Source organism: Astatotilapia calliptera, chromosome 1 (genome assembly GCF_900246225.1).
Source record: "Astatotilapia calliptera chromosome 1, fAstCal1.2, whole genome shotgun sequence".
NCBI classification, from domain to species: Eukaryota; Metazoa; Chordata; class Actinopteri; order Cichliformes; family Cichlidae; genus Astatotilapia; species Astatotilapia calliptera.
The window spans coordinates 15479135-15623313 of NC_039302.1; the positions used below are offsets into that span (position 1 = coordinate 15479135).

Sequence of the window (144179 nt, forward strand, 5' to 3'; positions counted from 1 at the left end):
AAAACAAAAACCAGATGGGTTAGTTGCATAATAGTTTTCTTGACTCTTGAAAGGATGGTAAATTTAGGAATACTGTGATTATTATGAGGGAGGATATACAGATAGCAAGGGGAGCTAACCTCTAAGTACTCTGGATAGAAAAGTCTATGTGCATGTGTATAATGGCACAGTGTACTCACGGGTATCCTGAATGTTTGGAGTGGATCTCCATTTTCATCATAGACGAATGTTCCCAGGTGGACACCACTGTCGTCTAATGCTCTCTTTCCCTGAAAAGACAGAAATAAATACAGATAAAGTTGTTCTCTATATACACATATGTAAAATGCAACAGTTGAACAGTGGTGCAGTGGAAATCTGTGACTTACAAACACTGAAAACATCCTGGGAGCACTGGAGACCTTTCCAGATGGTGACACCATCTTAGAAATGTGACCCAGTGTCACATGACTGATGGCGATGCTGTGTGACAGCTTAATTGTTAAATGTCCCTGGGAACCCGCAAAACTCCAACACACTGCTGGGAGCATGGGTGCTCGACCCTACAGAGAAAAGGAAACAAAAACAGAGTTCAGTTTGGACCGCTAGTGTTTGACTATTAAATCATGCAGATGTGTGAGATAGTATCTTGTTTTTTTGTGAAAGTAGATTATACCTGAATAACGACTCTTGAGCTTACACAGGGTGGTTTTGCGGGTATCAATGTAAGCCCCCACAGCTTCAATCCACCCTGTTCTGAAAGGTAGGATGCTGAAGACTGTTCTTTAACAATCTTTGCTCCTGTAGACAAAAACACAGAGTGAGAAAGGAATCGCAAAACAACAACAAAGAAATTCTTACGTGAATTCTGATCCGATTTCATGTCTTACCCAGTTCCTCCAGAGCAAAGTTGGGCATCCTGTCCCCAACTGGAAGAAGGAAGTCAATTCTTTTTCTTAAGTCCATTAACTCCCTTTGCAGCTCTTGTACCTTCCTTTCCACCTGTTCATGTCTATTCATTAAGTACTGCAAATGAGAAGAACCATTCGTGTTATAATATATATATATAATAATAAACTGTCATCTGATTAATTTTCAGGGAATATATTATGAGCTTCATATGTTTTTTATACCTCACTCATGAACGGGGTGGAAAAGTCCATTTTCAGCCCTCCAATACTGAAAATCAATCCTGGTGCATGAAGAGAAACACAGAATAAAAAGAGAAGCTTAATCCAGAAGAAAAGCACATAGTACTAGAAAGACTGTAATTGTTTGTGGAAGGAGATCATTTACCAAAACACAAGGCCAGCATGAGGACCAAAAGTCCCAATGCCTTGATGGCTCTAAAGAGACCTCTGCTGCTGCCACTACTGTAGTCAATAAAATCATCAGTGGTGTAGTCCACAGTGTCACGGTCATCGTAGTTGTAGTCCACAGTGTCACAGTCAACAGTGTTGTATTCAACTGTGTCTTGGTCAATATTGTCAGGGATTGGACGGGGCCGTCGCCTTTTGGAAACTCTGCACAGAAAAAACAAAATCATGTAAGAAAAAATGTACATGGAAGAATAAAATGGATTATGATTACAAAACCTGCATCTATGTCAGTGGATGACAACAAAGAACATGTAGACCAGCACTAACCTGTGTAAAGTCTCCTTGTAGGAGATTAACGGCTCTCCTTGGCCGTAATAGCCGTTAGACTGAAGTCTTTGGCTTCTTCTCAACATGGCTGTAAAATGAAAGGGAAACATGGGGTTAAGTGAGTCTCTAACACAAAGCTTATCAGACTTCATAACTATGATTTGAGCATGTTTCCATCAGAAGCAACTCTGTGCAAATCAGTGCAGATTATCTTAGATATAAACTTCACGGTGCCAGCTTGTTTTGTTTTTAATGAACAGAATTATATTTGAATCACACCCATACATGAAATGCGCTCTTAATACAGAATTTTATTTTTCCAGCGTCATATTGTTATGATTCATATCATAGCAACAGATCACAACATTTTCTTTTTTTCTTGCAAAAAATCTCTTTCAAATGTCAGTTTGTTTGTTCACAATGTAGTTTTTAAAATTCAGAAAAAGAGGAAATCACCACAGCGGTAAAGAAAAGCTCAAAGCAACTAAATGAATTTGGCCCAAAATCCTATCAAAAGGTTTTAAGAATTAAAAACTCTTTGTTTTTATAGTTAATATACAAAAGGAAATCAATTTTTATCAGACAAGCTGCGTCTAACAGGTAAGCAGTAAAATCACCTTTACAGTAGAATGTAGCTACTAAAAAGTGCTTTTCTGACATAATCAACTGGATATCATTTTTAAAATGTTTAGATTTGAAACACATATATTAAAAGTAAGATGTGAAGCCAAAACATACTCTGTTTTTGTACTTGCTGATTTTTAGTCTAAAGATTGCACTTACCTTCACTTAAAACGAAAGTTGAAGAAACTGAATCGCTAAGTGTGTTTTTCCGTAAATTTGGACGTTTAGCGCTTCTCACTGAACTCATCTGAACCAGAAAATTTAGGTGCAGAAGAAAAATTTCAAACCGCAGCTTTTTCAGCGACGTTACAAACAGACACATGCACAAATCGAATATGACGCACGCGCGTTCCATAAGAGCAGCACTTCGTGTGCGCACGCGCAAAGGTGTGAGCGTAGATCTGTTTTGTTTTTTTTTAATGAAATTTGCTCGAAATTTACCTTTCCTTCTCAGTCCCTTTATAAACACCGCATCATATTGTCAAAATTCATACAGCACAACACATGCGCTCACGAGCCCATGTGCAAAGGTGTGTTGCAGTGAATGAAGGAAACTTTTCCATATTCACTGTCACTAATTTGTTTGATTTTGCTGTGAGAAAATTGTGACGTATATGAGAATGAGGGAAGACCACGGTCATTTAAATACGGTATTAAAGTGTAATGAAACTGTTTCTCAGAGGGAAAGCGTGGTTTTAGGAGACTCGAGCCAAACATTAGCGGGCATCATTCTAGCTTATAATCAACAACGGATCCAAAGGATCCGGGCTAGATGAGCTGGGAAGCGACCGATCCAAATCGGGTCCAGTCATGATCTGTTCCAAACTCGCTGTGCAAGTGGACTCCGATCCGGACCCGGGTCGCAGATCCGTTACAGAGCCTGTAATGTCTTATTTATTTTGGTAAAATACGTTACTTCTTTTAGGCCATCTAAAACATCTTTATTGTTGCAATTTCTGCTATCCTCTTTGCCAGATTACTCTTAAAAAACACTTTTTCTCATGGTTCTCCCTGTTTAGTTATAAGATTTTATGTTTCAAATTACCATAAAATCACAGCAGACAAAGGGTGAAAAAACAACAACATCTAAGCAAAGAGAAAGACTGCTTAGTCAGTCCAAATCAAAAGTTCAAGAGAAATGCTAGAGTCTAAAGCAAATAATCTTCTGTGTGAAGTTAGACAGGGAGTTCACTGAGCCCAGAAGATATGGGGAACAAGTCCAGGAAGGAATCAGTATCCGGCAGAGGTGTAGTTTCACATAAACACAAAGTGCAGTCAAATGGGTTACAGATTATGTTGAATCACTGTTAATATGATTGAGGAAAGGGTCAGAGATTTCAACAAATTCAAAAGTGTCAGCCAGATGATAGCGAACCTCTTCAATACACAAACGTGCAATCCTGTCACATAGCCAAACCCTAAACAAGGGTGATTGCAGGCTCTTTTAGCTACAATCATGCTGGCTTTCTGAAGGGGACGATGTTGTTATGTTTTAAAGAAATTTAATTCAGCCCAATTGAATTCATTTTAAGTAGGGGCAATTCACAATAACACTGTGCTTAACAAAATTAGCTTCATATGTTTTTCATACCTCACTCATGAACGGGGTGGGAAAGTCCATTTTCAGCCCTCCAGTACTGAAAATCAATCCTGGTGGATGAAGAGAAACACAGAATAAGAGAATATGAGATGCTTAATCCAGAAGAAAGTGTTGTAGTCAACTGTGTCGGGGCCAGAAAGGGGCCAGAGATGTCACCTTTTGAAAATATACATGTGTATTGCAGTTGTTGAAGAAAACTTTTCTACAATCATTCCTGTGTCCCAAGTTAAGTGTGTTTCAAATATTAATAAATATTGTTCTTTTCATAAAATGTGGTTATATTTGTTCAAATATTTAGGGTTTCTCAGAGGGAAAGTGTGATTTTAGGAGACTCGAGCCAAACATTAGCGGGCATCATCTAGCTTATAATCAACAACGGATCCAAAGGATCCGGGCTAGATGAGTTGGGAAGCGACCGATCCAAATCGATCCAAAGGTTGCCGGTTCGAGCCCCGGCTCCGACAGTCTCGGTCGTTGTGTCTTTGGGCAAGACACTTCACCTACCACGTACTGGTGATGGCCAGAGGGGCCGATGGTGCGATATGGCAGCCTCGCCTCTGTCAGTCTGCCCCAGGGCAGCTATGGCTAACTGTAGCTTGCCTGAGTGAATGAATAGTGGAATTGTAAAGTGCTTTGAGGGTCTTGAATAGCGCTATATAAATGCAATCCATTATTATTATTTAAACCAACTATTAAGTATTATTATTCATATTGCCGCATTCATTGACCTTGTTTATAGGTAATTTCATTGTTTAATCACGTTAAAATGTTCCTAATTTAATGTTTAAAAGCACTTGAAAATCCCATGTAAAATTAGGGCAACAAACTGTATTGTCATTACTGAAAATAGCCGTATTTTTATGAGAAAGTTATTTTCTGGTATTTTCTGGTATTATTTTGGCACCCCAGCTGCCGGAATATTACTGTTTTTTTGTTCAACGAGTCATTTACACCAGATTAAATATGAATCCACAATCATTTTTTGGTACAACACCGGTCCAGAGACATTTTGCCATCCAGGCTTGGCTGGATCATCCCAAGGGCATGCTGGACACTTGCCCAGGGGACCATGCACTGTTGGGGGCTCATCCAAGAGATTAATGACAAAAAAATCAGAATTATCTTAAATATTAGATGTTGAAAAACTATTATCAAAACATAGAGATATAATTTTTTTCTTAACACTTACATAATTGGTAGAATACCGTAATGTGTATTCCACATGCACCTTTCTGCCCTTCACTGCTGAGGCTGATGGTCTCACTCAGAGTCAGCTTGCTAGTGGATATGATATTTCCAACATGAATGAAGCAGAGGTGGGACCAAGTCATTGTTTTGCAAGTCTCAAGTAAGTCTCAAGTCTTTATCCTCAAGTCTCAAGTCAAGTCTCAAGTAATGTCAGGCAAGTCAGAGTCGAGTCTCAAGTCACTGGTGTAAAAGTCCGAGTCAAGTCACAAGTCTGAAACTTTGAATTTCAAGTCCTTTCGAGTCTTTAAAAAAAACCCGAAAAAAAGCATGTTGCAGTTATGCTAAATGTAAATATTAGACCATGTAATTTTTTAATCTGTGTTTTTCTCAACACATGACAAAATAGTGAACTTAGAAAATATACACAAATTGTGAAATTGCACCTCTTTAAAATGCAGCTCAATTAAACTTAGCTCCAAGAATAATTTTCACCGACAGTTCTGAGATAAGCTGCATGTTATTCTTGGATGCGGTTGTAGGACCGGCTTTAAAATCGCATGACAAAAATATCATACATATTAAAAAAAACTGAATCACCAACGTAGCCTGGAAAACATTTGCTAGTTAGATGAAGTCAGCTATCTCATCGTAGCATATTTATATGCATATTTATAATCATACGGTTCTTGGAGTGAGTGCATACACTCATGAAGTTTAGTAACTTCCGGTCACTGCAACAAGCCCAGGTACAGTTTACCGACGGATGGGTGCAGGACCTTGAAATGCACCGTGTAGAACGAAAGACCATCGTACGTATCATAAGTTTACCAGTCTCACAAATCGTCGTCATAAATACACATTCGTTAACCGTTTATTAATAGGACCTTTGAGCTCAACGGTAATTAATTAGTAGTGGAAATAATTTCTGGTACCTGAAGGAAACGGTTTCCAGGGCCTAATCCGTGGATCGACTTCCTTCGAGGCGTGGACGTCTATCAGCAGAGAATGTACCTTCACCTATCAGCAGAGAATGTCCCTTAGTCTGTAACACAGTCAAATATATTCTCAAGTAATATTCAAGCATGCCATTCAGCGTGTTAGTACGAGCTCGGGAGCAGCTTGGGAGAACAAGAAAACAGAGACTGCTTTAGATTGTCTTCCCAAAGTGACTCAACTTTATTCACAAGTACAACAGTTTATATAGAGGGTAAAATTCATGAGACAGCAGATTATCAGTTTAAACCAGTACAGACCAAGATAAGGCAGCGTCTTCCTGCCCTTGGGTGAAGAAGCATCCTTTGTGTAGTGTATCAGTTCAGCTACAATTGTGATTATCTCAGCGACATATTTTCAAGGCACAAAACGAAGAGTTCTTTCATTAGTGAAATCTGAAACAAACCATTTGGCCTTCAACAGGCGTCTAAAAGATTAAGAAACTAATGTAGCTGAGGGAGTGATCTCTGTGGTATTTCAACCTTGTACCAGCCTGTGATTCTCACACATCAATTCTTGGGTCAAAGAGAAAAATAACTAAAACAAAGGGGCCTTATTGAATGACAGAGTTTTCCTGTATAATGTCACTATAAAACAATATCCAGTAAATGCTCCCATGGTACTAAAATACCTAACAGTACCCATCACAGAAATGTAGCAGTGACAATAATATTGTATGCTGTAATCGCACTGGGCAATTAGTGATACAAAAAACCTGTTTTATCCTGTGAATAAAAGTATATGTTTTTGTCAATGTACCATAATAACAGAAGCGAAACGCAATATTGTGTCAGGACAATTCACTATTTATGCACAATAAACAAAGGAGCATAGCGCGACAATTTCTGTTCAGCGCCAGACTTGCTTGTAACCTATATCACCAATTATGTTATGAAAATGACGTATTAAGTACTAAAAGACACCGACCTTCGTGTAAATGCTTGGAGCAGACTAACCTGTGAGCTGGAGTGTTCTGGGATGTTATATTTGATCTTTGAATGGCTGCAATCCAGACCATCCGTCGCGTCTTTGTTACTTTGGAAACATGGCTCGAACAATTTCTCTTCCACGACGTAATCCGATAACAACCGATCTCTTTACCCGTCGGCTTCCCGTGGCTGTCATGCGACCGGCTATTGCAGTTAATCATACAACAGCTTCTTGACATTTTTGTGTTTCTTTTTATCGCTGTGTGACTGATTTTAATTGAAAGCCTGCGTGCGCTAGTACCGCTTGCCACGAGTTCCCAGAATCCTTTGCGGTTCTACCCGTGAATGACGTCACATTTTCAATCTCTATATAATATGCATGTTAAGTTTTATATTTGGGGTGAAATATCAAGTCTTTTCAAGTAAACCGGTTCAAGTCCAATTCAAGTCCCAAGTCATTGGTGTAAAAGTCCAAGTCAAGTCACAAGTCTTACAACATTTTTTCAAGTCAAGTCTAAAGTCATAAAATTAATGACTCGAGTCTGACTCGAGTCCAAGTCATGTGACTCGAGTCCACACCTCTGGAATGAAGCAGCCAAGACAGGAAACGGCAAAAATGGGGATGTGTAACTTTTATAAAACTGCCATTTTTATTCAATCAATTCAGGATGAAAACATTAACATTGACGTTAAAGTTGTTGAGATCTTCAGTGCAATGACATGCGAGCTAATCCAGAGGTTAGCAACTCACAATATGACCTTTAAAGCTTATTCAGATGTCCTCATATTGCACAAAAGACTTTTTGGCAGACATCTCTCCAATTATCACCAGGATACAAGTTTGCATGTATCACTGGTTGACTTGGCTTCATAAGACAGTGCTGTCTTCTCCCAGCATCCACAGGCAGCTAGGAGGGTTGTAGTACACCAACCAGACGTCCTTCCACCTCCACCTCTTCAATTTGATAGCTTCAGGCTTGACCCCACCATCTAATACTACGCATCTACAACAAAAGGGGGGATTATTTCTTTTTTACTGTAACATGAAAGTATGAAAATCATTTCCAAAAGGCTGTTAAGTAACCAGTATGCTGAAAGTTATGTCTCAGTGATAAATGTAATGATGAACAGAATCAACCATCTGAGATTTCCCTCATCCCTGGATGATTGATGCACAGGCTCTTTCATGTTCCCTTCTCAGGTTGCATCTGGATTTGTTTGACATCTGAAAAAAACAAACCAGAATTATGACTCATTAGTTTTGTGATTTAGAATATTTGTAGACTTTTGAACAAGTGTGCCCTCTAGTGGGCACTTTGGCTGAAGCTGTGTATGTGATGTATAAAAGTCAGATAAACCTGTAAATACCTTTAATTATCTGATACTGATTTTCAGTCAGTTGTTAATCAATAATGTAATTAATAATCAAAATTACTTCGTATAAGAAACAGTGAGTCCAGTGTAATTCATCTTTACCATTTGCAATCTGTTCTAAGAATGAGGCCTTGATGAAAATGATTACCTTCACATCATCTATGACAAAACAACAAAGGCATCATCCCTGTGTCTCGATCTTTGAAGTAATGCATTTTCTAATTCATTAGCATACAATGTTTCTAATGCATTAAACAATTTTAACAACTGCTTCAAAAACATCTGTGTCACTGACATGTTATAACAAGGACTTTATTTTCTTTTGAAACAGTGAACAATTAACGCTGATCGTGTCTTGTTTACAGTTTAATTGGTGGATCTGTGGGTGTGTCTTTGGAGCTTCAACGTGCCAGCTCAGTCTTTAAATGGTTAGTTTGTCACCTGCAAATTAATTTTGGTTTTAGGACATTTATTGTCACCTAGTTAATATTTGAAGAAACCCATAACTGCACTCTGTTTAAAAGCTGATTTCTATGTCATGTGAACTAGTCACATGAACTCCTGTTAACTTCATTTGTTGATGCTGAACTGCAGACGCACACTTTGACTATCGATACACTTTATTGGTATACTTTCCACTATTGTCGAGCGGTTTTACATAATATTCTTTGTACTACTGTACATGTATGTGTGTCTTTACTTGTGTAGAGTTACTTGTGGCTCCAGTTGTCCTCGTGCTCATGTTGGTTATGTCTTTTCTCCGTCTCACCTTCTCTCAAGCTTACTTCTGCACCCTGATGCTCCTCAATCAGCTCTAATGGATCTTCTGGCTCAGATTCAGCTCGAGCACTGATTGTGATACTAAAGACACTCCAATACGCATGCATAAAGCACACGTAGGCCAGGGCGGAGCTGCGGGCAGATATACGTCACGATGAGCTCAGAGGTAGGATGACCCTTTCCTTCTTTCTTTGTCCTTTGTTTCGTCTCCTATGCTGCACCATTTCTGACTGCTTTGTATTGAATTTAATCAAATACAATCCCAATAATTATCTAATAAAACAATAGTTCATCTTGTTAAGCTACTTAAAATACCACTAAATCATAGCTGTAGTTAAAATTACAGGACAGCTGAACTGAATTTTTATCTAAAATGTGGCGTCTTTAGTCCTGGGTCACCCACCCCCATCCCCACTCAGGCTCTTGTGTGTTTAAGTGTGTATATGAAAGGTTCACATCAGTCCTTTCCACCCTCTACGTCTTCATTCAAAGAGTGCACACGTCCCTTGGGGCTAATGTGTTTTTTTTAATGTTTGTGTGTGTATGTGTGGAGTGTATGGCCACGACATTATTCTCATCACTGACTTTCTATGGGAGGAAAAAATGATGGTCCAGCCAGCACACCCGTTCCTTCCTGTCTTTAGAAAAGAGATGGGCTGAAGGCAAACCTGCTGTGAAGCAGAGCAGCCCTCAGGAGATCAACAAGACATGTAGAGAAATAAAGATACTACAGACGCATCAGCATTGTACAGCTTGCTCAATTTTCCAAACTAACTTTGTCAAAGAAAAAGGTCCAACTCACATTTTTCTCAGGACACAATATTAAAATATACATTGTACATACATTGTATGCTTCATATGAGGGTGGCTGTCGATCCCCAACTTCTCCAGTCTACATATTGATGTATCCCTGGGGAAGATACTGAACCATGACAAGGCGATTAGGTACAGACATTAAAAAAAAAAATTAGTTGAATGTGTGTGATTGGGTTAATAAGTACCATGGTTATCAATACATCTGAACAAGAAAATATATGACTGCAAATTTGAAAGGACTGCCAAGAATGTGAGACAAATGTTCATTTTGAAGGCACCTGTTCACCAGGATCGACAAAGATGTCTTTGATTAAGAGAAGAAAAGTGGAATATTTCAGCCAGTTTTGGGTTACCCACCAGCAAAATGTTGTCAAATGTAGTCAAACCACATGTAAACTTAGCAGTATATTCAACCAAAACAAGCAAAAATGTAAAACTAATCATCATGTTGCACTTGTTTTTCTTTTCTTTCGTTGTTTTTTTGTCTCTACACACTGACCATGGTGCATCGGAACAATTTGATTCTCATTGATCGAGTAGAGCTGATGGCTCTCCCCTACTTGTAAAATCTGGATTTAAGCAAGTCTGTCAGCCACAGCTAGAATTCCATATTGCTGAAGCTGATTCGTGGCTCTGACTCATTAAGAATTAGTAGGTTTGCTGATTGCAGAGCATTTGTCTCATTCCTGCGGTGAGCTCTAGACAGTCTACCTGCAGCCAGCACGAATGGAACAAAGCTGCTTGTATAATTAAGTTCTCCTGGCTGATTCGATTAGAGCAGCCATTGCATTCATTTTGCTGCAGATGTTCCTCAGCTGCTTGGAGAGACTAATGGAGGAGATGGACAGATATATGGGAAACAATTAGACGTGACATTATTGTACGGTGTGTTTGTGTACACATCTGTTCATACATTGGAAAAAAAGCATCATGTTTGTACCTAAAAGCAGAAAAAGCATTATTTTTATTTCTTTATTTCAATTTGCATTACTACATCACACACACAGCACCACATTTGTCCTCAAATGGACATCGCTTGTTTGTCTTATCCCCTCCTCCCATGTTTCAATTAGCTCCCTTGTGATTAAATTAGGGGACATTACTTAAGAAGGACATAAATAGCAGACATGATAATGGTGCATGAGCCTTAGATAAGATATGAGCTTGTGTCACATTGTGTGCAGAGGAGACAGAGAATGCATGTCCAGATTTCATCAAAGGTTTCCTCCACAGTGTGCATTTTATATTATTACTTCACTTTGTATATCGGTGTATTTGACCATCACTGAGCAGGATGATGCACAGGGGACTCCCCCCCCCCCCCCCCCCTAAAAATAAATAAATAAATAAAAAAAATAAAAATGTTTTTTATAATACCAGATAATAAAAAACACATTTCTTTGAGGTATCAAGCATTTTAGCTGCTTTCTAGTCTGTGTTTCAGCACCAAGACAGGGTTAAGTGATTGGGGCTTGGAGCTTTACTAAAATAAGATTTCTCCTTATTAGATAGAGTCTTAATAAATGAGCAAAGGGCTTTTGAGATTGCCTTCACAGTGCCACGGCTCCAGATGATGAGGCTAGCTTGTATTCAGTTTTTATTAACTTGTAAAAATAGTTTAAAATGTGATTTAATCACTTCAGGGTTATTTGAATTTGTCTTCAAAAGTGGGTATCCTAAAATGCAATTCACTTCCTTCTTTGCCATAACATAGTTTTAAAAATATAAGTCTTAAAGTGAAAATTCCTTTGGCTTGATTATTTGCTGCATTACTGTTAGAAATACTCTGCCAGATAGTGTTTGTTTAATGTTAATGTTGTAATGTTTATATTTTTACTGTACGTTATTCTTGTGACGCCGTGGCTTTACGTGTGTTGATGCGCTTTGTTGTGAGCTGTTTTGGTGTCACAGTATTGTTGTTGGTTGCTGGAAGCTCAGTCTCTTTCAGAGCTTTAAAAAAATAAATAATAACCAATCCTCACAGCAAATGGCATTTTCCAGCAAGCAGTTTGATACCTGAACAGCTACCTTACCTCGAGTCTGCTCTTTAAATTTATGCCCGACTGCAGCACGTGAGATGTGTATCTGAATGTGCCGTCTGTAATCTCATCTCCTTGTGTCCACATTCAGGGAAAGCGGGACCTTGATTCCAAGAATTCCTGCTTATCTCTTCAGGTTGGTCTGGGAAAATGAGCTCACAAAGAAATCAGAGAAGACAGCTGAAGCAGATAAAGTGCAGTGAAGGAAAAGTGTCTTAAGACTTTTATAAATGAAAGAAATTTCCACCGGCTGCTGTTGGTAAGACCGACATAAAGAATGTTGGGGTCTCAGTACAGTAAGTGTTACTTGGGAGAAATTTAATAACAAGTCACATCACTAGACTACAGTGAGATTTGAAAACCTCTAATTAAAAAAACAACAAAAAAAAACCCCTTTTTACTCCCCCAAAAATTATTGATCCCGTTTAGGGAATTCTTTGTTTGCTGGTCTCCTTTTGAGATCTAAGTGCATATTTTAACAACATCCCTTCGTAGAAGAACAGATGAAAAGAAACAATTAAAAAAAACATTAGAATTTCACGATGAAAACAAAGACCAAACTATCAATGACGCCTGCAAAGACATCCCAGGAGACTCTAAATATATCTAGTGCTTATGAATCAACAAATCTGTTTTGGTTTGTGTCCAAATTCTCTCCAGATGACAGTCCTCTGCAGAAAACCCTCCCCCAACAATCTCCTCCTCCCGTAAAGGCCTGGATAAATGGATTGACTTTTGGACAAGTGACAGTTCCCCCCCCCATAATTGTTAATTATCATGAGTGCTCTCTGAGGTACTTTCTATGAATGGAGATGGAACTCGCTCTCTTTCTCCACCCTCTGTTCTCTTTATGGGATTGCTCCAAGTCCTCAAGGACGTCAAGAAAGGACACTGATAATGTAGGGAGGCGGTGTGGCGGATGGGTGGGGCACCTGCGTCATTCCTGCGCTATTCCGGAGCTGGTGAATTTTATGGCATCGGACGCCATTAAGGTACACCACCCAAGTCTTATCTGCCCCGCCTGATCACGAGCAAGTCTGCCCACCCTCGGATGGCTCCTCCCTGAGTCCAGATGACAGAGAGTCCAGCACTTAAAGTAATGTAAATAACCAGAGAGGAGAGCTATTTTAAGATGCCATCTTTCACTGTGGACAAGGAGGGGAACAAAGATGCAAGCCAAGCGATTGTAATTTCAGTCACGTTTTTGGACGTTTTCTTGTTCCTCAGTCTGCCATCCAGCTAGCTGAAGGGCCTAACAAACAACAACACGTCTGGAGAAGCAAATTCATGTTCAGCCTGTCCCTGCATGAAAGAAAGTCTACATGTCAAAATAACTGACAGCGGGGGGGTCGCAAGTGGTTAGCTCTCCAGAATATAAGGAAATGATTACAATTGGCTGTAATACTCTAAAATAACAGAAGAAATAGATATCTGAGGCTTTTTCTGGTCTTTGTTCCTTCTTTTTGTAAATTATAGGTTATTTTTTTCTAATTTAGTGTGAGTGAATAATAATCCTTTTGGTTGAACCCCTGCAATATGAGTCACAGCAATCACATGCCATTAAGGTTGGAAACCACTACCATAAAACCCCCACAACAAGACCTCATCCCTGAAAGCTCACGGTTCTCTGTGCGTTTCGTTCCCGACTGAATAAAACAGAGAAAGCAGCTAAAAGAAATATATAAAGAAATATAGAAATGGACGTGCTTAATGGAAATATGACAACTTCAAATATTCAGTATTGAAGATCATTAAAAAAACAGACAAGAAAGAAGTGAAGTGACAATTTTCTCTTCTTATAAAAATTATTTTTATATATTTTTATAATTTGCTTTTTTTATTGTTTCAATTTTTTATGACATCAAAAATAAATAAACATCCTTCCTATCGTATATGAATAATTTTAACCAGCATTATTTGTCATCCTTGATTTTTTTCTCCACTCTTGTATGTACATAAAGATACACATCACAGAGAAAATAATCTGTACACTGCTGACAACAAGCAAACAACAGATCCGTCTGAACCTGCCACCACATTGTTCTGCAACACTTTGCAAATCATGAATAAAAGCTAGAAGTACACTATCGGATATAATCCGATTTTTTTTTTCTGTTTTTTTACTTTTTTGGTAGAGGTTACATTCATATTCAAGTCTTAGTTCACTGCAGTCTCACCGGCATCAGAGCTGTGGAAACGAGAGCATCTGTTTTACCGAGCTTCATTAAGGCAGCTGATTACAAGATCATTTTAAACACTAGTTTACATACTTTAAAACAGTGTCTACACCTGACATTAAAGAGAATATTAGCTAATGCTTCAAGTCTGCTACCATCACTACTGCTTGTATATTTTCTACACGGCGTGGCACGTGATTCGTGCCTTTCTTGATTCACAGTAATTATGAGTATAGGTTCATTGATCTATAACGAACATGAGAGACGTGACTTCCTGTCTGTCTTTATGTGGAATTGTGTGAGAACTAATTTATATATGAAAACCCAGTTTAATAAAAGAGAAAATCATATCCATCATCTCCTTTTGCTGATCTGTTTCAGTTACTCTCACAGGCGGCGCTCTGTAATCATTTCCGTACAGCTGTTAAGGTGTGTGTGTGTGTTATTGCTTTCATCTGATTTGTACATTGAGTCTAAACAGTGGTTGTGCTGTCAGTCTGTGTTGTACTTCTGATTGAATATTTCACCCTCTTTTGCTCTGTGTGAACAGTAGCATCTTTCAGCAAGTGAGCGCCTTTCTTGTTATCGATGGAAAATTAATAATCAATTAAAAAGTCTCTAAACACAGTTTTCACCAAACCAGTTAATAAAAAGAATGAATATATAGTAGAAACAGCTATTGATAAATACTCTGAGTGTATGTATGTATGTAGGCGTGTTTGCTTTACTTCACAGAAAGACCGCTTCATGTCTTGACAATCAGCAAGCTGCTACACTATATATCCTGGCACGTAGCTGTTATCCAGTCAGGCGGGGTGCTGTATTTGTAGTCCCGTAAGACGATGTTTCTTTGCTGTCTTTTGATTCTCTGTCAGTTCAGTCAATTGCTCACTTTTTGTTTATTTAATTTTCTTCATTTTACTGCGTCATTCTTCCTCGTGGTGGGAGGAGTCAGGGCTGGACTCTTCCTCTTCCTCCTCTACTGTTTCTGTTGGCAACGTATCACGGCGTGTAAAGGCAGCCGCCAAGGTCACACTCAGCCGCGGTTTCATGGGCGCCATCTCCGACAGCCCGATGGCGTTGCCACGAGTCACAAGCGTAGTTTTATCCATGATCTCTCCGCTGTGCTTGGACACCACGGCATCAAGAAAGTCGTATTTGTGTGAAATCTTGCCACTCTCAAACAGGTACTTTGCCAGGTATGAGACAGCAACGTTACCCAGAAAGGAGGCCAGCATCGATACGGTCTTGAAGGGGAACTTTTGGACAACGATTTCTTCCAGTTCTCCGGTTATATGGTGCTTCCGCTGCTCAGTCATCCAGCCGGGGTAGTAAATGAAGGGAGGAAGCTGCAGGTAGGGCTCACCTCCGCCTATACGCAGCACCATACCAAACAGATATGCAGCTACTGAGCCGTAAGTGTTGGTTCCTTTGACAAAGAGCACACTGAGCAGCTGGGGGAAGATGATGACGTAAACCAGATCTGAGCTCAGGTACCAGAGGCCGTAAACCGTGCCGGTTACCAGGGCCATCAAGGTGGCAAGACCGCCGAATACAAAGATAGTGATACGCATCACCCACACAATTTCACGGTCAGATGCCTAAGCAGAAAGATAGAAGCGAAAAATACACGTCAAGATGAATTTTATTTAAACTTAAAGAGAAAACTGTTAGTGCATAATTACATGTGTCCAAGGACCAGACATGCACTTACTGACTGTCTGAAGGCAAGCTGGTAGATGTTCCTTGCAAACATGGAGCTTGCTGAAAGGATGGAGGAGTCTGCAGACGACATGACGGCTGCAGAAACTGCTCCCAGGCCAAAAAAGGAGACAAATGGAGGGCAAAGGTGTTGGAGGACAATGGGTAATATCATATCTGCTTCAGTTTTGTTTTTAGGGGGAATGGCACCGTAGGATGTCTGGTTCCAGTCTGAGGACGGCAAAATAAACATTTTAAAAGACATCCGTGATGAACAGAAGTGCAAAATACACCTACTAATATCTATAAATCTATACAAGCACATTCATGCAGAGAAATTCATAATTCTGCACCAACGAAATTCAACCAAATAAACAGAGAAACATTAAAGCCATAGCTGGACATGCACAACATGTTAAATATTAAATATATTTGCACTGGAGAATCACATTTGTTCTTTTAAATTTCTTGCTTCTGCAAATAATAGATATAAATAATATATATTTTAGTACAGGACAAAACAGAGCAACATCACCTGTTCACTGAGGAATCTGAAGCCAGAAAAAAATCTGAAGATCAAACTACTAATTCGGTCCCTTGCCTCCCTCTAATGTAATATTTACACAACCAGCATGGTTATTAAACTGATTGCTGTTTCATTATGGATGAGGCGAACCAGCTGCTATTTACCAGGCTCTCTCAGATCTAAGGGCAACATGGATCCATCCAGAGCAGTCCCAAACAAACACACACACACACACACACACACACACACACACACACACACACACACACACACACACACACACACACACACAAACAGACATAGAATGACACCTTCTTCTGGCTTTATACACAACATAGAAGTACTTCACAAAAGACATGAAAAGAATATAAGATAGCAGCATCAGGTACTTGGCATCTATGGCTAAGTACTGGGAGGCAAACCCATGGCACACTTTGGCTGAAACACACTCATTGTTGAATCCAACCTTCGTTTTTCATCTGAAGGTTCTTGTATAGATGTGACACTATTGTGAAGTATCAACACCTGCCACAGTATTCAGGACAGCACTTCCACTTTACCATGATGACAGAAGACAGAGCTGCTGACCCTCATCATACATACATATATAAATACACCATACATTATTGTCTCTAACCTGTGGAGGCCCCGATGGCCCCGATGAGAACGGAGGGCACAGCCATGACGAGGCACCCGAAAGCAGCCAGAAAGGAAAGGACCTGGGCGTACGTAGCCGAAGAGGCTGACAGGACTCTCTGGAAATACACTTGCCAAGGTATTCCTCCTAACATCTGCAGCACAGTTCAAATCAAGTGAATAGCACTCACGGTCAATATAATCTCATTTATTATAACCCCAAATCATAAATCTGTACAACAAGCAAAATCCTCTAATCAAAAAGATTTTTAACTGGGGGGGATAAGAAAGTTATTAAAAGCACAAGATGAGGTCATGATTGAAGGAGAAAAATACTTTTAATCATTTGCATTTAATTTGTGTTTGCATAAAAACATTTAAAAAAAACCAAACTGTGCTATAAAGTAAAACCACATTACAGTCAACTATTACAGCTTCACAGCAGCTGCCGGTAAGCGGAAGATTCATTTTGAGAGTCTAATACATTTTATTGCTGCAACAAGCAGTTATTACTATGGCAAATTCACTTTTAGATGATTTATCAGAGTAATCAGCTGGCAGAATTTGTCTCCAAAATAAAAGAAGAAACTAATACAAATGTAAATCAGTGGTTACTATAGTTCACCGATTTTAAATGCCTCTGATTGGCAGCATTCACTATTTTCAGCTCATTTCAGTCATTTTGGAGTATTTGATCAACAAATCGTCTCACAATTTAATTTATCCATCTAATTAGTGTCAGTATTTTTCCAGGGTAATAAAGCAGTGAGATAAAACATGAGATCAACAGCTCGTGGTTACAGTACCAAGAGGCAGAAGTTGTCAATCCAGACCCAAGTGTCCCCCTTCTGGACGCTGCCTATCCAGGGTGACTGGTACAAGTGCTTCACGGCAGTAACAGTGATGTCTGACACCGCAGGGTTGATCAAAGCAAAAGGGACACTGATCCACTGCAGACAAGAAAAACAAGTATCGATGGAAAAGAAGATGAGAAGAGAGACGCTGCATACAAGAAAATCCAAATAAAAGAGGGTTCTTAAAAAAATATATAGAGGTGAAGCAGTATATATTTGCATGTTTTTTGTTACACTACCGTATATTAATGAGGGTGATTTAATTTTCAGATTGGCGTGAACCTACCAGACCAACAAAGATACAAAACAGCTGCACAACATCTGTGTAGGCCACAGAGTAAAGTCCTCCAACCAGGGTGTAAAAGATTGCAATAAGCGCAGAGATGACCACGGACATCTTAATGTTGATGTCCACGATGACACTCAGAGTGGCACCTGAGATCGTGAAGAGATGAACAGATTGAAAGGATGTTATGATCACTGCAGCATCATGAAGTCAAATGATGAAGCTTGACTTCACTGACCACACCGATCGCTTATCTTGTACTGGTTACAACAGTAAAATTTACCGAGGGCTGATAAGATGGCGGCAGACCAGAAAATCTCGCCCATGAGAGCAGGTATGAAGAGAAGGCCTCCCATTCGTTTCCCGTACAGCTGCTGGAACGGGTCCAACATAGTGACGTAACCTCGTGAGCGCATGGGCTTAGCAAAAAAGAGACCACCTGGTACAAAGGGTGCACACATTACATATTATGTCCACAGCCCCTGGCAGAAAAAAACAACAAACAAACAAAAAAGCAAACCTAAAGAGTCCCCCTCAGACTCTTTAGCAGAATAATACTTGTAGAGGTCTGATTAGCACCCAGTAAGTAAGAGCATTAAAGTGCTGCTTTGTTTAAATGTAAATGGGTAGAAAGATATCAGATCTGTGTCCAAATTGCCCCAAATCCTTTCTCAAGCAATATAATATCTCAGAAGCAATATAAAATCAGCAATTTGCATTATTTTAAACACAAAGAAACACTCACCCAGAACTAGACTGAGTGCATATCCAAATGGGGCTTGAGCCCAAGCCAAGCCATAATCTGGAAGATACACATACTCTGCAGTGCCATTGATGTACCCTCCTCCAACCCAGGTCGCTGGAAATTTTGCACATACACGCATCAGATTAAAGCTTCCAATATGAATTATAACGAGCAAAAATCTGAACACAAACTTGGCCAAAGTGAAATACATTTACAGAACTAATTAAAACAATCAGAAAATATTAATTTAAGCTCATTCCACTTATTAAAAGAAGAAAGTGTCTTTAAAAAAGACACCAATCTCCTTTGTGTCACTTAGTTATAACAAGTTAAAACCTCACCTGTCATGGTGAATCCACCCACAAATAATCCAATATCTCTCCCTCCGACCATGATGGTTTCGCTGCGGTCGGTGCCCTCCGCCTCTCCGGAGTGCTTGTTCTTCCATGCCGCCCAGATGCCGACGAACAGGATCAGCAGATAAAAGACCGCGATAGCCACAAGCCCCTCTACATGGATGGTCATCGTCGCAGCGGTCTTCCGCTAGGAACGGGAAGGCATCAAGACCTGTGTGGAGTCAAAGTTAAAAAAAAAAGAAGTAATTATTTGGCTTTTATTTCCGACTTTTGGACAAGAAAGTGACAGAAGCAACATGTTGAATTGTTAGGTTGGTTTGAAATAAATGTATAAAAAATAAACATCTTTCTATGCTCGATTTGATGTAATGACTACTTTAACTTTTAAAATGGTAAATTACTTTTTATTCCCTGTTGCCGATACAGAAGCAAATTTCATGTGCTTTTCTACCTTTACAAACAAAAGAAAAAAAAAATCGAGGTAAAGATTAACCACAAAAAGCTCTTTATAAAAATATGTTTTTTGGCTATTTTGGGGTAAAATCATCTCCACATTATCGCGTAAGATGAAAATGTATTGAAAATAAATACCATGTTTTCTTGGTACGGTTTATCAAAATAACATGATACAGCCCAAGGTGCATGTTGCCTTGTTGGGGAAAAAACATAGAAACGATTCTTTAAATAAAAAATAAACCAAACAAATTGTTCAGAATTCATTTTAAAAATGGTCAGCGGTCCTATGGTAATAGACTTTGGTCTGTCCTTTTCTTTGTCTGTCTCCTGTAATGAATCATGTACGTAAAATTCAATTTACGCACAGAGCGCATGAAAAAAAATCATTACCCATTTTTGACACGTTAAAAAAACAAGAAAGCGTCCTGTGCAAAAAGCTATTTGCTAAATGCTTCTAAAAATGTAGGAAAACTTGAAAAACATGCAGAACTTACCTGAAGTATTTTTAGAGTCATGTGCTGGGGCACTTAAGGGTAACGGAGCGCGTAACAGACTTTTTCTGAAGACCCTCGACCTTCCGCCGCACAGTGAGGAACAGTCAAATTGAACTGTTGGTGGAGGTCTCCCGGGTGACTTACTGAGGCTTATAAAAGGGGGCAGGTGCCGTTAGAGAACTGAAACCTACGTCAGAGAAACCAAACGTCCCTCTTAATGAGCACCTTGTATTGAAACGCGTCACAGTGTAATGGCTGATGTGAGTGGTGGGAGGGCGGAAGAGATTCCTTTACGCCAAAAGGAGGATGGACGGACATCGTTCACTTTTTAAAGAAGCTCAATAGCCTGACATGAATTTGAATGCGGCGTTTTTACGCACCAAATAATCAATATGTTGTGGGGGAGTTTCAAGCTTCCAGTGGCTCCTGCTCTTCCAAACTCAAGTGATTGATAGTCACTTGACTGCGCAGCCACACTTCACGGCCTTTTGTCCGACGTCCTCTCCTCGTCTCACAATCGCAAACAGCTTTGCTCCGCGCAAGTTTTGAGCGTCGAGGACGTAGAAACCTTGTCCGAATGTCCTTGCAGGCGAAAAATTATAAAGAGACAAATATCTGTAAATAAAAAATTACTTTAAATATATATCACTCAAATTTTTAATTCCTAAAACCTTCTTGAAGACACTCTCATCTTGGACCTATTAGAACTCGTTTAAGTGTGTCTGCCACTTCCCCTTCAGGATATACTTGAGCTGTGACCACTTAATGGCTTCCTCTGCACGAGCTCGTTTAATCTGGACCTCTTGCCAAAACTGAGGCATCCAATTAGGATGGATCCTGGAGAGCAGCGGAGAGATTTAACGATACGCTCTGACTGGCGAGCACACACATACACACGCGCGCGTATAAGTACAACTGATATCTGATAGAGGGCTGTGGTTTTTACCAAGACAAAAGCTTGTTTTAACTGCTACCCATGTACAGCGCCCTCTTTGGGAAAGACAACATTCTCGTTTCAGCACCAAGGACAGTGGACAATATTCTAACCGCTCAGACTGCGTGAGAATCTGATATGTATGATTGCTACTTCCTTTTAATTATCATAAAGTTAATATTTATATCAGCTGTTATTCCATGATTTCTCTTTGAGCTCTTTTATTTCATTTGATTAAATCATACGGTCAACAAAACAGAGTTAGACATTAGTAATATGACTTTGGAACTTACCCAGTCTAAGAGTAACAAGGGAGTCTAACATGGCTTTTCAATATACGGTTAATTCTGCAAAACACAGTCAAATACGGTTTGTTTAAAGGCCAAATTACGGCGACAATATATCACAGGAGCATGTGAAAAGCTGAGTACTTGTATGATGGCTGAATTAAAAGTATGTTTTTTTTGTTGACATCTAACTTGATTCTAATCAATATTGATGCCAAAAGCTAAAACATCCGGCAGACAGCTGGAAAGCTTTCTAACGACATGTTTCACAGATGGCTGGGACACAACCCCGATACATTTTCAAGCTAAACACTGAAGCTAAGACTCTACATTTTGTTTAATGGTTGAAGTCTCATTACATACACATTCCTAATAATATTGTTACCTAAAACAGATCAGGTGTGATATATAGCATAATAAGAGCAAGCCTAATAATTGTCATGAATGAATGTTTATGTTTAAAGAAAGTAAATTGGTCAGGGCCCAAGGAGTGGAGGTTTAATGAGCAGCTGTTGCTGGCAGAGCTCAAGATGTCTGAGAGGAAAATCAAGCGCTAAGGAAGTCAAAGATTCACAGAGATATGTAGAGAGGATTTTCCATATGAAACATCCATCAATTTCCAAAACATGAAACAATTTTTTTCTCCACAAAATGCATTCTTTGAAAGTTAGCACATAGATACAAAAGATAATAAAAAAATAAATAAACAGAGCTTCTGTGAGACACACAGCTTGTTGGGAGGATCTAAGAAGTCTGAGTTTGAATCACAGTCTGGTGAATAAGAAACTTGATCTCTCAGGGAACATCTGCTTGTTTAGAAAATATGCAGGCCTTTGGAGAATTTGAAGAGTTGACCAAACTTATAAAAATAAACAGTCAAGGTTAAAAATAAGTATTCTATCTTCCATTTCTAAGGTTTATCAGAACTTGACAAAATCCTGTCCTTAACCAGGTCTTGAAACAAGATTAATACAACCCGAGATGAACATGACATATTACATATTATTATTTATTAAGTGTGCGCGCCTCTATGCAAGCAGAGGTTTGACAGTCTGTAAAGTCGCAATAAAGTTGCACAGAAAACGATAACATCAAGTTATTCTGCTACACGTGGTTCTACAAGCTGAGTCAGTGTGTATTTAGTTGTTGACACGCTGCTTTTGCTTCATTTTTGCCAAATTAAAAAATTAGATGGTGTAAAAAGTCATGTTTTATAAGTCATCTGCAGTTGTATTTAAATAATTATATTGTGATTATTTTTAATTTTATGTGCCGATACATGAAACCTTAAAATTGAAGGTAGTGCACTTTTTTTTAACCATCACTATAAAGTAGCAATTCAATGTAATGTCCTTACAGCTAACATGAACCAGTACTCAGTGTCTGTGGAGACTAAGTGGGCTGAAAGTTACACATACACCAACTCTGTGCAGTGAAAAACATCACTGGTCATAGATTATTAAGCTCCTGATGTCAACAAGCTTGTTTCAGCTTGCTGTCCTTTTCTGTAAGCTAAAGTGATCAAATGAGGTCTGTTCTGCTTGCTTCATATCAAATCTGTCTGTGATGTTTTCTGTTATTTATTTACAACTCACAGGATTAAATTTGCATTCACATTCACAGCTGTTTGATATTGTCAACCACAGAAAGCTTACAATTCCTTTCATTTCTTTCATTGGATAATGCAAAGAATATTTTCTGCAGTACGTAACACCTGTATAATTACAATTTATAGAGGAAAAGCAGAACTCCAGACTGTGCAGTGAACAAAACAATATTTGGGATTTGTACCCTGAAAGCACCCAAAACACTGAAAATGATTCATTTTTAATTTAAAGCTCAATTAGGGGATGGATCCTGACAAACACACCCACAAACCCCCAAAAATGCAACCACACAGTCAGATCTGTACTTGTTTTTAATGCAAGCTTTCAGCCAGCTAAAGCACAGGACAAAAAGCTTGGGTTCTTGACTTGGTGCAGACTGAGCAGATGTTTTGTTTAGCTGGTCTGCCTTCTGATCACAAGTACCATCAGTCAATTCTAAGAAGCACAATGTTTGATACATTTTCCTTTCAGCAATGAAATAAGGCAAAAAAAGGAAAACGTTAAAATACTTTCAAACAAACATTACAGGCTAGCATTACAATCGTGTATGAAAATCATTTTACAGCTCGGTAACTGATCTCTAGACCCTACAGTTACTGTTACCCATGAACAAAAATACACACGACTTATTTTACAATTTTGTCACTTCGACTACAACTGGAACAATGGTTATCAAACACAAAGCAGAGCTGCATGTGATGTTAGCTGCAATAAGGTAACAGCTGTTGCTGTTTTCTTTTAATGCGGCAGTGAAATGGCCCTCTATGCAAACTTGAAAAAAGGCGACGCACTGGAATACGTGAAAATATTTGGTATTAACGACACAAACAGCAGAAGATTTGCCTATGCTGAAGATATATATGAGATATATATATATATGAGAGCAATAGATTGAAATGTATCCTCAGTGGCCCTGAGAAACACAAAAAGTTGAAAATAAGAGAGCATTTGGCATATGTCAGAGGTGGGAAAAAAAATCTTTCACTTATTTCCCAAAATTGTTTGACTTTTAGAAATTTGTGTGATATATGGAGGCTCTCAAAAAGCGTCCATAAAATTTCAGAGCACAGCATTTATCTCCTGCTGTAATGGCGCAGTGGAAATGAATCGTGAGTCAGTGGGGAAAAGGACACAATAAGGGATGAGATAAATGGAAACAGACTTCTTCAGTGAGAGAATGCTTTAAATATTATTTTTCCTTTCAAAACGTCCATGAGGAATTTTAAACATGAGCACTTTGCCATGTCTTCAGTCACAGATTTCTCACTGACCTTTTCCTCACAGTCAATTCATTCTTTACATTTTTTTACTGATACCAAGTTTTTTCGACTGACAAAAATACATTAATGAAAAAAAACAAAAACCCATTCTGAACATTGAATTTTGGTACAAATAAAAGACTAGACTGCGACTTCTGGCCGATGCCCCTTCACGCCCTCATGTTCGCATTGTTTTGATTTGATCTGGAAAAAAGTGAGACGTATGGTTAAGAAGGAATATACAGCACAGGTTTCATTTATGCACTGCTATCACTTATGATGCAGGAAACCAGAATACTGACCAAGTCGTCTGTGGAGAAAATGGCATATGCTGCAGTAACATTGATTCTATGAACCTTCTGACTCCACGTTAAACTGACGACTCGATAATTAAGCGATAATGGTCAGAGCAGAGCATTCCTTTATGAATCTGACATCATTATTAAGGATATAGGAAAGGGTACACATCTAGGCATGGTTCACTGTTACACCGAAATAATCCTATTCTCCACTAACCAAGGCACACTGACAGTAAATCAGTAAGGTAGAACTAATTTTGAATAAAATCTACTAGACAGCATAACAATAAGACAACACAGCATTTAGTACTCACTGCATAATTTGATCTATGGCAGGATTTTAGCGAGAGCATTAAATGTTAAAAAAAAGAAAAATAATATGACGATGCAGAACACACTGTGCTTTGCTCAATGACATAAAACACATGACCATTCTGATATGCTGAACAAAAAGATATTTGAAAATTTTCCAAAAAAGGCATGAAAAAATAAGATTATCAACTAGTCGTGTGAACAAGACAGTTTTCTTAGGACTGTATGCAGTCATGTGAAGAACTAAGGCTACGTTCACACTGCAGGTCTTAATGCTCAATTCCGATTTTTTGATCAAATCCGATTTTTTGTCTGCTTCTTCACACTACAAATAAAATGTGACAGTAAACGCGCTCTAGTGTGAACCCTCAAAGCGGCCCGCATGCGCTAAAGAAGACGTCACACAAAATGCGCTCTGTTTAGACCCAGACCAAACAGTATTGTTTGACTGTTTTGGACTTTATGTTTCCCAATTTTGCTTTAAATTATAAGGTTATTTTGTTATTTAGATATGGCCTAATAATTATCCTTATTGCTGTTTTAGAGAGGAGCGGTGCTTCAAAGGATAGTTGCAGATTTCTGTAAGAATCTGCAGATTATACAGTACAAATAAAATGTTCACGTTTCTCCAACGTTGTTTTTCCAACAGTTTCACTGACATCTACACTGGATGGCCAGGAAGTGTTCACGATGTCTTCTCTGGAGCTGATAATTGGCGTCTGTCTTGTGTCAGTGATGTAAAAGACGAATTTAATGCGACATGACCGTTCAAACAGCAGTCGCTTTCTGAAACATCTGACATGTATCGGATTCAGTACCACATACAAAAGTGACCCAGATCGGATTTGAAAATATCGGATTTGTGCCGTTCACACTGTCATACTGTCATGGTCCCTGTGCCTCCCCGGCCAGCCCAGTGTGGCCACAAGTGTTTGTTGTTTTTCTCTCGCTCTCTCTCTCTCCTACCTGTCTGCCTGGGCGGAGCTCTGATTGGGCTCCTGCCCTTGGCCCACGCACCTGCAGCTGATCTCAAGCGAATTGCAGTTCTCTGGCTTTTAAGGCTGGGGCTCTGAGCTATTCGTCGCTGGAATATTGAGTAACTCTCGTTAGTATTGCCTGGCTTCCTTGCGATTCTACTGTTCCCGTGTTTGCCTTCGACTTACCCTCGTCTGTGTAAACAGGTTTACCTGGATCAGCCCTTTTGTGACCCCTGGACCCCGTGAGTAGGAAAGTGAGCTGAGCTGCTTGTGTGGAGACTGTTTGGACGAGGAGCAGAGCGAGTGCGAAGAAGTGTGTCTCCCCAGCCTATTGATCCCCGGGACCCTGGTGTTTCCCCCCTCCCTTCACGTGTATATAGCGCACCAGTGTGATTAATAAAGTGTCGTTGAACTGTGCTACCTCAGTCTGCGCCTGAGTCCGTTCCACCCCCGTGACACATACCATGATTGGATATGGGTCGCATAGGGTCAAAAAAGTCAGATTTGATGCGCCTTCGCCTGCAGTGTGAACGCAGCCTAAGTGCACCCTTACTGCTTCCGTTAGAATTAAGAGGATAAGAGGCAGCCTGGTGCTGCTATCAAATACACTTGATTAATTGATGATCAGCAAGTGCGAGCACCACTATAAAAACAGACGTTTTTGGCAGTTGTTGTGCGTTAACAGCAGTGGATCTCCCAGTAAATTCACACAAAGGTCAGAGTTACATCTCAGATGCTACAGGCCTTAGTATACTAAATGTTAAAGTTCAACAGTAAAATTTGAAAAAGACTGAACAAGTATGGATTCCTTAGAAGGGTTCCCAGGAAAAAGCCTATTCTGTCTAAATAGAAAATTGCAAACTTCTGGAACAATGTCCTTTGGACATATCAGTCCAGAATAGAGGTGTTTGGCAATAATGCACAGCGCAATGTTTGCTGAAAACCAAAACACAGCATATTAGCACAAAAACCTCATACCAACTTTCAAGCACGGTGATGATGATTTAGGCTGGTTTTGCAGCTACGATACCTTGGCACCTGGCAGTCACTAAGTTGACCATGAACGCCTCTCTATATCAAAGTTTACAGAGGAAACCATCTGTAAAAAAACTAAAGCTTGGCTGAAATTGCATCATGCAGCAAGACAATAATCCCAAGCACAGCAGCAAATCTACAACAGAACGGCTGAAAAAGAAAAGAATCTATTGAGACCTTAAGAGAGCTGTGCATAAAATGCAAGCAAACCTCAATGAACCAAAACAACACTGTAAAGAAGAGTGAACCAAAAGTGGACTGGAATTTCCTCCTTCATGTGAAAGGCCGATAAAGTCATAAAGAAAAGGTTTACTTCAAGTTACTCCTGCTAAGCGTAGTTTTACACGTGGCTGAATTATGGGGTTACCATATTTTTCAGACCATAAGGTGCACCAGATTATAAGGTGTATTAAGTGAAACAAAACAGTCTGATAAGTCAAACTTTATTCAACTCATTCTTCTTGCTTCCTCCACTTCGGTACGGCCTGTATTATTAATATACTGCAACAACATGCTCTATTCCCATGTTGTTGCAGTATATTAATAACCGACTTTATATTGTGGATGGATTATCTCAGTTGTTCTCCTGACTGAAGTTCGGTCCGTTTACAGCATCCTGCCATGCGACTGCATTTGTCTCTAACCATCAGGAACGTTCTTGTTAACTTTTATCAAGTGGAAAAAGTTAGCATTCATCCTCCAGCTTCACTGTGTTTATGTTATGCAAACCTAGCTGTGTCGCTAGCGATCACGTAGCACATCATTATAAACCAGCTAGTTCAACTTTAGTAACAACTACAGAAGTCACTGCTGTTTAGTTTTCTGTCTTCATTTATGTTGGAAGTGATAGCAGAGCTGTACGTTTTAATTTTTTTCAGAAATCTCTCAGTCAGAACATGCTATATCATATTTAGGTGGAAACTAGCAAGCTAACTTCCTGTTAACTTCCTGTTAACTTCCATCTCCGTTAAAATATAATAAATTCTGTTTTCATGGATGCCTAGATGTTAAACTTAATTGTTACACCTGGTAAAGCAATAACACTGATCATTTTATTAAAGATGAAAGAATTTAGACAGTTTTTAATGCCACAGTGATCGTTTGACCTTGGGGACCTGAAGCGGAGTTTGGACCCTGATTACTCCGCAATGCTCCCGACTTCGGTACTGTACTGTACTGTTGGTTTTTGAGAAAATTAAAGGATTTTAAGTGCGCCTTATAGACAGAAAAATACGCCTGTTAAAAAAAAACAAAAAAACTAACTGTATAAATCTTGAAAGTATGTAATATGTACTCTAATGGTTAACAGTGAACTACACTGTGAGATGACCTCACTAGTGGATGTCCACTTTCCCCATTTTCATGTATATTCATTCCTACTATACCTTGTAACCAGTCGACTCCCTCCTGTAAACCGTCTCCTGTCAGAGCATTGGTGGCACTGAAAAATATCAAAATACACACTGATAAAAGCACAAAGCAGAAAACCTTCAAGTGACTGCTTTGCCAAATCCACATCCTTAATACTGAGGGTGCAAAGGCAAATCGAAAGAAATCCATTAACCACTGTGTAACAAATCCCTATTTAGGGTTTTTTGTCAGTCTTGTGATTTAACATGGGATACTCTTAGTATGCTTAGCTGTGTGTGGTGTCACTTGCACAGAACATGGAATTAATTTCTTTCTTCCATGTTTAGATTTAACAATGTGCACCAAGTGACACTGTATAATTCATAATATATGAAGATAACACATATAATAAGATGTATAATATATCTTATCTGCAACCAGCATAAAAAAAGGAATAAAATCGCAGAAGGTTCCGTATATTTTTTGTTCTGGTGAAGGATAAAAAAATATTCATTTTCATTGTCAAGTGTTAACGAGCTTGTGTCAATCAATAGAGTAATTTAGTCTCAGGTCACTGAAGTAAATGTTCTAGTGTAACAGTGAAGAGATAGAAATATTTTTGCTGGGTTAATATGACATCTTGTGGCAGATGGCAGATTTATCCTGTCTTCCTCCCATCATCCTAACTGGTTACTTCCTGTTAAAGGGGAGTTTTTCCTTCCCACTGTCGCCAAAGTGCTTGCTGATAGGGGGTCAAATGATTGTTGGGTTTTTCTCTGTATGTATTATTGTAGGTTTTACCTTACAATACAAAGCGCCTTGAGGCGAGTGTTGTTGTGAGTTAGTGCTGTATAAATAAAACTGAACTGAAAAATAGATGTTCATCAGAACTATTTCCAGTCATACAATATAAATGTCCCAGTGTTAATATCCTGGACTTCCGCCGAGAGGAAGTGATCAGTACAGTTTGGGCATCTTAGTTCAATATGATCGTACACCAGACAATAACAAAAAACAAACTTGCATGCTGTGTAATAAAACTTGTTCTGCCCTTGAAATGGACTTTCGTATAATGTGATGCATCAGGAAAACCGCGAATGGTGCTGGTATGCTCACATCAGACTGCAGTGTAGCTGTTGTGTCTATAATAACTACACTGCTTCAATGGCAATGACATAAAAGTAAAAGCTCGTACCAGATGTGCCAGGGTTTGTCTTTGATGTTCTCCAAACACAGCAGCTGTGAGACCTTAACTGAAGTCAGAGCATCCCTCATATCCATCTTATTAGCAAAGAACAGAATGGGGATCCTCCGGTGTTTAATATCTGCAAGGAGAGAGAGATTAAAGTTTCAGAGTTGTGCTGTTAATTAGAAATGTTATTAGCTTCAAATAAATGAACAATATTTTGAAACTAAATTTAAAAAGGCAATTAAAAAAAAGAAACCTTTAAACCTGATTTAATTTTACACAAAATAAATATGTGAACAAGTGGCTAAAAAAAAAAAATCCTTACCAGGATGATTTAGTAATGTGTCCAGTTCTTCTTTGGCCACTACCATCCTCAGTTTGTCTGCGCTATCAATGACAAATATGATAGCCTGGCCTTCCCTGGGAAGAGATGAGAGATATTAATTAACGTATATCAAAACAAAAATCTTGCAAAGGCTGTTTTGGGATCACACTCACTTGTAGTAATGTTCCCAAAGGTTTCTGTATCTGCCTTGACCTGACATGTCAAACACTGTGAAAGAAAGACTAGAAGAAGAGAAGAAAATCACATGTGTATGAAGTTTATGTAAATAACGAGACAAGCAATAAAATATATTAATCTGTAACAGATGTTCAATAATGTAAAGGATGACAATACTTTATTACTGGGTTTCAATTCAATATTAAACCACAGCAGCTACCTGGATGTCTTGAACTTCTCTATGCTGAAGCCAATTGTTGGGACAATATCTTGTACCTGGGCCTGAAAAAGAAGGGCACCATGTTCTCATTAGCAGCTTCAGGTGGGGAAAACACAGTATTTAGTAGTAGCAACATTCCCTCTACAGTACTGTCTTTTTCTCATTGTATTGGCTACATCTCACCCTATCCTTGACATCCTCCTCTGTCATACCAACCCCCTGCACGCCCCCCTTCACTACATCTACAAATCTTCTCTGTGGTTTTTCACTTTTCCTCCTGCCTGGCAACTCCACATTCAACATCCTCTTTCCAGTATATCCACTATCCCTCTTCTACACAAGTCCAAAGCATGTCAGACTTGCCTTCCTAACTTTGTCTCCGAACCGCTTGACCTGTACTGTCCCTCTGATGTAGTCACCCTAACCCTAACCCATCTTTAGCTGTGCCTCCTGTCTTTTTGTCAGTACCCCCGTCTCCAAACCATATATCATAGCAAGTCTGACTACCAGTGTGTGAATGTGTGTGTGAATGGGTGGATGACTGGTTGTGTAAAGCGCTTTGGGGTCCTTAGGAACTAGTAAAGCACTATACAAATACAGGCCATTTACCATTTACCATCTTCTAAACCTTTCGTTTTACTATTGCTGGTATCCTTCTGTCATAAATCACCCCTGACACCCATCTCCACCCCTTACACCCCACCTTCACCTTTCTCATCAGCGTTATCAACATAAAGATGAGTGATGCAACATCTCTTGTATTAGAAAGACTTACATTCGAGGGCTTCAGTCTGTTGATGATGGTGGTTTTTCCACTGTTGTCCAGACCGAGACACAGCACGTTCACCTCCTTCTTTAAGCCCAGCCAACCCGCCAACTTGTCAAACAACCCCATTGGCTACTCAGCAACCATCAGCTGTCTTTATGACCTTCAAGTAACATAACATAAACACAGAAAGATTTAGAATACAGCAATACTTTACAGCAAGTGCTGGAGATTATACAGGGTACTTCACGTGTCCTGGAAAATTCACAACATGAGGACCTGCAACTCTAAAGAAGCTGTGGTCACGCACTGATCACCCACCTGTTGCTAATCACATGCAATGGCTATCAGAAACAAGTCAGTCCTAGGAACCCTTTTAAATGTTATACTTTAGCCTGGTGACCCCGAATGTAATCACACGGTAACTGGGCTGTGCGACATAATGTTATCTGTTGTTGTTCGATAACATTAAGCCACTTCTACAAAAATAATGAGTAATCTAGACTTTATGGGAATGGGAACGTGTCCTGTGTGGGAAAGGTTTCATATTTCATTGCTAGCATAGTTACAGTACTCATCGTTAGCTCTGAGATCACCAAAGGGACAGCGAAAACTGAACAAGTTCACATTTCTGCTGCATAATTAGCATTCACACTCAAGTTGCTGCAATAACAGATGGACGGCATAACGCCAAGAAATAGCGTTTGTGTTTATGCCTCGCCAAACCCAACAACATTTAACCTTGTTATCGTTAGCCTCAGCTAACGTGCTTAGTGGGCTCTAGAATATAATTATCAGTCGCTACTGCTACTTCGTTAATCTCTTGTTGTTACTGAAGCTAGTTACCCTTAGCCAACCTCTTTCCACAAGCTTTACATCAGCGAGCCCTCGTAACGCGGTAGGCTTTTAAAGCCTAGTGCGGTACTCGATATTTAAATGAACAGTCTCAGCCATCAAGGCAATATAGTTCATCGTTGAGTTACCACGACAGCTAGTGATGCTTTAGCTATGGTTAGCTTGTATTATCCTGTGCTAAAGTGTATATTGAAGATGTACTTTACCTGTAATTTTCGCTTGAGTGCCTACGTTCGAGTCGCCCTTCCCTTCCCTTTACTTCACTTTACTTAATATTAAATCGTTTTTGCATTCATTTCTCTGCTTGCCTCTTAAGCTCCATGACCTGCTGAAAAACCCACTGAGTTATTTACACTGTGTTGCTGGGAGACCACCGAATTGACTCTAGTCTGACCCCTACAGGGCAGAACAAAACTTACTTCCAATCTGATACCTTTAGCAGCCGGGTTTTAGGCACGCAAGGTGTGTCAAACATAAGGCCTAGAAGGCAGATTCACCCCGGCAAAGACTGAAATCAGGCCCACTGGAAGGCTTTGGAAAATGTGAAGATTTTTGAACTGTATTTTACTGTATATATGTTTTACAGCTTTCTCTATTGATATGGACCTCCCCCACTGCCTTTCACACTACACTAAAGTTGTGAAGTAATCGATAAAATTCCAAAAAGACAAAAAAATAAATAAATATCAAATGATTAAAAATACCTTGATTTTTAAATATATTATACATTATGGCTATTGTAAATACAGAACCGTCTGGGGAATGAGCTTTTTCTGTATTTTTACACATTTATCATGTAAAGAAAACTAATACTGCTGGAAATGTACTTCTTTTGCTTCTGTTTAAATATTTCAGGGTTTAAATGTTTAGTTGACTGTCTTTACATGGACAGAAAGGGGAGTTTCATTGGGCCAGCCCACTTAAAGATCAAAGTGGGCTGTATGTGACCCCGATTAAAAAGGTGTTTGACACCCCTGCTCATGTTCATACTGATCTTTACTGACAGTATCCACTTTCCAAAACAAGTTATTCTATTATCTAGAATAAGGGAACGAAACACACCAAAAACACAATCAAAGTAAATACAACCATGAAACAATTAATCTGAAATTATCATAAACAAGAAACATTTTTAAAAGTGAAGCAATAGTCTGTTGTTTGTCTTAATTAATCTACTGATGTCTTATAAGCAAGACATTACTAACATACTGAGAACCAAACTACTTTTATGTTAACCTTCACTGTCCAAAATATTGTGTAACTACATATTTTCACTGTTAAGTGCAAATCCCTATAGACAGTTCTGATATAAAATAATGACTGTAAGCCATAAAAAAACAAAATTTCTCACAGAATCTAAAACTGTCTACATACTGAACACCTACTTTGGCCAGACATGGCTTTCACCTAGCACCTTTGATAAGCACCCATGTGACAAACTCACCTGACAGTGACACAGAAAATGTGTCAGTCTTCTGAGTGACAATTAAGATAACTTGTTTTTGAGTGAGAGATGGCATCTATGGACATCTGTGTGTGTGTGTGTGTGTGTGTGTGTGTGTGTGTGTGTGTGCGCGAGTGTCTGAAATTGGCTCCCTTGCCACTTCATTAGGTATACCTGTTCACCTGCTTGTTAAGGCAAATATCTTCTCAGCTAGTCACAGAGCAGGAACTAAGTACAGGTGCTGAGGTTCACACTGAGCATCAGGAAAAAAGATGATTTAAGTGAAGCATGATTTGGCATGGTTTTTGGTGCCAGACATGCTGGCCTGTGTATTTCAGAAACTGTTGATTTTCCTGCCCAGTCATCTCTAGAGTTTACAAAGAACCGTCAATAATACGGAAAACACCCAGTGATCCAGCCAGTTCTTCGGGCTGAAATGCCTTCCTGATGCCAGAAGAGAATGGGCACACTGTTTTGACCAGCTGGGAAGGCAATAGTAACTCAGATAACCACTCATTGCAACCAAGGTATGTAGATGAGCATTTCTGAACACACAAAACATCAAAACTTTGAAGCAGATGGGCTACAGCAGCACAAGACCATACCTTTTGTTACTCCTGTCAGCTGAGAGCAGAAAACGGAGGCTACAGTTCAGAAAAGCACCACTGAGACTACAGTTCACCAAAAGCAGAAAGTTTTTATAGATGTTAACTGGATTGATTAGTCTTGATTTCTGTTGCAACATGATAGAGTCCAAATTGATGTAAATAGCATCCTGTTTTGCATCAGCTATTCAGAAAACTTCTATTCCATATATCAAAATGTTTCCAACACCTTGTTGACTTAAGGTGTAATCCTGTACTGGCAAAGTGTACCTAATGAAATGTGTGGCGTATGTAGAGATTGAGGCCAGGGGTGGTTAAAGTCTGAGAGAAAACTAAGTATTAAAATAGGGTTGTTTATTCAGGAACCAACATACTGGATAAAACATACAATTTTCACAAGACTTTTTGTACAAGACATACTGCATCATCATGAAGAGAGAACATACATTTCTATAAAATCTTTTGACATTCAGCGGTCTTCAGTTCAAAAAACATGATTGTATTTTACCATCCGGTCAATCTTTATTCTTTTAAGTGAAGTGTTTCATAAACCAGCTGGAAAGGTAGTTATTAAAGTCACACACTGTACCACACATCACCAAATGATTTCTCCTGTCCTCATCTTCTCTGGTCATGAGGTAAGAAACTTTAGACCATTCAAAGTCAATACAAACCATTGGATTGTCACTTGGAAAGAGAAGAGGTATTGGTGAACACTTGAATAGACACTAGAGAAAAGAAGTCCTAAATTCAAGTGAATGCTAGTATTTGCTGAGATAATAAAGAGACCGCATTTGGCCAACGCCAGAGGTTGGTTGTTGTGGAGGCTGTATTGATAATGATCCAGATGATGATGTGTGTGCTAACTAGACCACATGTGGTCTAGCAGCAGACCACTCTCATACGAGCAGCATGTGGTACCTGCTACACCTAAGAGTCTGGTGTTTTGTGCAATTAGTTGAATGACGATGCCAAGGAACTTGTTTCCAGCTCAGTTTGTACACACAGTCTGACTCTGTGCAATGGGCTCACACTTGAAAGCCACTCTGCTGAATGTGGTGAAGCTGCAGGCGAAGGGACTGTATGCTGCTTATGATTCTCCTCTGATGGCCAATCAAACAGACTCCAATACGTCTGATGTCACTGAAGAAAGAGGAGAGAAGAGATAAGAACAGCAAACCTACTTTCTACAACAAGGAAAACACAAAACTGTAACAAGCAAAAAGTTGACGGTGTTAACAATGACCACATTTAACGTGAAAGCACAATAGTGGCAGTGTTGTAGTTTATGTTACACAGTCAGCATATGTGAATAAAACTTGGCTTACAGTACTGTGTAAAAGTCTTGAGCCAACATTTCTTAATAATTTACATCCAAGGAGGCAAACGTCATTGTAATTTTTAAAGTGGTCTTGAGCAATAGTTCTCCAAAGCTCGTCTTTGGACTGGCTGCTTTATCACTCATTTTCAGTGAAGTCCTTTATTTTTTAAGGTGGTTTACACTGACAAATTGTACAAACATAAAAAAGCACCTGAATTAGTGTTGTGTTACTACCTGTATGTCGCAAAAACAAATAATTTGTTACAGTTTCTTTAGTTCAGTCTAAAAATTGTCAATGACAACACAGTTTGTCAAACATGAGCTTTTTTTGTACCAAAAAGATGATTCCCAAAGTGCTATTAGCTGAAAACCTGGCATATCTTTGCATAATATGCAGTGTGTTCTTAACAAATTAGAGGAAATTGGATAAGTGGAGTACAAAAGAAGAAGTAAAGGGCTTAAAAAAAAACCCTCTACACAGTAGATGAACACTATCTGAAAGTAAATTTCTTAAGAATCAGCAAAAAGAAATTCAGCAAAGACAAGCAAAGAAGTGGTCTCAAATGAGGATGCCTGTCAAGAAGCATTCTTAACAAAGGGAAAGGAGGAGAAAAGCCTGAGGTATCAGTGTCAGTAGGTCTGATTGAGTGATGAATCCACATTTGAAGTTTTTGGTCAAACCAGCATCAGTATCTATGAAGGAGGTCAGAGAGGCACAACAGTAAGTGTGTACAACCCTGTGTAAAACACGGTGGAACCTGTGTCATGGTTTCTGGGTGCATTTCAGTCAGTGGTGTTGGGGATGTTTTCAAATGAAATCATGAAAACAGAAAATGCCATCCAGAAAATATCCGATTGACAACAGTTTCATTTTCCGCATGGCAATGATTCCAATCACACTGCCAATGAAGTAAAAGCATTCCTGGAAAGAAAAACACATAATGGATGGATTGGCCTCCCCAGAGACCAGACTTTAACATTATTGAAGCAGTGTGGGATCGTCTTTATAGAAAACAGAACAAAAGGCAGCCAACATCTAAAGACGAGCTTTGAAAGTCCTTAAAAAACCTGGAGAACTGTTCCTGAAGACTACTTAAAGAACTTACAAGTAAGCTTACCTAAGAGAGTTCAGGTTGTGTTGAAGAATAGGTAAGGTAGTCATACCAATATGACTTCCAAGTTTTTTTTTTAAAACTTTACATACTACATATTCCAATAATTCCCTATACCGATTTCCTGTTTTCCTAGCAAATTTAAGACTTTTAGCACAGTATTGCAGTTCAAGTTTCTTGACCGTGCTGTGGTTAAACCAGCAGGCACACACAGCATAAAAAATAGGATATTTAAAAAACAGCTGCACAGCACTGGACAAAACTCAATAGTTGAATCGTGTTTTTTACAGTGTCAATATTTCCTGCTTGTTTTATGCAACTTAGTTTCCTTTTAGTGTACGTTTTGATAGTGTAACTGCTCTCTGTATAATTTGGCTCTGCTCACTCTATGCTCATGATTGAAATAGAATCCAGCGTCGTGTATCCTGCTGCAAGAAAGTTGTTCTTATACTGGCTCATTTTGATGGAGTCGAGCCAGTCGCCGATAGAGATGAAAAGAGGGTAATCTGGCATGTCGTCTGGGGAGTCAGCGAAACTGATATGGCAAAGAGAAAAACACAGGAAATATTCTTTGAATAAACAGTTTAGATGCATAAGAATTACCAGTCAATCAAAATTATACCTTTACCTACCTATTCTTGTCTGATAGTTTCCTTCAGGTTCAACATTTTTATTGGTTTATGATGTGATGCACTGGGACGCTACAGTAATATGCAATACATGTCAAACCTCATAATTTTAGTAGTGTAATTATGTAGCTATAATTCTTAGACATTCCTTTCTGTGTAGTTAAATGCACCCATTCTGCATCCTGAATGTTTATGCTGAAATGCTTTTAACCGTGGTTATATGTGTCCTCATACTTTTGTGTATGTTTTTTTAAATGCATGCATAGTCATATATGCCATCATGATTGCATGTATTTTTTTCGATGTTTTTTATGTAAAGCAACATGCTATAGTCGTAACTGTACTCAAGACCAGGAAAAATGAATTTGCCTTATTTTCAGTGCAGAACAGCTCCATATTTTCCAGATTCTACACTATCTTAGTGTCTGTATATACTGTATATAAACAATGGAAACAGTCTCTGCGTTATCCGATACTTACCTCTGAACATCATTGGCTAGATTCAGCAGCCCACTGGGATTAATTATGAGTTTGTCGAGGAACGACAGCACATCACTGAAGTGTGGGCGCTGGCTGTATTCCTTTTGCCAGCAGTGTAGCATGAGCTGATGCAGCGTCACAGGACAGCCCATTGGTGCTGGTAGACGATAGCCTTCTTCAATAGATAAAATGACCTGAGATGAATGTCAGTAAACATACTGTTGAATCTCAAATAAAACAATGATTCATTCATTTGTTTAAAGAGTTACACTCCTCATACAAGAGACAGAATTGCAAGAAATTGAATGAAGTGTTGACTATACTGAGGAGTTTAGAGCGAAAAGCAACTTACGTCTTGATTGGACATCTCCCAGTAGGGCCTCTCTCCATATGACATCACTTCCCACATGACAATGCCATAGCTCCATACATCACTAGCTGAGGAAAACTTTCCATAAGCAATTGCCTCTGGTGCTGTCCAGCGTATTGGTATCTTTCCTCCCTAACGCAAAATAGAAACACAGGATCCTCTTGTTAGGGCGATATTCAGACTTCAGTATCATTATTGATGCTGTAAAATCTTCCAGGAGCTGCACTCACTGTAGCTGTGTAGGCTGCTTCGGTGTCATCTTCAAGAACTCTGGACATGCCAAAATCGGAGACCTTACACACCAAGCTTTCATCAACCAAGATGTTGCGAGCAGCTAGGTCTCGGTGAACATAACCCATTTCTGAAAGATAGGTCATACCAACTGCGATGCCCCGCAGCATGCCAACCAGCTGGAGCACTGTGAACTGACCATCACGTGCCTGAGGTGGTATTAAGACAGAGAGGGTACAAACAGCGTGTGAAGAAGACAATCTTCAGGAATGCACCATACCAGTGTGAACATGCATTCCCCTTACCCGGAGGAAAGAGTCCAGTGCTCCATTTTCCATGTACTCCACCACAATCATTATTGGTCTGCCTGAGGAAAAGGAGAAGGACTTGATTTGACAGCTCAACGGAAAGAAAAGAGACCAACTGCAAAAATGCAACCCCCCCCCCCCCCAAAAAAAACCAAGAAATGGAAGTCAAGCTGTGTAAAGAGCTTACTCTTAGTGACCACTCCCTCCAGCCTGATGATGTTGGGGTTGTTAAACTGCCCCATGATCGAGGCCTCACGCAAAAAGTCTCGTCTCTGTTGGTCCATATAACCACCCTTAAGGGTCTTTATTGCCACAGAGATGTCCATCCTGCCTGGTACACGCAAACGGCCACTGCAGACTTCTCCAAATTCACCTACAGAACACAGTAGATTTCCTTTCATTTACATAATAAAACATATTCAAAGTAAAAACTAGAAAACAGATTAAATGCTGGGTATTGTTCCTGAATCCTTACTCTAAAGTGAAAACGACAGACGAAATAAAAATGAACATGACTCAGATAGACATGCAGCCTAATCACTGGAGGAGATATATGAAATTCATCACCACTAGGCCTACTGCACAGTTAGTTGTCTGACATATTTAAAACCATGCAACTGCACATGGGTTCCACCAGATGGAGCTCATATTACAGAAACCCCTGAGAAGGGGGCACCTTCATAATTACTCAGGGGTTTATAAGCCGACACAATCTGTTCAAATTAATGAACCATCAAACTCCATTATTCAAAGCCTGCAGTGTTAGCATCTCTAAGGTCCAATACTAATATGCTTCAGCATTTCTTTTTATATAGCAGACAAACATTACTGGCAAGTTTTGCAAATGCCTATGTATCACTTTCTTGGAAAAAACACCCGGGTTGAAGTCCGATTTCATCCGTTTCATCCGATGAATTATCACGACTTACTGATTTGTATTAGTTGTTTTACCTGCGCCTATCACCCTCTCGATGCATATGTAAGAGGGGTTTATCTCTTTGGCAAATTCCTCCACAGCCTGAGTGGGGTCTTCATATGTATCTGGATCCACATAGGTCTTTATTCCAGAAAATGGGACTAGAAGAGAAACAGACAATATACTGTATTCTTTTATGTATATTGTGGAGTAGCACATAAAAGTTAGAAATGAGGTTGAACTGCTTTAATACATGAGTACAAGTTGGATAAAGTTCTTACACATTTCTCCACAACAAGGACACACAACCAGACAGAGAGAACAGTGTTAAACACATGTGCTCAGAAGAGATTGTGAAAGGGTTTTTAAACACAAACTGAACTAAAGATGAATTCTGCCCAGGGAAAAAAAATGATAATTTTTATTGATTGAGTGAATGATTGATTTTTACACATAAGGTATGGAAATTCTCATATCTAACATTATCTAATCAGGTCCAGGAGGGTATAAAAGATCTCTTAACTTTGTCTCAGAGTGAGACGTTGAATGATAGGTTATTTGATTATGAAATTCTCATCCTGCATGACTTGAATGAGAAAACTTTCTTCCCAAACAGATATTAGTTTTATCAACCACAGTGCATATTTTCTTAATCTATTCAAAACCTGAAGCATTTGCAAGCATAAAGTCATTATCTGGCTTCTCTAAGCCTGCAGGATATTCTGTTATACTGAAGCCAGACTGTGCAAGAGAAGGTGATTCTTTATTCAACTGTGTTAGTCCATAATTGGTCGACTATTTGCTTCTCTTATATTGTGAGGTTTTTCTGTTATTTTGTCAAGGGATGGAAAAGGGGGCAGAAAAAGAGAAAGAAAGAGCTGGGAAAAAAAATCCCCAGAGCAGTATAAAAAGACATTACAGACAGTTAGAATTCTGCATCTTCCTCTCTGGCTGAGGCTGGGGATGCTGCTGCAGTGGTGTGCATTATGACTGGCACGAATGATAACTGTACACCTCAAGCAGATGAGCTTGGGACTAAATGTACTTTATAGCTGCGTCAGCTTGTGTTGTGGAAGCTTGAAGGCTTCGTCTACCCACCTCTGTCTCCAGGGTGTCTAAGCTCAGCTCTATAATAGAACAAGCCTTTTCTACCAGTTTGTTGAGCCTGGTGGCATCCCCCCACCTGGGTGATGGCTCCCAAGCACACACGAGCAAAGAACAAATAGCACAGAAAAAACTGGTGCGACTCATATAGATTTCATTCTACTGGATAGAAAGAAATGACTCATAAAAGTACATATGTATCAGCAAGGCCATTGTTACTGTTTGGCATAAAGTAAAATTAGACTCGTTCTTAAATAAGCTGCTGAAAAAAATCTCTGTCCAACTTCCAGCACCATCAAGGAAAAGACTCGGAGAGCAGTATTAGGACAGCAGATGACTGAAATAATTATCAAATGTGGACACAAGCACCAAAATATGAGTGTTTGTTCCTCTGCAAAATCCCATTAGCCACTTAAATTTTCAAAATGTTCCAATTTGGCCATCCTTTGCATTTTATGAAACAACATTTTTCACTACAGAATGTCATATAACTGATCAATTTTGGAAGTTTTACACTTAATTTTGAATTATTTTAACAAGTCAGATGTGTTACTTGAAAACTTCCTCAGAGCTGGTTTGTTTGAAGTAAAACAAGATAACTGCAGATACACATAATATGTTACATGCTGCTCCAGTGGTCCAGTAACAGTGCTGTCCAGCTTGACGGATTACCCTTTTACTCATACATACAACTAGATTCAGATATTTAACATTCATCTGGTGCCAATGAGTGAATTTTATGAATTCAGTGCATGAAGGCTTCTTTACCCTTGGCTCAGCTCTCTCACACTGGCGCACTCTGTCATCAACGTTTTTAACGGCTTATTTTTTCACCGGCTAACACAGAGAGATAATCATGTACCGCCACACCAGCAGACACTTTAGAATCACCCGATAACCTGACAAGCATGTCCTTGGACTGGTTCCGGCCTGGAACCCTCATGCTGTGAGGTGACTGGCGGCACCACAGCGGTGTTGTACTGAGTAAGTCCTGTAACTAATCTGACTGTCGTAAGTTCATTAGTGTTTTATCCTTTCCCAGTTTAGTCTATGGTAAACTGACTGCAATTATTAGAGTGCTTTATTACTCTCACCTAACACTCAAAGTACGGCATGAGCTCCATCCATAAATGCATTTTTAACATTAACATGCAAACCTAGATGGATGCTTCAGAGGATTCAGAACAAACACGCAGTATTAATCACAGTAAGTAAGTGATCATAAAAGAGTATATGTACCAATTTTAGTTCTCATATCACCTGTAAACAATTTCCCTGTAATTTCATTTACCTGCTGCACTATAGAGAAGAACCAGATTAGTTACCTGCACACAAACAGTAGCAGTGCACACTTAGAGATGGGCCTTGTGTCCAAAGGACAAGAAAATGGTATGTCAGCATGTTACAATATTTTCCTCACAGTCTTTAATGCTCTTCTCGATCAATAAAAAAAAGCCCCAATCAAACACACACAGGTAAAATTGTTAGATTTGTGTCGAGAGCCAAACTTGTTTCCCTGCAGGCCTCAAATCGGATCCTACAAGAGCTCTCACTGAATTGCCTAAGTAAAACACAGGGCACAATAATACGTCCTCCCTATGGGGCAATCTATAACCCTGTTTTTATCTGTAATTGTAGCACCACTGTAATTATTAACTGGAACAGCAAGTTTTGTCAAAAAACCAATAGTGGGTTTCTGGCAAACTGTGAGTGATTTAGCACAGAAAATAGGCCCAATCTGTGTGACAAAAGCCCAAACATAGTGAGAGGGGACTTGAAATGGATTTTTAAGAGTCAAAATCTCACCAATAGCATGCTCAATGGTGAGCGAGACAGAGGGATTTCTTTTTGTATTTTGTAAGACGATGCAATGTGTGTGTTTACTCAAAGTATTAAAACGACAAAAACAAGGAACATTGGCGCTGCAGGTTAATCTTCTGCTTTCTGGATTACTGACTGACATTAGAGTTTTAAAAATATATTTTAAAGTCCACATATGTGTATACCTGAATTTGTAGTTATTGGTGCAGGACATTTTAACTGTAAAAAACTTCTTTTAATAAGTACAGTTAACCTAATATTTGCCCTATATTGGCTGGATACCTGACTCTTACCTGAATATAAATTTAAAAATAACATTGCTTTTTAAGATTACTTGCAGTTTTCATTTTTTTGCCTTAATCAGTTCTTTTAAAAGGCTATTTGGCTTTGATCTTTTTTCATTGCACACTAACATTCGCCTAATGTAGGTTTGAACAAGCTCCAAATCCAAATCAATCCACCCTATCTACCAGCACGTGGATGGACTGTAATGAACCAGTGTCTTTAAATGCATCCTTTTGGTCTTATTTTGTTTTTGAGCCATAACAGGAATTACAAAGAATTGAACTGTAATAACTGAGTTTCATTCAACAGAAAATAAGAGAGTCCATAAATTCTGCTCATGACAATATAAAAAATGCATAATGCATAAGAATTGTTGCTCTAAGGCAAACAGTGACCACGCTTTGTATAACTTCTTGCAAAACTAAAGTCCTGGGAATTACAACAAATGTTGTCGCACTCATCTTACCTGTGTGAAATCCCACATTAAATACAGACACACACAGACACCCACCGTGTCCACTGTGAAAGCGTGTCCTCCTCTTCTCCTCAGATTTCATCCGAGCTTTGATGTACCCCTGACACCTGCACATGTAAGACACATTAACACAACAGTTAAAGATCTGAATGAAAATGCTAAATGAAGGTAAATTAGTTTTCATTATCAACATGAAGCATGACTATTTTTTCTTTTTTGCCATTTGGCTTCTCTCTGTGATCCCACATAATCTGCCTTTTGGTTTACAAAAAAATTCTATTTGAAAACCGACATTATGCCATTATGTTCTTTTCTATCACTCGTTTTAAGAGCAATTTTTGCTCTTTCCTTGATTTAGATCTTTTCTTCTTCTTCTTTTCTTCCGTTTTAGTATTCAGATCCCCACATGTTCAAACTTTCAAGGCTCCACAGATTCAGACTCAATTGACAATCAAGCACTTGTATTAAGCAAAAAGAACAATTTAGATCCTCTTTGCAAAAACTACCCAAGAAGAAGACTGCTCTTTAAAAATGTCATCATAGGATTGCATTTTTCTGAAATGTTGCACTTTATTTACACACTTTACAAGTCACTTACACAAGATAATACTTTATTGATATTTGGGTGCAGGTAAACCTGGTTCAAAGACAATGAGATAATGAATTCACACACTGCGACTCTTCTGGATTGGTATTGTTCACACCTCACACATAAAAAAGCTGCAACTATATATGAAAATCATCTCTGCAGAACAGTATAACAGGTTTAAAGCAGACACCTGGTTACCTCTGCAAAATTTTTATTGCCAGTTACAGTTCTGCAAATTGTCCAGAAAAATGGGGAATAGGTGGATGAGTTTACTGACAAATATATAGGAATACAGTCTATAATAAGAAATCTTAGATTTTATGATTCTAAAAAGCTTGAAAATGAATATTTGGTATGACCACCTTTATTCTTCAACACAGCCTGAACTTTCTTGTAATTTCTTTACGTCGTCTTCAGGAGTAGCTCTTTGGGCATCTGGAAGGACATTGAAAGCTCTACTTTGGATGCTGGCTGTCTTTTGTTCTGTTCAAAATGTTCAGTACTGTTGAGGTCTGGACTCTGGAAAGGTAAATCCATGATTGATAATGTTTCATTCTGTGTGTGTGTGTTTTTTTTTAAATCCGGGTATGCTTTTACTGGATTTCTGCTGAGGCTTCAGTTAACAGTAGATGGATCAACCGAAGGGCCAGATGCATCTCTATGGTCACGTGTCAGGTCTGTGCCGGATTTTATTTTTCATATTTCTTAAGGACTTTCAGATATTATTGACCTGCTGTAGTTTTCTATTAAAGGGTTTTGAGGAAGTGCCAGGAAATGCCAAGTTTTCAACTAACAGTCTTTGCAAAAATACATTGTTATGCCTTTCAAACTGTGTTAACGTTGACATTCTTCAAAGATTCAATAAAATAAAAAGATACTGGCAGCCGCCACTGCTGACCTCTTGGCCTCCTAGTCAATGTACATGTTGTCTAAGTATAAAAATCCTAGTTTATCTTCCTCTTGAGTTATTGCATTCAGAAAATTTTCAGAAAAGTTGACCTCTGACCTTGGTCTTGAGGTCACTGAAATTCAAACTTGTCTGAGACTTTTAGTAGATGGACCCATGGTATGAATTTAAAAAACCTGTTTCCTTCTTCTCACCCACCAGCCTGCCCAGTCGGGTGATGACAATGATGCATCAGTGTTTTACAGCTGAAGGGTAAAAATGAGAACAAATAATGAGTTTTTGTGACAGAATAACAAAAGTAGTTAAGAAAAAATCTAAGATTGGTTCTTTGCTAAGTTTTCTGTTATATGTAGACAACCATGGTTCATCTCTTGAGTCAGGAGACTTTTTCCTTGAATGACTCATAGGTCAGTGTTAAGTGGCCTATCCCTCAAGCTCCTAATAAATACACCTATAGCAGGGCTGGGGAACTCCAGGTCTCAAGGGCCGGATGCAAGTAACATCCTGGGTCAACACACCTGATCAGTTCATTACCAGCCCTCTGTCGAACTTCAAGACATGTTGAGGAGGTAATGTAGGCATTTGAATCAGCTTTGTTGGATCACGGACACATCTAAAACCTGCAGGACAACGGCCCTCGAGGCCTGGAGTTCCCCACCCCTGACCTATAGCATCAATTTGAAAATATTACATCATCTTGTTCTTGAGTTATTGCATTCACAAGATCTGCAGAGAACTTGACCTATGACCCTCTGACCATTAAACCTACTATTATTAGATGCACCTATAGTGTCAATTTGAAACAACAATAATTTCCAAACATTACTCTGGAAATGCTCAGGTACAAGGAATGAATTGAAAATGAGTAAAAAAGCAGCGAGTGTCCAAAGAGATAAGAGACTTTCAGGATGTCTGGAGAACTATTGCTCACCAGCACTTTAAAAAATTACAAGCCAGTCTGGATTCTTGGCAAAAAAGAAACACTGTATTTACTGTATATACCTTAACTACATTTCAGGTGCAAACAAAGATAAAAGTAAACAAAGTAACAATGTTGGTGGCTCATTTCCCATACAGAGTCATTTTAACATAGATAGTGATGTCATCCTTTTTTCAGCTTTTTTGTAGACTGGAGTTTAGATATGTTCAGCTTAATGTAATGTTTGCAAATTGTGTAATCAAAGATTATCATTCGGTTTGTATCACAATTAAGTCAGAATCCAGACAGAGTATCCACACTTTCTGGCCATTTTTCATTGTTTATTAATAAGTGCCACTAATGGTAAAAACGCTGTGAACCAGAGGCAGACTGAAGACAACTTTGTGAGCCAACCTGGGGAGGTTAATGGAATGAAGAAAACTGCTGGTACATGCATTACATGCTGAGTAATTAGGCAGAAAATTGGTTCAGCCATTTGTAAAATAAGGGTGTCTGCTTGGTGGCAAAAAAGGAGTCCATTAACAGACTTCTGGTTGTGGCCTCACTCTGGAGATTATGAGAGAAAAAGGTGTGTGTGTGTGTGTGTGTTTCTGTGTGCGTGTGCACACAAAAAAACAGGGGATGTCTTACCGTCCAGTGATTAAAAGGAAGAGGGTAAGGATGACCAAAAGGGAAAAACCTCCTACAGATGCTGTGACAACCACCAGAACTTGACCCTGATCAGCAATATCAGGATCTGAGGAAAGTGAGAACAAAGTGATGGTGAAAACGGCGGAAAGATCATTCATCTGAATATTAAGAACTCTCCCTCCCAGACTTGATACCAGAGGAAGGACAAACTGCTTTGCGACACAAAATGTACTGAAAAGACCGACTGTGGTTTCTCTGTTACTAATTTAAAACAGTATCCATGTTTATACCCAATGAAAAGAAACGATCCAGGCATTTTGTAAGTTTCCTCTGTAAAAGATTAGTTGTCTCTCCTGAAATGAAAAGCCTATTTAAAGTTATTGTTGCGATTTGAATTGATTGGCTTCTGTTTTGACATTTGATTTGTTCTGACTAGGTTATTATAATCTTAATCTAAAAGAGTGAGATGTGCATGATGCGGCTGGATTGCAAGGAATTCATCATATTAGATGGAAAATTCAGCTGTACATTGAAATTATTATTATTATTTTTTTATCAATTGCATGTGAGTGACAGTCATTGATATTTATTTCTCCATGAATGTCTTAAATGCACTTTCCAGGACTCAGTGCGGTCCTGTGAAAAAACTAAGTACACTCTTTCGTAGGATTTAAGAGGGTAAGCAGCTGTCAGATGCTGCTAAGAAAATGCACTTTAACTAGGGGTCACCAGGAGGAGTAGTCACCTCCATAAAAGGAGAAGTTTAGGCATTTTGCAGGTTTGGAGCATTCAGGTGAGTTAACATAATGTCACAATCTTCCAAAGAGTGAACATCCCAGACAGTCAGCCCAAGGTCAGAGTGCGCAATGTCAAAGGAATTGTGAAATCCTAAGGACTACATCTCAGATGCTACAGGTCTCAGTTGTCATGTTAGATGTTAAAGTTTAGGACATTACAATCAGAAAAAGACTGAACAAGTGTATCATGTTTGAAAGGGATGACAAGAAAAAGTTTCTTCTCCCTAATAGGTTTGCAAAGCTGCATCCAAACATACTACAAGGCTTCTGGAACAAAGTCCTTTTGACAGACAAGACCAGGGTGGAGATGTTTGGCCATAATGCACAGCATCATGTTTGAAGACAATCCAACAGACCATGGCATGGTGGTGGAGGGGTGAAGATTTGCGCTAGTTGCAAAGCCACATAACCTGGCCGTCTAGCAGTCATCAAACAAATTCCTCTGTATAACATCACATTCTTGCAACAGGGCAATGATCTCAAGCACATCAGCAAATCTGGGGCCTTAACAGAGCTGTGCAAAAATGAATGCTTGCAAACCTCAATGAACTAAAACAACATTGCAAAGAAGAGTGTGCACAATATGAGAGACTGATAAAATCACACAGAAAACAATTAGTTCAAGTTACTGGTGCTATAGGTGGTTCTACAAGCTACTGAATCATGACGAGTACTTATTTTTTCACAGGACTGCACAGGAAACAAAAAACTGTTTAATCACATCTGCCTTTAAACAAAATTTCTCTTGCACTGCAAAATAACATCCTTTTTTTCCCCGGTGTTCGTCTTGCATCCATTGTCAGTATCAGCTTGGTGATATATATTTGGTTAATAATAAGAAGTAGCAGGAGACAGGGACATTTCCTTTACTGACATGTAAATGTTTCATTTCACATATATTAAACATTTACTTGTGGATAACTTTTCTTACATTTCTCCAACAGTTATTGTAAAATTAAAGTATACGTGAACTGTGTGACTTATGAGTTGCACTATATAATGTCAACAGACTTATATCAAATTCACTCTTATAGTGAAATGTGAGAATATTCAAGTGAATATGTACACATTCATCATCTAAAGGGTGCCATACATGCTTAAGCAGACCATCAGAACTGGGAACTTATGGAAGCTTATAAGCACTTAAATAAATGGCTCACGCCTCAATAAGCCCTGATGAGTTTCAGTGACTCGTAGCAAAGAATGATCATAAAACGTCTCCAAGGATTATATAGAGTTGGTAATCGACAGTGATGGCTCAACATCTGTGGCTTTCCAACTCCCTTTCTCTCTTGTGCATTGTTTTAAAACATACTCCAAATCCATCTGGAACAACAAATCTGCCTGATTATCAGTGCCGTTCCTCCCTAGCACATACAAACCACAACTCCCAAGTGCCCCATCCCTTGCAATCATACCCTCAGCTGCTGTTGTAAACTCAAAGTTGGGGCTGTATGCTGTGTAGCCAGCAGCAGTGCGAGCGCGCACATGGAAAACATAAACAGTCGAGGGTCTGAGGCCTGTCACCACAACACTGGGGGCTTTGGTCCGTGTTGATGAGTAGCTCAGCTGCTCTTGCTCCTAGAAAAGCAGAAACAGATTGCCAAACATGATAAACAAAGCCACATTATGGCACAAGAGATAAACGTGTTTTTGCATAAACCCATTATCACAGCAATGTCTTAACAGAAGACATCATTTCTGTCCTATTAACTATCAGAGCAGATGGTGAACAAAGCAGGGATAATGACACATTATGGATGCTCTACACTTATGTTTGGCTTTCTCAATTATTCACTGTGGTGCATTCTAGAGCAACGGCAATAAAAAACGCTTTTGCCACAAAGAGAATTACACATTGTACATAAACATAGTCTGAGAGAAGAAGAAGAACGTCATTCAATATGACAAAAAGGGTTTACCTTCTCATAATATTTCACTTCATAATCCACTATGTCTGAGGGTGGCTTTTCCACTTCTGACCAGGAGAGGGCGATGCTGTTTTGAGAGGCCCAGTCCTTCCTGACTACACCCACCAGAGCAGGACCTGAGGGTAAAGTGAAAGAGTGCAGGGTTTTGAGTCAGCTGTGATAAGAAAGCTGTGAGAACAACAGCGCTTCAAAGCTTGAAAATGATGTATTTTTACATGACTGGCATTTCTTGATAAGAAGTGTCTGTATCCATCACCGTGTTTCTACAATCAACAAAAAATACTTGACTTATTTGACTGACTTTCTTCCAATTGGTTGGCTTATTGAAAAGTGTCTTTATCAAAAGGGTGAACCTGTAAACACATTAACACTTTGGGAAGCATAAGCAAGCAAAAAAACACAATAAACAATATGTTTCTAGCACATCTGGGGGACCGAGAGTCGCCTGGCCAAGAAGCCCAGTAGACTGAGGAAACAAGTGATCCAGGCCATTTCCTGCTCTAGCCTCTGTGGTGAACTCTGAAGTATATTCACTGAATTTAGAGTCGGTACTGCAAAAGGGATTTCACAAGTGTCTTCAGTCATCAGAGAAAAGATGTAAGCATCAAAGAACCAGTTATACGGCTGCAATTGCAAATGAAAAGCTAAATAAACATCTGAAGCTGAACTTATGTAGTTTGTAGTAGACAATCTCAGGTAAAATAGCTGTTGTGAAATATCACAAGTAGGGCAGAGAAATGCATTCGGCATCACAGGAATACCCAAGATAAAAGTAAGACAGGGAAAAAACATTGATTTTGAAACATTTTTATTGTCCAGCTACTGTGTAATGTTCAGTCTCAGAGAGACATTTTTGTCACAGAAACCACTAGACCTACACCAACTGTTTATCATGTTTGTCATTATTGCTGAGTTTTGGGGGAATATTTTACACAAGGCTGCTGAGGACATCATAAAATCACCTAGCAGAGAGTCAAATATTTACCATCAATTATTCATAAAGCCTCTGCTTCAACACAATATGATTTGGCAAACTAACAGATCCAGTCCCCCCTGTTGCTGTGCGTGCTGTTTGAGAGATCATTGTTGGAATACAAATTCAGGAGCAGATTGATGTCATAAATTGTCCTCATGCTCAGAGAAGCAGATAACCTATTCTATACCGAAGTCCACAGACTGGATGCGGCACTTCACAAAAAGGTGACATGTCCCTATAGCGAGTCGGATGCATTGGGGTGCAGAGGCAACTCTTACATCTTGTTAAGAAGCCAAAACGTTCTAGCAGGAGCTCAGCCCAGACACAACGCTTCACAGTCCAGCGGCTCAACCACTTGTATTTATTTTTGCAAAAAGAAAAATGGTGCACACATGAAACATGGTGTTTGATGCTGACTCCTGCAAAAATGCACACTCTGGGTGACAAATATGCAACATGCACACATCTTCAGACTCAAAGTGGTTTAAAAATGTATTTCTGTGTGAGACTGTAACTTCAGATGACTGTATTCTTCTGTGATACAGATACTCCAAAATATATCCATGTCAGAAATTTTTAAAATATAATGTTGTTATAATATAATCTTGTTATAAAGACGCCATAAAGCTAAAACTATCATAAAACTAAAGAAATGGGGGTCCACACAAAAAAATCACCTGCCAGCTGGTGGAATCTTTTCTGTGACATTTTAATCAGGTAAATGTGTGACTGTAAAAATGCATTTAAACGAGAGTTGTCTGCGTAAATGTCGAGGTTGCAATTGAGAAAGATGTTTTTCAGTTGGCTTTAGTGTAATTGAGCAGATCTTTACTATATGCATAACCCACTTAGGGGATAAAACTTTGTGAGCATCGTGTTACTAGAAGGGATTTCTGTTTGCAGCATACTGTACTGTATAAATTTATGCCTTTACTGTGTGAGAGAACTTGAGCTCGATTTTTAATTTTTTTTTATTTTCTCTAAATCTCTAGAAACCTTCTGCGCACTTATGGAAGAAGTTATTTTAGGTTCGGCACAAATCAGTCTGCTGCTCAGACACCTTCTGCTATGGATGAGTGACTCAAAGAGAACAATTATGGTCATTACAGTTTAATCACAAGTCACAAGGCAAACGATAATTGACGATTGAGCTTACTCTATAAGCTCTAGTTGGTTTATTGGCAACATGCAAAAATAGGTTAACCCTCAACTTCAAATGCTCAAAGAAATAAAGAAAGGACATGGGGGAAGAAGAGGGAGAGGGAGAGAGAGAGCAAGTGAGCAGGAAAAGCTGTAAAGAAATCCCATGGGGTTGCATCTCCCCAGCATCTGAGCATATAAATAGAAGTCAGTCTTATTCCCAGAGCAAAGGAGGATGAAAACTGAAGAGAATCCACTGGAGGAAAAAGGAGAAACAGCGAAGTAAGAGAGAGAGAATCTTCTGAATCAGGACACAACATGCATGGATTCAGCATGTGAGAACTTTGTGTGACCTGTTGTTTTTGCCTTACAAAAAGAAATCATTATGATGAAGGCAGCAGAGGTGTGGACTCGAGTCACATGACTTGGACTCGAGTCAGACTCGAGTCATTAATTTTATGACTTTAGACTTGACTTGAAAAAATGTTCTAAGACTTGTGACTTGACTTGGACTTTTACACCAATGACTTGGGACTTGAATTGGACTTGAACCGGTTTACTTGAAAAGACTTGATATTTTACCCCAAATACAAAATTTAACATGCATATTATATAGAGATTGAAAATGTGACGTCATTCACGGGTAGAACCGCAAAGGATTCTGGGAACTCGTGGCAAGCGGTACTAGCGCACGCAGGCTTTCAATTAAAATCAGTTATACAGCGATAAAAAGAAACACAAGAAGCCATTGTATTATTAACTGCAATAGCCGGTCGCATGACAGCCAAGGGAAGCCGACGGGTAAAGAGATCGGTTGTTATCGGATTACCTTGTTGAAGAGAAATTGTTCGAGCCATGTTTCCGAAGTAACAAAGACGCGACTGGATTGCAGCCATTCAAAGACCAAATATAACGTCCCAGAACCCTCCAGCTCACAGGTTAGTCTGCTCCAAGCATTTACACGAAGGTCAGTGTTTTTTAGTAGTTAATACGTCACTTTCATAACATAATTGGTGATATAGGTTACAAGCAAGTCTGGCGCTGAACAGAAATTGTCGCGCTATGCTCCTTTATTTATTGTGCATAAATAGTAAATTGTCCTGACACAATATTGCGTTTCTCCTCTGTTATTATGGTACATTGACAAAAACATATACTTTTATTCACAGGATAAAACAGGTTTTTTGTATCACTAATTGCCCAGTACGATTACAGCATACAATATTATTGTCACTGCTACATTTCTGTGATGCTACCAGAAATTATTTCCACTACTAATTAATTACCGTTGAGCTCAAAGGTCCTATTAATAAACGGTTAAGGAATGTGTATTTATGACGACGATTTGTGAGACTGGTAAACTTATGATACGTATGATGGTCTTTCGTTCTACACGGTGCATTTCAAGGTCCTGCACCCATCCGTCGGTAAACTGTACCTGGGCTTGTTGCAGTGACCGGAAGTTACTAAACTTCATGAGTGTATGCACTCACTCCAAGAACCGTATGATTATAAATATGCATATAAATATGCTACAATGAGATAGCTGACTTCATCTAACTAGCAAATGTTGTCCAGGCTACGTTGGTGATACAGTTCTTTTTAATGTGTATGATATTTTTGTCATGCGATTTTAAAGCTGGTCCTACAACCGCATCCAAGAATAACATGCAGCTTATCTCAGAACTGTCGGTGAAAATTATTCTTGGAGCTAGGTTTAATTGAGCTGCATTTTAAAGAGGTGCAATTTCACAATTTGTGTATATTTTCTAAGTTCACTATTTTGTCATGTGTTGAGAAAAACACAGATTTTAAAATTACATGGTCTAACATTTACATTTAGCATAACTGCAACATTATTTTTTCGTTGTTTTTTTTTTTTTAAAGACTCGAAAGGACTTGAAATTCAAAGTTTCAGACTTGTGACTTGACTCGGACTTTTACACCAGTGACTTGAGACTCGACTCTGACTTGCCTGACATTACTTGAGACTTGACTTGAGACTTGAGGATAAAGACTTGAGACTTACTTGAGACTTGCAAAACAATGACTTGGTCCCACCTCTGGAAGGCAGTAACAGAGCTAAATCTTTGTTTTTTTGTCTGTTTCTTGTTTCAGGCGGATCAACAGTAAGACATCTGCGGTATGGCGTAAAATCAAAAATCGACTGCCAGAGAAAAGAGCATGGAACAGACAGGACTTCTAATGTACAGTAATTCGAAGCTTTGCAAAGCTTTGCACAGGACTCTGTGCAGTCCTGTGCAAAACTAAGAGCACCCTTACTGCTTCCATAAGAATTCACAGGGTAAGTAGCTAATGTGAGCACCTCTATAGCAGCAGACGTTTTAGCAGTTTCTCTGGTTTGAAGCATTTCATTGTGTTAACACAATCCCAGGAGGGAATGTCCAAGCAAATTCATGCCAAGTTCAGACTGTGCAATGCTCAGAGAAACCGCAAAGAAACCGAAGAGATACATCTTAGACTCTACAGGCCTTTGTTAGCATGTTAATGGCTAAATTTCATGAGACTACAATAAAAAAGAGTCCCACAAAAGAATCAGCTTGCTGTGTTTGGAAGGGCTGCAAGGTTTGCAAAGTTGCATCTGATTAAACCACAAGACTTCTGGAAAAATATCCTTTTAACAGATGAGACCAAAGTGGGGATGTTTGGCAGTAATGCACACTGGTGCATTTTGGCCAATCACGACATATCAGCACAAACTACTGATGCCAATTGTCAAGCACGGGGGTGGAGAAGTGATGATTTGGGCTTGTTTTGCAGCAACAGAACCTGGGCACCTTGAGGTCATTTGACCATGAACTCCTTTGTACGCCCAAGTACTCTAGAGTCAAATGTGAATCTGTCTGACAGCTAAAGTTTAGCCCAAACTGGGTGATGTAACAGGACAATGATCCCAAGCACAGCAGCAAAACTACAACAGAATGACTGAAATAGAAGAGAACTGAATAGTGAATCAAGGCGGTGCAATGGCCCAGTCAAACGTTAACCTGACTGAAGTGCTGCGGTGGAAACCCAAGAGAGCTGTGCATAAATGTTGAAGTGAAAAGTGGACCTACCCTCCTCCACATTGATGTGAAAGACTGATAGAGTCACACAGAAAATGATTACTTTTAGTTATTGGTGCTAAAGGTGGATCTACAAGGTACTGAATGATGGGGTGTGATTAGTTTTTCACAGGACTGCATAAAATCCCATGAAAAATTCATTTTTCATGTCTTCAACATTCTTTCCACGCTCCTTAAAAAAAAGGTAAATTAAACTATTGATTGATATTAGCGTTTTAACACCTCTGATATAGGTGCCGTAAAATTTGGTGAAACAGTCTCATTCTTGGTGAAAAGCTCCACTGAAATCAAATTTTGAATGAATTTATAGCATTTTTATTGACATTATGCCCTTTGGAAAATTTGTCAGCTATAGTCAGATAGAATTGTTTTAACCACCACTGAAAGCTGTTAGTGATTTCTTATTAATAAGTAATCTTCGGGATTTAAAAACTACTATGATGAAGACAAGTCATTCAGTCTGGAATGAACTAAACAACAATGTGCAAACATCTTAGGTGACTTCATAATTTAAACCAGAAGTTATTTGATTTCAATTATTTCAGCAAAGGTTCAGTGCATCATTCAATCTCACATTCTGATAACGGTTTGATTCAATTTGATATATAATTCAATACAAGTGATTCTTCTGTGCTGTGATTCTGCAGTCTAAATTTTGACAGGCTTAACAGATAACATGTTCCGCCTCTGCTCGGCTTTCTTTTTTTAAGTACGGTTTACTATTAACCCAGAGTGGGTCTATATTTGTGGCTGTCCACAAATATTGTAGGTGGACATTTTTAATCTGTGCACCGAACACCTTACACAAATATGCAGTGACTTTCTGTGTGCCTCCTCGCAGAATACTGCAGTGAACTTTGTGGGAGGCATCTTCAGTGAGAAATCCTCTGCTGAGCATCAACTACAGCAAGCTCAGAGCAGAGTGCAGTTCACGCTACATAAATACAGAGATCATCGTGCTCGCTCTGCAACGCATTGCTGCCTTTAGAGGTGAGAGGACAACAGCTGATGACTTTGACCTGTGCAGTGAAACCAACTATGGAGCAGAGAATGCAAAAATAGTCACTGAGATGAGCAACTGAGACACCATGACATTGAAAAAATACCCCTCAGAACAACAGTGTGACAATTAATTAACCAAATATCTCCACAATATCTCATCTGAGTCAATGAAAACTATTCTATTTAAAGATAAAGTGGCACCTTAACCAGGCATTTAACTTTTCAAGGTTAAATAAGCACCCTAGGAACTGAGAAGAGAAACGATTACTAATTCTGATTAATAGCTTTAACATATTAGCAGCATAATGAGTCATTAATAAACAATTTACCAATGATGGAAGGGTAACAGAAAATATATTGCTACTTTCCTCTCACTACATAATCCAGTTAATTTTTTCATTCTGCTTTTAATTGTCTATTATTCCATAATTGCCATAATATCACAATCAATTATTCGAATCACCTTGCAGCATCTGTCTTAACTGGTAATGAGACTGTCCATCCACAGTCTCACTCCCCCCCCCCCCCCCCCCCCCCCCCAAAAAAAAAAAAAAGCTTAAGCAGACAGCATTTTTCATTCCATGAACATCCCACCTTAGTTGAATTTATTTTAAACCTATGCAGCGGTTTGAAGAGTTTAACATGATTTTCAATTTTTCTTTTTTAAACATCATCAAAAAAGAGCTTCCTGGAATATTTTTCCTTAATGCATAGCTAACTCATGCATACACCGACAGCCCCTTTGTTAGTTACAAAGTAACCAACATGGCAGCAACTCAGCACATTTAGGTGTGAAGACATGGTCATGACGACCTTTTGAAGTTCAAACTGAGCATCAGAATGAAGAAAGGCGGTAAAGTATCTTTTATCTTTGGCATGGTTGTTGGTGCCAGATGGGCTGCATGAGTGTTTCAGAAACTGCTGATGTGATGGGATTTTCCCACACAAGTGTTTACAGAGAAGAACCATTTAAAGAGAAAACATCCAGTGAGCAGCAGTTGTCTGGACCAAAATGACTTGCCGATGCCAGAGGTCAGATGAGACTCATCGGACTGCTTTGAACTGATAGGAAACAGTAACAGTAACATGCAACAGAAACCAAATAACCAGTTGTTATAAGCATATGGTCATGTCTGAATGGAAAAGACGCTGAATCTTGAGGCAGATGGGCAACAGCAGCAGAAGACCATGCAGCATGCCACTCCTGTCAATTACGAACATGAAACCGAGGCTTCAATTCACACCGGCTCACCAAAAATTAGAAGAAAGGAAAACTGTTGCCTGGCCTGGTGTATCCATTTCTGCTGTGACAATTAGATGGTACAGTAAGGATTTGGTATAAACTTTGACAAAACATAAATACATCCTGCCTTGTATCAGAAGCTTAGGCTGCTGGTGGTGTAATGGTGTGGGGGATATTTTCTTGGTGTACCGTGTAATGTTGCTGACCGTGTCCTCATCATGAATACACAGCTGACAAATCTCAAGCTAAAAATAGACCAAAAATCCCAGAGGATCACCTTCCAGCACCTTATTGAATATAAACCATGAAGAATTAAGGCACTTCTGAAGGCAAAAGCACTTCCAACACACTATTATTAAGGGGACCCTACTAAAGTGGCTTATATTAAATGTCACATGTTCATTTAAATTTGCATAAAAAACTCCATGTGATGCTGAGAATCAGCTGCTGACTCAAGCAAACGTGTCATTGCACAGATTCAATAATTCAATCTTTTAGTGAATATATTTCTTATTTTTAAAACTTTACCCATTTGTCATGTAAAATATGCAGAACAGGATCACTTTTATTTATCCAAACCACAACAAAGAAGCTGCTGTAATCTCCGTAACAGTGTATGTGTTGTATCAATCAACAATCAAAGAAAAGTGAGTATTTCTGGTTTCTTTTCAGAGGAGTAATATAACAAAATGCAGATGAAATAACAGGAACGAGCTGAGGAAATGACCAGCACACCATGTAAAAGTGTGGGTGATACATGCGTGCAAATGTCTTATTTGTATGAATTTGCTTGCCTGCTTGTTTGTGTGTGTGTTTCTGGCTCTCTCTCTGTGTGCGTGTGTGTGTGTGTGTGTACAGTATGTCTACTGAGGAAAGGCAGTTTGACAAGTTAATCCACTCTAAACATCCTAATGGGAACATCCCCACAGGCTGCTTCTCTTCTGCTATGGAGATTATTTTTGCATTCCAACTTCCTCCCACTGGGCTTGCTGCCTTTGCCAGAGAGATGGGTGCCAGGCATGACACATACACACCTGACATCTGGTTTGCATGGTATGATGACAGCCCATCAGCACACATTTCAGTTTGTAAAAATAAAAACCTCGACACATTATTTCTCCCTGTATACTAAAGAGAATTATGAGGAATGACTGCGAAGTATTTTCTTAATGAGCAGGAGCATAAATATAATCTTATAACTGTCTGGACTCCTTGTTGTCACTTCATCATTAATGCTGCTTCATTCTCACTGCGTCTCACTGCTTTTGACACAGCAAGCCAGCGAATTCTACACATGGGCACAGGTTTTAAAATTTTAATCTGGATCACAGTTTGAAGAGTCACCCTAATGAGCTGGTTGATTGGCCGGCACACCACTTTGGTCCAGACTGAACAGGCTCAACAAGTATTGAACAGACTACTGTAAAATGTGGAATTTGGTACAGGCATTTCCCAGGAAATGAATCCTCCTGACTTTGGTGATAATTGGACTTGAGATGTTAAAAATAATGATGCATAATTTTTTAACAGGTTTAGATTTTTTCCTAAGCCTGCTTTTAAAAAATGAAAAATGAGGAGAATTAATTAAATTACTACTTTACTTTCTGTTTTATTAAATTGAAATCATGATGCGCATGATCACTATTATATAATATAAAGATTAGCCAATTTATCAATTAAAAGAACATTATTGGTCAAGATTTTGACAATTCATGAATCATTTAAATGGTTAAAGAGTGATTTGGGGGCCATAGGCCAAAAAAATTCATAATAACCTTTCAGCATATTCAAGTAGTCTGTTATCTATGAATGTTTAAATATACTATTTTACACAATTGCTGAATTCTACTTCCATTCATACATCAGGCTGCCTACGTATCACACATACAGGACCTGCTTGGCCATGGAAACCCATGAAGCGCCCAGCACCAGAGGAGGTTTGGAGCTCTGCAGTTATTGAGTCAGCAGAGCGTTGGTGACTTTTACGCTTTGTCTTTCAGATTTCCAACCATTGCAGTTCTAGGTTATTTTTCACAGCCAAATATGAATAAGTGTTCTTAGAGGTGACCCTGAGCTGCACTACACTGCAAGCATTTCACTAGAGTAAAAATTACAGCGTGTGAATCTGAAAAGTTACATGCCCACACCAGTGATTACGTCTGTTCGGACTCTTTGTCATTAAAAAAAGATCAGAGTTCAGAACGTTAAGGACATGGTTCGGCCAGCAGTGATGGTGATGTTTAACCCAGCAGAGGCTGCGACCGGTCAAACCAGCTGTCACTAATTATCAGTTCAAAGAGTAATGAGAGACTAAACACGACGGGCCTTCTGTTGGTTTTTGCAGTCTGTTCTTTGCAGACAAGAGTTTATGAAATAAAAGCTTCTCTTTGCACCACCGCTGTGCAACCAAGAGCATTTCTTCTTTCTCAGAAGCAACGGTGTCATCGACTCTTGATTGCATCGCTTTAGTTTAAGGAGTCACACTCTTCCATTTTCATAACTTATCATTTATTTAAGCTCATCAGTTTGATAGTTTTGGTGCAAAGTCATCAGTATTTTGATCAAGCAGTTCATGAATAATGAGTTGTGAAATATTTAGAGGGCTTTAGCGTTTACTTGAGTTCATTAGATACATATTTAATCAACATTTGGGTAAACATTAAATACATTTAATCAACATTCGGGCAAATATTGTGCCGGAGTGTCAATGTGAGCGACCACGGGAAAGGGATCAGCCTTCAAAAGATTCTTACATCCAGTTATATGTTGTTTACATTTCCCAAGCTTCAAATATCTTCATCATTCACTCTTCTCGGTTTAAATACTTAAATAAATGTCAAAGCAGTATTACAACAATGACAACTATGATTTAGCACAGACACTCACAGCTCCTCACTGTCTCGTTTCAGCTGCTGATAACTGAGATCACTGAGTACGACTCTAGTTCTCATCAGGATTTAATCTCAATACAAACTTCATACGCATGCTGAAAGGGGAGGAAACGTGCACATACATCCCAGCATAATTTATTAATCCACCTGCTTCCCTTCCTTCATCTCAACCTTCTCCATCAATTATTTCACTACTATTCCCGACCTTGAAGTTTAAGGTTAAAGCTGAATTTCAGGTCTCTTATTTTTTACTAATTCAAGCCTGAGACGATGTTCCTTTGTGAACTTGTAGATCTAGTTGACCCCGGGTCTGCTGGGTTTCACTAATTAGGAATAGGTTCAGGTCACACTGACTCTGTCAGCAATTCAAAGGTCAGGAGTGCGTTCCATTTATTGACGCATTAAGCTGGAGGGAGAGATGGAGACTTAAGAGGTCTCAGGGTCCCCAGGAAAGAGGAAAGTAAATCCCCTTCCTCATTACTGTAATGAATAACCTAAACTGCAATGCAAAAAACAATATTCATGAAGTATGAATTAGTTCCTGTCTAACCACAGTGTATTATTGGTCAAGAATAATTACAATTATGTAAATGTAATGGGGATTGACATTTATTTATATATAACTCAAAAAATGAGAAAATTACAGTGAGCAGCAGGGGTTAGCTCTGCTGCTTCACAGCAAGAAGGTCCTGGGTTTGAATACACTGGTCATCCTGAGGCCTGGTTTAAAACTTCTTCCTGTGCCTGTGTGGGTTTTTTTCCGGTACCCCAGCTTTCTCTCACTGTACAGAGACATTGTTAGGTTAACTGGTGATTCTAAATTGACGATAGTTGTGAATCTGAGTGTGAATGGGTGTCCGTCTCTCTGTGTTAGCCCTGTGACAGACTGGTGGCCAGTCCAAAGCGTACTCTGCCTTTTACCCCTGAGAAGGGCATGAAAGCTGAAGGCTCTGCCTCCCATTCTACTTTTAAATACACAGAAGAATCACGAGTAAGCCTGCAGTCTGGGAGTGAAGGGCTCTATTGGAGTGATACGGTAGTATGAGGTCTTTAAGATAAGATGATTATAATCCATCATCAATTCTGTTTAATCTCTTATGAAATTATTAATAAATTCATCAATATGCTTTCTCGTTAAATAAACTGTATTAATACAGATCCTATTTGCAGGTAGGGTTACATCTGCCTGCTATTATTACCACCACCATTTTAAAAAAGCAAAACAACCAGAACTGGAAAACAAAACGAAAGACCGCCTGAGTGAACAGGACTTACCAGCTTGGTGTGTCGTGACGGTCACATTTGCCAGCGAGCGTGCAGTCATACCCAGCCCAGAGACCCCGTTCACAGCCTCAACGTGGAAGGTGTAGCTAGCGAGCATTGCAAAGTCCAGTATTGCTACAGAGGTGCCAGTAATGCCGAGTGGCCGTGGGATAAAGTGCAGGTCAGGCTCGCACGGCTCACACTGTGTCACAGCACCGCTGCTGTCACTCCCACCACAGCGCTGGCACAGTATGTTGTAAGTGATGTCCTTTCTGCCTCCTGTATCACTGGGAGGCATCCACTGCAAGAAGAGAGCTGTGTCATTGATGAGTGAGACCAGGTTCCTGGGAGCTGATGGAGGCCCTGAAAGAGAGAAGAAAAGTATTTAGAGACAGACATTTTTTTTTTTTTTTTTGGCGACTGCACTTGCCACTTTTTGAGATGGATATTCTCCAGGACACTTATGCGACCTTGAATATGAAGCAATGGTTGGCACATGATCACCATAATCTGACAAGTTTGCACGCTGAGCATATTTTTATTCCTTAGCATGTGTGTTCAGTGTGTAGGTACAGCAAGTGTGTGGGTGGTTGGCTTTCAACATTTCCGGCTTCATTCCAGCAACTTGTGTCAATTTCCCGGCTAAAATTTCAGGGTTTTTTTTTCAGTTTTCACACCTGTACAATAAAAAAAAATCTGAGCTGTTTGAGTGTATCTTCAAATATCTGCATGTAGGCGTGTGAGAGGATAGCTCTCAGAGTGTAAGAGTGTTTCATTCCAGCATGATACTTGTCAGTTTCATCGATACACCGCTCAGAAATGTCCAAACTTGGTGAGCAGAAATTTAAATGTGACTCAATCACACTGTTAAAACTTAAACAGCAAAACGAAACTAAAAAAAAAAAAAAAAACAGAAACGATGGGGTGAATGTTGGCACAGCAGTCACAAAATTGGATTTCTGCAAGCAGGAAAGAGACGAAAGGTTTTGTAGCTTTCTACTAACTTGTACAAGCCATAGTAGTGGGGTCTTTGAGAGCCCTGTAGAAGCCTTTATCACAGTGACAGATGGTGGCCGCCTGGTCATGGCTAGAGCTGTGTAGAGGACACTTGGAGCATTTAGTGTTTCCAGCATACGCCTTGAAGGAGCCAGGCTTGCAAGCTGGAGAAAAAAGAGATGCAAAGGGTGAGTGCTCCTTATGCAACTGCATTTCCATCAGCGCACATACTCTTAATCGAAACTCCAGCTGCTTCGCTCCTCACCTGTGGTCTGACCTTATTTCCCGAGGTACTATCTGTCACCTTCTTATTAGCTCACTAAGCCACATGTCCTGTAAAGTGGCCCTTCTAAGAAATGGCACACACCTGTAAAGCCATTTCTTTTTTACAGAATAGAGAATCACAAAATCACACAACCCACATGGTGAGCTTACAAGGTTTATTAGGCCACCTGTCATAAAAACAAGAAAACGCAAGCGTTCTAGAAATCTGTCAAAAACTAAACTAACCAAATAAATATGTTATTATTTATCAGGCAAATAAACTGAATTCATGTCATGATTCAAGTGAATCAGTACTTCAAGTAAATAACAACAACAACAACAATAATAATAATAATAATAATAACAATGTTTAATACATTTTTATAAATCTAGATATATTTGGTAATTGCCAGTACTGTTAATTTAGGGCAGCCGTGACAAACCTTACATTGGGCAGTGGTCTAATAAATTTGTTAAGCACTGTATACGACAATATGTTGTTTAAAAACACATTAGCACACAAAGTAAAACACATGCTGATACAGTCCATTCATCTATTATCTTAATCACAATGTTACAAGAGGCTGGAGCTTATCCCAGCGGAAAATGGGCTAAAGGTGAGTCGTAATTATGTCTTCAGACTGTGAGAAGACACAGAAAAATCCAGACACATGTCCTATCCGTGATTAACCTTAGCACATTAATCCAGATATTATTCTGAATGTTTTTCATGCAACACAGTGGCTGATGGTGAACAGTACTCCTGGCAAATGAAGATGAGAGTTACTGTAGGTAGACGTTTGTTAGATGACTGGATATCAGAGAAATATTTCAAAACTAAACAATGCAAGAACACCATGCACTCACTGTGCTGTTTACACTAAATTCTGACTCCACCATCTGAATGTTACAACTCAAACTGAGACTCATCAGACTAGGCAACATTTTTTCAATCTACCGTTGTCCGGTTTTGTCAGTGTGAATTGTAGCCTCAGTTTTCTGTTCTTAGGTAACAGCAGTGGCATCCAGTGTGGACTTCTGCTGCTGCCGACCATCTGCTTCAAATTTGACGTATCGTGTGGTCAGAGATGCTTTTCTGCTCACCTCAGTTATACTGAGAGGTTATTTGAGTTACTCTTGCCTTTATCTGACCTCTGACATCAGCAAGGCTTTTTCATCAGCTACTACTCACTATTTTCTCTTTTTTAAACTATTCCCTATGAAAACTCCAGAGACTGGGAAAATCCCAGTAGATTAGTAGCTTTTGAAATGTTCAGACCAACTCATCTGGCACCAACAATCATGTCACACTCAAAGTCACTTAAATAATAATTCTTCCACACTGTCATGACCATGTTTATATACTTAAATGCGCTGACTTCCTGAGATGATATTTTCCTTAACTTTCAGTTGAACAGGTGTACCTAACAAAGTGGCCAGTGACCATATTTTTTGCTTAAGTCCTTCAAATTGACAAAAAAGGAGTAGTAGCTAAAGGCTAAATAACGATTTTTGGCAGCAATTTGTTTTAATCAGCAGGTTTAACCCAGTTTAAGGTCACTTTGTAGTCTTGCAAGTAGGTAAAAGAGGAGCGATTAACATACGAATAATTCATTATTAAAATGTTAATACAACCTGCTTCCTGCTGAAATCTCAATCCACTTATACAGTCCATTCTGCTGACCGGGTATTTGCAGTTTTCCATCCTTAGACTGTTTCACTTTACCTCCAGTGTTACTTGCCCATTTCTTTCTTTCCATCAACTCACACAACTCTCCTTTCCTTATCTTTTCAATTTTTCTCTCTCTCCCCCCCCCCCCCCCCCCCAACTGTTATGCTCTGCAACAATTTTCACCTATTCTTGTTTTTCATCTTTATTCCAATGTATTTTTTTCTTTTCCCATCTCTCGTCTTCTTCGTCGCTCTTTTCCCTCGAGGCTTATCAGAAGATGGAAAAACCACTGCAGATTGCCTCCTTTTCCCCAGACTTATCTTGGCACAGAAGAATAAAGCATTAATAGTGCAGTTATTTAATATTCTGGGAATTTGTGGATGATTTTATTGCCATTTTATTGCAGTTGAGTTGAGTGATTTTTTTTCTTTCTTTCGTGAGAATATATATACTTGTGGGTGGAATAATAATTAAAGAAATAGGAAATACTGTATATATACACTGAGAAATTCAATCAAGCCAAAAGGTTTATATAATTTCAGCTTCATTTTAATATCTTCATATATTTTCTGTAAGTAAGCAAAAATACATAGTAGTTAACTGACTTTATTTTTCCGTAATCACATCATCTTCATATATTGCCTAATGCATTAATGCCTCCATTGAAATACACTACCACTTTAAATTCTCTATTGACGCTAGCCTTTTTTTATCATAAGCGTGATAAATGATGTCCTGCTGTGACACAGTCCCCAGCACTGTACAAAGGATGACTGATGGAGGATTATTACTGTTTGAAATCAATTATATTCAATTATTTTTGTGTGTGTATATAGTAATGCTAAGATATAATGTTTCATGAAAGTCATTTTTGCAGTGACACCAAATCTGTTCGTGCAGTTTCTCCAGGATCTACATACATCAGCTTTTCAATACTCAAGAGAGTACTGCATGACTGAGAAAGAAACTTCCTCCCTCAAGCTGGATTGCTGCTACTTTAGTCAACCTAGTGATGGAAACTTTCTCACTGATATTATTACACTAGATAAGACAGGAAAAACTGCAGTCTGTCACATAATCTTGGAAAATTAATGTAAAGAGAAGATAACTTGGACTATTTTAAATACACCTCCCCCGTCCTGTTCACCGAACGGAGAAACTGATCTAACTAAACACTAATCTTCAGAGTGGTATTTTTTTGTGAGTGTGGGATAAAATTCATTTCTTCTTCCAAAGAAAACTGAAATTGTATCATAGTATCCCTGCCAGTGTAAGCCTGGCAGGGATACCATGCCAGAGTTGGTACCTCTGCCAAGTCTGGCATGTAAAATAGTAGAACTAGCATAGAAAATAGCCACTTTTATGAGTATATAACATAAATGTTTATCAAAACACCCCAGACACACTACAACTTGACATTTTCTGCTCAAACAACCCTGTGCCAAGTGTGGAGTCTTTCAAGTTCCTGTTCACTATTATCTCTCAGCTCCGGAAGTGGGAGCCCAACACCAACTCTATTCAAAAAGTTCCAACAGTTGACGTCCTTTCAGCTGAGGAAGGATGGCCTATCATAGGAGCTACTGATCAAGTTCTACACTGCGGTCATCAAGTCTGTCGTGCGCAGTCTGCTTCAGACACAAAACAGGTTAGTATGACTACCTACCTAGTACTACTAGCGCTACTATAAACTCTAAAGAATGTAGAGAAAATAACTGGCGTCCCCTTGTCCAGCCTCCAGAACTCCTCAAGAACCAGTGAGCAGGCAGCAAACATGATCAGAAATTCCTCACACTCTGGACACAACTTTTTCAACTCTTCCCCTCCGGCAGGTGTGACAGATCCACCTACACCAGAACAACCAGACTCAGAAACAGCTTCCTTCCCACTGCCATTATCCTCATAAACAACTAAGTTGTACCTATGCCAAGTATTTATTATTAGGTAGTCTAGGTAGGTATTGCATTCTGCTCTGAATCTACAATGACTGTGTTCTACAACAGTTCTACATGTACACAACATTATATTTCACACATAATGCATAATCGTTGTGCTGCACCAGTCTACTTCCTTACGCATGTGTTTGTCTTATATTTTATCTGTTTGTGGTTGGCAGTAAGCCTACTCTGTGTATAATGAATCCATATATAACATATATTGTTTAGACTTTTCTAAACACCCAGTTGCTGGTAATCAGATGAACTCGATTAATTGATCAACGGCGAGTGTGAGCAACTCTAGAAAGCTTTGAAAGTTTGCTGACTTGGAGCATTCAGGTGTGTATTAACACAATGCCACAATCTTCCCAGGAGTGGATGAGAATTTAGCCACAAAGTCAGACCATGCAATTCTTAGAGAAACTACCAAGAAGAGCTACATCTAAGACTCTGAATGCCTCAGTTAGCATGTTAAAGTTCATGACAGTATAACAAAAACTAAGACTAAACAAGTGAGGCCTGTTTGTTAGAGTTGCCAAGACAAAGCATCTTCTATCTACAAAGAACATGGCTTAGGTTTGCAAACTGCAAGACCTCTGGTACAATGTCCTTTGGGAGTGGAGATGTTTAGCTATATTGCAAAATATAAGAAAGCTGTGCCTAAACAAACGTCCACTAATCTCAAAGAAGTGAAGCAACATTGTGAAGAAGAGTGGTCCAGAATTCCTCTACAATGATGTGAAAGAATGAGACATACAGAGCATTATTAAAGTTATTGCTGGTTCTATTCAATTAGGGCATATTTAGTTTTTCACAGGACTGTATATAGTGGAAACACCATCAACTGAAGTGTCCTTGTATGTGTAACACCCTTGGTTAAAACAAATCTGATTGTGATCTGATCTGTGAAGGACAGTTTTTAAATCAACTTATAATTTTCCCATTTGAATCGCCAGGTAACAAAAAGATCAGTCACTACCTGTATGTGGACATAAAAACATGAGGTGAGATGGTAAGCACAACTACCAAGGTGCATTTGAGTAAGATCACATAGTTTGAACTTTACTTACATAAGCTGCTATATAACCTGCCTCTAACAGGCATAGAGCTGCCGAGAGTGAGGATCTGCTACTTTCTCCCCATTCTGCATACATATTATATATATATATGACACTGCAGGGCTACTGAGTCCTGCTATTTTGTTGCTATTTTTCCCCTCTATGACTTCAAGCAAATTCCAAGAAAAATACCTTGCAACTCAATAACTGAATTCTCCAATGAAGAAAGCTGCAGAAAAGTCAATAATTATGTTGCTTTTGAATATATTTTACTACTTTGAGGATTTACTTTGGAATCAATCCAAGAACTGAGAGAGGAAAAGTGCTGTGCAGCTATCTTGCCACGTACTGTAATTTGACCAACAGTGAATGATGCAAACTTGAAAAATGATAACCATTAAACCAAATCCTCTCCTGATTAACAAAACTGATTGTCGTTTTCATTCTAATAGATTTTTTCTTGAAACCAGGTCATCAAATGTTACTATATTTCTTTAAGTAGCAATGTTGAAAGCTTTTCATTAAACTTTGAATGACAGGTGATGCATAGTTAAGCAAAAATACTATGTAACAAAGGAAGAGGCGGGAAAAAACTCTATGGATAAATAGGTGGAAAGAAATGAGCATAAATTTGGATGTAAAGAGGATGAGATGAAAGATTGACATCCAGACGGAAATCCTTGCCAAAATCACATTGCTGCTTAGGTCCTAATGAGAAGAGTAATTTGTCACCCAGCTTCAATTTTTGAGGCACCTTCATCTGGACATTACCTTCTCTCCATGCAGAGGTCCTGCCAAAGGCAACAAACACACTGATTCATTTGAAATTCCAGCTGCTCCCTGCTTTCTAGTATAAGCTAGGAAGATCACCACCAAAAAGCAATTACAATACTCATACTGATATTTCTGTCCAAAAGTCAGAAAAAACATTCCAAACACACACACACACACACACACACACACACACACACACACACACACACACACACACACACACACACACACACACACACACAAAGTAATGCTATTTGTTTGCTACCACTTTTTGGGGGGATTTTGTCATGTAATCTTCCTTCATGTCATGTATTTTTATTAAAAGGAATAATATGCTTCTTTTTCCCCCATTTAACAGTACATTCTCACATTTATTGGCCACTTTATGCTTCAGCAGGAAATCTATGTCGTAACCTACAAAGTAATAGCAAACCCCTCTGAACCCCACACGGTAGCCTGACGTGCACCTCCAGAGAAATGTAATAATGTTGGATCAACGCAGCACACAAGCGTTGTGATTGGCCTCTTCAGATCAGAGAGAATAACAATCATCAGGTCAGTATAAAGAATAATAATAACACATCAACAGAAAGACTCAGGAATGTTAGCATTTCAGAGGATAGTTGAAACTATCGCAATGGACACGAGGGAAGGTACAAAGAAGTGTAAAAACTAGAGAGACAGAAGAAGAACAACAAAAAATAACCCCAAAATAAAAAACTGGCCAAAACAAAGAGCAGGAACCCACAGGAGAAAAAAGCTTTGCCCAAAAGAACATTTGGCTACACTCTCTACTGGACTATCCTGCACAATCAAAAATTACACTGAAGGGAGACTATGGGCTCAAATTGTGGTCATAAATATTTTGTACTTGTAAATCAGGATTTGTATGTGTAAAAAGAATTTGTGTGTCTGTAAAAAGATTTATGTGTGGACTCAGCCAAAAAATACATGTTAAACTCAAGTTTCAAGTTACAAGTACGAATTTGACCCCATTTTTCTTCCTTTCATCTGATTGGCCAATGTCATGTCAATCACAAATTTAACTATCCAATCAGAGAACAGATGGGTTTGGCTGTCGGAGGGGCGCTTTTTTGAACTGCAGGTCCTTGAAGGGTAATACAGTTTGAAGCTGGAGGATCTCTATATAAATATCCGATAGAAGCTAGGTCCCCTAACTTTCAGCAGCTGCTGAAAGGATAAAGTTGTGGTATATCAGTGGTTAGAAATACCATTATTACTTTAGGATTAGTTTAACACAAAGTCAGGGTTGACCCGGGACCATGACTGTGAGTCACAGTGCGCAGCATAAAGGTCCTTTCACATCAGACGCAGCATGTGCTGCTAACGCTAACTGCTAACTAAAAGCCAAGGATCCAGAATTTGTTGCGCTGGGGTTTTGCAGCAGCTCTACCTGTACTAGATGCACCTGCTCCTTGTCGTTTCTATCTCTGACTTTATGTCCTCTGCAAGAGTTTCTGGGTTTTTTTTTATCTTCAAATGTTCAATAAAAACATGCATCACTAATTCATAACGAAGAAAGCTTTGTAACTATCCCCACTAGTGAAGACTGTCATTTCCACAACATAGCCCCCCCCCCCAGCACTGTTGGGTGAATAAGCATGGGTGATATTAGGCTACTGAGGTTTCTCACATTACATCATGCACAACAAAAGTTGTCAGCCATTTTGGATATGATACAGCTACTGGTTACTAGGGAGATCTGTATTCCCCAACTGGTTGGCAATGGTTCCTGGAGGATGCTGGCTTTACTGGATCAAATAGGTTGCAAAGAAAGTTACTTTTGTTGGTAGCAGATTTCCATGGTTACCTGTAGTTTCATGTTTTAATTTTTGTCTGTAAATTTGAGAAAGTGCTCACAAATTGGAAACAGGCAAGGTTCAAAGTAAAACTTGTGTCTCACTGCTGTAGCCAACATGTTTCAAAGTGCACAAATTTTACGCTGAAGGGAAACTATCCCTGTTTCCTGTTTCAGTTGCACTTTTCACAGTTTTGAGAGCAGCTGGGCTGTGTTTGTAGACATGTCCGTCACTTCAATTCAAACTATGACCGCACCAATATGCTAGCGACCACAGCAATGACAAAGCCTTGTTTTTTGTACCAGTTTTTTGCCAGCTGGGGAAAATACATTTTAGCAACAGGTGGTTGCCAGGAGGTCACCGACTGGTCTCTTATACAGTGGGGCAAAAAAGTATTTAGTCAGCCACCGATTGTGCAAGTTCCCCCACCTAAAATGATGACAGAGGTCAGTAATTTGCACCAGAGGTACACTTCAACTGTGAGAGACAGAATGTGAAAAAAAAATCCATGAATTCACATGGTAGGATTTGTAAGGAATTTATTTGTAAATTAGGGTGGAAAATAAGTATTTGGTCACCTCAAACAAGGAAAATCTCTGGCTCTCACAGACCTGTAACGTCTTCTGTAAGAAGCTTTTCTGTCCCCCACTCGTTACCTGTATGAATGGCACCTGTTTGAACTCATCATCTGTATAAAAGACACCTGTCCACAGCCCCTAACAGTCAGACTCCAAACTCCGCCATGGCCAAGACCAAAGAGCTTTCGAAGGACACCAGGAAAAGTATTGTAGACCTGCACCAGACTGGGAAGAGTGAATCTACAATAGGCAAGCACCTTGGTGTGAAAAAATCAACTGTGGGAGCAATCATCAGAAAATGGAAGACATACAAGACCACTGATAATCTCCCTCGATCTGGGGCTCCACGCAAGATCTCATCCCGTGGGGTCAAAATTGATTGATTGATTGGTAATTTATTTCAACATGTGAACAATATACAAGTACATTTAGAAAAGAAATGAGAGAAAAAATATACTATACAAATTACATACAAAAAAACATTCTGATTAATTTACATGTTGAAAGGGAGTGGGAAGAAGTATACACTTATTTAATCCCACCCCTGTCCCATAAATTATCAGTGAATATTTAGTCAGCTTCCTTACTGATATAATTTGTAATAAAAATAGTGAACAGATTTCTGATATACTATATACTATAATATCACATCATGAATTTTTTGTTTGTTTGTTTTTAAATAGAGACATTCACTTAATTTAAATATTTTCCTTTTCTTTATAGATCGAGAAGATCATATTTTTATAACTCTTTTTGAACAGTTTTATGTTTGGACATTGCTTTAATTCCATATTCAGTTTGTTCCATAGTTTCACTCCTTGAACAGAAACACAAAAGCCTTTTCTTGTAGTACGTACCTTCATTGTTTTGAAGTTACAAAAACCCCTTAAATTATAACTTCCTTCTTTCAAAAAAAACATACTCTGAATATTACCTGGCAGTTCTTTATTTTTTGGTTTGAATAGAATTTGTGCTGTTTGGAATTTCACTATATCGTCAATTTTCAATATTTCAGACTGCAAAAATAGTGAGTTTGTATGTTCCCTATAACCTGCATTGTGGATGATTCGAATTGCTTTCTTTTGAAGAGTAAAAAGTGAATGTAATGTGGTTTTATAGTTATTGCCCCAGACCTCTGCACAATAGCTTAAGTATGGTGAAACCAGTGAACAGTAGAGAATATGAAGTGATGTTCTGTCGAATACCTGTTTTGCCTTGTTTAGTACTGCAATGCTTCGTGATACTTTGGAATGAATATATCTTACGTGAGCTCTCCAGTTAAGTTTTTCATCTATTATTACCCCCAGAAATTTATTTTCACTGACTCTTTCAATATCAACACCATTTATTTGAATCTTTGCATTTGTATTTAAACTACTATTTCCAAATAACATAAGTTTAGATTTATTCAAATTTAATGATAATTTGTTTTTATCAAGCCAGAACTTCACTTTACTTATTTCATTAGTCATATCCTCCAATAAATTCTGCAGATCATCACCAGAGCAAAAAATGTTTGTATCGTCAGCAAAGAGAACCATTTTTAATACTTTGGACACTTTACAGATGTCGTTAATGTACAAGTTGAAGAATTTTGGACCCAAAACTGACCCTTGGGGTACACCACAAGCAATGTCCATACATAAGGAGCAACCACCATTTATTTTCACAAACTGCTTTCTGTCACTTAAATAACTCCGGACCCAATTTAAAACTACCCCTCTGACACCATAACGTTCCAGTTTTCTTATTAATATATCATGATCTATAGTGTCAAATGCCTTTGTCAAGTCTATGAATAACCCAGCCACATATTGCTTTTTGTCTATGGAATTTGTGATGTATTCTATTGAATCTAATAGTGCCGATGATGTTGATCTGCTTGATCTGAATCCGTACTGACTCTCAGTGAGTAGTTTATGTTTATCTATAAATTTTTCCAGTCTGTTTTTAAACAGTTTTTCAAGAACTTTTGAGAATTGAGGTAGTAAAGAGACAGGCCTGTAGTTTGTGAAATGGTGTTTGTTTCCAGATTTGTATAGAGGTATACAAATCATGAGAACGGTGAGCAAAGATCCCAGAACCACACGGGGGGACCTGGTGAATGACCTGCAGAGAGCTGGGACCAAAGTAACAAAGGTCACCATCAGTAACACACTACAACGGCAGGGAATCAAATCCCGCAGTGCCAGACGTGTTCCGCTGCTGAAGCCAGTGCATGTCCAGGCCCGTCTGAAGTTTGCCAGAGAGCACATGGATGATACAGCAGAGGATTGGGAGAATGTCATGTGGTCAGATGAAACCAAAGTAGAACTTTTTGGTATAAACTCAACTCGTCGTGTTTGGAGGAAGAAGAATACTGAGTTGCATCCCAAGAACACCATACCTACTGTGAAGCATGGGGGTGGAAACATCATGCTATGGGGCTGTTTTTCTGCCAAGGGGACAGGACGACTGATCCGTGTTAAGGACAGAATGAATGGGGCCATGTATCGTGAGATTTTGAGCCAAAACCTCCTTCAATCAGTGAGAACTTTGAAGATGAAACGAGGCTGGGTCTTCCAACATGACAATGATCCAAAACACACCGCCCGGGCAACAAAGGAGTGGCTCCGTAAGAAGCATTTGAAAGTCCTGGAGTGGCCTAGCCAGTCTCCAGACCTCAACCCCATAGAAAATCTGTGGCGGGAGTTGAAAGTCCGTGTTGCTCGGCGACAGCCCCAAAACATCACTGCTCTCGAGAAGATCTGCATGGAGGAATGGGCCAAAATACCAGTTACTGTGTGTGCAAACCTGGTAAAGACCTATAGTAAACGTTTGACCTCTGTTATTGCCAACAAAGGTTATGTTACAAAGTATTGAGTTGTATTTTTGTTATTGACCAAATACTTATTTTCCACCCTGATTTACGAATAAATTCTTTACACATTCTGTCTCTCACAGTTGAAGTGTACCTCTGGTGCAAATTACTGACCTCTGTCATCATTTTAGGTGGGGGAACTTGCACAATCGGTGGCTGACTAAGTACTTTTTTGCCCCACTGTACTTACCTGAATACCTGCTTGACCTGCTCTTATGCCAACTGCTGTTGAAAGCTTGCTAGCAGTGGAGCTCCAAGTACTGCAACCCTAAATCTGAAGAAAGATGAGAGGATCGCCAATTCCTGTTTGCACTTACCTGAAGAAACTTACAGTACCTGAGTATTATTCCACTTGGAAAATCTGTGTCTGAATGTTAAATTCCAGAGTAACAACTTACCTGAAAATACTTCCCTGATCAGAATCCCAGCTTGAAGACTGACCTCTGATCATTCACTGTTGTTATTTCTTCCTGACTTCTTTTCATTAAAACTGTTTCGACTGTGTCCTGCATTTGAATCCTTTGGGTGAAAGCTTGACAACTGGCTCCATAAAAATTCCCAAAATAATGGCCGCTGTCCCCACAGGCCATCATCAGATGATAGCTGAGGATCCTAAAGTGCCATTCGTTTTGCTGCTGGTCTGCTGAAATTACTGCTAATAAGGACAGTAAGTAAAACCAAACATTGAGCTGGAAGCTGCTGACATACAGATTTAAGATAAGGTGAAATTCAACATTAGGTGATAGCTCTCTGTGGTTTCATTGCTACAATGAATTATACATCTTGATTCGTTCCATAAAACATTGATAAGAGAAGCTATCCACAGTTATTCAAAACACATCAACTGTTGAAGTTTCAGCAGGTAACCTACTGTAGCTTGGTGAAGTGCAACATCTGCACACTTGCAGGAATGTAATGACGTACCAACCAAGAGATTTTGAGTTGTTTGGATGTGTGGGGTTGGAAGTTTTCTCTTGGCTTTACGTTGTCAGAAACAGATGGAGCTGAAGAGTATGTTTACCCTGGACTCTCAGCTTTGATATGCAGATAGGAAGTTCACAGAGAATGAGTGATGCTCTCGTCTGCGCTGCGTTACAGGCCAGAGTAAACACAGTCCTTAATGGACAGAAGAGGGGCACAAACACTCAGACACACCTAAGAGATGTATCGATTCCTCATTTCCTATTCCATTTTACTCAAATTTAAAGGTCACAACTTCAGGCTGGAAGTCATCAGTGAGCAACCTACTGTCAAAGCCTGTAGCTCTGTGGCATGGTCAGGGTAAGTGGCAAAAGACAGAAAACAACAAAAATAGAGACTAAGCAACTTCAGCTTGTTGCTCCTAAATTGCTTCATTTGCATTTTTACCATTAACTTTATTTAAAAAGAGGAAAACTGTGCTGGATTAGGTGGAGTTTAATTAAAAAATGCAATGCATTTTTAAGAAAATTAAGAAGATTTTGCTGAAACCATAATATTTTCATTTCTCAGCTTCTGAGACTTATCACTTATCCTACTGGTGGGTTTCTGGTTTCGTCTGCATATCGACTCTGATTCACATGAAATCTGAAAAGACATCTCTATTAGCTTCACCCACAATTCACTGCCTCTTTATGAATATGCTGCTGTGACGAAAGGATGTGGAACAAATAGCATTAGCACTATGATGTTGCCTTATCTAGGTCATGATATAACCAGCCTATCTCTGAGTAATCCTCTTGTGGCTGACAACGAATGAAAGGAATAGAATAATAAGACACTCGATTGAGATGTCAGAACAGTCTGGCAGAATGCTATTGGGGTGGAAAGCAGCTTTTGATAAGCGCTGATGCCTTTGTTTAGGCAGCTGGGAGGGAAAGATGGACGTGTTAGTGCAGAGCTCTGCTTATATTTGGGAGGCTGGGGCTTTCCCTTTTCTCTCTCTCTCTCTCTCTCTCGCCCTCGCTCTCTCTCTCTCCCCCTCTCTCTCCCTCTTTTGCTCTTTCCCCATGCTGCCTCTCAGACAGCTTTGATCACAGTACCCTTTGAAGCAGTGTTCCAAAATGAAAACGAGGAGAAAGCAGAAGTCATCGCAAGTTCATGCCTAAACTTCCTGCAACTCCAAGCAAAGTGCACATCTTCATTACTGCATATGCTCTGACGGACCTATGGAAATTATTGATGGGGGGTTGGAGGGGTGATTGGTCATAAATCATTAATTATCATGCCATTATGCGTTGTTTCTACTCATCACCACTTTAAACCCTAACGGTAAGTTCGCTGACGCTCTCGCTGTTTCAGATTTCCACAGTAGACCATCCCTGATAGAAATAACCTGACGTTTCTGACCACAGCAACAACCGCAGCAAAGAAAAAAGCAACACTGGTTTCCTTCACTAGGGACCCTACAGTAGATGCGTGAGTCTAAGAGGAACACCCATTTTGGGAAATGCACTTGTTTTCCTTCAGACAATCTGATAATAAGATCAATATTCGTTTCATGTTCATGCATCCGCTGCAGAGATGGGAAAAGGCCCAGTCGAAGCAAAGACAACACACAGGAGGGTACTGCTTTTGGTAAATGCTCAGCCTGCCTCTTTCTTTTTGTTTGATTTATAGATGTAGTACTTACTCGATTAGCTGATCACAAAAAAATCAGATCAAATATTTTACTAATTGATTTTACTAATTGAAGTTAAATTTTGAAATATTCCACAGTTACAGCCCGCAAAAGTTATTAACAACTGAAATTTAATTAGTTATTTTATTAATTATTTAATTAATTTTTAAGATGTTGTTGTTATATGTTGAAGCTTTTTTTTATGCCAACGATGCTTTTGATTGCAGGATGTAACCACATATGAGTATTCAGTGACTGCATCTACAATCGCATTAATTAACCTTAATGTCACCATTGTTGTTGCTTAAGTATTATGTGCATGCAGCCGTGTATGCTAAAGCTGATGTTGCTGCTAAAGAAATCACAGGAAAAACACTTCATTAGTTACAGCTTGCTAGTCCATGGTTGCAGCTTTTTGCCTTCAGAACTAGTTCTTCACAGCACAGATTCAACAAGGTACTGGAAACAGTCCTCAGAGATCAGTGTCTATAGTAACATGATAGCATCACACAGTTGCTGCAGATTTGGCAGATACAAATCTCTCTTTGTACCATATCCCAAAGGTGCTCTATTAAATTTAGATCTGGTTGACTGTGGAGGCCAATGCATGTTACTGAGTCAACTCAATAACATGCATTTGTTATGTGTGACATGGCACATAATCCTTCTGGAGTCAGCTATCAGAAGATGGGTACACTGTGGTCATAAAGGGATGGACACTGTCCGATTGACTGTGGTGTTTAAACTATGCTCAGATGGGCAGGATACAAGACAGGATACATCCATGCGTTCATGGATCTATGATATTTGATGTATTTAGCTATCCAACTGTTGCAGCAGAAATCAAAACTCATGAGACCAGGTGTGGTTTCTCCAGTCTTCTACTGTCTAATTTTGGTACACCTGCATGAACTGTAGCCTCTGTTTCCTGTTCTTAGTTCATCAGAGTGGCACCTGGTGAGACCTTCTGCAGCTGGAGCCCATCTGCTTCAAGGTTCAACAAGTTGCTCTTCTGCTTACCTTGATTTTAACAAGTGGTCATTTGAGTTACTGCTGCACTCCTATCAGCTCAAAGCAGTCTGGCCATTATCCCTCAACATCCCAGCCTAAAGAACTGCTGCTCATTAGATATTTTCTCTTTTTGAAACCCTTTCCTGTAAACCCTCAAGACTGTTTGTGGAAAAATCCCAGCAGATCTGCAATTTCTGATGTACACAAATGCCCATCTGGAACCAGCAACCAGGTTCTAAGTTCCTTAAATCACCTTTCTTCTTCATTCTGGTGTTTGGTTTGAACTTCAGCAGGTCGCCTTGGCCATGTCTACATGCCTTAACGCACTGACTTGCTGCCAAGTGATTGGCTGATTAGATATTCGCATTAAGAAATAATTGAGTAGGTATACCTATTAAAGTGGCTGGTGAGTGCGTTTCATCACTATTCTTCTTTCACAGTTCTTTCATATCTCTGGATAGTTAATTTGATTTGTTAAATTTATAAACAGCATTTGTCAGTTTAGGTTTATTAGAGTGAGGATCAGACATTGTGATAAAACACGCTAACACAGACATCTTTTTCAACTGCCAAGTGGGTTGAGTACATTTGAGAGAAGCAACTACTGGCAGCCAGAGGGGATGAAAAAGGAGAGCAGAGATGGAGAACATATAAAAGGGACACCATGAGAGTACTGCTCCTAAGCTGGCGTCTCATCTGGAATCTCTCCTGACAGGCTTCTGTGTTGTTTAACTTGAGATGATTGAGAGCGAGCGAGAGAGAAAAGATAAATAAAAGGAAGATAAAAGAGAAGAAGATAAAAAGAAAAAAAAAATTACACCCGAGGAGCAAATAAAGGCGATATTAGAGCCTATCCTACATATCAGCTGTACTAATGACTGCTGGAGTTCTCTCTGTAATGCTCTGAGTAACTACATCACCACAGGGTTACTACATGAATTTCACCCCAATCAGCTGTAAGTCTATAAAATATAGTAAGGAACACGGAGTGCTCTTCAATTGTAATCATGCACTGTGGCTCAATTTAGCTCCTGCCATAATTACAAGTAAGTCTGAGTCTTGTAATGAAAGAGAAGGTTGAAGAAAGGTTTAGCAAAAACTAGGTGTGAGCTAAATTAGCTGTGAAACTAACAAATGAAGGCAATTAGCCAGCTAGCCCTCCATCATTTTCTAATTGAGAGAGCAGGCCAAAGACCATCTGAAACAAGTAAACAGTTTCTTTAAGTCCTTTGTAATCTGTTCAGTGGATCACATTTAGGTTATTTTGATTGGACTAATTATTCTTCCCAGTTAAATTTACCCTTCATTCAAATTTGTGTTGTACAGTTATTTCATTTTTAACCTTAATTTATATTTTATTGCTTCTTAGTTAAATTTAACCTTTTTAATTTTTCATATTTATTTCCTATCTTATTCATAGCCTTTTCCTTTTTTGTTTTCTTTAGGTCACGAGCAGTTGTCCAAGCATTTCACTACATATCGTACTGTGTATGACTGTGTACGTGACAAATAAAATTTGAATTTGAATTTGAATTTGAATTTGAAGCATCCTAACAAGAAGCTTCTGTACATTTTTAGGTATCAAAGGGCAAAAAATCAGACCTAAATACCAGAAATCCACAAACGGTTTCATTTTACAAGAAATTACTTTCCCATTTCAGCCACATAATTGACAGAGTCCAGAGAGGGATCTCATGAGAGCCAAAGTAATGATTCCGAAAACTCTGAAGTGATACACACAATCCCTTCCTATTTGCATTGTTTGTGATCACGTAGCAGAAAAGGATGGCAACGAAGGAAAGTGAGAGTGTGAGTTGAAATGGTGAAATAAAAGAAGAGAGAAAGAATGGGGAGTGAAGCGAAGAGTAAACAAAGTGGACAAGAGAGACGAGACGATGATGAGGGGGAGGCGGGGCTGAAAAGGGATGAAGAGAAATGGGGATGGAAAGGATCAGACAAGGATGCAGGATCTTAGAACGAGAGGAGGGAATATCAGTCCTGTAAAGTCAAACTCTTGCAGATGACTGGGAGGCCCTGGAGATCTGTGAGCATGACGCATCCTCTCCTCTCCTCTCCTCTCCTCTCCTCTCCTCTCCTCTCCTCTTCTCTTCTCTTTGCTTTTTTAGCACACTGTTAGCATACCATACTTCTCTAAAATGAGTGCAGACAGGAACACACACAAATTCCCAGAGGGTTCCCAGAGGAACCCACCCGAGGGATTAATAAAGTTCTATCTTATCTTATCTTATCTTATCTTAAATGCACACACACACTCAGAGATACATCTCGGGCTGCTTCTCACCTTGGCAGTAGCCGTCCATTTCCTCGTGGCCAATACTACAGACACAGCGGCCCAGTGGTACCAGCCAGTCTCCATCAGCACCACAGTACAATTTGGGCGTGTCCCTCTCTTCTGCGTTCTCCACACACGAACCTCTCACTTCCACCAAAGAGGATGAGTCCATTTGTGGCACTGTTTCAGGAAACGTGGCCAAGTTTCTTAAAGTTGAGGGGCACCGTTTGTAGAAGACCTTATGTGAAAGAGGAAAACACAGTGTTCAGGTTAAAGAAGTAATACTGAGTTTATGCCCAGTCTATGCGAGACTGAGTCATGCAACCCTGTTCACTGACCTTTACAGACACAAGAGCAATACAAGCTCCCACATCTTGGAAGGCCAGGTAGAATCCCTTCTGTGTGATGGGGCCCACTTCCCTGACCTCGGTGTTAAGTCGAAGGACACGATCTCCAAGATCGGTCTGTGTAAAGCTTTCATCCGCTGCTATGGTGTCCACCTTAAACCAAACACACGCTTTACTCACGTAAAGTCACACAATGACAGTTCTGTCACATGACAAGAATAAAAACATGACAACCTTAGCATAGTCAGTAGGCCGGAAGCGTGTGCTGTCGGGGAGCGGCCCGTCTGTCTGCAGGTAAAAGAGATTGAAGGTTTCCTTACAAGTACCAGAAACCCAAGGGATGGAGTTGCAGTCTCTCAGTGTAAAGCGCAGCTCCACATATACCTGAGGTAAAACATAGATTAAACAATTACGTCAGTATTATAACCATCAATAATTTCATACAAGTGTGTTTATGTTAAGCCCTTTATTTAACAAAACGAAGCCCATTTCACAAGCTCTCTTCAAATCACCGTAACTCCGTTTTTTCTTCTACAGACAAAATTTAAATGGTTTTGGGAAGAAGAGAGGACACACTTTAAGGGGATATTGTACAAGCAAAAATGCAAACATAATAGGACTCTATTAGCACATACGGAAAAAAAAAAATCTCCTTCCCCATAAGAAACACGAAGATTATTGCTTTATACTTTCAAATTGTGCTTCATTTGACTATTTTTATTACTCTCTAAGTATTTTTTAGATCAACATATCCACTAAAATCTTGCATAATTTTTAAGTTAATACTGATGCACAGCCATGCTAACAAACTTGTTTTTATGAGCGACACCAAGCAAGGTAAGAACAGTTCAGCATGTTTCTCCATTTGTTGTGCAGTAGCCGTGCCTCAAGGGTGGAGAAGCCGAGTGAGCGCAGGCCGCTGTGGTGGCACACGATGCCTTTAAACAGCTTGACAATGGTGTTAGTCTTGCCCATGGCACTGATTGGCTAATCATTACTCCTCCCCTGAAGCTCAGTGGACAGATCGTTCTTCTATCAAGAAGCCACTATTTCAAGTCACGATGCCAGACGGCTCAGTCCCCTCGAGCGAGCGAGTGCATTGATTTAACAGTCTGTATGCGGGCAATTCTCAGTCTACAAAAAGAGGTAAATGTGAAACTTGGTGCAGCAACATAGTTGTGTTTCCCACCAGCCAATGTGCACAGAAGGCATCTTACTATATCTTTGTTACAACAGACTCTGTGTTGACTGTAATAGAAATCGGTCCTAAGCAAAGTGTCAGGTTCTTATAGCTATTTGTCTGTATTTCCCGGTAGGTTATACAGAAGACTGAACTTCCTCCAGGGAGTGTGACTCTTTCTCAACCTGGGGGCAATGTCAAAACCACAAACAAAGATTTCTATTCAAGTGTTTGTCTTTGCACAAGTTTTGTGATGTAGTCCTGACCCTCTGTGCAGCTTGTCGCTGGATCCACCCAGACCGCAGCCAGTTGTTCTGGTTTGGCTCCATTACATGGCAAACCTGGAAGGTGTGTATAGGTCTGTTCTGTTCATCCATCTCTGTGATAGCATCCCACTGATTAAAACAAAAAAAGGATAAAGTTATTATGTGCAATGTGTCACGACACTTTAACTCTATCATTTGCAAAATAAAACTAGTATTTTTGTTAGAAAATTAATATTCTGGTGTATACATAAAACAAAGTATTCAAGCTACATTCATAAGACCTGTGTCTGTTCTGGGTAATCAAAAGAATCTCTTTAAACCTGTTTTATTCATACTCAAAGCCAAATAAAATCTTTCTCTCATATTTTTAGTACTTTTCCACCTTTATTATGACAGAAACAGAGGGGAGAGATGACAGGAAAGTGAGAGCAGAGGGAAGACATGCGGCAAATGGCCCAGGGCAGACTTGAACCCGCGCTGCTGCGTTAGCCTCATGTCGTATGGGTCGCTTGCTTAACCCGGTGAGCTAAAAGATACCCTAAAGCAAAACAATTTGTTTATACCACACACACAGTCAAAATAAAACACAAACACATTCATGACACAATCGTCTTTGGATTTTATCAGTCACACTGAGACATGACAGGACATTACAGACTCTAAATTTAACTGTAAAATCAAAGGCAACATGCAATTCATTTGATAAGGTCAGCATCAGGTCAAAGCCAGGACACAGGGCAGACTTTGCTGTCATCCTCCTCAAAGAGAGTGCCCTACACTTCCTTCTTGTGCACCATGCTGAGCTGAGGACATGTTTGAAAGATAAAAGGCTGACACTTGTTGGTGCCTTCAAAACTGAAACTGTCTTTAGCACCTCTGTGTTTCTGTATTTCGCTGCCTTGTTTTAAAGGACCTGTTATCTTCTCTGTATTTCCTGATAATGGTGGCCACAGAGCATCTGCTGAGATTGGATTGTAGTCTTTGTCCCGATTCCCTCGTTGTCATTCCACCAACTAGGACCTGGTCTGTCACAGCTACTTAAATTTCCTCTGAAATTACCGGCCTTCCTTTTTTCTTCATCCACCGCCTCACCTCCCCCACCTCTCAGATTTGTTTCCATCCATAGCTGGCATCCATAACTTTTAACTTTTATCAGGACTTACCATTGCCACTTGTGGTTACCATCACGCATCATACGTACAATACATCACTGTTAAATGTGTTTTACAGATGTTTTTTGGGGGGGAAATGAGTCAATGACTTGTTAACTATAAATTGTTTAAGGCTTTGAGTGATTTAATAAATTGGTTAAGGACACTGAGCATTTGGTTTTGAAAAGGGGATTTAGTGTTTTACAAAATCAGAAAAACTGTAAACCATCAGTAATTTGTGGATTAGTGAGGATTAGCTGATATGGATATGGGTATGGACTATATTGGTATACCAACATATTAGCATCAAATGTGCTAAAATGGAGATTATATTAGGATATTGTAATAAACACACTCATGAATGATCTAGTTTCTGAGCTGCTTTGTATAATGTATATAAGCCTTCGTTGCTTGTAGTGAAACTTAATCTGTATAGAAACATGACATTTGAGAGACACAAATTCTCTCACCAATGTTTTCAAGCTGTTGCATCAGCCAGGCTCTCATTTGTCTGCTCCGCTTTAACGGTGTGATGATCAGAGCTTCAAAAGCCCTAACATTTATTGACAGATCCTCTTTCTCACAACTCCTGTGGCATTACATGGGCAGCTGTGATTGTGCCAGATGCACAGCTGGACATGTAGTTATAACTCAAGAACATGAGACACACTGAAGACATGCCAGTGCTTTGACTTGAGTCTGAAACTTACAGCATGTAAATCATTATTTCCATTGTATGAATGGTGATAAGACATTCTGTAAATGACTTTGCTAAAAGAAAATAATTTATTTTCTGTGACTAAAAGTCAAAAGGTCAAATTGTCATGATCCTGGGTCTGCGACCATGACAGTAATTTGTGTTTTCCTGAGACTATTAGTGATTTCTGGACTGAGGTTTAAGATATGTATTTCCTTATGCTTCTGAGTTTGCTTAGTTCTCTGCTCCTTGTTCAGTTGAGTCAGTTCCCTTTCATATCTAGTCTGTCTCTGTCTTGTCCCTATGTTTCCGTGTCTCTTTCGCTGTCTCTTGCTCTCTCTTGCCTCCGTCATATCACTGTGAATCAGTGTTAGTGATTTCCTGTTTTATTGTGATAGTCACTTATCCGGTGTGCATCGTGTTCAGTTTTTCTTCCCTTGTGTCATTAGTCAGACTTGGATCATCTGTGTTCCCTGGTGTGTTTAATCTCCCTGACTTCCTTGTGTGTATTTAAGTCCTCAGTTTCCTTAATTCTTTGTCCCCGTTGTTGTCGTCTTATCCCCTCTGATTGTGTGAGCCGTCTGTTTGGAGTTTTCCCTGTCACCCGATTTAGCATTCCTGACTTCCTGCTTTACAGTAAATTGCTTTATGATCTGTAAACTAAGCAATAAAGCTGCTCTTTAGTTCAGACCTGCTTCTGAATGTTGGATTACTGAACTTAGAAAAGATCAAGCGGGTGCAGAGTCTGCATTGCTTACAGAGATGGGTGGTGTTTGTTCCTGTTCCTCTTTCCTAAATTCCTCACATACAATGTCTTAAATAATCAAGCCCCACCTTATCTTAGCGACCTCATAGCACTGTATCACCCCAAAGATGCAGTTGGCTCTCAGACTGCTGGTTTACTTGTGGTTCCTAGAAGTTTTAAAAGTAGAATGGGAGGCAGAGTCTTCAGCTTTCACGCCCCCTTTTCTGTGGAACCAGTTTCTAGTTTCTAGATCTAGCTTCTAGATTCAGGAGACAAACACCTTCTTTACTGTTAAGATTAGACTTAAAACTTTCCTTTTTGATTAAGCATATAGTTAGGACTGATCAGGTACCCCAAATCCTCCCTTAGTTATGTTGCAATAGGACTAGGCTGCTGGGAACTTCCTATGATGCTTCTTCACTTGGGTTTTTCAGTCTTCACATGCGTATATAGCACATGCTTCCATCCCCCCCGTCTCTCTCCCTTCACCCCAAACCGCTCAGCCTTTCCCTGAGCCTAGTTCTGCTGAAGGTCTTTTCCTGTTAAATTTTTTTCCCCTTCCCACTGTCGCCAATTGCTTGCTCATGGGAGGTTATTTGATTGTTGGGGCTTTCTCTGTATTATTGTAGGGTCTCTACCTCAAAATACCAAGCGCCTTGATGTCACTGCAGTGTTACAGAAACCAAACTTAATAGCATTTTCATCAATTCAATCAGTTGTAAATTTTCATAACTAAATTTATCTGAGATTCTCTCAAAAGTATAGCTAATAATATAATGTGTAACTGTGTAACAGAAGTACCGTAATGTAGCTACTTCTTATAGTCTAGATCAGGGGTCGGCAACCTGCGGCTCCGGAGCCGCATGCGGCTCTTTTGTCCTTATACTGCGGCTCCGGGTGGTTTGGGAAAAAAATTAGAAGTATTTAGCTGAAGTGTATTTTATTTGTGTTTAGTTCTTTTTTTAACTTGTAGTTCTAAATTGGAAGATTATTGTGATTTTGAAATATAAAAATAAAATTATACATTATTATTTTTTCATCGCTCAAAATAAGCGTCACACTCGCGGAAGCCGGTGTACCCGCCGAAACACCGTGCATTTATCGAGACTTTCGAACCCAGGTAGGCCAGTTATGGATCTTTGGATCCACATTATGTCAGCAGCTGTTCTCCACCATGAACTATGTTAAAAACAAACACCGCTCACGCCTCACAGACGACAGCTTACAGTTCTGCGTAAAGATGAAAGTGACTTCGTACAGCCCCGATTTGCAGACGCTGTGCACAGAGGTTCAGGACCAGAAGTCCCATTGTAAACATACCACGGCAGACTCGACGATGTTTGCATGAACATGCTTTATAGCATCTCTTTATTGACCACTTTTCACACACGGTTGCTGTACGCATACAGCCGGCTGTAGCTTTGCAGCTCACAGCCCGACACACACCAACACCAGCATAAATGGCACAGACGTTAAGGCGGCGAGGCGTGATTGCGGGTGCCGCTAAGGGTGGCGGCTCACAACAGTTTTTGTTTGCTGGATCATTTTAGTTCAGCTGGGTGTCTTTCCTTTTGTTATATTTCTTTAAGAGTTCAAAATGTGTTAATTACATAAATAAAATGTAATTTTCTCTGTAGCACTTCATGGATTTCATAAGCAACACAGCTTAGTTGCTCTGTGGATTCTTTTAAAAAGCAGTTAAAAACTTTTCTTTTCAAACAAGCCTTTTGTTGATCTACATATTTTATATTCTTTACATTATTTACATTTGATCTTTTACATTGTGTATAATATCTATTGATTGTATTTTTTATTTTAATATTTGTGTACAACGCTTTGTGACTGCCTGTCTGTGAAAAGCACTTAATAAATAAACTTTACTTACTTACTTTAGTTGTTCACACAAAGAATAAAAGTAAAAAAAACCAATATATACAGTGTTATCTTCATTTTAGATGTCAAAAAGTATTTGCGGCTCCCAGTGTTTTCTTTTGCGTGGAAACCGGGTCCAAGTGGCTCTTTGGGTGTAAATGTCAAGGCTCGGCTGTGTGGCAGGCAGGAGGAGGACCCAAAATGCAAAACTCACACAAACGGGGATGAACTCAAAAGGCAGCTTTATTGCTGAAGAGGCAGAACATAGGAAATACAAAACTAAACTGGGAAAAGTAAACTAACACTCGGAGGGAGAGACACAGGGAAATCCACGCAGCATGAGGGACGACGTCACGCTGAACAGAGGGAGACGCAGACAGAAATACACAGAGGGTTAACGAGGGAAGTGGGAACACACGGGGAACACAGGTGACACTGATAATCATAACGAGACAGGGCGGGGTGAACTGAACACTGACGGGAGAGGTGAAACAGGAAGTACAGGGGTTCAGACAGGAGGAGAGAGAGCACGAGTAGAACACCAACGTAACAGGCAGGGGAGACACGGAATAAACACGAAAGGGGACGAGGGCTCATAAATACATAGAGGGGCACACATGGGGGGAGAGAGAGCACGGGGAGAACTTAGACATAAAGGGCAGGGGAAACATGGAATAAAACATGGAGAGACGAGGGCTCACAGATACACAGAGGGGCACACAGGGGGTAAAAGCCATGAAGGGAAAACACTTAGGGAACAACACAACAGGGCAACTCAGAAAACATGGTCTAAATAAGGAACAAAATACAAACATACAAGGAAACTAAGAACACTGGGCCAACATGGCCCAGGACCATGACAGTACCCCCCCCTCAAGGGCTGGCTCCAGACAGCCCAAACACAGAAAAACAAAACCAAACAGAAAACAACCCAGGGCGGGCGGCGGGGGCTCAGGACGGAGGGCCCGGAACAGAAAACAAAAGAAGAGCACAGCAAACACCGGAGCCCAAGAAAATAACCCAAACACAGAGCAGTTCAGGGGGCCGACCATGCGGAAGGCAACGGCGGAGACGTGGAAACAGTTCAGGAGGCCGACCGTGCGGAAGGCAACGGCGGAGACGCGGAAACAGTTCAGGAGGCCGGCCGTGCGCAAGGCAACGGCGGAGACGCGGAAACAGTTCAGGAGGCCGGCCGTGCGCAAGGCAACGGCGGCGACGTGGAAACAGTTCAGGAGGCCGGCCGTGCGCAAGGCAACGGCGGCGGTGAAGGAGACGACGGAGCAGTTCAGGAGGCCGACCGCGCGGGAGGCGGCGGCGACGATGACAGCGCTGGTCCGGGGGCCGACCGTGCGGAAGGCGACGGCGGCCACCCAGGAGAAGAGGGTCCGGGGGCCGGCCGTGCGGAAGGCGACGGCGGCCACCCAGGCGAAGGCGGTGCAGTTCAGGGGGCCGGCCGCGCGGAAGGCAGCGGCGGCGGCTCTCCAGTGTCAGGTGTACTGGCCGAGGCCCGGTGGGCACAGGACCAGTCGAGACGGGACCAGGCGAAGCACAGGCTGAGGCTGCAGCAGACGAAGGCTCTGAGGAGGCTGCAGCAGACGAAGCTCTGAGGAGGCTGCAGCAGACGAAGGCTCTGAGGAGGCTGCAGCAGACGAAAGCTCTGAGGAGGCTGCAGCAGACGAAGGCTCTGAGGAGGCTGCAGCAGACGAAGGCTCTGAGGCCGGGCCAGGCGTAGCAGAAGCAGAGGCTGAGGCTGGCCCAGGCGATGACGAAGCGGTCGCAGATGGCGGCTGGACAGGCTCCTCGGGCCCTCCAGCTGATGCGGCGTGGCACGGGCCCCTCGGACCCTCCAGCGGAGACAGGTGGCTGAACGGGCCCCTCGGACCCTCCAGCGGAGACGGGAGGCTGAACGGGCCCCTCGGACCCTCCAGCGGAGACGGGAGGCTGAACGGGCCCCTCGGACCCTCCAGCGGAGACGGGAGGCTGAACGGGCCCCTCGGACCCTCCAGCGGAGGCCAAAACAACGCCAACAGGCATGAAGTCCTTCGGCCGACATGAGGACAACTGGCGCTGCACTGAGCACTGACTCTGCCCAGGCAATGCGAACATGGTGCAGTTCTTAGGGGGCTGCTTAAACTTCAGGGGTCCAGAATCAGCTGGTGACTGAGACCTAGCCTCTGGGGAAGCCCTGGAGTGGCAAACTGTGCCAACGGCGGCTAAACCGTGGAAAGTACCCTGAGTAGAAGTCCAGTTACCTCTCTGCATGGAGTGAATGAGCAAAACTGGCGACACAGGAGACTGAGCGGAGAGTGGCTGCTGGGCAGCTAACTGAGTTACTGGAGACACGGGTGAGAGCGGGAGCTGAGCTGCTGGAGACACGGGTGAGAGTGGGAGCTGAGCTACTGACGGTGGTGAAGTAGATAACTGCACGGGAGACTGAACTGAGGGCGTCTGCACTGGCACAGGGGACTGAACTGATGTCTGTTGTGACGGTGGTGGTGAGAGTGGAGTAGGTGATGACGGTTGAGGTGCTGGTGGTTGAGTGGGTGACTGTGCTAAAGGAGGCTGCACTGGGGACACTGGAGACTGCACTGGGGAAAGCAGGGCTGCAGGTGACTGCACTGGGGACACTGGAGACTGCACTGGGGAAAGCGGGGACACTGGAGACTGCACTGGGGACACTGGAGACTGCACTGGGGACACTGGAGACTGCACTGGGGACACTGGAGACTGTAGTGATGGTTGTAGTGGAGGTGTAACGGATGAAGGAGTGGCTGAAGTGGCTGTGGGTCGGACGGCTAGTGGCTCAGCTACAGGGTATGGCAACGGCAGGGCTATGGGTTGAATGACTGACTGAGTAGCAGCCTGAGTGGCTGGGTGTAGTGACGGTTGTGGTGGAAGAGAAACAGGTGGTAGTGTGGATGATGGAGCTAAGGGCGACTGAGTGGCAGACCGAACTGATGACTGAAGCGATGGTAGAGGTGAAAATGGAGCGTGTGGTGGAGTTAATGGCTGAGCTAGCGGGGACACAGGAGACTGAACTGAGGGTGGCTGCGAGGGAGCTAACTGAGCTGTTAAGGGCTGCGAGGGAGCTAACTGAGCTGTGAAGGGCTGCGAGGGAGCTAACTGAGCTGTGAAGGGCTGCGAGGGAGCTAACTGAGCTGTGAAGGGCTGCGAGGGAGCTAACTGAGCTGTGAAGGGCTGCGAGGGAGCTAACTGAGCTGTGAAGGGCTGCGAGGGAGCTAACTGAGCTGTGAAGGGCTGCGAGGGAGCTGACTGAGCTGTGAAGGGCTGCGAGGGAGCTGACTGAGCTGTGAAGGGCTGCGAGGGAACTGACCGAGCTGGAAGTAGCAGCGAGGGAGCCGACGGAGCTTCTGGTAGCACAGCAGGTGAATTAGAAGGCCGAATGTCCAGCTGTGGGGTGGCGCGTCGGCGGCGTGAATGCCGTTTCTTTTTTGATGATGGCTCTGACGGGCCGAGCGGCTCCACATCCGGCCCTTCAGGCAGGTGGGTAGTAGCAGCTGGGGGATGAAGGTGGAGCTCGTTGCGGATTAAATCCTGTTCGAGTGGGTGGAGCGCACTGAGTAGCCAGGGAAGACCAGAGATTAAACGCTGTAGTTTGGTTTCCACAGCGCGGCGAAATTCCTTCCCCTCATGTTCGAGCCACAGATGCAGGAGTCTTTCCACGGAGTAGATAATGTCCAGACGCAGTTCTTCTGGTGGGTTGAGTGCTGCTGGGTCCATATCTGGTGACGTCGTACTGTCAAGGCTCGGCTGTGTGGCAGGCAGGAGGAGGACCCAAAATGCAAAACTCACACAAACGGGGATGAACTCAAAAGGCAGCTTTATTGCTGAAGAGGCAGAACATAGGAAATACAAAACTAAACTGGGAAAAGTAAAGTAACACTCGGAGGGAGAGACACAGGGAAATCCACGCAGCATGAGGGACAACGTCACGCTGAACAGAGGGAGACGCAGACAGAAATACACAGAGGGTTAACGAGGGAAGTGGGAACACACGGGGAACACAGGTGACACTGATAATCATAACGAGACAGGGCGGGGTGAACTGAACACTGACGGGAGAGGTGAAACAGGAAGTACAGAGGTTCAGACAGGAGGAGAGAGAGCACGAGTAGAACACCAACGTAACAGGCAGGGGAGACACGGAATAAACACGAAAGGGGACGAGGGCTCATAAATACATAGAGGGGCACACATGGGGGGAGAGAGAGCACGGGGAGAACTTAGACATAAAGGGCAGGGGAAACATGGAATAAAACATGGAGAGACGAGGGCTCACAGATACACAGAGGGGCACACAGGGGGTAAAAGCCATGAAGGGAAAACACTTAGGGAACAACACAACAGGGCAACTCAGAAAACATGGTCTAAATAAGGAACAAAATACAAACATACAAGGAAACTAAGAACACTGGGCCAACATGGCCCAGGACCATGACAGTAAAAGGTTGCAGACCCCTGGTCCAGATATTTTGCAAGCAAATGGAAAATAGGTGCAGTTATTTGGAATAGTTTTCCAGGCTTCTTGAAGGACATTCAACGCTCTTTATTTGGATTTTGCCCTTTGTTCTGTTTTCCTTCAATGATGTTGAGGTCTGGGCTCTCAGGAGCATAGTCCTCAGTTTCTTTTGCTGCTTTGGCAGTTTGTTTTGATTGTCTGTCATTGGCAGACAAACCTTTTTCTAGACGGTGAATCAAAATCTGATGGTACATTTCCTCATTCATAATTCCATCATTTTTGACAACATCCCCAAAACCACTGGCACATTGTACACATTCAGTGTTGTAGCCCTCTCCCGAACTCCCCCATACAAACATCAGAACCCTAAGAACCCAGGAACATTTTGCACTGCACTGCGTTTCAGATCTGCACTGTTGAACATTATCTCTGTCTTCTTTCTGTCTCTATCTTTTACACTTGTCTGTTTCATAAAATGTATTCATGGCACAGACAAAAACCAATACAAAGGTGAAGCGTTTGACAAGCCTCATCTTAGCACTGTATTAAAGACTTTCTGTTAACAATACCTTACTGTGGGTCCTATCAGAAGGGAGACAAAAACAAGCGGCTTTATGCATGCCTTATGGAATAGTGGGGACTTTACTGTATCTCCTAGATAAGAGAAAATGCATATATATGCGAGAGTTGAAGAATTCTACAAAATAGGGCATTTCATGTTGGCCAGATACAATGGTTCTGGATTGGAAATAGAGGCTTTGCAGAAATCCCTGAATTTGGACAGCACTTCTACACAGATTTCGACTGCAAGGGAGTCACTATCCAATAAGCCTCACTCTGGAAGCCTCCTCTGCCACTTCTTCAAAGGGTGGCGGGGCTGAAGCTTCCTCCATGATTGCACACTATTATTTCCAGGTCACAGACCAGAGCGTGGAGATCGTGAGAAAGCCCAAGTGTCTACACTGAAAACACTCTGTGGCTGGTTATTGATTTCACACTTCGCCATTATGTAAAACTGTATCTGTGACATCCACAAAATGGGGTGTTCAAAAAGAAAAAAGAAGTAATATGCAGTGCTCCTGTGTTGAGAATTTGATATGCATACATTTTAAAACACACTCACACATATCCACACACACAGGCAAGTCACAGATTAAGTGTTCTCAAATATAAATAATTAAACAACACTTTAACCTTGACTGGAGTGTGCAGAAGCAATTAATCTTCTATTAATTAAGCCATCTAAATAAGCTCTATGTGACACTCATGGGCCAAACGATTAATCAATCATATTCACTCCCTCTTTCATTTGGACCTCTGGCCTCCCAAATATGTTGTGCTTGTAATTTTATAAGGGGACTCTGAGGTAATATTAAGATGTTTAATGATGCACAGACATACCCTGTTTGTTACGTTTGCATGAATATGACCTAAAAAATAAAAAATAAATGTATTTACTCAGGAAAAATCCAAAATTCACACATTTCCAGTAATGCTTCGACTGCATCCAGTTGCAAGGCCTCTGCAGGACTTATGCCACATGCCACTGAATCAGTCACTTAAAAGATTTTGAGCAGACGTAAAGACAAAGTCGGGGAAGTTTCTTCACCATACACGGTGCTCTGTATATCCTCATTACATTGCCCTCCTTACAAAGCTTAAAACAGAAACTGAGTATCTTATTACAAGAAGCAGACTTTCTGGTTTGCATAAGATCAGCATTAAGTAATTGGAGTTCCATTATGCATACAAACGAGAGAAAATGGTGATTTGTCACTCCGTGTGCCTCAGTGTTCTAAAATGCACCCTTGGGATGTGGCATGGTTCAGTGCAGGGAAAACAAAAATGCAAACCCTGAGTTTGAAAGATGAGCTGCAACCCACGCTCTCCGAGGCAATCAGATATGCACCTACTAATCGCTCTGCCTATTAGTCCAAAGCTTAGCAGACTGTGGAATGCAGAAAGTAGGTTTTGTGTACAAAGTGTAGATCTAATTAATGTACCGAACTCATAGTAATGCTGCAGTGTGAGGGAGCAATACAACAATTGCCTCATAAAAATGCTCGCTGCTGGCTTAGTAGTGAGGCGGACCATACAATGAAATACTGATACTTAGTTTGGGGCTACGGCATTTGATTTCATTAAAAATGCTCTCGCTTAATATGAAATACAACTGAAATCACATTTATTGTCATCACATCGAGCTTGATGCTAAAAGACCTGCAACTATTACACATGTGGCTGACTTTTAGTCCTCCAGATACACCTTCTCCAACTCCAGCGCCTTCAATCTGCATACAGATAGTTATCAGAAGGACAGAGGAGGATGGAAAACACCATGTAATACTTCATCACTATTTATAGCAAGAATCGCAGTACCTGTTCAGGCTTGAGACAGACAGGCACATAGCACCTGCTCAGTTTACATGAATTTAGTATGGTGGCCATATCAATGTATTCAAGAGTTTTGGGGTTGTGGTTGATGTACCTTTAGAACTAGTTCTGCTCAATTACATCCATAGGAATTAATAATGTTTATCGGGACTGTGCAGCTGAACAGCTCATAATGTTTTAAAATGTTCTTGCTATCAATTCTCTTAAAATTAACAAATATAAAAATATGCAGTGCTGTGAAAAAGATTTAGACAAAGATTACCTGAGTGATTCACAATATCATCACATAAAGATCCAGTTTTTAAATGATGATATGTTTTTTTAAAGAGAAAACAAGCAGTTCAACTTGGATGTTGTCGGTGCAGGTGTTTGAACGCAACATTTTATTGATGATACTTTATCTGAATGAGGACACCTCAGTGAGGACAGCCGTGCAGGTCAGTTTAGCTGCACGGTTTGTGCATGTACACGGATCAGCCACAATAAAACCAAAGGCATGTGAAGTGAATAGCCAAGAAACCCTGGGTAATAGCATTCATGTTGATGTTACCTTAACTTGTACAACCTAAAAATTACTGCAAACTCAGCATACTACCCATTTCCATGTTACTCACCGACGGTTTTGGCCTGCCCAGCAGGATGGTATTCAGGACTGGCTCAAGGAACATCAGTAAGTGAGAATGCTATCCAGCCTCCAAACTCCCCATATCTGAGCAATGGAGTCTCCACCCCACCATCCAAAATGCCCACAGGATGTGCTGCTGTTAAACGCAGTCTCAGGCACCTACTAGCACCACCCCAGGGGTTCCAACTGCTGGGAGCTGTTTTTGTGAGAGCTGCTGTGCACAACATGAATCAGTGGGTGAGGCTGGGGCTTGGTGTATATCCCAATATATCCTTTCCAAAGCCTGTCCGGACGATGCCTGACGAACTATTCCTATTTTTTCGGTTAAGTAGTGTTCGCTTCCTGCTTTGACACACCAATGATGCATTACGACACACTTTAGCTCTCGCTGCAACTGCTTGAGAAGTAGTTGAAAAACAATTTGATTTTGCAGCGATGTTCAGAATGGAAAACTTGCTACGTTGGGTTTTTTCTTTCTTTCTTTCTTTTTTTTTGCTTCCAGCAGTTTATGTACTGAGCTCTTGACAGAAATTTGACAGCTTGCTTCAGATGGAACTTTTGCCTTGCAGATACAAACATCATCTTTCAAATCAGCTGATGGTTGGACAAAGACCAGGCTTACATGCATGAGAAAAAAGTTTTCTTTTTTACAAATGGTGGAGTGAACCTCACCTTTGGCAGCATATTTTTTTTAGAGCCAACTAAGTCGTTAAGCACTTAATTAAGCTGGAAAATTAAACATTTGTTGCAGATTTATTTCTATTTAATGTCCTCAATTAGAAGTAGATCTGGACCTTTCCTTGCCAACATATGGCTTATGTAATTATTTAAGTCAGTGATGGCAAACTTTGTGAGAAAACAGAGTGTACAAAGTCATAAAAGCAGTGGAACAAGAAGTTAATGCTGACAAAACCTCTTGAATCACTGGAGAAACGAACAACAAACAAGGAAGTTTTACCACTTCCTTGGGTAAAACTGTTCCAGCTTCTCATTAATACAAGTATCTAATCAGTGAACCAAATAGCAGCAACTCAGTGTCTGAGGTTTAAATCAAACATCAGGGTGAGGAAGAAATGTGATTTAAGTGACTTTGAACATGGTTGTTGGTGCCAGATGGACTGGTTTGAGTAATGGTTGACCTACTGGTGGCAGGTCTTTGCTTCGACCTGTAACGGTAACTCAGATAACCAAATGTTACAACCAAGGTATGCAGAAAAGCATCTCTGAATGAACAACATGTCAAATCTTAAAGCAGATTTGCTACAGCAGTACACAGAAACCTGACACTGCAATTCATATGGGCAGTTCACAAACTTAGACAACAGAAGATTGGTCTGATAGGTATTGATTTCTGCTGCAACATTTGGAAGGTAAGGTTAGAATTTAGCATAAACAATATGCAAGAAGAGATCTATCTTGCCTTATATCAACAGTTCAGACTGTTGTTGGGGTAATGGTGTGCGGGATATTTTCTTGGCACACTTTGAACCCCTCAGTACCAACTGACAACCGTCTCTTCATGATCATCAGCTACAGTGTGTCCATCTTCTGATGTCTGCTTCCATATCACAAAGTTCAAATCACCTCAAAATGGTTTCTCGAACATGACAATGAGCTCACTGTACTCAAATAGCCTCTGCTGTCCTAGGATATATACCTAAAGCCCTCTTCTGCACACAATTTGATGGTACATGCTGAAAATGATTCAACATCAATTATTGACTCACTTTGGGCCATTTTATTGCCAAAACAAAAAATGTATATTTCAGACACCCCTTCTCCAAGATATTTTTAGTTACCTAGAGGCAATGTTGTGCAACAATAGTAAAAAACAAAACAAAACATAATAATAGAGAAAATAATTAACTCATGTATCATAACTCAACTATGCAAGAGCAATAAAAACATCAGAAAAACTTCCAAACATCTCAAAAGATTATGAAACAAAGATCTGAAAAACACTTGAAACATATTTACATATCTGTAAATATCTACACAGAGGTGCACATTACACTTTGTACGCATCACTTTGGTGTATCTGTGCACCCAGGTACCCTACATCTTCCCTTGTTTGACTCCATTTTACTCATATAGTGCAAAATCACAACCTTTATTGCCTCAAGGTGCTTTATATTGTGAGGTAAAGACCCTAAAAAAATAAAGAGAAAACCCCAAGGAAGAAACTTCCAGCAGAACCAGGGTCAGGGAGGGGTGGCCATCTGCCCCGACCGATTGGGTTGTCATATTTTGTTGGCCAGAGTGATGCATTGTCCAAGAGGAGATCTTGATTTGAAATGGGAGCTGTGGGCCTGCTTCTTCTTCTTCTTCTTCTTCTTCTTCTTCTTCTTCTTCTTCTTCTTCTTCTTCTTCTTCTTCTTCTTCTTCTTCTTCTTCTTCTTCTTCTTCTCATACTTTCGAGATATACCACCATTGGTTCGCCCTCTCTTCTTGTTTTCTTTTTTGGACTTTTACAGACAATTTGGAATTTGGGACCATGTTTTCACTTGCGTCTACATCTGGAAGCTTCCCAATGTAAATCTCAAAATTGTGTTGAATGCCTGATCTTTTTGTGATTCGGCGCTATATAATTAAATTAGAATGGAACAGAATTGAACTGAATTGTTCCAGCAACATGTGAAATGTGCACAAGTACATGACATTCTCCCACAGGAAATATCCCTCATCGCACCATATTGCCCTGAGGCAACAAAAATGCAAAATCAGAAACCTTCATAAAACCTGAGAAAAAACCCTTTCTACAATTTCATATGGTCACTTATTTACAGTATTTTTTATTTACAGGTCAATTACAAAATATTCTTACGTTCTTGTCAAACCATGTGGTCATGTGACCATGCGTCAGAAAAGGATGCCCCACCATCAAATGATGCTCGATAGTGACTCCCACAACTTCCACTGCACTGAAATTTGATGCTTTTTCAAACACTCTTGGCATAGTTTAAGTTCATATGTACTGAGCACAAGTCTTTAAAATCTCTTTTCCCAGGGCAACACTGTGCTGTAGAGGAGTAATAAAGTGAATGCAACTTATAGCAGTATTTCAGATGCTCTAAACATCTTTTCTTTTTGATAAGAACAAGTTTATTGATCTTTGGCCACCTTACCAGACTTTTAGACAGAATTCTGTCATAGTCATGGGTCCCTGTGTTTTGAGTTTTAGAAAGTTTATAGTTCCTTTGGGGTTTTATTCTTTAGTTCTTGTTACTTTTGAATTCTTGGTTCTGTCTACATCTTCAGTATTGATTTACATTTAATTCTTTGTGTTTCAGTCTAGTGTATCCCCCCAGTACCCTTGTTAAGTCTTTGCCCCCCACCCCCATTTGTTACTTCCTGCTTTATTTTGGTACTCCTTTGTCTCTTGTGCTTTGTTGAACTTTATTTCCTCCTTGTCTCGTTACCTAGATTCTCTTCACCTGTGTTTCATTTCGCCCCAGCTGTGTTCACTTCTTCTAATTGCTCTCTTGTGTATATATATAGAGGTGTTTTTCTCTCAGTCCTTCTCACAGTGTCTTATTTTACTTCTGTATGTTTTTGCTGCCAAAATTGTTAGAGTCTTTTATGTTGTGATGTTTTTAGTCGGGTTTTTTGACTTTTCTGTCAGTTTAAATAAAGGCATCTTTTCAGTTTATCCTGTTGCCTTAATATTCCATATTTGGGTCCTCCTCCATGACAGCTACACTAAGAATAATACAGAAACAAACTGAAAATGTATCTACAGTGTAGGCTTTTGTTTTTTCTTTATAAAAAAGATGTTTGAAATGCCTCCACTAGGGTGAGTATTTATTCCTTCATTTTTTCCACAATATTTCTGTATATCTGTTTCAAAGTTAAAAAGACAGAAGAAGGATACTAAATAATGAATAAATAAAGGACAACTATTTGAGTCACTGCAGAGAAGAAACCAATTGGGTACAACCAAAAAAAAGTTTATAAAAGAACAGAAAGACAAAAAAAATTAAAGGTAATGGAAGAATTTGAGAAACTCAAGGGCAGACAAGTGGGAAGCAAATTGTGAAACTACCTGATAAGAGAGACATAAGACTGCATACGGGAACTAATAGGCAGGAACTATTAGGAAATTAGAGGTGGGAATAAGACGAGGAGAGGAAGTGTAAAAAAAAAAAAAAACTACACAAATAAATAAAACAAAAAGTAACTTAAAGACAGACAGGGAGCCCCAGAATGTAGAGACAAAGGAAAGTTAGCAGAAACAGTGTAAATTATTATTATTATTATTTTTTAAAGTATAACAAAAAAAACCGAAATCATAAGAAATCCAAAGAAGCCGATTTTAACCAAATATGAAAACCAAAAATATTACATAACCTGCAGTTATCCCAGCTTTAGCCAGCATAGGCAATGGCTGCACCATGGAAGGAAGTACAGAACTGATTTAAACTTCTGGCTGGGTTTGTATCTTGCACTCAAGCATCTAAATGCCCCCGAGGATTTTTCTTTCTTTTTTTTTTTGCCAGTGCAAATAATGAGTCACTTTTGGCCATTTTCACTTCAGCTCACTTCCAAGGATATTTTGATATTGGCAGCTGTGATGACTGGCATCATATTCTCTCCAAATAAAGGAGCAGGTTAGCTGGTATTCCTTAGCTGTTAACAAGGAAAGATAATTTAATGATTGTCAAGATGGGGCAGCAGTTTTTGGTTAGCACATGCAATGTTTTTATTTTTGGAAAACCATCCATGTTTTAGTAACACATCAACAGGAATTTATGTAATTAGTGCACAAAGTCAGAAATAAAAGTTAATCTGGAGTTTCCCTTAAGGTGAAAATCAGAGAATAAATAGTTCATGTTCATAGGTGCTGAAACATTAAGATAAATGACACGTGCACACATGCGCACACCTAACGACACTGCACAGACAGATAGCATTGTATTAAAAACAACGGAGGCGGCACTCAACCTGGCTAAGAGATTTGAGGTTTTGATTAAAACAAGGCAATTTGTCATTGTCAGACTAAAGGGAAGGGAGAGAGTGGTGTTATGAAAATGTCATTAAATCTCTGTAGTTTTGATGAATTATTGATTTGATATGAATCTAGGTGGTGGAGTTTTGCTGTGTTTTTGTTCAACCAATTAATGGCATTGCTGGTCCCCATAGCAAAAACGCTGTTTAGGCTGCGTGCAAGGGAGGAGAAGCTTTTTCAATATTGGTATTTGGCCCTGAAAATATCTCAGCCTTTTGCTGCTATTTATTGGTTTTGCTCCAAAGGATTTATTACACTTTTAATAATAGCCTGAAAGCACAAACAGCCCCCACCCCACAACCACTTTGTGTCTTGAATTAGACACGAAGTCATGAAAAAATTATTGTTGCTGCTGATGGTTGCTCAGTCCCCGATGAAATATTTGTAAGAATGAAATCTACAGCAGCGCTTCTCCTTCAGGCTCAGACCTAAAAGAATCATATACTGCAATTAAATTAGTTTAATCTCTAGATATTGTAATGGCTTGTTTGAATCTGTATTCATTGCATATAAATGTTGTCGCATATGTTCTATAAACAACAAAAGCCGAGAAAACCAGACTCTGTTAAATTAAGATCTCTGGGCTTCAGGAGGTTGGTTAATTGCATCTTCAGTATTTCACAAATGGTCTCAGCTTCAAAGTGCTGTTTTACTAAATTCAAATGTATTATTTTATAGTAAATAAATGTGGTTTAATAATCAACATACGTGAGAGAATTAGATACACATAACAAACGTGAACAATGCAGTGCTCACACTCCCTGGACACTTCATTGGATATGCCAAACTGTTATTGGGTAAGATCCCCTTTTGCCCTTTAGAACTGCTTTAATTCTTCACGACACAGATTCAACAAGGTGCTGGAATCATTCCTCAGAGATTTTTGTCCATGTTGACATGACAGCATCACACAGTTGCTGCAGATTTGTCAGCAACACATCCATGATGCAAATCTTTCATTCTATCGTTTTCCAGTCTGCTCTGCTGGATTGAGAGCTGGTGACTGTGGAACACAGTGAACTCATTGTCATGTTCATAAAAACCAGTCTGAGATGATTAGAGCTTTGTGACATGGTGTTTTAAACTGCTGGAAGCCACTATTAGAAAAATGATAAACAATACTCAGGCAGCCTGTGGCATTTAAACAATGCTCAGTTGGTGCTAAGGGACCCTAAGTGTGCCAAGTAAATATCCTCCACAGCTTTACAACATCGCCATCAGCCTGAATTGTATGATGCAAGGCAGAGTGGCTCCATGCTTTTGTGATGTTTAAGCCAAAATCTGACACAACTACCTGAATGTGCCTCCAAAAATGGTCTTCTGCTGGTGTAGCCCATCTTCTTTAAGGTTTATTTTATTGTGCAGAGAACAGAGATGGTATTCTGCATATAACAATTGGTTATTCTAGTTACTGTTACCTTCCTATCAACTTGAAGCAGTCTTGCTTCTCCTCTGACCTCTGAGCCAGAAAACTGCTGCTCACTGAATATTTTCTCTTTTTCTGGCCATTCGCTGTAAACCCTGGAGATGGTTGTGTGGGGAAATCCCAGTAGATTAGCAGTTTCTGAAATACTCAGACAGCCTGTCTAGCACCAGCAACCATGCCATGTACAAAGTCACTTAAATCTTTCTTCCCCATTGTGATGCTCAGTTTGAACTTCAGCACGTCATCTTGACTATCGCTTCATGCCTAAATTTTAATGAACGCGATATGATTGGCTGATTAGATATTTGCTTAAACCATTTGAGCAGCAGGTGTACCTAATTAATATCTAATTGCGTAAATAAATTAAATCAAAGGAAGAGTGGACTTCTACATGTTTACTTACTCATAGTTACGAGGTATAAATAATAATGTTATATATGAAGCTTTAATAGTGTAATACTTTAGTATTTAGTCTTTAGCAGCTGTCCTGTGATTTTTAACTGCACGAAGACACCAATTTATTTATTAATTTGAAGTTTGTCTTTTCATTTATTTGATAAATCAAGAGAGTTTGGTACGAATTGGAAGTGGGTCAGAGGAGAGCTGCTCTTTGACCATGTATTTGAGAATGGACATCTACTTTTCAGCAGACCTGTACTTATTTCTTGATAGACTGGCTCACGATGCACCTGCTCTTAAGTTATGTTGTACAAGACATCTAAACAGCTATAGGGAAATTATAGGGTCCTTATATTTTTTTGATGCTGAAACACGTTTCGCATTTTAGCTCTAACTTAAATGTATTTGTTGTGTTGCTAACTGCATTAACAGTTGGGGAAATAAAGCTATTTTTATATGCAGTCTCTCTTTTTTTTTATAGGCAGTGTAATTGGATAGCTGACTCAAAAGCTGTTTCTCAGACAGGTGCTAACTGTTCCTTCATCGGTTGAGCATAAATTAAGCCGTTAAGAGGTCTGTAGATGATTCAAAGTGTTTATTTGTTCTGAGAGGTGTTTCTGTTAATCAACATGTGGTCAGAGGAGACCTCAGTGCAAAGCAGAACAATGTGGAGTGGCCAAATTAGCAATTTAGCATATTTTGAGGGGAAAAAAAATATGGGTGATCAGAGCAACAGAAAAAGACAGCAACAGAAAAAAAACAGTGATGATCACAGGATCTTTTCAATGGTATGTACGCCATTATTCAAGTCTGTCATAAAGGAAATACAGAAAGTTCACTAAACTAATGACTGCTCTCCCTAGCAGAAAAGACAGATCAGACTTTCCAAAAAGACAAAAGCTGAAAATAGGGGAGCTGTTTGATAATGGCTATAATTCCTTAGCCTCTCCAACTGAAACTGAGAGTCTGCACTTTAAACTTTTAAATTATGCCTGCGTTCAATAATATATAGACCGAACTGCACTAAGTTTATTTCTTTAAATTCACTGAAGGTACTTTGAGTTATCTGATTAAAGGGTTACACTTCCAGTTTTGAGTGAAACTGCTTTTTCCCTGTGGAAGCTTCTTTGAATAGAAGCAAATGAATGCGATGTAATGATATTCCTGTATCGCTTAAGTCGCAGATGTGCACACCCACACAGTAATCAGAAATCCTGAGGATGGATCAGATTTCTGTGCGTAACAGTATCCCTGTTTCTTTTTGAGAAAACTGGTACACACATTCTGCTTTCTCCAAACCAGCTCAGACGTGTGAAATGAGCACAGCGAGTTTTGAAAAGCTGCCGACAGAAACGGCTGCTGTGTTTGCATCAACCATACTGCTGATGCAAACACAGCTCTCATGTCTACTGATTTTCTTTAAAGTGTGTTGATTTTTCCGTCCCAGCAGCAAAATTCACACATAATATTTGTTATTAGTATTATCATTACTACTAATAATGGCTAGACAGCCTTCAGAAGTCTGGAAATCATATTGTCTGGATTTGCCAGGATTATTTTAAATGAGGTGTTACAGATTTATTATTCAAAAAGCAGAATTGCAGAAAAAAAGAGTACTTAGATTTTTTATTTAAATAATTATTGTATTAAAAATGCACAGATTGTATAATTAAAATATATTTAAAGTACATGAAGTAAACATGCTCCTTTTCAGAATCATATACATGATATCATTGGAGCATCATTTTTGATTAAATACGTTAAAGAGTGAACATCTCTTTAATGTTGCAGCTGTTGATGATTTTAATTGCTGATTGGTAGGTAGCTTGATCTATAACTATGCAATTAATCTTAAAAAAACAACAACAACAAAAGCAAAAGGAAGCATAACATGTGAATTTTTTTTTTTTTTTTTTAAAAAGAGCATGTACATTAAACAAGTACTTAAGTAAATGTATTCAGTTACATTCTTACTGCTTCTACCCATGCTCTCATCTAATGTCGTTGGGGGACTAACAAAGGTCTAGTCCGGTGGTTTTAGTGTAATGGGTTCATCCGCATAAATGTCAGAGCCATGGTTTGCAGCACAATATCGCACTTTAATGAGATTATCAGTGTTGTACACTTCACCTGTCAGTGGTTTTAATGTTGTAGCTGTGTGTGTATGTCCAGTACACCCTTCTCATATAGGTGGTGTACTGTGCGCTCCTGCATGACATCTGCCACACGGCTGACCTGCGAGCTACGCTGTCACTTGCTGTCCACCTCCAATCCACTTGTTGCCTCTGAGTCAACCTTCCTCTAGGGGCAAACTTAGCATATGTTCTTAACCCCTGCTGTGCTGTGTTTTGTGCTCCCACAAGTCACCATATCATTCTTCAGTGGATGTCACATTGCTCTAACTGCTGTCAGGAAGGCTGCCGTATAAAACACGCCACCTGATGCCCACAGGATTTTTTTTAATAAGACACAAGAACTTGTCTCCTGTCTTCATTTGACTCAAATGCAAGAAAATCTAGTCTGCTGTGGCTCAAGTATTCGATTTTGGACAAGAGAGGTTCAAATTGTAGCCATCATTGGTCTACCATGTAAAAAAAAAAGGAGGGGGGGGGGGTATCAGAAGTTTTTTTTGATCAATAAAACCTTAAACAGTTAATAGCCTTAATTCAAGAAATACCAGGGTCACTCACCCCATTGACAGGATAAGTCTTCCAGTCCAGTTCTCCCAGTACCGTTGTGGTGTCCAACAGAACCACTAGATAGGGCAGAGTGGTGGAAAAAAAAGAAAAGGTCTCGTAAAATGAAGGAGAAAAGTTAGAAGTGAAAGAACAACAGCATAGATGCAAAGAATGACAGGATAGAGCAAAAAGAGTAAGAGAGCGAGTGTGTGAGAGAGGTTGGATGGTGAATTTAAAAAGAAGAGAAATGGAGGTGACAAAACAGGAAGAGAGCAGACAATAGTTATCAAGCTGTCAATGAGAAGCTGACAGAAGTGTAAGGCCCTTATCAAATTCAACCACCTATGAAATAACAGCTCTTAGGAAAGTCCAGCGCAACACCAACACAAATCTGCTCTCTACCTCGCTGAAGTCTGGAAAAATTAGTACTCTCCTTCTCAGAGGTCAGAGCCAAAGAGGAATAAAGGGGACAGGTGGAAGTATTATCAAACTTTATTTAACTCAACAAATCAATAATTAAGATTAAAATTGTAATAGTTAAAAAACTACTTCAAGAGATATATGGTCAGTGTGGGATCATTTATGAATTGTTCAGTAACATGTTATAACATTTTCCTACTGCATTACGTTTTAAGTGTGATGATCTACTAAACGGGACAGGCAGAAAAAAAAAAAAAAAAAAAGAATTCTTAAAAATGTCGAAGAAGCTCCTTTAAGCAATTACTTTGATGTTCCTCCACCTATAAGAAATGACAGAAGGAGTCCGAACCACAAAAGAAGCACGTATTCTCGGAAAAGTGGTTGCAGGAGGTGAGCTGGCTTCAAACAAATGATGAATGCACAGAGATGTGGTGCAGAATGTGCCGTGAAAATCCCACTCTAGCGGACAAAAACAGTGCCTTTTATATGTACGCAAACGCGCGTTGCAACTTCTTATCTGGTGCGCGTCTTTTATTTTGACAGCGAATGCGCACCTGCGGACCACTTATGTGCACCCCTGTTTATTAAAGCCCTCAGAGCTCAGCTGCTGGGTCGCTCTCCTCGTTGTGACATGTTTTTGATGCTTTCCAGTTTGGTTTTGTACACCAAACAACATTGCATACACCAGGGATGTCAAACATTTTACACTGTGGGCCACATACTTTGATGTTAAGTGGGCCAGACGAGTGAAACTCACCTTTGTGTCGGTGCAACAATGTTTAACGACACATTTATTCCCTGAGATATCTTATTGGGAGTGAAAGAAGTGCAATTTCAACAGCATGTCAGTTTGTCTACATGATAAAGACATGTTCCTGTAATAAATGGAAAACATCTGTCAGCATGACTCTTTGGGCGGAAACTAGAGATGGCACGATACCACTTTTTTATGTCCGATACCGATACCGATATCATGAATTTGGATATCTGCCGATACCGATATGAATCCGATATAGTGTGTTTTTTAATCAATAAAACTGTTTTTTAATATCTTGCTGCATTTTGTATAAGTTCATAGTCAAGTTTAAATAAACAACAGCACTAAAGCTATTCTGTTATACCTGTGTGTAAAAAGTACACTGCGCCCAAAATATTTCATAGTTCAGCAACACTGATCAATCTAATAAACTTAAACCTGCTCCATCCTTCCTATTCTGGTATTTTAAAGAGTACTTAGCAGAAATATTAAGCAACCTAACTAATAGGGTTGCAAACTACCAGCAAAAAAAAATAAAAAATAGGGAACCACCCTCCACCCTCCACTTTGTGATGCTTAATCGATGTAATCAACTTTAATTTGATGCAGTGTGAAAAAAAAATGCACAGAAATAAATTATTTTTTCAAGAATAATTAAATAGATTCAACATCTTTCTTCAACAGAATTGCAGACTGCACAGATGGTACTTTCCCAAAGGAAAAAGTACTATAGCTTACTAGGGTATATTAGACTTAACAGTTACTATATACAGTAATGGACTTCTATACATTTTACATCAGATTAAAACTTTGGGTGTAAGATTCAGATAATTATTTATTAAAAGCTAGACATTTTAAATGAGAATAAGAAAGAAAAGTATGTCTTTGTGCCCCCTTTTCCCTGTTAATGCCCTATCGGCCCCCTTGGCTAAACTTTGCTAGATCCGCCCCTGCACAGTTACCAGCGTCAGCTGCGTAGAAAAAGATCCTGGTGTAGAAAGTAATATTAAATAAATTCTAACAACAGCTTATCAAGCTTAAACGTGCTGCTGTTGTTCAGCCGCTGGTTTCCTCTTTCTGGTGCAAAGTGGGCCAAAAACAAACAAGAGAGACGGAGTCGCGACAGAAAAGCCGATCAGCTGATCATTAAGCAGTTTCATGAAGTAGCGGCAGGAGAGAGAGAGAGAGAGAGAGAGGCACTTGCTCCATATATCAGTTGTTAAGCTTAACGTGGGAATGCTTTACAAACATTCAGAGAGGAACTTACACACTTGCTTTACTTCTCTCTGGGATAACTTCCTCGGAGATGAAATGCTGGTTTGGTAGCGAGACTACAAATACACACAGCCGCTGTATCACGTGACCACACTGCTCCGTGCTACGGTTATGAGACGAGTTACGCCATGTCGCAAGTTTTGTGAGGTGCTTTTTTGATATTTAATGGATCGGATTACATTTTTTATTTCTCGCCGATATCCGATCCAGTAATTTAGGTCAGTATCGGACCGATACCGATACGTAATATCGGATCGGTCCATCTCTAGCGGAAACAATAAGAAATTACTGTGTAAAATTAGTTCTATTAGCTCATTGGACAGACTGTCCTGTAATCATAAGTAAACATCCTGTTTTCTTTTTCTTTTTCTTTTTTTGGTTTGTTGGTTTTACTGTGGATTCATTATAAAAAGAAATAAAAAAAAATAAAACAATTTCAAAACATTCTCAAGTAAATAGTGAAAAAACAGGAACTTTTATGCCATTTACTTGCTCATCTGTTGGTTTTTGTAGTATAACTGAGTTTGAGGGAGGTCTTTATCTGTCAAATGCTGTAAAACTTACAACAATACAGTCAAAAGTCCAAAACTTTTTATCATCCTTGTTCCAAAGCCCTCCAGTGGGCTGGATTGGGGTCTTTGCTGGGATACTGACCCTCAAGCCTTATGTGTGACACTCCTGGCACACACCATTTCTCCATCCATGGACTCATGTGGACTACTGATTGCTGATTACACAGGTCCTTTCTCTTTTTAATTAATTTAAAATACTTTTTTTCCTAAAATGGCATTCCCGCCTTTGTAGTGTATGGATTAGTGTCCTCTTCATGCACCTCCTTGTAAAAACAAAAAAAAAAACAAAAAAAGAAAACGCAGAATTTGTGTATAAGTTGTGAACATGTTAAAAATCTGAAGAGTTTTGGTGCTTGATAAGGCAAGTGGCGAGATCCCCGTGATTTCACGCTGAAAGGCACTCACATTCCCTTCACAGTGTGCTTCCATACTTCCAATTGGGTGCCCATTAATTTCTTCTTTGGCAATATTTGACAACGTTCACAGGTGTAATGTATTCAGTGATGGTGACCCATGGCAGCACGGAGAGCTCTTGCTATAAAAAATAGCACGGTAAAACAGAAACAACATTTTATCTCATTTCTGCAAGTCTTTACAACAGTTCTCCCCCTCCAGTCAAGAGCATTAATCAATGAAATCCCATCTATGGCTGTGACATCATCTCTGTGAGTGCACAGTCACAGCGCCTACCCACAGGCGCACTCACTCTCTATTGTGAGTGAAAAAGAAAGAGATAAAGCCCACCTCCGACACAGTGTGTTTGTTCATTTAGCTGTGATCACATGCAAAGATGTTAGCAGTATGACGTCAGGTCAGTCCCTTTGCTCCTTTGCACATCCATTATGGAGTCACGCCAAGAGTTTATGCTCTAATAGCTAATCTGACTCAGCGACCATTTGAAAAGACAAAAGCACGGAGCAGTCTGATTTCAGCATTAGTGTTAGTGGTGGTGTTTTTGCATGAGCATGTTAACAACAGTTTATTTGTGTGAATCCACGGCTGCATTGTGTATACAAATGTAGCAATCCCTCGCTGTCTGCACTCTGGTCACGGCTCAGGCATGAAGAGAGCCATTATCTGGCCCTTGCTAAGCCCCCTGAGCCAATTTGATATGATGAATGTGCAATTTCCTTTGTCTCCACATAGCCAGTTAATTACAATCTCTATCAATAAAGTATGTCCCACTTCAGTGGTCGACATTATAGACCAAAGAGTCACATCTTCAGACGACCTGTCACTCTAGTGTACGGTGGACTTTGCCAAATCTGGACTAATTTAATGGGGTTGTGACTGTTTTGAGAACAAGTTAGATAACCAGAGTAGATACACTTAATGAACCACTTTAGTATTTACAGAGACTTCATTTAGCCTTGATTCCCAGCTGGTAATTAAGGTCTGAATTATAATAAGGTGGCCTTGCCTCTGTTCAAAAGGAGGACATAGAGAGATGTAGGGAGGGAGCCTGTGAGACAGACCAAGGGAGACAGAAAGATATTGATTTGGACCAAATTAGAAGAGTCTTTGATGATCATGAGCAATGTTCCACGGCACGTTTGGCAGCACAAAATTTTCCAGTAACTCCCTTCTCTGTCCCAAAAAGTTGATTCTGTTCAGCTGGACGCAGCGTTTTCAGTGGGAGAAAAGTTTCGTCACTCATCCAAGTGACTTCTTCAGGCTCAGCTGACTGCAGTCCCTTCTCTGTCTGTCTCTCCTTCTGTTACACATATGTACATAAAGCCAAGCGCACACACAAACATACATGCATAGCAATGTGGGAATGAAACTATTAACTTCCACAACTATCTTTTGAGCCAGGAAATAATGGTCCAAGACCACAGTGGAGGCAATTTGATACACCGTTTTTGTTTTTCACGCAAGCACAATTACACTGGTAATCACTTATCAGGAGTCCAAATCACATTAGTTTTGTCTGTGCATTGCTTTAGAAGCATAATAACCTGAAGCTGGTTTTTTTTTTTGTTTTTTTTTAAAAAGGTTCTGCACTATCGGATTATTGCAGAGGCACACTTTGGGAGATGTACGGTGTGGCTCTGTAAAGCTTTTGGGACAAATCTCACTGCAACATAATGAAAGGGTTTGATGGCTTACAAGAGCTGTCCCTATTTGAAGGCAGGCTGTTTTGAATATGTTCTGTAATTTTAACCATTACGTTGATTGGTTACATTTCCTTTCATCGGCCAATGAAACCTTTGCAACTGGAACTGCCATTCCTGTAGCCAGCTATTCATACCAAGGTAAAGGGCTGTATATCATCAGACAGGACATTCAACAATATTCTCCTTCTGAAATCAGAAACATGCTCTAATATTTCTGTATGCTGTAACGCTTTTTTATGCCATAGCAGATGGTCTGAACGGGATCAAAGGTGTGATCGGGGACTTCTGCTTCTAACAGTAAAACAATATCCTGTGTAATGATCTCCTGTGTCCTTCCTTTACCCGAGACACGTTGGGTGTCTGCACATTACAGGAGTTATGTTGCAGGCTGTTTCATATCAGAGGTTTCCTGCGGAGTTCAGAAGTGCCATGGGGCTGTTTTTCCGAGAGTCGGTCCTTGTTTTAAAAAGGCGATGTGATGCACATTCCTTTCAGTGGTTTCCCAGTCTTTCACTAATCTACAGGTGACAGTAACGCAACAAGACACGACTAATGATGACAAAGGCAGGGGAGAAGAACACTTCAAGCTCATGAATTTTTGAAAGAGGCTTTGCAATTGCTTGATAAGTAAGGAAATACGCATTTACCATTTTCTCACTTAACTGTCTGCACCTTCCTTTGAAGATTTCCATTTACAAGAATATCATCCTACACTTTTATGTTGTAAAGAACTAAAGAACCTCTGTTGCTTAGCCTTCTTTGACCTCTGATTCTTGTTGTCTAGTAAGTGCACAGACCAGAAGGGTTTGGTTTTTTGTTTTGTTTTTGAAAGCCTAATGCAGAGACAAACTGTGTTTTAAGTAGTAGTTTGCAGAATATGTCTGTGCATATATGCATGCGTGCATATGTGTGTGCGCGTGCGTGTGTGTGTGTGTGTGTACTCGCAGGTGGTTCATTAACACTATCTAGACACTGAGTATTCAGGATCCCTAAATATTTTAGGATATGTATATAAGGTATGAGGATAAGGATACTCCACAAGGCTGAGCTCCACCAGGGTGACAGACAGTTCTATAAGGACCCCTGGCTTTTTTTTTAAAGTTTCCTGGATGTGGTTAGAGAAAGCCACTGGGAAAAAAATGAATCATTATTTTCTATGAGATGATAATAAAAGTGGACAGCAGCATCTAATTCATCTGACTCTGAGCACAGATGATGCAGGTTCCTGAAAAAGTCATTCCAGCGTCTGTCTAAATGTTACTGCTGATCAGATGAAATGATCCCATAGAAAGGACAACGTGTCAGATACCTGCTTCGTAAAATACAAAGCAGATCAGTGGATAAAGAAAAAAAGAGTTTTTAATTTGGTGAATATTTCATTGGCAGTAATTGTACCAGATGCTAGTTTCAATAAATGATTTGAGTACGAGCCATTTATCAAGGAAGAACATTTGCTTTGTTTTTTGAGAATTTTTGCATTTTTATTTTGATTGATCAGAGGAAAAAAAGGGCAAAAAAATGAACTCAAACTCCTGGACTCACTGTCTAATCATAGTTTAACCAACACAGGTAAACACAATGTTTGCCTGTCACACCGTGGATCTCTTCACAAGCTGAAATCATGGCTCCGTTGCAGCTTGACCTTGTGGCTTCTTCTTGTTATGTTAGGTTTAACACTTGTTTGAAAGCTTTTAATCTGCTCTGTTTACGGACAACGAAATTCTATACAATTCAATGTTTTTGTACATTTTTTATAAAGTGCCCCGAGGCAGCTGCTGCTGTGACTTGGCATTAAAAAAATATAATGTAATTGAATTGAACTAAACTGAAAATCATGCCTCACAGTAAAATAAATAGAATGTAGAAGTATACATAATCTTAAAAAGAAGCAGCAATGACAATATTAGAAAGTTTTTACTACTTGTACTGTGCGATGTGCAGTGTGTACATGTGTGTAATCGCCTACAGTGGAGTCGGTGCTTTCACAAGGACATGTGTGATGGAGGCATGGAGCTCTGTAGATGAGCTGCTCCTCAGTCTTTTAGGTGGTTTGTGTTGACCTTCATCCACCACACAGCAGAGGTTCATACAGGAAGTGGGTTGAATGTTTTTAGTGCCACAAATTGTGTTTATGTCTGGGGGGTCTGGTTCACCTTCACCGTGCAATTATTGTTGTTGTGTTATTCTATTTACTCCATTTTATTCTATTTGTTATTTTAATGCTCGCCTTGGAAACAGATTCAGTTCTTTCATTTTTTTAACATGTTGAATGACCACCTAACGATCTGTCGAATTCCTTATGATCATCAGCTGGACAAATGCTGCACTACATAGTGGCACAGCTGGTAGAATGGTTGTGATGCTGAGATTGTTCAGCTCAGGGCAGTAGGCTGTCTCCCCTATAAGCACCACTACTGTGTTTCCAACTAACTTTATAATGGCACGAATGGGGTTACAGTCATGGGTCAAACGTTTGGAGAGCATTGGGCTCAACATTAACCCTGTGAAGTACCCTTTACTTAGAATAGAGTGAAAGAGGTTGGTCAGAGACAAAGTTTATGATGCAGGTTTTTGCAGTTTGCTGACCAATTTCTGAAGAATGATGGTGTTTGATGCAGCTCTCTGAAGTCCACTGACATAACGGTTTCATCTTTTAGTTGAGGATGAGATGAGAGGTAGGCAAAGTTATACGTATCTAGCTTAGTGGTAGAAGATGCTTCTGATTTGTGACAGGGCATGCTTCTCGAGAGATTGATTGATTGATTGATTGATTGATTGATTGATTGATTGATTGATTGATTGATTGATTGATTGATTGATTGATTGATTGATTGATAATACTTGTGAGATGTTCCTCACCTGGCATTAAGACCAATGTTGGGTCCTCATAGGGTGGGGTATTCAGTTGAGGAGACTTGCTGGTCTGGTCTGTCAAATGGGGAAAGAACTGAAAAGTGTCAGACAGCTTGCAGTCATCACTGGGTGGTCTTTGTGTCCATCAGTTTATACTTAAAACCTTTCCATATGCTGTGGGATGGTTTGTTGTAAAAATAGTTCACAATGTGCTCATGTGGCTTTGAAGTTTTCCCCATGATTCAGGCTTGTTTGTCACTTTATCTGACATCTGCATCCCACTCCCTGAGTGGTATCCTCACACTGCTGTTTATCCATGGCCTCAGGCTAGGAAACACCTAAGAGGTGTTTTTATGTTAACACATTTTCTGTGCAAAAGTTTATGTAACTAGGGACTTAACCAGCATGTACCTCTAGGCCTGATTCTTCTGCAAACAAATCCCACTCTGTGTTATCAAAATTGATAGCTGTTTTTTTGTTTTTTTTTTTTGGGGGGGGGGGGGGTTGTGTTGTTTCATTACACTTAAGCTGGAGTCAGACTTAGGGAAATGTGGTCTAGATGTAAATAAGACATTTTAATGTAATTTGAGTAGAATAGACTTTGGGTCTTGTTCCCTCTTGTTGGAAAGTTGACATTTCAGTGGATAACCGGCTTAAGATCTGGTTCAAGTCCCTGTCAGCTCATCATTACTACCATCATATAGCTTTTTTGGTGTTAGCTTAGCATTACCATGCAGAGGAATACTGCCATGGCTGTCACCGTCATGAATTCATCCGAGAGAAAAAATGTTCTGCAACTGAACAACTCCCAGTCCAGGCAGCTGTGTTTTTCACTGTTCCTCGGGTCCCTCATCTGGTCTGCTCTGTAAACAAAACTAGCATCTAACTCTATGGCTGCATCACTTTTGTAATGACTGTCACACTGTGCATCATTATTCTCAGTCGCATCTCATTCTTGTTTACAATCCAACAGGAACTACAAGGAGCAGGCTCAGAAGCGCCGGTTTAAACAGGTTCACCCAATCATGGGTATTATATGTCCCCCATGGCACATCTGGCCCTTTGGTTGTCCCTGACCATCCATGTGAGGTCAATGGAAAATTAGGATTCCCATGTAAATAAGTATAAATCATTCAGTTTGTCCCATTTGAACCATCAAATACTCTTTGATAAACTCCTCCTCACAGAATTGCTCACTTCATTGCTTTGTTCTGAAGGTGAATTTACATATGTTTATGCAAGCAAATGCAGCTTCAGTATAAATGCATTGTAACAGATGTTTATAGAAGTTGTGAGATTGCTAATCCTGAAAGATGTCAGCTCACATTTAAAAAAAGAAAAAAAAAGAAGAACAAGAAGAAGAAAGATTGATACAGAATGTAGAATTTTAAACAAGACATGGACTTATTTGTAAAGACAGAGGTAAAGCTGTGTGCTTAGTTAGTTCGTAAACAGCAGATTGCTGTGTTTAACGATTACAACTTGAATCACCATTAAGAGACTAAACACGAAGAGAGAAGTGGGAATCTCAATCTTTTTTAGCAAATCTGCAGAAGCAACAAGAACTTTTTACTAAGCTTTACACATCTAGGGATGGAGCAGTCAAGTCCAGATTTGTCATTTCCTACAAAATCCCCAAAAAACATCTCTTAGGGAGTTTCTCAAAGTGTGTTTGTTAGATTCTGATGCACTAATATGCTGAAAAAGGATGCATTCGAGAGTATGGCTCTTTCCTGGTGAACCAATAATAACAACAATTATTATAAGGACAGAGGACATTGCAGGAATTTTGGAGTTTGAAGGCCTTTACTTACAGGATAAGTAATATCCGTGTGAATATTCCATTATTACTTCATTAAAAATATTTTTCAGGCTCAACTATTCTTAATTCAGCCGTTCCCTCTGACTGTGTGGTTTCGTAGGATGAATATGCACTTTTCATTTCTTTGAACCAAGCTAAATATTTTTGCATGTGAATAAACAGATCTTACCAATCAGACCACTGCATTTGACAAGTGTAGCTCAAAGTGTGCCTCAAAGACACACCAGTACTGAATACACAATCATATAGAAATAGTAAAATAATACTATTTTACCTCAGACACACAGCTAGACACTGCTCCAGGTCAATCGGCTCTCCAAAATTATTTCTCTGCTCCCTCAAATGTGGTCCCAGCTGTGTTAACAAGAGCTAAATCTGCTCCACAGACATACTGAAATATGTACGAATGCAGTCGGGGTACAGCTTAAACTCCTGGACCAAACCATGAAATTCTTCCTGCTGCTGCCTTCTCTTGAGAACTGTGTGAACCCAAAATCTCTGTTTCACCCTTTTCTTGTTTAGAAACATCAGGACCAGCTCATCATGGCTTGATGTTGACTTTATTTTTTTCATAAATTTTTGTCTTAGGATGAATTTTCAGCAAAAATGCAATAAGTTCAGTGTGTATATACGTCATCTGACAAGTTCACATCTGAAAAATGTTAAATTGCCCATCACTTTTATGCAATAGTGTCTAATGGCCTTTAGTTAACCTTGAATATCTATGACACACAACGTATGTATCTTTGTACTTGGGAAAGTGAAAGAGTGTGAGAATATGAAGGAGCTAGCACAGTTAAAGTGGACCCTCTGTCTCTTTAGCAGTAAATAGTTCTTTGTTGTTAGGCTAGCTGCACTTGAATGGAAAATCCAGCTGTTAGCCGTAATGTTCGGGATTGTTAAGCACTTTATAATTGAGAACGGTGTCTTTTTGAGTCACTGGACTGATAAGCTGGAGTGAGACACAATCACAGCTGATCCAGTCCAAACATCCATCAGCATGTCTGCAGGAAAAAAAGAAAATCTCCAAATTGGAATCTCCTTTTCTCAAATTTGGACTTTGCTTTTCCTCACTTCTAATATGACGTAATCCAGTCAGTGACATGTGACATGGAAAAAAATGTCTCCAAAAAGTGTGGTATCTCTTCCTCAGAGCCTCTGTTTTTTGGGAGGGATGTTTTTGTCCATCGCACACATCGACCTATTTTTCCTGCTAATATGCTGATTCCATTCATGATCATGCTTTGGTAAGAAACACAGTATGTCTGTGGTGTGATGTGTAGTAACCTGTTATGTTATAAACTGCTTGGATGTGCTTAGGGAAAAAAAGAGAATATTCTATTTCACAAAATAGTGCTGATCCCATCAGCTGATTGCGCCGCTCAGTATACCTGGCCAGAGGAGGAGAAATCAGAGTTTCTGACTTGAGTTTGTCCTGTGAACCACTCGAGTCACCTAACTCAAACAGACCCTCCTCCACACAATCTTCATTCATAAAGTGCTTTGAAAAGGCAAACATTAGAGCTAACAGGTGTTGGAAACAAGTGTTTCAGTGCAGCTAGCCAAACAACAAAGAGTCACTTACTGCTAAAAGAGAGACAGTGAAAGTTGATATCCTCGGTATATCCTCGGTTTCTTAACATAAAGCTCATTGTTACATCCAATACAAAAGTGATCCCCTTACAGTGTTGGGTAAGTTACATTAAATTAGTAACTTAGTTACATTACTAGTTACTTCTATCAAAAGTAACTCAGTTACTTCAAGTTACTCGTTACTTTCAGAGTAACTAGTTACTAGGGAAAGTAACTTTGGTTTTACTCAGAATTCTCTTGTTAATGTGTTGCTTCTGTAACTGGATACCCAGCAAGATTGCCAGTCTTCTAGCTTGCTTACTTGCCACAAGTGCACTGTGCCACCTACCAATAGAAAGGGAAAAATAATGTGCACATTTCCACGAGAGAAATCCCACACCTGATTCTATCCTAGCCTGCTTTTTACATCCAACACAAAAACTGCAGTCGTGGTGCTTTCGATTGTACTCAGAACTCGGAAATTCTGCCTTTCGAGTAGGAAGATGTAGGTAACACCAGACTGCAGATGAGCTGCATACAGGGCTGGACTGGGACAAAAAAATCATCCCGGGCATTTTGACTAGAGACCGGCCCACCATTATAGGAAAAATCATAAAGCCTTTGAATGAAAATAAACACTGTTGTGACAGTGATGTACACTGTTCTGATGGTATATATGTATCAATCTATCAATGATGCTCAATCTATCATCTGTCAGCTACTTAGAAAAGGATCCTGGGGTTATTTGTCTCTCAGAAACAGTTCATAACTTCCCTTCAACTCATTCATGTCACCTAAAAGGTAAACCTGTTTCTCCATCACAGCTCTGATGATTCAGTAAGGACATCTCCTGGTTTCATCTTCATGTTTCCCTCTGACCAGATATACAAACCGACATCATGACCAGCAGGTTTACAGCTGTGGCTCCAGCAAACATCAGCTGATACTAGAAATTAATATTAAATAAATTCTAACAACAGCTGATCAAGCTTAAAAGTGCTGCTGTTGTTTACCGCGACATCTGCTGGTTTCCTCTTTCTGGCGCAAAGTGGGCGATAAATAAACAAGAGAGAAAAGCTGATCAGCTGATCATTGATCAGTTTCATGATTGAAGTAGAAACAGGAGAGGGAAGGGAGAGAATGAGAGAAGAAGAGGCAACTGTGCAGCAAAGACACAGAATAACTCCAGCTTTGTGTCTTTTTCATTGTAGCTGAAGTCCGGGACAAACTGTGTTCCTTTTCACCTCAATACGAAACGCGTAATATTTTCTCTGAATACGAGACGATTCCTTTTTTTACGGGACGGTTGGCAACTCTAATAATTAACATTATGAACAAAATAAAGTTCAACATCAGTAACATAGCACCCACCCAGCTGTATAGAAACTCCGTCATGCTAGCTAGCACGCAGTACGAAAAAGTCAGCATAACGAAAATAAACTCCACCTAAACTTGGTTCATATCTGACCCAGATGGACTGCAGGTTATAACTTCTTACCTGAAGTTCAGTTCACCTGATACTCGGACCAGCGGCCGCTTCGCGTCTCTCCTCTTGCCTCCCTTTTCCTTCATCCACCTGCTGGCCTCCACCACTTGCTAATGTTATTGAATCTGTGGAAGCTCCGCGATAGCCACCACACGAAGTAACGAATAACAAGCCTATCTAAATCCCAGTAACGAGTAACGCGTTCCCGGTTTTGGCATAATAACTAGTTACCGTGCTCGTTACCACAATAATAACGTAGTTACTGTAACGCGTTACTTAATAACGCGTTAGTCCCAACACTGTTCCCTTACAATGCGATCTAGTTTAGTTCCTTTGTTTTTCCCTGAATTATTAGTTCTGTTATTATTTATGTAACATAAACTAATGTAAGTCTATTGATTGCAGCCAAACAACCAACCCAGTGATGTCAAGTTCTGTACTGACACAAGATGGTATTAAATATGTTCTAAAAACTTTCACGTTCAACATTTATTTCTTAAATTCAGCTTCACAGACAATTGAAATCCATGTAAGTTTTTGATAGCAGGGCTCCTTGGTGTAAATTAGCCTCTGTACACGAAGCATTTCATGTCCTCTTTAAAGAGTATATGGCAGGGACTGATTTCTCAATGGATGCAACATCACGCTTGGCTAGGTTATGAAATAGACAGCCATCAGTTTTAACACCTGCCAGTTTGTCCCGAGTCTGACTGGGAACAATGCTGCACTGTTAAAGCAAGTGCAAAATAAAAGTGTCTGAGATTATCCCAGAGCTCTAATTCATATTATTTCATTTTAATATACATCAGGAGACGTTGTGTAAATCAGTGCTAAAAATTAGCCATGTTGTTTAACTAAATTAGTTAACTTCCCCAATCTGAAAGCACTGAGTTATATATAATTTATTTCACATTTGGAGGAGTATGAGAATGCACATGGTGACATAGGCTACCACACAGCTGTCAGTTTCCTCAGCCTTGGCAAATTCCTAAAAGGAGTTGAAATTCTCGGGTTTGTGAAAGGAAAGGTAAAGTTTTTGATGTTATCACGCTTCCATATCAACCTCAGACATCGAACCTGACTTTAATCCCTTGTTCATACCCAAAACAGACTGAATTTGTCTCACATAGAAAACAAGACTGAGAAAGATGACGTAATTAATTAAAAGAGTAACACTTTGTATGAAGGTAAAAATATTTGAAATTCAGCAAGAACTTGCACAATTGTTTTTGTTGTGCATGTTGATTAAATGGTGATAGAATGTGTGTGTTTTGCCTCTGCCTAGTTCATATTTTAATTGGCTAATTGTAATATTTATTCTCATCAGTAATAGTTTATAAAGAGATCAAATTAATATTACTATTAGGCAGAATTGAGTTCAGCTTATTTGTGCAGCCCTACAAAACAGTTCCAGTTTTTCATGTGGCCCCTTGAGGAAAATTAATTTCCCACCCCTCGGTTACCCTAGCCCACTTCCTGCACTTTTCTTCGTGGTCGTGCCACTTCATTAGTGGGACAGTTATTCCTGTGGAGAATGGTGTGCACAACATCTTAAGCAGGATAAAAACTGCGTCAAATACAAGATCCACGTCATAGTCCCTGATAGATAGTAGAAAGATGGTAATCGACGCATATGTAACGAATAGGGGTGGGTTTTTATAATCGATTTATCGATTAAAATCGATTCTAGCTTGGATAACGTAAAATCGATTCATTAAAATCCTGAATCGATTTTTTAATATTAATTTATTTTGCCCGAAATGCCAGAATCTCAGGTGAAAGATCACAAAATATCAACAACCACCAAACAGCTAAGACAGTAAATGAGAGCAGGTGCACGGCTTCTGCACAAAGACGTAAACACACAGCGCCGACGGATCAGGATCAGTTAGATGTCGCTTTTCTCAGCTGACGGTCGGGGCTGAAAGCCGACAGCTCGCTGATTCTGATCCGCGGGTCCGCGCTGTGTGTTTACGCCCTTTTTGCGCTGATCATATGGCTGTTAGTTTTATCTCTCTCCAAACAATATTGACCGAACCAGCAGCAAAAGAAGATCCAAACCACGCTTCACATAAACATCGTCATGAATTCCCTCTGACTTTTGCTGACTTTTCAGGATAAAAATCACACTTCATGCACAGCTCTCTCTCTCTCTCTCTCTCTCTCTCTCTCTCTTTTCTGCATTATTCGCTTGCTTGTTACACACAAGTCTACCGTTGTTTACAGCGCTGTCGGCCGACGTTTTTTTTTCCCTTTTACTTACTTCCGAAAAGTAAACCTAATTTCTGCCGTTCAATATTGAACAAATTTAAACTTTTTAAAATTAAGCAAAATGCAAAACGCTGTGTCTCTAATAAAACCGCTGTAACTTCAGAGGTGATGTTCATATGTTGATTAATGGTTTTCTTTCGTTTTTGATGTACTGCAGAATATTTTTATAAAATCCCAGAACAGGAAAATCACCTTCATGTTTTTCTGTGTTTTATCTTCAGCTACTTTGACACAAAGGCATCTGCTGTGATGCTCACACCTTTGATAAAGTCTTGCGTGTGTCAGCTTCCTTTTAATAGATACAAAAATATGTAAATGTACTGATCTGAATTATAATATTTCTGACTGTCAAAATTTCCCAGAATCGAATCGAATCAAATCGAATTAAATCGAATCGTGGATCGAATCGATTCGGGACCTTGTGAATCGGAATTGAATCGATTCTAGAAATCAGTGACGATACCCAGCCCTAGTAACGAAGGCTGCTATTTTGTTAATGAACAGTAGATTAAGAGAACTGAAAACGTGAGGGTGACAGCAGAAGAGAGCTGAACACCTGCATCTGCACAAGCCACCATTACAGTTCTCTTCACTTTACCCATTTTTTAATCTGTTCTATGGACCCCTTTGTGGGAAAGGGCACAGATGGTGAACACACACATTTTCTTTTTTTTTATTGTTAATTGTCATTAGAATAATTATTCTCATGTTTTAATTAAAGCATGCATGACTATGCAGACTTATCTGTGATAACACTACATAACAGTGCACCAACTATTTATCTACCCTTCATGTGGACCTCAATGAAGTATAACAGGAATGACAACTTGTCTGTGTTATGTGCAACTCTCCTAGTATAATTCTAACCAAACGACCTCAGGGAAACAGACACCTGTTTGGAGCTTCCAGTCTTCCCAGTGGATACCTGGGAAAAGAGTTCCTGTTCCATCCACAGGTTGTATGTTAAAAAAATTAATAAACCTAGATTTTTGTTAGATAAAAGCAGACAAATACAATCCCAATAAAATCTTTTACTCTCTGCATGGAGTGTTTACCTGACAAATGTAATTTGCCAGTAGAAGTCAGACTACAAAGAGAAACAGAAAGCTTCTGGTGAAAATCCTATCCTTTAGAGATTCTGCATGTTCACCTGCATTCATTTGTCGTAGAAATGAGCCTATAAGCAGGCTATATGGGCTTAGCTTTAGCAGTTTGTCATGTAGTAAAGTGTCATGCAGTCTGAAAGACTGCAGACTGATTCTACTTCATGTACCAGATGAGCAATTTTAATTTAAGTCAGCAGGGGACATGTGAGTCTGGGATCCACTTCTTCTCAACACTTCCATGGCTGAACTGCTGTCCACAGGAATCTAATAAAAGCAAGACTCTAGACTCTAAACCGAAACTGACAAAAGAAAAACTCCAAGGAATGAATTAGATACTTTACTGGAAACACAAACATGTCAGGCTCAATTGCTTACAAACTACACTTATTTAAGGTTACTCACAAGTTGGAGAGCCTCTCATTAGCTAAGAACAAGCCTAACCTATTATGTTACAAAAGAGCCTTGTTCTGACCAGCACATCAACTGTGTAGTTTTGCACCACAGTGTGGATGTCTGTGCTGAATTCCCACTCCTATACATTATAATGCAAAAAATGCTGCTTCCATATTACCGCCTATTCTTGTGAGAACGCTGACTTTACAGAAATGCCGTATAAGAGCCTCGTCTAAAAGGTTCTCTTTCGACAATAAGCAGATTGAAATTATTTATGAACAATTAAGTTTAAACGGTAATTTACCACTCCCTTTAACAATCTTCAATATACTTTATAGAAAACAAATATGTTTTATGACTCAATTAAAACCCCCACAGACACTATCTTCTGACTCTCATTTTCTTTTTTTCTATGAGGGCATAAACATGTGATTCACATTCAGAAAACTCACTCAGACACATTGCACCATCTAACATAGATTAGCTTGTTCACACTACATTTTAAGCACCTCACGATGTCATTTTTTCAAGTTTCCCCTGTGTGCATCCCCTCTTCTTTAAGCCTGTCACCACCACAGGCAGACAGACATCCTGTGGGGGAAAATGAGTGTGCGCCCACACACACACAGACACACACACTCCCACAAAAGACAGAAAAATGTAGTGAAGGAGACTTTGACATTTGGCTAGCGAAGCTCCTGTCATCTTTGAAAACGTGTATCCTACACATTAAACATTCAGGAAGGAATATTAAACTGACCTCTTTGCAAACGTGCAAAGAGGAAGATGTCAAGAACAGATTGCATTAGGGCAACCATTTACCCATGTGACTTGCAAGCACAACGAAGGAGAAATAACACTATTATTTCCTGTCTTTCTCAAACATATGCAACTGCACACTGATGTCAGCATGACTTGAAAATGAATCCTGAAATATGGAGAGCTATTCTGATGAAGCTACTGTCAACCACTGGCCCAGCATAATAAGATTCACCTGCCTTAGAGGAATCCTCTTCGCAATATAAGGGGCTGCCATTTACAGTAGCACTGAGTGGTTCCTATAGCTGTGGTGATGTTTCTGTGCACTTGGAGGTGAATAAGATGTCATTTTGGCTCAAGGAGCTTCAGCCTGTAGACCAAGCATTCACACCATGGAGCAGACAGCCTCCATGGTGTGAATCTTTTTTTTTGTTGTTGTTTTTTGCAGTTGAACTCTCGGTGTGTTGTGTATTATGAAACTGAAATGCATGTGCAGTGCTGATTCTTTTTAAACCTGTGCCTTTCCACTGAAATGACTGTATGTTGAGTGTTTAAAAAATTTCACATTAACAATAGTATCATTTTAAGTCAAATGATCTGAAAAACTTCCTGACTTAATGTTGCCTTTGGATGATGTGTGCTGTAAGCAATACAGGATCATTAATTAGGACAAAACACAAACGTATTGAAACCAAGACTGACATCTATGGGTCCGGCCGACAAAATGAAAATCTCTGATGCATTTTCAGGCTGCAAATGCAGAGTGCACTTTGAAATCCGTCAAACGCTAATGTTGTTGTTATTGTTTGACAAATGCCGGGAAGCTGCATAAGAGAGAAAATTCCACAAATCACAAATAAAAAGCAAATCCGTCAGGCTTTAATGGGTGAACAAATTATTAACTTGTTTCGTTAAATATTCATCATGCACGTGTTCTCAAATGTTGAAAAAGGCTGTACTTTGCGTTTTGCGTGTGAGTGTGCGTGTTGTGTTTTTGTTTGAGGAGACTAATTTGGTGCATCCACCCTTGTTCTAAGTGTGTGGTCATTGTGACGCCCTTTACTCACCTTGATTTGAGGTTCCCGGGTCCGACAGGATACTTTTAAGCAAGAACAAAAACACGCAGTATTTCCCACGGGAGCTCATCGTTGAGTCAGACAAGTGCGCTCAGAAGTGAAACGTTGCACAGACTCCTAAACAGATCTCCTCGCTGAAAAGGTAAGGTTTGTATCATAAAGGAGGATAGTGAAAGCCCCCCCAGCCCCCAGTATCCAGATTCAGGAGGTCACGGTCGCATCCACGGGAGTTCGTTCTTTCTCTCTCTCTCTCTCTCTCTCTCTCTCTCTCTAGGCACGCATACCGGACACCTCCGTGTGAGCACGGGCAGACGAGAGATGTACACCGCCAGTCTTTGTGCGCAAAACCCCGACAACTTAAGCTGCAGTAACTTAAATGATAACAATACTTAATTCGATGAGTATTGATCTGTGAACCTCAAAACACGCACAGGGTAACGTTTGCAAGCGCACAAAACGACAAAAGTGTCCAAAAGCGAAGTTCCGACGATTGTGTGCGTGGCAAAGTCAGTGGGCAGCGCTTGTTAGTCAGTGTTTTCATCCCCAACCGAGAGAAGAAAAAGGGAACAATCCCGAACGACTCACTTGCAGCCGGTGCATCCCCTGTTGTGTTTCTGTATCACTGCGTGTATCTCGCGCTCCCTCTCCCTCCTCTCAGGATAGGAGGGATGCTCTGGCGCAGGCTGAGGAGCTGTTTTTTTTTGTACCACAACCAGACATTCAGCTGCCAAGTCCTTGCAAGCAAATAAAACTTGTTCTTGTTGATATGTGACCTCATTTCTCACTTTACATCATGTAAAATGCGTCATTTCCATCGGCTTCTGCTGTGGTATTGATTCCATGGGACGTTAGGGGATATAGAGGGAAATATGAAGCCATTATTAGACTAGTGTATCAATTCTGTGCTGTGATGTAGGTTATACCTGCATTGGATTATGTTGTTGGAATAGTAATGTGTCTGGGGCAGTTTCTATTTATGGTGGCAGGGAGGAAGGAAAGCAGACAGATATGGTTTAAGTTAATACAGAGTATGATGGACTGAATGTGCACTCAAACAGACACACACATAGATCTTGCAGTGGGTGTCTTAATAGAAATGAACCAAATTAATGATTTACAGTTACACTGTAAGCTCTGGATAAAACATGTGTAGAGAAGACCTTCATCTCGATTCCAAAGACCCATCCTGATTAATGGCCTGTGAGCCTCAAGCTGTAACACAATAGTGGAAACAACTGTTAGAGTCTGCAGACAGAGGGATGATATAATCACCGTATGGACTCCAGAGTTACAGGTCAGGTGAGGGAGAGTAAATGTGCTCCAATCTGGGGCCTTTTAGTGGAGTTTGCATATTCTCCCTGTATGATTTTTCTAGGTACTCCACCTTCCCGTCACGGTCCAAAGACATGCATGCCGTTAGATTAACTGGCAGTTCTAAACTGACTATGAGTGTGAATGGTTGTCTGTCTCTCGATGTTAGCTCTGCGATAGTTTGACAACCTGTCCATGATTACTGAGACTAACTTTGGTAAATCTAATTGTTATAACCCAAAGCAACTTGAATGCTTTTTTTTGTTAGTTTTTTTAAATCAAGTTGTTTATCAGGAAAAAGGGCAACTGAATGAATCCTGAATGGAGAACATCTGCTGTCAGTGGCTTCTTGTTTAAGAGAATGCATTTACTTTTAATTAAAGTTCTAGATAATTTAGCCAATTTTAAGTAGACAAAAAATATTAACTTTCAAAATCAACTTTTTTAGATTCCCTTTCTTTAACTTTGTTTTTATAACAAATATAGAGCTCATTGGTTCTTTGGCTATGACTCAAGTGGTTACCTAGTGTAACATCACCTGCTTCTTTCGGCACTAACGATACAGTGGTGCTGTACACAGCAGCCTTTCTTGGTTCGTTATAAAGTGTAATGTACATAATATGGACACTGCCAGTCAACAGAGTTTAAGCCTTCTGATAATGTTGCTGCAGGTCTCTGGGAGTCGTGTCAGCCTCCTTGACAACAACCACATAAAAATGATGGAAACACCCCTGAATCTCACAGACAGTGAAACCTGAAAATGACCATATTTTACAATATATTTTAAAAAGAGAAAAAGAAAAAAAGTAAAGTATTTGCACTTGTTTTCAGCGTTATGTTTTTCTCTTGTATCCTCCATTTGAACTGCTGTTTGAAAGACTAGTGGCTATTGATCCTAACGGTCAATTTTAAGCCATTTACTTCCCGCAGAGGGAATTGAATGTAACTGCTTTCCATATTTTCATGATTCTATTTTTGCTCTATAAGCAAACGGAGTGAGTGCATTTTTCCTACAAACAATTTTTTCTCAAAGAATGAGTCCTCATTAAAATCATCCATTTCCCAGAAATTTAGTGCAGATATTCAATATTTCCTAACGATTGCAGTTGTCACTGTTACAGGCATGTTTGCGACTGCGAATTTAGATGTCACAGTGAGTGGAGGTTTAATCTATAAACTATGTTGTCTGACATCGGTATGCAGGCACCAGAGGAGTGAGACATCAAGCATAAAGGGGAGTACACACAGGAATAGACTAGTGCTGATGTAGCCACCAGAGACCCTGAGATGTCAATGACATTTGGAGACATGTGGCAACGACAGGTGAAATAACTGCTTCTGAAGTGACGTTGATGACTAGATATTGTTGACTGACAGATGACAGAGTGTCCACTGGTGACTTGTTTTCTACTAAAAAGTGATGGGCAGAGAGGGAATCGCTTTATATAAGGATGGGGCTTTATGAACCTAAAGAACTATTTAAACTATTATTTTATCAGTTCATACCTTTACATTTGATGATATCTAGCAACAACCCTGTCAAGTTTGACATTGATCATATGAATGAAGTGCAAACAACATTCATGCACATACGGGGAATTCATAGATTTATTATATTATACATAAATGGTATAAATACCAAATGAATGTGTGCAAAGGCAAATTATCTCAGCAAATGTCACTGTTGTGATTGTTTTAATTATATTGGCTTGTTGCCTTTTGTAACAGCAGCATCATTAACGCCTCTCAACTTTACCTTTTACCTGCCGCACATGGTTTTAGTGTGTTAACTTTAAAAATAGCACACAACCAATTCAACCTTGAATCGAAAGCACAGCTGTGGCTTTACACTAAAGCACCTGCCAAATGAAGAAGTGTGAATAGAAAGAAATAGTACTTGGCTGTTGTTGTACAGCAGGTGATTTTTAAAAGTAAAAGTCATGATAACTTTAATCAAGCAAACCCATGTCTCTTGATTACTGCCGACGGACCCTCGTAGCATAACCACTGAGGGTCACAGCAGCGGAAAAAGCACCTGCTATTTTAATTCATGGGGATCTAACTGGCAAAATGTTATGAATATCCATCATATCGTTGCTGAGATACTGTATTACCATCTAAATGGCTGACTTTATTACCCATAGCTGTGACAGCATAGCTAAAAACTGTAAATCACTAGTGTGTGGCCAGTGCAGTTTTGCAGAAATTTTAGTTCTTGTTTTGACAATGCTCCACCTGTGTGTTAATTTTCATGAATATCAGCCAACTACAGGGTCCACAATAACAACAAGCAGCACTGGCATCACCTTTGCCTCGGGACTCACCTTGTTGGGGAAATAAAATTTTATGAAATAAAGGCTGAAAATGGCTAAAAGTTCTTGGTTTGTTTTTTAGTAAAATTACTGTGATTAACTCAAAGTAGACATTACTCAGTCACAAGAACAAATACCACAAAAAGGATAGCAGTGTGGTGTAGTGATTCCTCAAAGTCACAAAGTGAGCAGAGTGGTTGTGAATAGAGCAGCTTTAACAGTGAGAAGTCTTTCAAGATCCCAGGACAGAATGACCTGTGAAAGAATAAACCCTCATTAAGTCCTGGATAGGGATTATCACTCTTCAGCTGCAGACTGACTGGGACCATTAAGAGCTTTAGAGCATCATTTCCCGCAATCCATTTACTCTTACACATCTCCTCTGCTGTAGGACACCACACATTGTGCTGTGTGATTATTCCTAATGTTGTCTGCCTGTCAGGCTACATTTTTGTTTGTCTTCTACTTTTAGAGTACCCATTCCTCCTCTCCAACTCTCCTCCTTTAGCCTTCGTTCTGTCTTGTCACACTCTTCCGCCTTTCCTCTCTGTGTTTTATTCTCTCTCCCTTCAGCCTTGTTGTTCATTCCCTCTGCCTCCCTCACCATGTCCTCTGTTTTTCCCCTTTCTCCTCCCTTCCACAAACAACCGACTCCTTCCCTTCAGATCTTGTGCTGTTTTACCGAGCCACCTACGCCCGCACTTCTTCCCCTCCGTCCATCTCATTCTGTTATGTGTGACCTCTCTCTCTCTCTCCCTCTCTCTCTCTCTCGCTCTTTCTCTATCCTTCTTTTCCTCTCATTCTCCCACTCCCTCATTCTCTCCCCTCCTCCCGTCTTCCTCTCTCTGAATATTTTATGATTTGGTGGCACAGTGCTGAGGTGAGGAGCCTTCCTATGTCTAGAGCTTGCACAGCACAAATATTTACTCCTCAAGCCGAGCTTAGTTGAGTGTTAGGACAGTCTAACACTGTGTGTGTGTTTGTGTGTGCATGTGTGTGTGTGAGAGAGAGAGAGTTTGCCTTATAAGTAACAGTTATTACATGTGACATTGGCCCCAGAGGGGGAAGAAGGTCTTTGGTTTCATCCTTCTCTGATCTTACTGCTTCATTGCACAACTCTGAAGTGTTGCTAGATAGATAGATAGATAGATAGATAGATAGATAGATAGATAGATAGATAGATAGATAGATAGATAGATAGATAGATAGATAGATAGATAGATAGATAGATAGATAGATAGATAGATAGATAGATAGATAGATAGATAGATAGATAGACAGACAGACAGGCAGGAAGATAGATGGACAGACAGACAGAAGTTGGATAACACTGGGACAGGAGAAAGGAGGAAAAGAGGATGAAATGAATAAAAGCAGCAGATAACGTGTTAGAGAGTGGGGAATATCACGTTAGCTGCGCATTGACAAATGTCTGTTCTGTTTTGGCTGGCGAGAATGGAGCTCAATTGCAGGTCTGGAAGAACATCAAAACACAATTAAGAGCTGACATGGAACTGGTCATGCAGAAGAGTGAGGACAGGGGAAGAAGAAGAAGTGGAGCTAGGGGAAGGAGGAGGAGCACTCAGCAAAGAGAAATGACAAGCTATCCTGATGTACGGGAAGCAGATGCAGAAACAGAGAGACAACACTCTTTTATTGGCTATGATTAGGAGAAAAAAGTTGCTCGGAAATTGATTGTGGTGCAGGTGTGAATGTGTGCGTAAATGCTTTAAAGGTTAAGTTTCTTACTTGTTCATCATACAAATGAACAATTTTTGTGTACTGGAAATATGATTTAGAAAGACAAATTTAATTTCCCCCTAACTGGATTTGAAATTACAATGCATAAACTTCTCTAAAGTCAGTGTGCAGACTGAAGAAATAATGGCATATTAAATCCAAATGAATACAGTTAGGTCATCCATGGGTAATCCATGGGTTCCTTACAGGCCGGATTTCAGCCTCTGATTCCCCCCGAAAAAGTAAATAGATGGAAATGCACTGTCACGTTGTGTAACTTTATTCCAGAGTTCAACAACTGTGTGACAGACAGTTGCACATGCATTTGTGATCCCCACAAAATGAATTGTATAGTAACTTTGCTAATCCCAGACTCTTCCATTCAACAGCATTACAGACAAACAGCTACAATTAAGCTTCAGCTGATACCATGTTGTGCTAATAACATGGTATCAGGTCTGCTGAATGTAGCACAGCTGTGTCTCAGACCATTTAGTAATAGATTGTTATTGGCCCTCAGTCCACTTATTGTCAATTAGTAAAAGTTAAAGTTGGTGCTTGAAGGCAGGTGGCCAGTAGTTTATTATAAAAACATGCACCAGGAGGAAAAAACTAATCCCAGGATGGAAAATAAACAATCTCTCAATTAGAGCTGGGCGATATGAGATTTTTTCATATCACGATATGTTTTTTTCATTTCAGGCGATAACGATATATATCACGATATAAGCCAAATAACTATATTTGTAAGATTTAAATGTGCCGTTGCTCACAAGTAAAATGTGAAAGAATCAGCAGCTTGTTTTTATTTAAATATTTATTTCCCATAATAAGTTCAACAGGGTAGATGTACTTAAGGAACATGAGACTTTTTCAGATAAATAAAGGCAAATATTGCAAACTACACAAAAGGCAGCCGCTAAAGCGTTTAAGTTTCAAAATAGAACAAACGAAACAGACTACTAAATTGTCAATTCCACTTAGAAACAAAATATTAATTCTAAAAATAAATCTTAGTTTGTTTTACAGAAGAACAGACAAAACTGACTAACTTTTGTCAATATCAAATAAACTGAGAACTAAAAGGAAATTCTCAATCTCTACTTGTTGTATAGCTTAGCTTTTCAAACAGTTTTAACAGTTACTTTAGTCTGACAAAAGCCGAATGACGAATTAGCGCTTCCAGTCAGAGACTGAGGCTACGTCCACACGTACATGGGTATTTTTGAAAACGGAGATTTTCCGTTTTCGTTTTAAAAAAGAATCCCGTCCACACATAAAGGCAGAAATGAAGGAAAACGCTGTTATGAACATGCCAAAGCAGCAGGTGGCGCTAGATTCCTAACCGTGCAGAAATGTTGGCCAATCAGAAGTCTAGAAGCCTCGGTGGGAAAACGTAAACAAAGCTGGGGCATAGAAGCAGAACCGAGTCGTATGTGTGGACGGACAGTAACTGTGTGTATATGTAAGCATTTAAACACTGCAGAGAGTAGAATTAACAGTAACAGTATTGTAGAAATTCATTTCACCGAAACAATAACGTGGCGCACAGTGTGACGCATGCACCAGTTTATTGTATTTCCAGACTTGCTTTCGGCACAATTTACAGTGCACGCTACTCTGTTTTTTGTCAGACTTGAAATAGCCGAAATACCTTCACCCTACGGAACTTCTTTGGCTCTTCCGTTCGACAATCTCTCCGGCATTGGAACCATCATCTGTTTTCTCTTCGGTCACGCTCGGTTGATTTTTCTAGTCGGCACACTCATTTCCTCCATTACGCGCTGGCTCCATTACCCGCTGGCTGCTTCCCAAACAAACACACGTGCGGCTTGGCACTTGTGCTGTACGTAACAAGTCACGCGACGTGACGCTGCGGCTGTATTGGTTCGGCTCTGCGCTACTGAATTTGGATTGGCTGACCTTTTTTTTTTTTTTTAAGAGGACAAGAGCGGCGAGGTCTATCGCGATAGTTTAATTTCTCTATCGAGTAAAAGTTATATCGCGATACATATTGTTATCGTTCTATCGCCCAGCTCTACTCTCAATTCTGCATTTCTGTAACCTGTGCATAAACTGAAATGTCAAGAAAGTGATTCGATTGTTTTATTATTTATTTATTCTTTTAAATTTATTCTTTATTTCATCAGATCACGCCAAGGCCGTGTCACCTCTCTACACATTGTTTTGAATGCACCTCAGTCTTTTTATAGATCATGAATTTAATTATGTCGGAACAAAATGTTCTTCATTTTGAGTCACAGCCCTTTCTGTTACATTTTCCATTAACATTTATTCCTTTTGAAAATTTTAATTATTATGAAGTGGCTGTATTGCAAAACTTAAAATATTATCTACACCTGCAAGTCCAAGAACTTACAAATTATAAAACCATCAGACATATCCAACTTTTAACATTACACTTTAGTGGACTGTTTAACTATAACTATTAACCAACATTTTAGCGAGTTACCGCTGCTAATAAACAGCTCTGCGCTGAAAGAAAGGGGGTTATGAAAATAAAGTCATGTGTACGTTAAGTTTAATTTCCATTCTCGGCTCATTCTGCCCTTTTGCAGGCTTGTAATGTTTGATAAATCTCACTTCCCCTTAGGGGGGAAGTTTCATTTTAGTCAAAAGCAGAAAGGTCACAATTAACATCTTGTTCATGTTTGTGTGATCCTGGGAAAATAATTATAACTGTGAAAATAAATAGATACAGATAGGTACAGATAACATACATTCAGCCCTTTCAAAGACATGCAAAACAGGACACTCTTCACATCAGTCACCATCGCCACATCGCCAAAGAAGAAATATCACAAAGTTTGCGCAGACGAGTGTTAATAAAGTTGGCTACACTGAGTCTGACCTTAACTTCTCTAAGATATTGAATAACACTGTGACAGCATTAAGAGTCAGTAGAAGCAGAGGCTTTATCTTTATTGTGTGAGGGGATATAATTACTATTTTTGTTTTGTTTTGTTTGTTTTTTTAATCAGAGTTTCTAAGCCTTTATTTTATGTCAGGTTAAACACTGGATAAAACTAATTAATTGGGGTAATAACGATATCTGGTTTGGTTATAATTCTGTTGGTTTTCTTTTTTATAATTTTTTAACAAAAATGGATCTTATATCTCCGCATAAGCAAGGAAAAAACCCTTGAAAATGGAGTGCTGTGTATCAGGTAGCGAACATAAAGCACTTAAATGAAAATCAACTTCAACAAGCAAATCATCTGAAAGATCTAAGAGAATTTGTTAAAACAAAAAGAAATGCTTCATTTTAGTCTTGTGTGGGTTGCTCAGAGTTTTGATTAAAGGTGTGGGTGGAAGTGGTAGAATTACAGTATCCTTAAAAAACGTGGACAAATGCAGGGCAAAGGAGACATGGCAGGCCTGAAAACTATGTACAGCAGATGAACAGTAAAATTCAGCAAAGCCCTGACAGAGGACCTGAGAGATTAATCTGTCCCTTCAAATCCAGATCCGATCCATCTACTGTTTACTGAAGCCTCATCAGAAATGGTCTTAGTGGAAGGGGGAGAAAAGGGAGAAAAGACTGAGATATGCTAAATTACACAGGCACTGAAGTGGAAGTGGCAACAGGTCTTATGTAGTGATGAATTACGGAATAAACAGGATAAATGAATACTAAGTTAAATTAATGAAAACATCTATGTTAACTTGACCACTTTGAGATCTCGAACAGTGCATCCAGCATGCAATCTTTATATTTTATACTCTGAAAACTTTCAAATTTGTCAACTAAAAAAAAAAAAAAAGACCTTTCTTTGGTTTAGAGCTCACAAAATTTTCAATTTCCTTTCAAATACGTGTTACATATTCAGCTCAGCATCTCAGGAGTAAAGAGAAGGTGAGATATCAAACATCTAGAGGACATCACATAAACTGCAATGTTCCCCCTCTCGCTGCCTACTGAGCTAATTTCCTTTGTTCTTAAGCTCAAAAAGGCTTTTAGTCGATGCTTGACCACATTTGAGCACCTACGAACACCTGTTGTTACACGATCGATGTTGGTGGCAGGAGGGGAAGCCCAGATTTGTGGTTTAGGAATTGGATTGAAGCTGTGTCTAAGAGGCCCAGTGGGATGCAGAATCCTCTGAGTGATTAAAGGATGTGAAAGGCTTCATGCCCTTCAAAAGTATTTGATAGCTACAGGTTTGCACACACTATTCTTCAATATAGCAGACAGCACAAAAACTGAACTCTGAACAGAAGTCATCTGTGTTAAAATTGTCAGACTGAAAGCAATTTTCCAGGATGGCCTGCAGCTTGCATGTTCCTGTGTAACACTGTCTGTTTATTCAAGCCCAAATAGCACTATTGGATAAATTGTTAATAGCTTGACATCTATGAAAAGCTCCTTCGCTGGCTCATTCTCTCTTTCTCTCTCTTTTAGGATTAAGCTCAGGCCCTGTTTGAGCCAGTGGGACCCATGTATCAGTCCTCCAGGGGGATACTGCAAAGAAGTGTCATCAGGCTTGTGCCTTCTTGCTGACCAGAGAGAAAAGTACCATAGTGTGGAGGTAAACACAGACGACACGAGAGCTTTCGATAAACACTGCTCGTTTATTACTCATCACCACAGAACTGAACACTTTCCCTCCAAAACACAGCAACAACACTTTCTGAGAACTGGGTGTGAGTGGAGCCCTCCAGTGGTCCACCACACATGCCCCCCCCCCCCCCGAACACCCAGTAGGGTCCTCCCCTCGTCCAGAACCCTTGCTTTAATTAAACGTCCAGAACAGCTGAACTGGGGAGGTGGAGAGCTGGCGGAGGGGAAACGAGCCTGAGGGCCAGGCTGGCACGGGCAGTCAGGAAAAATTGAAGATAGCTCGGGCCCCGCCAGGTGGGGGGCGCTTCCAGAGGAAGAAGCAGGGTTGTCCAGTCCAGTGGAAGGCGGGCGGCCACGGCGGAGGGCCTGAGCCGGCACCACCTGGTCATCCAGAAGCACATGTGCTGGTTTAAGTCTGTCAATAGAAACAGCCTCCTGCCGACCCCCAAAATCCAAAAGGAAATGCTTCCGGCCCGGTTGAATAACCCGAAAGGGGCCGTCATACAGTGGACGCAGCGGAGGCCTATGAGCGTCATGCCTGACAAAAACAAACTGCGAAGAGTCCAACGACCTCGGAACAAAGGTGTCAGGCACACAATGGTGTACTGGGCCAGGAAGAGAAAATGAGTCTGTTGGGGGACGGAGAGACAGCACAGAGGGAGCGAAGCACGGGGGTGGGCTCTCAGGCAAGAATTCCCTGGGGACCCAGAGGGGCTGACCAAGGACAAGTTCAGCCAGGGAAACCCCAAGGTCTTCTTTAACCGCACAGCGAAACCCCAGTAAAGCCCATGGAAGGCGGTCAACCCAGTTGCCATCTGTGAGAGAAGCACGGAACGCGGCCTTAAGCGACCGGTGGAAACGTTCGCACATCCCGTTGGCCTGCGGGTGGTACGCAGTGGTGTGGTGGACCTTGACCCCCAGGCCGTCAGCCATGGCAGACCAAAGCTCGGAAACGAACTGGGGGCCCCTGTCTGAGGTAATGTCGGCGGGGGGACCGAAACGCGAAACCCACGTTGACAAAAATGCCCTGGCCACTGCTGCTGCTGTAGTGGACGCCAGAGGCACTGCCTCAGGCCAGCGGGTTGTGCGGTCCACTACAGTCAAAAGGTGCGTGAAACCTTGTGACTGCGGCAGAGGACCAACCAGATCCACATGCACATGATCAAAACGCCTCCCTGGAATGCGGAAGGATTCGAGGGGCGCCTGTGTGTGCCTATGGATCTTAGCGCGTTGGCATGGGATGCACGCGGCTGCCCAGTCTTTCACCGATTTACGAAGGCCCGGCCAAACGAACCTAGAGCTGACCAGCTTGACCGAGGCTCGGACGCCTGGATGAGAGAGGGCGTGTACGCGACGAAGCCATGAAAGGGGAACTACAGGGCGTGGACGGCTGGTGGAAACATCGCAAAGCAGGCTAGGCCCGCCGTTCCACATGGGTCTGTCCTCCAGTACAAGGCCCGTTTGCGCAGACCGAAGGGCAAGGACGTCCGGGTCGGCCTGTTGGTCAGCGGCCATAGCCTCAAAGTCTATGCCAACATAAACAGGAGAAACCAGCACGCGGGATAGACAGTCAGCAACGCAGTTGGACTTACCAGCCACGTGCTGAATGTCCGTTGTGAACTCGGAAATGGCTGCCAACTGGCGCTGCTGGCGCCCGCTCCACGGATCAGAGACCTTGGACATCGCGAATGTCAAAGGTTTATGATCGACGTACGCGGTGAAGCTCCGACCCTCGAGAAAAAAACGAAAATGCCGTGTGGCGAGGTGTAAGGCCAGCAACTCCCTGTCAAAAACGCTATATTTGCGCTCACTGTCTCTAAGCGTGCGACTAAAAAAAGCGAGCGGTTGCCAGACACCGGAGACCCGCTGTTCTAACACTGCGCCCACTGCCACGTCCGACGCGTCGGAGGTCAACGCAATCTCCGCCGACGGAAACGGGTGGGCCAGCAGGGCGGCGTTTGCCAGCGCGGTCTTGGCCCCAGAAAATGCCTGGATGCGTTCAGGGAGCCAATCAATCGGGTCCTTAGCTGTTTTACCCTTCAAGGCAGCATAGAGAGGCTGCAGCAGGTGCGCAGCTCTGGGGAGAAAGCGGTTGTAGAAATTGACCATCCCCAAGAACTCCTGCAGTGCTTTAACGGACGCAGGACGCGGAAAAGCCGAAACGGCCCGGACCTTGTCTGGCAACGGAACCACACCGTCAACGGAAATGCGGTGGCCCAAGAAATCCAGAACCGGCAAGCCGAACTGGCACTTGGAGGGGTTGACGATCAGGCCGTGTGCCGCCAAGCGCTGGAAAACCTGATGCAGATGGGACGCGTGCTGACTCTCAGAGCAGCTGGCCACCAATATATCGTCAAGGTACACGAAGACGAAAGGCAGCCCGCGCAAAACAGAGTCCATCAACCGCTGAAAAGTCTGGGCGGCGCCTTTCAGGCCGAATGGCATGCGCAAAAATTCAAACAGGCCGAAAGGGGTAATAACGGCAGTTTTGGGGATGTCTTCGGCGCGCACGGGAACCTGGTGATACCCCAGCACCAAGTCAATTTTAGAAAAAATCGAGGTGCCGGCGAGGTGGGCGGAAAAATCCTGGATGTGGGGAATGGGGTAACGGTCATTCTCCGTGACGTTATTCAAACGGCGAAAATCCCCACACGGCCACCACCGACCGTCTGACTTGGGCACCATGTGTTGCGGAGAAGGCCAGGCACTATTCGAGCGCTGCACTATGCCGAGGCGCTCCATTGCGACAAACTCTTCCTGAGCGACGGAGAGTTTTGCGGGGTCGAGGCGGCGCGCGCGTGCGAACACCGGGGGACCGACCGTCGGAATATAATGTTCAACCCCGTGCTTCGTTGCCGTGTTCGAGAAATTAGGAACAGTCAGTGAAGGGAACTCCAAGAGCAAACGCTGAAAAACATTCCCTGAAGTCACTAAATTAGCCCGATTCAGGGGCTCGATGGCGCGAGTGAAACAGGGCATTGAAGAAAAAGACAGTGCATCGATTAAGCGTCTGTTAGCGACATCGACCAGCACTCTGTGGGCACAAAGAAAATCAGCGCCCAAAATAGGTACAGAGCTAGCGGCAACAACAAAGGTCCATTGGAAATCCCGACCATGAAAACAAACAGTCACGAACCTTTCCCCGAACGTTGCGATGGGAGAGCCATTAGCCGCAATAAGCTGCGGTCCGCAGCCTGCTGCTAAACTGTCGGCTCCGGACGGGGGAAGGACCAGGAAACGTCTCCCAGAGCGCGAGTCTTCTATGAAGAGCAGTTTTTCTTTGTCGCCAGCGGTCGCGGCCGCTACAGCGCGCTGGCAGGGTCCATGTCCCAGGGTCGGAAAAGCGCAAGGCGGCAGGCAGCGGTGCGCTCTGGCGCCAAAACGCTGATGGTAGAAACAGAGGTCCCGTGGTGTCGCTGTGCCGCGATCTTTGCCGTCAGCGAAGGATCGGATACGTCGTGGCAGGTCAGCGGGGAAGTGGAAGGCGGCGCCGGCGAGGCTGGAACTAGGTGGTGATCGTGGAAAGTGCGGGTAGCCAGGAGAATACGATCCGCATCCTCAGCCAGGGAGCGATAATCCTTCGTGCCCAGAAGCGGAGAGTTGGTGAGGCCGGCTCTCACGGCTGCCGGCAGCTGTCGGAGGAAGATGTGGGCGAAGAGGAATCCCCCATCGTCCGGTCCGAGAAAGGATAGCATGTGCTCCATCAGTTCGAGAGCCGTACCGCCACCCAGGCCTGAGAGGGAGAGGAGCTTCTCGGCTTGCTCTGCGTCGGTGAGGGCATAGCACCGAAGAAGCAGCTCCTTAAGGGCAGCGTACTTCCCTCGGGTGGGTGGGTCCCGGAGGAGAGTCAACGCACGACGGGTGGCTAGCGGGTCGAGAGAAGCCACCACATGGTGATATTTCGTGTCGTCAGCCGAGATGCCACGAAGGGCGAACTGAGCCTCGACGTGCACGAACCACGACGGGGGATCGTGAAGCCAAAAGTACGGCAGCTTGAGCGCCACAGCAAACGTAGCTGCAACCGGAGACAGAGAGCTGGCGGCTGCTGATGCATCCAGAGCGGAGTTGGCGCCACCATCGGACTGCAGCATGTTCGAGTCAGGGGTCACCAATGTGGAGGTAAACACAGACGACACGAGAGCTCTCGATAAACACTGCTCGTTTATTACTCATCACCACAGAACTGAACACTTTCCCTCCAAAACACAGCAACAACACTTCCTGAGAACTGGGTGTGAGTGGAGCCCTCCAGTGGTCCACCACAATAGTACCATTAATTTTTTTGGACTTGAGAGTGATGTTACGACTCTGTGATTGGGGAACTGTCGAAGGCTTCGGCCCGCCTGGATAAGCTGTTTAGAAAATGGATGGATGGATTTTGTCTCTTCTTCTGAGTTCTCAGTTATTTTTAGTAGATACATGATGCCTGGGTTGGACCCCCTTTTGCCTTTAGAGCTGTCTTCCTCATGGCACAGATTCAACAAGGAGCTGGAAACATTCCTCAGAGGTTTTGGTCCATATTGACATGACAGCATCACACAGTTGCTGCAGATTTGTTAGCTGCACATCCATCATGAGGATCTCCCATTTTATCCCAAAGGTGCTCTTTTGTTGCCATCATCCATATCCTTCAGGGTTCAGTTTTTTTCAACACCAGAGATACCTGTCTGCAGGCTTTTGTTATAACGAGTGCTAATTTGAGTTACTGGTTCCTTCCAGTCAACTTGAAGCAGTCAGTCCATCATCCTCTGGCATCAACGGGGGATTTTTACCTTGAAAACTTCTGTTCAATGGATACTTTCTCATTTTCGGACCATTCACTGTAAACCCTAGAGATGGTTTTGTGCGAAAATATCAGTAGATCAACAGAACTAAAATACTCAGACCAGCCAGTCTGTCACTAACAACATGTCACTTTCAGAGTCACGTAAATCTAATTTCTTCCCCATTTTGATGTTCATTTTGAACTTTAGCAGGTTGGATATTTGTGTTAACAACCAGCTGTATGTGATATATTACTGTCAGATGTTTGCTGCTGTTTGGTTGCCACTTTGGTTCAAATCTCTAACAAGTATTGAGTGTATAGCTATGAAATTTTAGACAGATATTCATAATTTATAGCATAGCAACCTTAATGAATTTAATGAACCTCTGACTCTTCTAGTAAGCGGTGCAAATTCGTATTTATCCTAAGAAGAATCCCAGCATCTACTTTATGGATGGGCAATTATGGCTCACAGAAGGATGACTCATACAGGGTTTATTGATCTTCTAACATGTAATGCAGCATTAACATGAGCTTTGCGATTGTGGTTCTGAGTACTTTGTGCATAAAGATCAGCTAGCAGCTCTTAGTATTGTTTAAAAAATGCCTTCATTTTCATCATACTTGTTCAGTTTTTCTTGTATAGTCTAACATATAAGAGTGTGCCCTCCTCTCACCTTCCTTACATTCATCTTTTGGCTCACTGGTTGCAATAAAGGTTGGCAGCTCTTTTGACCCGCTGTCTCTTTTTGCTTCCTGCCAGCTATTTCTTTTCCGCTTTATCTTCCACCTCATTACCTTTTAGTTAACATGATTAACCTTACTTGTCTGCAATTTGTCTTTAACAAGTGTCATACATTGTACCATGCCTGAGTAAAGATTCAGAATATAACATTTGTAGTGATATCCAGTTATTTTCTCCAGCTGGACTTTTTTGTAATGTTCATGAAACATATGCATCCGACAAAGCAGAGAAAAAAAATGTTTCACTGCACTGCAATACATCCTCACTTTATGTTGAAGACTGAGATTTTTATATTATGCTCATTAATTAGGTGTTAATTGGGCAAAATGCAAATCCAACACATTTTGTGTATCAGACTAAATGTGTTGGATTTGAATGATTGGACTAGGCTGCCTTTGGCAAAGCAAAACAATAACTTTATACTGGTTAAGCAATATACACTGAAGATACACTTTATTAGGTATACCTGCAACTCAGTGGATTTAGGCAAGTAGATACGGCCAAGATAATGCGCTGAAGTTCTAACCAAGACACTTGACATGACAAGGTCTAACTCACATTTCCCATTCTCTTACTAAAAGCATGCTGGGAAAACCTGAATTGCATTTCTGACAGTGAGTTCATTAAGTGAGTACAGTATGCAAAATGATGGATGGGTGATGTGGAACGCTAACGTGTATCTATTAAAACTACAGCTGGAACTTCTTTAATAATTTAATCCCTCTAATTTTCGGATTATTGATGGGCAAAGGAGTGGACAAAACATGGCCAGGAAAAAGGATTGAAGGGAATTTAAATGGTAGAAGAAGATAAAAGATTTATGTTATCATTTAATTGGGAAAGGAACAACTAGGAAAAAGAAATAAGACCATTTCTCACAACTATAAACCTGATTTTTGCTTCAGACATCCTGATGTCGTAGTTGCTTCACAATTTTGTAACATTTTTTTTCTTTCAGAGGTAAACTAATCTGCTTCTGACTGTAAAAGCAGTCGTGATGCATCTGCCACCTTTTTAAAAGTGTAATTTTTCTTTCTTGTGTGTAAATATCTTAATTTTGAAAATGTTGCCCTCTGCGTTAAAAGAGATATTCTGAGGGTTTGTAATTGGTGTAGGTCATGCTGGAGAGGAGCTAATTTGACACACAAGTCTAGGAAAGTGATTATACACTGCTTCACAGTGTGACTAAAATCTCCAAGCACCTTTTAATAATAAATTTATTATTCATGATGATAATTGAACTACTTCTGTAGAACCATTTAGTCACCTGCATTATTCATTTAAACTTGCTGTGCATAATGAATGTGGCAAAGCAGCAACAACAGAAAAGGCTGTCTGTGTCTGTTTTCAATCTTGGACCGATAGTTCCCGAAAGGCTTTCACACTTACGCTTCTTGTTGCTTGTTGGCACATTTTTGCTGACATAAATTAAGAAATAATCAAATTTCTGATTGTGCCAGTTCAGGACGTAGTTTGAAAGGGTGACAACTTCTTGATTATTGATTAGGCACTTGTTACATGTCTAATTTAATAAAACACGTCTACATTGGTGTACACAGTCCATGATATGCGCTCTCTCTCTACCTCTTTGTACGCAAGAACATTAATTTCTGGTGCACAGTGCAGTTCAGCTAATGTTCAGCTATGATTGTCATTATTGGCCCAATTACTTAGAGTCTCATGGTGCTTTATTTTAACAAGGAAACAGTCCCCATGGATAATATGAAAGGAGCAGTGGTGCTAGGCAGGTTACCTTTGAAATATCAGGGCTGTTTTTGGATTCGAGCCTTTACTGCGTTGGCTGGGACTCTCAAGGTTTTAATGCAAGGCTTTGCCCAATGCTTTTTGGATTTTGGACTGACATCACTCCCAAATAAGTACTATATATATATATATATATATATATATATATATATATATATATATATATATATATATATATATATATATATATGTGTGTATATATATATATGTTGCCCACTTATGCCTTCTTCTTCCAGTAGCCCACTTCTCATCAGTTTGTCCTGGTTCCTCAACGCCTGATGTTAATCCAGGCAACGTCCGAATTGGTATGGCTTAATTTTTCTGTCTCTCACTCATACCCAAGGTAGGCTTGGTTAGCATGGGGGGTTATAGAAATCCTACCAGTGGCTGGACAAAGCTGGACTGAAAGACAGCACAGAGACACTAATCATGACAGCACAGGAACATGCTCTAAGTACAAGATCCATAGAGGCTGGGGTCTGTCTCACCAGGTGCAGGCTCCGTAAACACGTCCCTGAGACACTCATGCCTTCTGGCAGCGCGATCCCCTTCTTTTCTTACCATCCGCTTATTCAGTCTGAATGACATTCTGATGTCTTTGCTGTATATCATGTTGAAACAGATAAGTTACACCAGTAAAAGACCAAAGTTGGAGTGACTCCTGTTAGCTAAGAAAATGAATGTGAAGCAATGATTCATTCAGGCAGGAGAATGGAAAAATGTTGTCTGGTCTGATGAGTCTCGATTTTGGCCGTAACACCAAGATGGCAGAGACCGAATTTAACGTAAACTACATAAAAGCATGGCCCCATCCTGCCATGGTGAGGGGATATTTTCTTGGCACATTGTTCAAGTTCACATTTATTTATATAGCACTTTTAAAACAACAGCTGTTGACCAAAGTACTGTACAATAAAACGGACAAGGCAATAAACATAAAAAACAGAATAGTGTTTTAGAAGAGTATAAAATCATAAAAAGAATAATAGTAACAAACTCACGATGAATCAAAAGCCAGAGAATAAAAATGGGTCTTTAGACGACAGTGCTGTGGTACGTTTTAAAACCAGATTGGAATAGTTCACCAATGTTGTGTTGGTCTAAAAAGGTCTGGAGCTGCAGAAGGACAATTTTGTCCAGAACTTTTGACGAAAAGGACAATTTAGAGATTGGGTGGTAATTTGATAGAACTGTTGAGTCCAGATTCTGCTTTTCAAGGATGGGTTCCACCACAGCATGTTTAAAATCAAAGGGAACAGACCCAGACTTAAGACTGCTATTGACAACAGAAAGCAGACATGTACCAACAGTGTCAAAAACATATTTCAGTACCTAGGTGGAATGATATCCAGGGTACATTTTGAAGGTCTCAAGTTTCTGTCTACTTCGTTAAGTAATGAAAGTGATACTGGCTCGAAGTGATCAAAAACAGCCAAGGTTGGTGTATAAACACCTGGGTCAGAAATGGGAGGAATAATGTGGGATCTAATATCTACAATTTTATTAATGAAGAATTTCATTAGATTCTCACTTGTTATGTTCACTGCTATATGAGGATCAGCGGTGGGAGGATTAAGAACTGAGTTTGTAATACCAAATAAAATCCGAGGTTTATGACAGTTGTTGGACACGATCTTGGAAAAGTATTTTGTTTTAGCTGCTCTTACAGCTTTAGCTGCTCTTACAGTTGGACACGATCTTGGAAAAGTATTTTGTTTTAGCTGCTCTTACAGCTTTCTGGTAACTTGACAGGGATTCTCTAAGTGCTTCAAACGACACTTGGAGGCGGTCCTTTTTCCACTTTCTTTCTGCTTTTCTACATGCCCGTCTGCATTCCCTGGTGTCATTATTTAACCCTTGTATGGTGTTCAGGTCTGTGAGACCCGTGTTCAGTTTTTTTCAAAAGAAAAATTAAACAATTAATTATTTTTTCACGTGTAAATGTGTTGTGTCTTTCCACTCACTCCACTTGATTATAACTGATTTATTTATAACATTTTATATAAAAGAAAAACGAGAAGCACATTAATTCATAAATGTGATCTAACAAAGGTAAAGGGAAAAAATTAACCATGTTTGCTGTTCATATGTCTTGTAATTGGGATGAAGTAAACATCTGTTGAGTAATTTAACATAAAATTGTTTGATAGTGTTAATTTGGAAAGCCAAAACTCTAGCGGGTCCACCAGACCCATGAACACTGGCTGAGTAACAAAAATACGAACACCACACAAGGGTTAACCACAGTTGCGTTTTAGGTTTTACAAGGTACAAGGAGCAATGGAATCCAGTATTTCCAGACAAGCTGAGTTGAACAGGGAAAGCAGACAATCAGTGGTTGAATGAGTGGTACTGTTAGTAGGTAATGCCTGATTTAGATTTTTGTAGGAACGGGCGAAGCGATCTGCATCCGAATTGATCGTACGAGATCGGAGTTTGTGCACAACAGATCTACCAGGCTGACCCAAAAAGGGAAACTCAAATAGGACAGGTATGTGGTCTGAAAAATTTATGTTTTACAGATTTCAGTGTCAATGAGTAAGAGAGTACAAGATCCAGGGTATGACCGTGTTCGTGAGTTGAGCCTTAGATTGACTGAACAAGAACAAGTTCAGAGAACGGGCTTAACTCACCCAAGTTCAGCCAAGTTTCGGTTACCAGGAGAAAGTCCAAATTCCGAGTGGTGAAAAAATCATTCAAAATGAAGATTTTGTTGGCTAGTGATCTAACGTTAACCAGGGCCAGTTTACCTAGCGTGGAATGCCCCGCTGGCCGGGATGATCGGCATAGGGGGAGAAGGTTTTGATTATCCACTCCCGCTCTGCGAAGACGTGGGGACGGATGCCGAGGGTGCTGGATATTAAGATGTGGAGTCACCGTTATAATCCAACGGGGAGCCGATTCAAGGGAGCTCCAGGAGATAAACCATTTGTTGTCCGGGGCAAGGTTCTTAAGAAGAATACAAGGATTAGTCACCGGAAATATCACCATGCATGCCGCCACACAATTTATGAATTTGACCAGTATTCCGGCTCATTTCCCTCGCCTTCTGTGGTGTTTCTTCCTGAGGGGAAGGCTAGGTGGATAGCGGCGGAGAAACAAAGTTATGGTTTCTACCACAGGTGGAACACGGAAATCCTCACATCCTGGGGGCTTTCGGTACTGTTCCTCGACAGTGGCATGGATGTTTAACAGCGATTTGAAGTCGTAGACCCGAAGAGAAGGGCAGTATTAAAGAAAACATAAATTAACAGAGCTAGTAGAAACAGTACAGGTAGCAGCTGATGGCTGTGGTCCTCTCAGTACAATATAAGTATCATTTAAACACCACAGCCTACCTGACTATTGTTGTTGATCATGTCCATCCCTTTGTCCATCCCCCCCACGGTGTACCCATCTTCCAATGGCTGCTTGCAGCATAATAATGCACTAAGTCACAAAGCTCAAATCATGTTAAACTGGTTTATTGATTATGACAATCAGATGGCCTCCATAGTTACCAGGAACAATGGAACAATATGGATCATATTAATCTTTATATATTAGAAACTATGATTTTGTTAAGTCCATTCAACTTTAGAAATCCACTTTATTACTGTTTCCTGGATGTTACAGTTGATTATAACATTTTGGAGAACAGCTACGCTTAATATTAGTTATTCAGAACATGGTGATATTTGTGCCTCATATAACAACCAGTCTTTAAGCAAGGAATGCCTTTGTGACTAATAATCAAATGACAGAGCTACACATGGGGATATGCGTATTAGATGAGGATTAGAAAAGAAAATCACTTGGATGTAAGTTTTTTCTTTATATTTCACTACCTACTTGTTACTGGTACTTGCTATTAACTTGGGAAACTCATATTATGGTTAAACATATTAGGCTTTACAGCAATGGGATTACTAAATGGTCACCTAAGAGATTTTTCACTGAGGTTAATTTGATGTGCCACAAAAGGAACAGTTATGAATGATTCAATTACCAATGTCTAAATTCCATTTTCCTACTTACATTTAATTATTCTGGTAGCGTTTTTGCTGGCTCGCTGTCACAAGGTACAGCTTAATGGAGGCTTTTCTGCTGTGACTAGTCAAAACATTTCCAGGGAGTATGTGCACCATTTACATTACATTGATTGTAATGAGACAAAAAGCCACTAAAACTCCTATAGTTTCAGTAACCTTTATGACTCAACATTAAATGAGTTTATAATTTTAATTTTTTTGTTATTTTACATTGATACAATCACAACCTACAACTTGTTTGTTGCATTTAAAGTATTGTCATTGCTTATGGTTACCAGTTGAATTAATACAGCTGAAGGGTCTATACATCCGTAGTCCACTGACATTCTCACTGTGCTTATTGTTTGCATCTGTGAGGTAGACCAGTTAGCAGGCTTGCCATAGAGTTTGGTGACATTAAAACAATCTAATCTAATTTGCTTATTTGTATTATTGTTAGTCAGTTTCATAGAAAAGTAGATAAAATAGAGCCTACAACAGTTGTTGCTGGCCAAGAGGCAGGGTACAGCCACAGCAGAAGTTTACAAGTCTGACTAATAAACCACACTCACATTCAAACCAGGCCAATTTAGAGTCATGACGTAAGATAAGATAAGATAAGATAAGATGACCTTTATTAGTCCCACAGGTGGGAAATTTGTTTTGTTACAGCCAAAGTGCAAAGTTATGTAGCAGAAATTAGAAGACACTGGAATGGAATAAAATAAAATACTATATACAATAGAATAAAATAGAATAATATATACAACAGAATAAAATAGAATACAAATGCTATATACAACTGAGTAAGAAAATACAAAAGTACAACTTTGTCAGAAAAAAGAATTGCACTTATAGCAGTCTTATTGCACACGTGTGGGTCTGTGTGTGTTTGATCAGTTGAAGTCTTTGTTGTAGAGTCTGACAGTGGGGAGGAAAGACCTGCGAAATCTCTCCATCCCACATTGTGGGTTCCGCAGCCTGCCACTGAAGGAGCTGCTCAGTGCTGTCAGTCTCCTGCATGGGGTGGGAAATGTTGTCCAACAGGGATTCTCCTGTCACTCACCACCTCCACTGAGTCCAGAGGGCATCCTAGGACAGAGCTGACCCTTCGGATCAGCCTGTTCAGTCTCTTCCTTTCCCCGGCAGAGATGTTGCCACCCCAGCAGACCACACCATAAAAGATGGCTGAGGCCACCACAGAGTCATAGAAGGTCTTCAGGAGAGGGCCCATGCAGAGGAACCCAAAGATACCCCACGCAAGAACAGGGAGAACTTATAAAATCCATATAGCAATGCCCGAGCCAGTGTCTAATAATAACTATTAAATCCCTCATGACTATTTTCAAGAAGAACAACTTATAATTAAAGTAATTCCACTGTGAATTGAACATGGATAAATGTGAAAATTACCTCAGTAATTCAAACCACCCATGTGCTTGGATTCCAAACAGTGGACAAGCTGACAAAATTCATTTTTGTGGAACTCTTTGGTAAAGGTTAAGAAATGATTGTGCTTTTGAATTAACTACAATGATTAAAAGTGTATCTAAAGTTACCGTGGCCTCTCCATGGTTTTAAAGCAGATCACTCCCTGACATTAACGAAAGGCGGGGAGGGGTGGGGGGTTGTATTTCATGACATGAAAAAGGAAGGATACAAAGGAATCGGTATCACTACAGGATGTTTTCTCCCTCTTGCATGTATAGGGATTTGTGAGTATTTATGCAGCCGCTAGTGTTTACGTTGTGCTCACTACAATAATGGTAAACACTCTTGGATTCTCCTCCATCTCTTTTCCACAGGGTGAGCGGTTTTCAAAATGTATATTATAGGTCTTGAGTGCTGAGTGCACTTGTAGGTTTCACAAGAACATCAAAACACAATCAAGTCGTGTGGATCCCCGAGGCTCGGGGCTGGGAGCTAGCACTTAGGGAAAGAAGGGATTAAGGCTGGAGTAAAGGAGGGACTTCAGAAACAGGGAGATGAAGATATAAAGGGAAGCAGAAGGATGTGCACTTAGGAAAATAGATGAATGAAAAGCTTTGGACAAATGACTTTCCACCATGACTTCCATACTGTTCAAACCAGGTGATCTTTAAATACAAAGCCTAGATGATATTACATTGTTCATATTAGTTTTTATAGGAGGTAGAGTTTATGACTAATTGATTCCCTCATACATTCATTCAGACGTTTTTACCCTCCTCCTTCATTAAGCACTGAGTTCACTGAATCGATCCAAAGCTCAGCTCCAACCCAGAAACCTCTTAAATTACTGGTGTCACAATTCACTACTGAGCTGAGTGAACTCTGACAGCCAGAGAAGGGGATTAAGGGAAAATTAAAAGACTTTTTTTTACTCTCTTTTCTCTTTTTCTTTTTTATGGTCAAGAAATCCTACTTCATTTTGTTCACTTTTGAAGCCTGAGTGTGAGGAATGGTAATTGAGCCATCACTCCATGAAAGAGAGAAAGATGAATAGACAGCAGAGAGGGAGAGCGAGAAGGGAGAAAAAGTGACATGAAGTAAAACTGTCTCACGGAGTGAGATGAAAGGAATCAAACTGATGTTCCGTAAATTTTCTTAATTTGAACCTGTAAAATTAGCAACAAATTTCCCGCTAACTGATTTTTTTTTCATTATGTGTTCACTCTCTTGAAAGCTTGCGTGGTGCAAAGGTTAGGCAATTAGACACTGTCCAGCTGAGGAAAAAAACATAACAAATTTAGGGTTGTGTATTATTTGGATTAAAAAAAAATCTTAAAGTGTCAGTAAATCTATTTAGAATCTTAAATTCAGGCTTAGAGGTTGGACATTATATTTAGGATACATTTTGAAAACATGGATGTTTGTTTGCTTAGTAAAGGTTATAAATTTGAATCCTAGGTAACTTACTTTTTGAGTTATTGCCTTCACGAGATTTTCAGAAAATCCAAGAGTTTTCTGTTTGGAGTTTGCATGTTTTCCCTGTGTGCGTGGCTTCTCTCCGGGTAATCCAGCTTCCTTCCACAGACTGATTCTAAATTAACCAGAGGTGTGAATGTAAGTGGGTGGTGG

At 40.3% G+C, this 144179-nt stretch overlaps 4 protein-coding genes across 7 annotated transcripts; all 4 read right to left on the reverse strand.

Annotated features, from left to right (window-relative positions):
- Positions 1-474: 474 nt before the first annotated feature.
- Positions 475-2446, reverse strand: LOC113028878 (uncharacterized). The gene is made up of 7 exons (XM_026179352.1): positions 2409-2446; positions 1626-1713; positions 1276-1502; positions 1113-1171; positions 870-1005; positions 656-730; positions 475-542 (listed from the first exon to the last, which is right to left on the reverse strand). The coding sequence occupies exons 2-7, from the start codon at positions 1709-1711 to the stop codon at positions 475-477; spliced, it is 651 nt and encodes a 216-aa protein (XP_026035137.1). The 5' UTR covers positions 1712-1713; positions 2409-2446.
- Positions 2447-13834: 11388 nt separating this feature from the next.
- LOC113021300 (high-affinity choline transporter 1-like) lies at positions 13835-20768 on the reverse strand. Its single transcript, XM_026165895.1, has 9 exons — positions 20200-20768; positions 19235-19460; positions 18894-19007; positions 18432-18587; positions 18149-18297; positions 17815-17958; positions 17010-17163; positions 15860-16077; positions 13835-15746 (listed from the first exon to the last, which is right to left on the reverse strand). Exons 2-9 carry the CDS (start codon positions 19416-19418, stop codon positions 15072-15074), a joined length of 1794 nt encoding a protein of 597 aa, XP_026021680.1. The 5' UTR covers positions 19419-19460; positions 20200-20768; the 3' UTR covers positions 13835-15071.
- Positions 20769-23320: 2552 nt separating this feature from the next.
- Positions 23321-32203, reverse strand: arl6 (ARF like GTPase 6). Of its 3 annotated transcripts, none has more exons than XM_026165908.1 (8): positions 31998-32203; positions 30946-31099; positions 30171-30232; positions 29947-30015; positions 29774-29868; positions 29455-29584; positions 28295-28350; positions 23321-24490 (listed from the first exon to the last, which is right to left on the reverse strand). In XM_026165908.1, exons 2-8 carry the CDS (start codon positions 31063-31065, stop codon positions 24465-24467), a joined length of 558 nt encoding a protein of 185 aa, XP_026021693.1. In that variant the 5' UTR covers positions 31066-31099; positions 31998-32203; the 3' UTR covers positions 23321-24464. The 3 variants fall into 3 exon arrangements, with proteins under 3 accessions (XP_026021693.1, XP_026021708.1, XP_026021699.1); XM_026165923.1 differs by lacking the exon at positions 31998-32203 and adding an exon at positions 31783-31872; XM_026165914.1 differs by lacking the exon at positions 31998-32203 and adding an exon at positions 31258-31294.
- Positions 32204-34179: 1976 nt separating this feature from the next.
- LOC113021322 (ephrin type-A receptor 6-like) lies at positions 34180-120536 on the reverse strand. Of its 2 annotated transcripts, XM_026165934.1 has the most exons (21): positions 119882-120536; positions 109412-109480; positions 101424-101488; positions 79940-80068; positions 78728-78877; positions 78485-78646; positions 78156-78384; positions 61292-61447; positions 60300-60650; positions 48678-48802; positions 48174-48336; positions 45959-46064; positions 42929-42999; positions 39243-39368; positions 38479-38664; positions 38289-38350; positions 37983-38192; positions 37735-37884; positions 37383-37576; positions 36659-36808; positions 34180-34983 (listed from the first exon to the last, which is right to left on the reverse strand). In XM_026165934.1, exons 1-21 carry the CDS (start codon positions 119958-119960, stop codon positions 34869-34871), a joined length of 3048 nt encoding a protein of 1015 aa, XP_026021719.1. In that variant the 5' UTR covers positions 119961-120536; the 3' UTR covers positions 34180-34868. The 2 variants fall into 2 exon arrangements, with proteins under 2 accessions (XP_026021719.1, XP_026021726.1); XM_026165941.1 differs by lacking the exon at positions 109412-109480.
- Positions 120537-144179: the final 23643 nt, after the last annotated feature.

Excerpts from the sequence above, each read along its gene's own strand:
- LOC113028878 (XM_026179352.1), bottom strand. The coding sequence starts at position 1,711 with ATGTTGAGAAGAAGCCAAAGACTTCAGTCTAACGGCTATTACGGCCAA. Across the intron at positions 1,172-1,275 it reads CATGCTGGCCTTGTGTTTTG|GATTGATTTTCAGTATTGGA; the intron begins GTAAATGATCTC and ends TTCATGCACCAG. Across the intron at positions 1,006-1,112 it reads CCACCCCGTTCATGAGTGAG|TACTTAATGAATAGACATGA; the intron begins GTATAAAAAACA and ends TCTCATTTGCAG.
- LOC113021300 (XM_026165895.1), bottom strand. The coding sequence starts at position 19,418 with ATGACCATCCATGTAGAGGGGCTTGTGGCTATCGCGGTCTTTTATCTG. Across the intron at positions 17,959-18,148 it reads TTTGTATCTTTGTTGGTCTG|TGGATCAGTGTCCCTTTTGC; the intron begins GTAGGTTCACGC and ends TCTTGTCTGCAG. Across the intron at positions 15,747-15,859 it reads AGCTTGCCTTCAGACAGTCA|GCATCTGACCGTGAAATTGT; the intron begins GTAAGTGCATGT and ends CTTTCTGCTTAG.
- arl6 (XM_026165908.1), bottom strand. The coding sequence starts at position 31,065 with ATGGGGTTGTTTGACAAGTTGGCGGGTTGGCTGGGCTTAAAGAAGGAG. Across the intron at positions 29,869-29,946 it reads CTTTGGGAACATTACTACAA|GGAAGGCCAGGCTATCATAT; the intron begins GTGAGTGTGATC and ends ATCTCTTCCCAG. Across the intron at positions 24,491-28,294 it reads GGGAGTCGACTGGTTACAAG|ATCAAATCAAAACAATGCGA; the intron begins GTATAGTAGGAA and ends ACTTTTTTCCAG.
- LOC113021322 (XM_026165934.1), bottom strand. The coding sequence starts at position 119,960 with ATGAGCTCCCGTGGGAAATACTGCGTGTTTTTGTTCTTGCTTAAAAGT. Across the intron at positions 109,481-119,881 it reads CCCGGGAACCTCAAATCAAG|ACCAGACCAGCAAGTCTCCT; the intron begins GTGAGTAAAGGG and ends CCCATTTGACAG. Across the intron at positions 37,577-37,734 it reads GGGAGATGTCCAATCAAGAC|GTCATTTTATCTATTGAAGA; the intron begins GTAAGTTGCTTT and ends CATTCATCTCAG.